Raw genomic sequence first — 144,179 nt, forward strand, 5'->3', positions numbered from 1 at the left:
GCTCTCCACTGTCCAAATTTGCACTAAAAAATATATAAAACACGATAATCTCTCCCTAGTGTGTGTGTTTAACATTATCACAAACTTCTTAATACAGCAGCAAACTTACCACATTTCAATTTTCTACAATGACATCCTTCTAATTGGTTAGCAAACGTTACAAATTAAGTTTAATTTTTTTATCGAAAAACTTCAGAGTTTGTTCATTCAAAGTAAAACATGTATTCATTGTTCAATTTCCTCTCCTACCGGGGAGGCCGCGAGGTGCCTTGTCCTCATCTAAGATCTTTCCATATATCATATTCCCTCTATTTGGAAAATCCAGTTGATAGCTTATCAGGGAGTATCTGAGAGACTATAGGTGGTTTCAAACCGCCTCGATCACAAGAATCCCCGTTAAATTACGAGAACTTTTTTAGGCTGAAAAATACCCATTAATTATTCCTGCATTCACACCGCCCTGAAACATACCCTTCGGGATAAGTTCCTGAAGTTACGAGCATGCGCAGTATGGTCTGATAAGCAGCAAGGCGCGAAATTCAAAATCACTAGCCCAGCAGCAACCCATGCACGGCGCCGCACCCAACGACACGCTGGGCTAAAAGTTCCCGTAATTTGCTTTCAGACCGCCAAAATACCCACGACCTTGGAAAAATCCCCGCGAAAGTTCTCGTAATTTCGCCAAGTACCTACTATTTATCGGGTATTTTCTTTCGGGGATATTACGCGTAGTTTGCTTTCAGACCGCCAAAATACCTGGTATTTTCTGATCGGGGTAAATTTCCCGATCAGAGAATACCTGGAACTGGCGAACTTCGAGGCGGTCTGAAACCACCTTATGTCAGCAGGGTTCACCAAAGGGGATAATTTTCTTCCTCTGCATTGTTTGCTTTCTTCATGTTCCAGTCTTAAAAATGCCACGTTCCGATGACTCAAATCTACATGTTTGATGAATGCAATTGAAAAGCTCACCGATATTAATGTGTTATAAAAACAGTCACATTACACTCTCATTTATTCATGATTCATGGACATTTATCAACAACATGATATTTAAAATACATTAACTTTTCACTCTTTGGCTTTGTGTAAATGTTACTTGTATTTCTAATAAAGGTGGAAGTACTCCCTGATGTCATATTTTTCTACCAAAAATAATAAGATTTAACTATTGTTGGGTAAAAAAATCCCTCCAAAATTCATGAGATGTTCATATTTAAATGTTTAATTTGATATATCACTTGCAAAAAGCTTTCTCTGCATGAGCCTTTATCCAAATTCTATATTTTTTTTCATTTTTTATTGTTTTTATCATTTTATATTTTTTTATATTTTCCATAATTCTAGATTTCATGTACTAATAGTGGTAAAATAAATTTTAAAACAATATCTTATAAAACGGCAATTAATTCGTGGAAAAATCGGTTACAACTGACATGATAAAGTAACAACTGGCACACTATTTCCATATAGAATATGGATAAAGCATGGAAAGCTACCTGAAGCTGTGGTAATGGTGAATCCCATATCAGAGTCTTAAAGTACTTCTTGAAGGGCTGCAGTCAGCTGTATGTTGGTTCTGAGATGTCTTGTTCTCACTGCACTAATACAGTTGCTCTGTAGATCCCGTGCCTTTAACATGTTTAACACAACGAAAGAAAACAAGGCCAATTAGTTAACACATTTTCAGAGTTAAAGTTTATTAAAAAAAAACACTACTTAAGAAAAAAACTTAACAAAAAAACAATTAAAACTATAATTTTTTTTCTTAAAAAATATGTCTTTTCATTTTTCTTTATAATATTGAATGATTTTGTGTAGAAAGTTGGCGAACCTCATGTAATGTAGCTCGACCAGATTGTAGAAAAAATAAGAAATACCCCCCACACCCGCCCCCAAAATACATTGTTATTTTTGAATTGTGACAATCTGTTTTCTAGTTATAATTTCGATATCATTTGCACAGCTTTGGTGAAGCTCATACCAAATAGACCCCACCCCCTCCGAAAAAAAAATATTTGAAATCAGAAGTCCGACAAATAAGAATTTGTTAGAAGAGGGGATTTGAAAAATGTCCATAATTAACCGATTTAAAAGGGTACTCCGAGCTGAAAATAATTTCATCAAATGTAAGCAAATGCTGCAAATTTCATCAAAATCTGATAACAACTAGATCTAAAAGGGTTTTTCATGCATTATAAAAACAGTTATATGCACGTCTTAATAAATATTCGTTAGATGAGCTGATGATGACACCCCACTTTAACTTTTCTTATAACAAAACATGAAATCATACTTATTTTATTTGGTCATACGTGTGTGAATGATATGTCACCTTTTTGCATGAATTAATATCTAGTCTTGGAGGGGGGGGGGGGGATAGAACAAACATAATTTCATGTAACAAGGTGAGACATCTTTGCATCAGTTTGTCAAGTAAATTCATAAAAACATGCATAGAACTGTTTCACCGAAATCCATATCTTTAAATTATCATAGCTCTCTTACTCCTTGTCCAATTTAGATTTTTTTTTTAAATACATTTTTTACAAACTTGTTGCATGTGATAGATTTAACTTAAATGGTTACAAGTATGTAACGAAGGCCTATCTAAGTACGTGCAGATCTAGATCTAGTTGATAGCCTAGGCATACATAAGTTAGATCTTAAAAAGGCCGTCAAAGTCCCGGACAAATACCGCGAATCGCTGCAGCAGTCGCATGTAATTTGACGTTTAAAGTCGTTCCTAAAAAAGCTCTCTCTCGATCGATCCACATAAACACGCAACACAAAATTCACATTCACGTGTTTAGTTGCCATGTTCCTCGCATCGCAATTATCAATGAATTTAACAAAACAACTCAATCTGCAACATAATTTAACTTACCTTCATGGATTTCAGCCAAGGGAATTAAATTCAATCAACATGTATCCGAACCCGCCACCAAATATATCGAGCCGATATCCACAGTTCTGAAAAATAAAAATGCGCCTGACATTTTTTTTTTCCCCGCGGGTTGTTTGTTTTGTTTTTCCTCGCGACGCGCGCCAGACAAAAGTTTGATGACACGCGTATTTAAATGACGTCCTAGCGCATTTATTGTCTCTCACCAATAGTCTGGTTTTTGCGCGACGCCACACATTTTTAAATAACTATCATCTTAATAGTAGGGGCGCTGCTGGGTTATTGATTTTGAATTGTGCGTTCCTTCTGCTACATTATTCCTATACAATGCATGCTCGTAGCTTTGAGAACTTACACATACCCCAAAAATATCTGGTTTGGGTGGGTGTGAATGAATGCGAGAAATAATTATGAGGAGTTTTGAGCACTGAACAAGTTCTCCTATATTCACGGATATTCTAGTCATCGAGTTGGTATGAATATACCGAGAGTACGACTATAGAAAAATTGGTTGAAATATAAAGCAAGAGATGTATTGATTATTATTCCCCATAGCACCTTGCTAAAAGGGAGATGTTCAATTTTTCTGTTTGATCTAAGACAAGGAATGCATTCAGTCAGGCCTTGGGCTTTATGCTCTGGTTTGCAATGATTTTGCCCAAAATGCTTTGGTTTTTTTTTTTTCAAAAGCCCTGAGGCATGATGGGATATTCTGTGAGTGAAAGATAATTGCTGTTTGAAGTAAAAACAAAAAATATAGGTTTCGAAGAAATTGGAGCAAAAAATGGAGGAAAAGTGACTGGCTGCTCCATGATCTCTTTGAATGAGATCCTAAGAAAACGCGGCATATGAGGTGTCGAAGCAGTGTCGCCTCCATCAGATTGTTTTTCTTGTACACTACTGGTCGAGTTCCTTGCTATTTGATGAATGCTGATTCTAATCAATTCCATGTTTGCATTTGAGCAACATACTGTGTGCATTATGATCACATGAATACTGGCAAACTCCATGTGCATGTCAATAAAAACCTCCCACAACAGTGCTCAATAAGATGTTTGACTAAGATTTTTTCAAGATCAAGACGTCTTTATGTACATTTAAGAATAACAATGACAGCTACATGGTATTATATTTTACCTCTGCTGTATAGCTGAGCTTCTAGAAATAGATGCTACCAAGTACTCTATTTCGTCACTTTGGTCAAGTGCAGCACAATATGAAGAAATTTCTTGCTGAATGAAATAAATGTCTAAAGTAGGTAGGATTCAAAGGTTTCAAACCTTGCGACCCTCTGATGGAAAGGTGAGACTCTAAACCACAACACTTTTACCCCTCTTCGTACTTACAGAAAAGTGTGCATGAAGACATACACCACTATGTTGTAAACCAAAACAGTTGTTAGAATAATTAGTCAATTCCTCACATTGACAGTATCTGTCAAAAATAGTTTCAGAACTGTGAAAAGAAAGCAAAATTGCACCATGATTGTCAGGCGATCTGTGATGGAGAAGTGAGAACTATGTAAAATGTGCACTGGGTTTAATGCTAATTACAATTTAGTAGAATTCAATTCCACACCTGGGGCCTGTTGCATAAAACTTTTTACCTGAGAAACCTCTGGTAAAAACTGAAAACTAAGGTTAGTCTGATTTCTGCCATTGACTTTAACACGGCAAAAACTCCGGTAAAAACAACCTGAGTTTTCTCAGGTAAAAAGTTTTATGCAACGGGGCCCCTGATTGCCCTAAAATATAACATTCCACTCCAGGGGCAATTTACTCTAAATTACATTCTCATGTGCTTTCCTAAACTATATGTTAAAGGTTTGATTTTGCATCATTCAAAATCTGTGTATGGTGTGTTGTATCGTATTACAATTTAAAGGGAAATAAAATGTCATGTTGGATGTTAATATTCCAAAGAATGGAGCAAACTGTCAATTGCACATGAAATTTAATCGTTCAATTTATGTAAAGGTTAACGTTTACCATGGTTTTCTAAATGATGTATTTTTTTTTTACACAAAGTAGATCATTGATATGCCACTTTTTTAAAATTGCAAAATGATGAGCATTTTCTTTGATTTATAAAGAAAAACTTTAGTTTATATCATCATACATGTATTCCGCCAGTAGGCTTATTAGAGTAATAGAAATTGATTAAACAACCCACACATATCAATTATACTGATTTTTTAGACAAAAGTCTGTAAATTTTTATTTTCAAGTCTGAATAACAATAAAGAAAGAGAGTGTATTCAATTTGGATGAAGAAGCAGCACCCTGCATTGGATAAACACTTACAAAATTATGATGTAGAATATAATGAGATAAAAATTGATTTGACCCCTGGCTTATTCCCATGTTGTTGATACCATCGGGAAATTACGAATGAAATCAATGATAGCAGAACTTAATTGGCAACAACTGTCTCATTTTCTTGTTGGCTAGTTTCAGGAGATGTTGGCTTTTCTTACACAGTGGTGCTGTATCTCTACAGAGTAGGACTGGAGAAGGCTTGTAGCTAGGTAGTTTAAAGCTGATAACTTGATAATGCAGTCATGGCGGAGAAGAGGAAGGAACTTCTTGTGGCCAGTGGAAGATAATTTCCGGTTGACTACAATAATGATTTCACTCCTGAAGCTGTCAGGTACATGTCCAAAAAAAGGGTTGCCCACGGATGATAACGTGAAGTCCGTCCGCCTTTCTGTCTTCAGAAACGGATGCATCGATCTTTACCAGAAAACCTCTCTCTTACGCTATAAGTAGAGCAGAAAGTACATGCAACCGTGATGATAAAGTAGAGATATAGTGGTGGGCTGTAGATGGACTGTTCAGGCGTGATGTCTCTCTTTAGACTCATATTTTATACTTGCCTGTGGTTTTGACTGGAGTAGGATTTTACTTGAGAGTACAGTGAGTTAGAGGATCTAGTGGATAGAAAATAAAACAATATTTAGATTCTTTCAAAGGACATGATTACATTGGCACAAGAAACACAACACATAAGTATTGTGCAAGTAGGACAAACTCCTGTTTACCTACAATGTAAGAGTTATGACAAAGTGCGATAATTACATGTTTTATGCCTCGTGTCCTACGAACTTGTCCATTTGTCTTTCTGTACCACTGATAACCTGCTTTGAAATCTTTTTAAAGAGGTTACAAATCTTTGACTTATATTTAAAAGTCTTGCCTCAATTTTAAACCAAAAAAAAGCAGAGAAAGTTTACATATCAAATTCGTATCAATTCTGGGATTTGAGCTTGCATAATAAACATTTGGATTATTCCATTGCGCAAATGACGAGTTGATCGAACGTTGCAAATTACTCTAATAGCTGTACAATCTGCATTTATAAATATTCCTGATATGTAGTCTGACAGAATAACTTTGGTAGGGAAAAATATTTAGCATCCTGTTCCCGGCCGTTAAGTCCAAAGTGCTGATGAATTGACCAATTGTGTGATGTGTTATATGTCGCATGCAACTGAAATTTAAATGCCACTCTGAGTCACACTTTGTGACTTTGTGAAATCCCCCCCACCTTGTATGCATTACTGTAAATGTCATTTTGTTTTTCTGGTTCGGTTGATGGATTATTGTATCAATTTTTACTTCTTAAGGCATCGCTCATGGTCCTTCAATACAGTATAGTGTGTAGTCTGTAGAATCGGTTGGGCGAAAAGCCCATTTAATCTCTAAGGTTCCTTCCCTGGATGTGAACAGTTGTATTAGTTTGAAAATTTATGATACCGGTATCTTAAAGCAGATAAGAACCAATAGCACCACCTCGAGTCCTCAACTACTCATACCTGGCCAGTTTCCTGACCCATAATGCTAGTGTAGTCTAGTAATATAGACCCACTTGAATGATAACATACTCACTAACTACTCTATACATTTATACCACAATAATTATGTTACCAAGTAGCAAAACATTTACCATTTCTCTCAAACCATTTTAGTTTCTCTATTCAAATACAATTATAGGTCAATTTATTCTCTGTAGTATTAGTAGATATCTGAAAACTTATATATTAAGACTATGTAGTTATAACACACGGTCAATGAGAGACCACACACAGTTCACTCCCCCTCTAAAGAATCAATAATTTTGTTTTGTATACATACTTCTTGTAAAGTTCTATGAACATGTAAACCGAAATTTAGTTGTTGGTACAGTAAAATTGATGTGGCCATTTTATAACCATGTAGTAATCAGCTATACACCTTACACCTGACTTTAGGCATAACAAATGAATGTTGGGACAGGTGCATACGAATACTATTTCAAGAGTATAGATTGAGAAACCAATTTAAAAAAAAATAACTTGAATTATACTACAGGTTTAAAACATTCCTGATTATGATTCGCACGATATATACAGATGTAAATATCAAAGCTGTATTCACAGCTTTGAGATAAATTACAAATTTGGAAGTTTAAATAGTAATTAATGAATTACACAATAGTAACAATGTTTATTTTTTATACAATGCTGTGAACTATATGAACTTCACAGTACATGTAGTTGTTCAATAATTTAAGCTAGTGTTTGAAAAAAAACCCACATTATTAATTCAGTGAACATTAAAATAAAAAATCAAACGCATGTTTTAAGTTGTCAAATATGTACTGTAAAGTTCACATAGTAAATAAAAAAGATTATATACAGCGTTCTTTATAATGAGATATTTGTCAAATCTATTCTTTAGAGTGAAAATACATGTATAGCTATATGTTCATATCTTCATTAGATGAGTGCACTAATGAGAGTGTTTACAGAATACTCCCACTTTCTCTTTTCATCCCATTGCCATTGAAAAGATATGTAACCTCGTAGTCACTTTGCAAAATTTGTTATCCTTTTAATACAACAGTCCTTCCCTAAGCATTATTTTATCTATATACAGTAGATGTACTCGTACATTCTAGATTCCATGGCCTGTTTGCTGAAGTCCATTTAAACTAAAGTATGGGAAGCCGATAATGTCAAAATTCATTAAAATTATATTTTTATGTTTACTGTGCTCTTTTTTTCATCCCATAATGAAAAAAACACTTATTAGTTATCATTCCTAGACTCTTATGGATGATCTGAATGAGCTGATAAATCTAACATTGTACTGTTACACATTTGTGTCACAATTGGCTATCCATAGTTAACTGCAACTTTAGACCAGAGTGTGAATTTAACCTGAGTCCATACTATTAATTTCATGGATTTTAAATGAGTCCATAATGACTGTGAATATAGTGCCTAATTGAACACTATGATTTATCTTTTAATCTTCTTGCTTTGAATTTAAATAATCTTTAAGGTTTAGATACAAATCCAGATTATGACTTGTCACTATCCACAGCTGATCTGGATTTAATTTAAACCCCTGTAATTTAGGCAATGGCATTTGTTCAACGATACAGATTATGAGCTTTTAAATTTGGATACTCCAATTCATGATACAATATTGTGCATAATCAGTCTTGTTGCAATATCAACCCTTTCCTCCGTGAATAACATGTTAATCTAAAAGAAACAAAATTGTATGAGATGGTAAGTTAATAGATTCCATTGCCATACATGTATATGCATCATTAATTGCAATAGAATAAGCCATGAATAGAGAAGTATGCTATTGATTTCATAGATGATTGGCGATGTGATCTGTTTAAGGCTTAAGGGGAGTAACTCAATATAATTCTGCTACTTACTAATGTTCTTTTGACTTCCAACTTGTATATATAATACTCCCCCCCCCCTTTCGCCACCATGCACTACTAGAAAAGATAATTGTGTACATGATACGTACATTTCATACAAAATGCAATAAAGATGAAATCAATTAAATCTTTGTGGTCTAGTGGTTTTGACTCTTGTCTCTCAAATAGAGGGATGTGGGTTTGAATCCCAGCCAGTTTTCTTTCATTGTTTCAGCAAGAAATTTATCCACACAGTGCTGCACCCAACCCAGGTGGGATGAATGGGTACCCAGAAAGATTAATTTCTTGATGCACTGAGCACGGTTTTGAAAGTGCAGGGCGAGCTGAAAGTTGTGGTGGGGGGGGTGACTGTTTAAAAAATTACAAGCAGATGGCCATTTGTACATTTCTGTACATGTTTATTGAAAAGAAAAAAAAAAGATGGAGGGGGGGGGGGAACTGAAGCCTCCTCAGTTCTGTGACTCCTGGTAATAGTTGCACTTTGTATCCCCTGACAGAAAGCACTATATGATTCAAGCCATTGTTATCATTATTATATTTTCTTGCATCTTTATTCGTTCATGTCTTTATGTTCTTTTCTCTTCCTTCTCCTAGATTCCTGTCAGGTCAACCAGGGAACCTTCAGATCCAACCCTACCTCGTTTCTCAGGTCGATTTCGATTCCTGCTACACCATGAACGGCAGGGCGGTGATTGAACATCCTACCAATCAGGCGTTCCTCGTACCAGATACCATCCTCAAACCAGGCTCCAATTTCTTCATCGGTAAGACACTGAGTAGAAGAAGAAATTTCCCCTCAGGGCGGTTATTCACCCATTTGTTCTCCTTTATCGTCTCTTGTCTGTCCTGAAATGAAGATGATTTGTTCTTTCCGTTGCTCATCTCGATCATCGTGCACCACCAATTTGTTCTCCGGAACATAAGGGGTTGCTAAAATACCTAGAAGATGTTCACACTTTGCATGTAAAAACATCTTTGGACATTCTTTATTTTGAAACATTCTTTGGCTATTGTTGTGTGTGTGTGTGTTTGAGTTTTAACAGACGTGTAACAATCAGATAAGATTATTTACCTGTGGGACCAACATTTAACGTAACCATCCGAGAGACTTGACCAGGGCTCGAACCTCCACATCAATTTGTAACTTCTCAAATGTAGCTTGGATTACAGTTGTACGCCATAATGCCCGGTTAAAAAGTTAAAAAAAATGCACATGTATTTTACTTGGATATTAAAGCTAAAGTAATGGATTTGCAGCAGACAATATTTCATGAGAAAGTCTTTTAAAATCAAGGTTAATCATATTATCTGGGATCTAGATCCAATACATTAAGATAAACCTAACTTTGTGAAATCTAAGCTGAAAAATGATCACACTGAAGATTGCCAACACAGATACGCACATGTGGGGCAGTGCATTTTATTCTTTGGGAAAAGACTCAACACCTGACTGGAATATCATGCTTATATCACTCATTTTTTAGCCATTACGCATCTTCTACCCGAATGGTTTTGCGCATCTTTCTTCTTTTATACATTTTTACACTTAGGTTGTCATCTTAGTGAATGCTCTTAGAACTCATTTTGAGTTTCTTCCCACTGCTTGCATTTATCTTTAAGACATGTTTGAGATGTCCACACACCTATGAAATATTCTATGGCTGTAAAATATTAATTTGATAAGTGGTGGCTAATGCGTTTTGGATGTGGTCACACACCCTGTAGAAGACCTCCTCTCCGTGAAATGTTCCTTTAAATCTTGATTGAATAACTGGTTGCTGAAACATGTTTGAGGTTTCCACATTGCACATTGAAATTGATTTGTCTGTATTCATATAGCAAGGCTTTAAATACTCAATGCGTAATCCATTGGGAGTCAGCTCTTAGATCGAGGTTTTCATTCAATTCAAAATCTGTCGAGAGTTGTTAGGTATCAAGAGTGTTATTTAAAACATATTTAATGGCATTTTGTCTCTGGAGAATTGATTACCCTTTCTTATGCATCCATATTATCTTTTCCTTTTGAGCATAGTTCATAAACAGCTGGTGTTGATAGAGATGTGGGGGAAATTTGTTTTTGTCAAAACATATATGGTTATAATAGCGATAAAGAATATTAAATGGCTTAATTTTTTTTTGCTTCTTAAGATATAATTGATTTTTGAGAAGAATATGTAGGAGAAAAACATTGTGAAATTCAGTGTAGGATTAAATTCCAGCTGTAGGGATCTAACATAAATGTGGCTTGCCACCAAAATCTGAAGTGAGTAATTGTCGGCCGTGGCTATATAAAGCATTGAAATAGAAAATACGACTACATTTCTCCTTGAATATGTTATCAAGGAGTCACTGACCACATATCGTTCTAGTCATTGACCACATATCTTTATAGTCATTGACCACATATCTAGTCGTCTTGCCCTCCTTTGAAATCATTGAGTCCCCTTCAATGATGGATGTATAACATACTTCACCGTACTTCGGCACCAAGTCAAGTTGCAGACCGCCGATCGTATTTCACCTCAAAGAAGAGGGGGGGTTGGCGCGGAGGTTTTATTTTGTATTTGGCAGGGCGCAGAACATTTCTTCTTTATTGCTACAGACACAATGACGGGATTTCAGGATTTCTTGGGTTACAGTCGAAGGGGGCCTGGGATTGCAGAGTGGGACTTTATGATCCATGACATGTGGTTTCTCTGCCGAGTTAATACCGATTCATTTCAAATTATCAAAGGGCCGACTTGAAGATTGCACACATCCAGTCTGATTTATTCAGATGGTGGGACACTTGTCTGATCTACATTGTATTCTTATTCCAGCTAGTTTTTTTTTGCTTGATCTTTGATCTATGCTCATCAGAGATAACGCATTTTGAAAACAAAAGTTAAAAGCACTATAATCTAGAAAAAAATAAATATAATTTCTCAAAATAATGACTCGCTCTCAAGTATACTAACTCTGTAAAAAATAAGTTGAGGAAATATTAAGATTTTTGTCTAAGATTGATTTTGTTATTTAATCTGTAAAAAAATAAGTCAAGGAAATATTAAGATTTTTTTTAAAGATTACTTTCGTTATTTGTCTAAAAATTACCAACAGGGCACTAGTATTGTCTGATCTGATGACAAAATCTCAGACGGCTCCTTTCCTCTGACGTAAAATCATGAACCATGATGATTAGATATTTTTTTGACAACTCTTCAATAGTAAATACTTTAATAGAACTTAATATTTCATTTTACTTTTTAATAAAATTTAAGTTGGAATGATAAAAGGGATATTTTTTATTGTACAAGATGTGCTAAGAACTGGTTTATGGTAACCAATTACTCACATTGCTGGAATAATCATAAATCTTTTCTCCATTTTACAAGATTGCATCGTAAATTTTGATGTGACATTTCAACAATCAAGTCCCACACCCGCTCCCTCATATTTTTGAATTCGCAAGTTTTTTAATCAGCGCAGCCAACTTCATCTTGGGCTGTAAAACGCAGGCTGCAAAGTTATAAATCAGGCCCCTGTTCCATAAAACTTGTTTTTAATGACAAGACATAAAGCTATGGTTCTAAGCTACTGAATTCCTGCAATTTGATTGGTCAAGATTATTTTGTTGTAGCATTTGTCATTTGGTAACAAGTTTCATGTAAGCAGACCAATGAGCGGTGCTTGAAAGTAGTCATCACCTCATTTTTAGGCATGTTTTATGATCACTCATTAAAGCAATGCTGTGTACCCGTTTCGTATTTTCCGATGAGTTTTTCATTTTAGGATTCTGATGGCTTGTTTTAGTATCCATTGCAAGTTCATCACCAGTTGGGCAATGTTTATACTTCGCTCTTATAAAAAACACCTCTTATTATATGCACTGACAAAGTACTATATAGTGGTGATTTTATATAAAACTACATGTATATTTATATTCTGGTGATCTAAAAATATCATTTCTGTGCTATCTAGATTTGAAACAATTAATTTTCTTTTTCATTTTCTGCTTTAAACAAAAATGTGTTATACCTCTTCAGGGATTGTGCCAAGTGGCATGAACTGTCATTTTTTTCTAAGCTGAGGTTCTTTTGTGCCTCTCCGTTGCATTTTCTGATATCTCATTAAAATCCTGTTTCTATGTACATGTACAAGTAAAGCCGTCTGTTGTTTAACTTTTTATCCCAAATTGAACTCACTTTCAGTCATTGGGTAATTGGGTAATGTTTTGATCAACTCCTTTCATCCCAAATTCTGATTTATATCCCAAGGACATTGTATCTTAGATATTAAGTTTGACATTTAAGTGTAATCAAACCAAATCTTCCCTTGAAAAGCTGGATTATAATACACCATTTCAGTTGATAAATTATAATATCATAATGATCAATCCAACGAAGCTCAATCTTTTGCTGATGAAGAGAAAGCATTCTTACTTGCAATTGCTTAAATCCTCATCTACCCAAAGGGGCATTTTTAATTGCATTCCTGTAGGCTATAGTTTGTTTTTCTTGAAGAACATGTATCAAGTAGCTGTCATGAAGTTTGGAAAATATATAGTTTACAGGATGACATGAATATTTTATTAATGAATTGTGTAAGATTCGAGTAGGATTACCCAGAATTTGAGACGAGGGAAGAAAAAGAATGACAAGATTTGTCATCATAAAATTCAGCTGTTTTTTTCTTCTCATTTTGTAAATTTGTGTAAACAAGTTTCTTTTAATCAAGATTGACATATAGATGTATATCCATAAATTTAATTATGCTGGCTATTTCCATATATTTATCTTCATATACTCGTCTTTTGTTTGTGATGGATTGATTCCTATGAAATTGATCAAAGACAAGCATTTGATCTGGAGATCGAGACGGAGTGATATTTGAGGCTAGACGTAGAAACAAATTGAAGACGCTCCAAACTATATATTAGTTGAAAGAGTGAGGTTCAACGTGCTTCCATTCGTCTTGCCGCTCCTGCTGACTTGGATGGATATCAGTCACCTCCCCCAATAAAATATTTATGCGACATGTGATAGGGAAAGGAGATAGAAACAGACTTGGATTCTTCTTAATTAGGATCTTTTCAATGTTGAGTCATTGCTTGTAGAATCTGCAGGCTTCTTTGTACAACGACGACAACAACAACAAGGCACCAAGATGTTTCCTCTTACATTACAGAAGAACAGATCCAAGGACAGGATTTGAGCAGATTTATTACCACTTAGGAAAATTCTGGGTCGGAATAACTGAATACAAATGAATGCTTGGGTTTTGATTCGAGATGGGTTTAAACAGAAGATGCTAAAATCCGCACAAGAGCTCATTGTGGTTTCTTTTTGGGATCTTATAAAGATAAACCACACTTAAAGTAAAAATAATTTGAGCATCAAAATGTAATGAAATGATGAAACTGAAGAGAGAGAAAGGTGAAGGGATATAAGTGAAAAATAGTTCAAAGAGAAAAAGAGAGAAGAGAAAGAGAGAGAGAGATAGAGGGGGGAGGAAAGGGAGGGGAGAGAGTTGAATTGAATCAGATATTGAGTTTAGGAAATGCTCTGTGAAAGCCAATAATTAGAACAGAGTAATTGATTTTGAAGAGAAATCATTTCAGCATCATGCAGAAATCGAAATAAGTAATTACTGTTTTGCGTTTTAGGACAGATAATGAGAAATGTAATATATATCTTGTTCTAGTAAACAATTTTTCGAAAGATAGGATTAAGGAATTCAAAAGAAACTCTGTATTTACTGCTACCTCACTTAAAGCACATAATGTAATGCAGACGTATGATGCTTTTTCCTGTGTATTTGTAAGTACATTACAGGATTAGAAATAATTTAGTGATGATGATTAGCATCATTTGTCTAGCTCCATTTATCTTAAAAAAAAACATTCAGAGGTGCTGGTTCCCATAATATTGTCACTCACTATTCACAAAGTTGCTGGAAAAGAAATGTCTTCAGTTCAGATTTGAAGGTCTCAAGGTTGTTACAATAACAAAGTTGGATTGGTAGAGAATTCCATATATGTGGGGCACCTGACAAAAGAGATGATGATGATGATTGTACAAATGTTGGCCATGATGAATGTGGATGATAAATTTCTAGCATTCTTAACTATAGGTCATGGACCTAACTCTGATGAATATAAATTGGGGAGACTTCATCGGTATAGTGAGTGATTGTATTACTGACAGCCTTGTATACTTAGAGCGCATCATATGCGTCAGAAAATAATTTCATACGCCCAAAACTTTGCAACATCCTTCCAAATGGTACTTAAATAGAAAGATGATGAAAAATAGTCAAAAACACATTTTCAAAGTCTTTTTATTCTCAAAATGATGAAATATGGTCAAAATATTTTATCAGCGATTATGTTTTGTCTCAACTTTTCCCATAGAAAACACAAATTCGGTATAAATACGATACCTTTTTCAAGTGACCAAAATATTTCACACGTGAAGAGGGGTCCGACTGGACGCTGATATCGTTAGAAAAAGATGATTATGGCAAAATTTGTACATATTTATATTTTGTAAGTATTTGTGTATTTATGGTGAAAGTTTAATTTATTTTATGAGAATATTGTTAGTTTGATGTTCGATATGATTGAATTCATGAAAAGTGTTCTGTATAAATATGATCCACTACAATATCTATCATACTATTCACCCCTCCTTCATACTACTGTATATTATGCTGGCCTATTTAACCCAGGGCTAAGATAACTTATTGATCCAGTAATCAAGGGACTATATATTCAATCCTCTTATCCATTTCAATCTGCTATCACTAATTGAGTTTAACTCTGGATGTATGGACTTCCATTGTCGATCAATAAAACTCAAGGGGAAATATGGAATGAAGAATCTGTCACCAGCTGACTTGATTAGGATGTATTGAAAGTGGTTTTTCTGCGTTAAATGAGTAATTTTCAATAAATCTTGTGTTGAAATATCACAGGTAAGGAAAATATTTATGAATAATAAATGTATATTAATAATATACAAATATAAAAGAAAACAACAAAATTGTTCTTTTGAATAATCATAGGATTAATTTGATAATGGGAGAAATGGTTGTGATTTTAGATTACATATTCTATGGATAATCCACTTTTGTTATTAAAAAACTGACTTGCAAATAAATGGAGATTTAATAGATCACCCTTTGTTTTATGATTGCCTTTTGAAGAAGAAACACCATTTTCATTCTTTGTACCAACTTCTTAAAAGTATCGGATATTCATGGTCAAGCACGCTCGATCCATTTCACCGAATATTCCATATTTCAACTTTGGATCAAATATCGCCGCTGGGATCGACATGGGACCACTTCTCCTGCACTCCGATCCCACGCTGCAATTGCCACAGATGAGAGCGAAATCAGAGAGTGGTGGGTCAATATGTAAACACTAAAGCTAGGGGTTACATATAGACGAAAGACGGGTAGAGTCAATATTTCGATAGCACGCGCGTGTTTACCTCTGTTCCGCATGTCCAATAATAAATGGTCTATGTTAATTTGAGGACATGTTTCCGCGCTGGATTTGATGGTGCTAACTTGGGTTGGCCGATGGGGATGCAGCTGTACTTGTCGTGATCATTGAGGGATCATCTGAGAGTGTTTCCTTTGGTCATCGTTGTTTATATAAAGGAACAGATTCCCTTTCTGGTATTCTGAAAAGGATATCCATAGCTTGTGTACATCCTAAAAGAAATAAACCATAGATTGTGCATCTTCTTACATTGCTCCAAGCACAGACTGCCCTAGACTCTGGTTTGATATATCAAATTTCATTATTGATTTAAAATAGATGGAAGCATCTTATAATTAGATTTCTTTCCCATCCCCTGGAAAATATCTTTGCAAAGTGGCTTCAAAGTGGTTTGCACTTGGCAAAAACAAATGAAACTTATGAATATAGCAGTTCTGTTTTGTGTGATTTGTCTGATTATTTATAAATGTTTTTATTGTTTGTGTGATTTGTCTGAATATTTATAAATATGTTCTGCCATGTGAATTGCAGAAAAATGGGGATTTTAGGTTGAGAGTTCTTTCATATCTAACCCTGATAACAAGTGAAACTCGATCTGTCCAGACCCAAGAAGATCTTAGGGGTGTTGTGAGAATTTGAAATTAGCTGGAAAACTCGCAGCTCATAGATCACTTTTTAACTATAGCAAATCGATTCATACTTCATGATGCTAGGAACAGTTTCAGCAATCAACTCAACATTTGCCATTAATTTGCTAGAATTCCTATTTATTTGAAGACTTATTGATTGCAAGTTTTTTTGCAATGTTCTCCAAGGCAGTCAGATTGAGAACCTACAGCATTGTAGAAAATACATAAGGACGATTTTTCCATCATGACCGCCCAAATCAACCCTTAAACTTTCCAAATTGAATGCTTGGGGCAATAATCTTTTCTAACGTCGCTCCAAACCAAAAATTTCAAGAAACTTTTAATTAGGAAATCCATTTTCTACATTCAGCAGGATAATGACTGATGCTTTAAAGCTTAATATCCTACTGCACAAAAAGTAGCACTTTAAGTGAAGAAATAGCCTGAAACTTCAACAATCACCCCATTTTAGAAAAATAGCACATGTTTTCCCAGCCCCGGTTTCCAATCATTATTGGTTGGAGGGTTATTTCATATCTTATACTGATAGTGAATAAATAATATATTGTCACTGTTTTCACAAAGTGTTCAATCGATGGAAAAAAAAATCAATTTTGTTCATATTTGAACTAAGCTGTTCAACGTTTATACTATATCTCATAAAATATGGATTTCTAATGTTATCACTCAATCTAATGAAAAAATAATGACCTGATCTGTCTGGAGCCAAAATGGACATAACTCCCTTGATCAAATCTAGTTTAACTTAAACCATGGTCTCTATCTGTGGTTACACTTTGGATAGTGGAATGTGTCACAAATCTTCAGTAGGACAGTGATAATAACAAGTGCTTTCTTTACCATTGAAGCATAAAAAAATGAATGTGGTGAACATTTGAAATATCCAGTGTAAGCAAAGTTTATAATGTTTTGCTTACAGTATATAGTTTCAACACTGACATTGTTTTTCTTTAAATCAGAGTTCAGAATATGGGTCTGTGAGAAATGGTCAGCCCCTAATGAATAATTTTCACATTTCCTATTTAATAATAATCCGCTTTTTATATAGCGCTTAATACATCGGAACGACGTGTCTAAGCGCTTTACAGATATATTATTACCCCGGTCATCGGATTCAATCAGTCATTCCCACACACAATGTGTGCACATCCTCCACTCCCTGGGGAGTATTCCAGTCAGTCGCCTGTGAGGCGCACACAGTACTGGACAAGCTACAATGACTTTCACATCCTACCGGGTACCCATTTAGCACCTGGGTCGAGAGTGGCAAAGTGTGGATTAACGCCTTGCCAAAGGACGCCAGACCGCGGTGGGATTCGAACACACGACCCTCTGTTTACAAGGCGAGAGTCAGAACCACTTTACCACGGCTCCTCCACTTAAGATGGTTAAAAAAAATGTTTGTTTATTAGATTTAATCTATGAAGCAAAAAAACTTTCACCAATGTTGACCTTTATGTTTTGTATCTAGCAGTTATTTTTAATGGCTATTGATTATCTCTTAAAGGAAGAAGAATGTGGTTTGCTGGAGGTAGCGAGCTATGCCTGGAAACCTGATAGTTTGTGTATCTTCCATTTATTGACTTTGCTCTATCTTTAGAGCGAAACATTAAATCAAGCATGGTTTCGGTGCATGGAGATGTATTGATTTGTTTGCGTGGATGTACAGAAGCGCAAAAGGGCACGGGGATCCGGGCATTGTAATTGAAAATTAGCGTCCTACCGGTCCCCAGGACGGGGCTCTTGAGTTTAACCTCGGCTTGTCCAGGGGAGTATTGACCATTATTGACCATCAGCGTGACCATCGGTCAGTGGACAGGTCAATTGGAGTAAGATTAGTATTGATTGCCTTGTAATTCCATTCAGGATGCAATTTATTTGATAGGTCTAAGATATTGTTCCACTCTCATTTAATTTCCTGTAGCTTCATGTCATGAATAAAAAAGAACTTAAGCAGGATATCATTAGACAGAAAAACATGATCGCAGAATCAAAGTATGAATAACTCAATGGCCCGTATTCTGATAGCAGGTTTAACTTAAACTCAGGTTTAAAGTTGTGGTTTAAGTATGGATAGCCATTTGTTACATAAATCACTAACAGTAGAGATATCATATTTCAGCTCACTTGGCTTTCAAATCATTCATGATTGTCTTGGAAGTATAAATACATGATTGTCTTCACCATCGATGAATCAGGAAAGAGCACAGTAAACACAAGAAACATATAAATCAATAAAAAATTTGATACTTTTGGCTTCCCATACTTAAACTACAACTTTAAACCTCAGTTTAAGTTAAACCTGCTATCAGAATACGGGCCAATAAGTTTATCTTTCCCAAGGTAAAAAAATCAATTAACATTGATCATAGGAGAGATGGATTCCAAGCTCTTATAATGAAAAGAAAATCATAAATGAAATACTAAATTCAATATTCATTCAATTTCAATTAAAATTATATATGGCATACAGTTGCATCAAAGCCTGAGTAAAATTAAGCAATTTACACTGTAAAATATCAGATTATAATTGTTATAATACAAAAAAGTACAAGTTGCAAGATAAAAAAGAACTGCAGTGTGTTGGTTTGGGGCAGTCATAAAAATCCACTTTTGGCTGTCAAGATATTCAATATTTCATGAGTATACTGAATATTATTCAATTTTGTAAACTGAAAGAACCCAAAAGAAATTTGACTGTCAGAAAATGATGTAATTATGAAGGTGTGCTTCAACATTATATTCAACCTTTTTGAAAAATTGATACCACAGTTTATCTTCAAGGAATGAAAAAAAAAACCTATTTACTTCCTTGCCGAAGAAATCCTTTATTTTTCATGTGGATCCTTGAGCCTCTTTATTTGTTCATGACATATTGCTCCACCCAATCCTGAAAATAGTTTGCAGTGGAGGAATTATCCATTAGATACATTAAGAGCTATATCAAGGAGAAAATGTATTTCTATTTGCATTAATCAGGGAAATGATACAGGCTTCTACGTCAGCTCATGATGTCAGTTGTTGCAATACCATTACCTCTCTTGATTACGATTAGTGTTTGTCTCTTAAATTTGCAGATTCAATTTCCTCTCTTGATCTCATGATTAAGTGTATTTTGGTGATTGTATAAATTTCAGGGTATGAATGACAGAATAAAATAATTCTAAATTCAGACTAATAAAAACTGACAATACCGCCGATGCTCGGTGACAAGTAATTGATAAGACCATTAGTGAATATCACATGTAGCAACACATAATTATCCAAATAGCAATCTGAAGTCCACTTTTTGTTTGATATTTTAATGATAATAATAATAGCTGGATTTATATGGCTGTTTTGTCAGAGGATACAAATCGCAATGATTATTAACCTGGTTGAAGCTTGAGCTACCATTTTTTCAGCAGCACTCAGTGCATTCAAGCAATTAATCCTACCGGGTATCCGTTCACCTTCCCTGGGTTGAGTGCAGCACAATGTGGGTAAATTTCTTGCTGATGGAACAAGCATTGCCTTTCTCTGTATAAATTTGGTAACAAAGTATTCTGACATGGAAGAGGCAAGTGGAGGACGAGTGCAGGAGGGTTGTGTGGAGGTTGGAGGATACCCTGTATTAGGCAAAGTGGAGGAGGGGGGTAAGGGCGATTGCTGCCAGTGTGAGCTGAATCCAGTCACCCCCGTTCACGCGGACAAACTGGATTTAAACCTTTGGATTGATGATGAGGATTTGCATGAAATAGCAGTGGCATCACTTTCTATTTTTGTAACAAAGAAACTGTTTTCTGTGTTTTAAAGCCTCTAACCAGTGGCAAAGTATCAAAGAGCAATCCAAGATGAAACAAAAGAGGAATGATACTTTCATAAGCTTATATATTGTTCAGAAATATGACTGCTGCTTCGTAATAACATTCACACAGATGTGGGAAGTTAATGAGGGGATGGGACAGGACTTGAAATATTCGCTTCAATCGCCAGCCTTCTGTATTTTTGACCCAGGTAAATCCCCCTCAGAGCACGATCGTGCTAAGTGACTTAATGGTGGATTCGCCGGGGACTTGAAAGCTGATGGGGTTCCCTCACAGGCTTGTACAGCATGAGAGAGTCTGCTCCGCCTCAAGCCATGATCCTCCTGAAATTCCATCCCATTCAAGGCTTCATCTTAATTGTTAATGTCGATGATCGCAGAATAATTGGTTTGAGAGTAGGCCTGGTCTCGTGTTAGTGACACGCGGCGTTTGGATAGAGAAAAAAAAATGTGAGGATTACGGGCGTGATGGGATATGCAGAGTGTTGTTATTGTTTAGTTATCATTCTAAACTGTTATACTAATAATATTGTAGGAGGCCTTATATGGATTAGAGTCTGGAGATAGGCTGACTAATTAGAAATAGCAACCAATCTATGTACAGAAAAGCAAAAGGAAAAAAAAAACCTCACTATCCACAGCTGGGCCATGTTACCACAATTAATGGAAAGTTTTATTTTGATTCCCTTTCACAAATTCTTCACATATGTATTGGTTTGGAGGGTTAAATAAATTGAAAAAAAAAATAATGCAAAGAGTACCTCATCTTTCTAAATCGGTTACTTTTTTTGAGTGGAGGTTAAACTAGTACATATTACAATACCATTTATTCAAAGAACTTTTCTTAATCATAGGTGTTCCAAAAGCAAACTTTATCAAAGAAGATGTATAGACCAAGTTCTAAAAGAAAGAAAATATATTGTAAATCCATCATGGAATTTGAAATTGTGAACAGAAATTTCTTGAAGATAGAATTAACAACAACAATTAATTTATCTTCATCTGGTTCATTTCCCATCATGAAATTCTGCTCATCATGAAAACATGGAAGCACACCTTCCCTTGATAACGAGATGGGGCAAAATCATCTGCCCCATTTGTTATTCTTCCCTCCCTCACCCATCATCATTCTATACTAGGGTTTGTTATCTTAATCAGCACAAGACAGGTCCCAGGTTGCTAGGACTAACACCCTCGGTTTAGAGGGCTGCGTAATCCAGCGTAGCGTAAAAGCATCCTTTGCACTTTGTAAAGCTCTCCTATGTTCCATCGTTGTTATGCACCAATACTTTTCAGTGGTTGAAATGTACATGTATGTGTAACTACCAACTGTTCTTTACATTTCATTTAGACAAACAAGATGGATGCAGACAGTGTGAGAACAAAGGGGAGAGGGTTCAAGAGACTAATAGACATATTTATACTACATTTATATGTTTATATAAATTTTATAAGCAGCATAAACTGGAGTGTTGAATGGTGTAGTTAGAGGACTACACCTGTCAGTCATTTTACTCTGGTGTTAGGTCAGCACCAGTGGATGTTGTAATGACACCTCTGGTTGTTAATTTTACACAGTTTGGTGTTATGTTCAATCTCTATGGTGTAACTTTAACACCTTAGTGTCTGTGTTCCTCTTGGGACACCATCTGGTGTCAGTTTTAACACTCCAGTTTTTACATAGTGTATGCATTATACCCCATACTGGCATTTTATCAATACATGTATGTGCATCTACAAGTAATGTGTAAAAGTGTATGGTGCAAACATGTATTCTCTATGAGCAATGTCAAATTTTGCTGCGCTACAAACAATGACAAAGTTCATTTTTCTGTCTTCAAGATTTTTTACCCTTCCTAGACTTTCCAGAAAAGTAAAAAAATCAGATATTTACAGGCCCATTTTGTCCTTTATTCATCAAGATCTACAATGCTTAAGTTTCTATTTGTAGTACTTGATATAACAAACCCGCATACTTTATCAAGATTACATAAAATGCTGAAATTAGACAAAAAATCTCCCTTTCCCACTCAAACTTGTCAAATTAAAGGAAAGCACCCATGATTCATTCCTGGAATTAGGAATAATTTGACACCTTCGTATTCCTCCCATGGTAATGAGCAACACATCAAGAGTTGTTAAGACTTAATCTTGTGGATACAATTAAAGGATATGTCCATGTGATCGCTTGTGATCCACAGGATCACTGATGATTTCCCGTTTTATCCAGTTTATCTTGTCCAGGTAGGTGTGAAATGAAACACGTAATGATGCAGCATCCATTTTTAACAACCAGATTTTTGCGAGATATACTATTTTTAGAGAGGAGGAGGAATAGGGAATCTGAATTTTCTATTCTACAGTGAAAAACAGACAACTTAATCATTTTGGTGGAGGGTTATGTGTTTGTGTTTTAAATTTTGAAATAAACAGTGTCCTTAAGATTGTTGATCATATTGTGTATAGTGTACTTTGTTTTGTTACCATTTTTATTTGGTAGTTATTATTCTAAATTAATGCTGAATTCTTTTTAATATTTGAATGGCAATTGCTAAATAAAATTAGATAGATACAGATAAAAACTCTTTCATAGATTATAACGAATGTCCTCCACAGAACATACATTTCTATCATATGAGAGGGGCAGAGATGCACTGATTCTCTCTGGAATTATGCCCATGATTTTAATCCCTGTGAAAAATTCTGTGTCTTTGTAATGATTAATGGATGATGCGGGGTCATGGATCAACTCCTGTGTGTCCAAGTGGTCATCAGTCGGCCAATGTATCGATTCCCACTGGCTCCTAGACCTACATTATGAAAAGGGTCAAAGATGGGGAAGGGGTCGCGAAAAGTCTGAGGTATCATTCTTATCAATGAATCAGAAATGGGAAAGGCTTGTATTGCTCCGAGCACTTTGAGCATGCAGTTATGTGGCAGGGGTGGGGAGAAAGGTTATTTGAGAGTATGGATGGCCAATCGATAAGTTATTCTTGAGGGGTGGTAAGCGGGGCGAGGAAATGTGTGCATCTTGCACGTTCCGTCGTTATTGTGTGATGCAAGCTCATGTAGCCAAACACCAAAGGGGAAATCTCCTGGGATTAATGGGACTTGGTTATCAGCATTTCTTTTCTTTATCCCGGTTCCTATAACTGCGGTGAAGATGGTCTTAGCCATACCTGCTAAATTCAACTAACCTCGTTGAGGACTCTTGAATTATGCAAACCCTCTATAGATTTTTCATGAAGGGATACTGTGTCTTGGCACCCTATACAATTATTATTTGATCTTAATTTCCCAGGAGGGTTCATGGAGGTCTTTAGGAGCTGAATATTGTTTCGATATTTTTCAACTTCCTCAGATCTTCTCACAGTATCATCGGAAAGTCTTTACCCTTTGAAATTGAAGAGCATCTGTTGTGAGATATTTTGACTTTGTTCTTTACTATGAAAGACAAACACAATCGCGGTTTTGATAACAGATACAGGATAGGACACTGGCATAGTGAGGCAAACAAAATTTAGGATGCCTAACATGGCATGAGCGAGCAATCTTTTTAAAAAGTCGCAAGTGACCCCAAATCATGGCCTGTTTAAAATGAAAATGTAATTTTATGGTCAATATATTTTGACATAATACTACACAGATGATGTTGTATTTCATCAGTTTCTTTTTGTCCTTTTTATCTTTATTTTCTCGGTTGTGGAACTATCTTTTTTTTTCTTGGGGGGGGGTGGAGCTGACAAGCCCCCTCCATCTGTAGATCAGTGGGATAGTACCCTGTTTAATTATCATTTACATATCTTTGATTTGTTTTTCAGTAGCAGTTAGCTTCCTATTATACTTGTAGGTTTGAAACATAACAGATTTTTCCTTTCTGAGGAAAAACACCCATCTCCTCTCGCCTCCTTCCTCCCCCAGCTTTTGTCTGTTTCTCGTTCATCCCGTTTATTGGCTGCCAGTGATGTAGATAGTATGTGTACTGATGGGCAATTCAGTCATCAGCCCACGAGGGATTCACAGGAGAGCAAAAACACTTCATGAAGCGAAGATCGTAGATCGAGGAGGAGAAGAAAAAAAACAGATCCAAAGCCAATACGTCTTCTTCTTCATTATCCCCCAGAGAATGTTTGTTCTTGCGCAAAATGCAACAAGTAAGGTATCATCAAACACGTCACCTCCGGCAATGTCTCCTTCTATTCCCTGTCCATCTGCCACTTCTTCTCTTATGGTTGTTTTGTCGTTCTCTTCTTGCCTTTCATTTGTAAGTATCGGAGGCACCGTAGAATCCTGTACAGGTATGGTTACTGTGATGTGATAATGGAGAAGGGAGTCTGGGACCCAATGCTTCACAATCAAATGTGTGAGTCTCCGTCACTGCTGTTGCTGTGAAATGGCACCTCAAAGATTATAGCAAACCTTGAAATATGAGTTTCATTTGAAAGACATACAATTCTCAGCAAATATCTATATTCCTAATAAGAATTAAAGTTATAATTATGATTCAGGGTATTATTGTATGATCCTATTATATTTTTGAGCAGTTTTTATAACAGTCATTGAGTTTTGAAAATAATGTACATGTCTTTATGAAATATTTGTGAGAACCCAATGTACTTAATATTTATTTTCCCACTAGATTATGATTTTAAGCTGTCTGTAATTGCTTTCTCTACACTGTAAAAAAAAACTGATTTTACAGAAAAAAGAAGATTTTGCAGAAAGCAATAACAGAATCATTCTGTAAATTCATAAAACAGGAATTTTCTGCAATTTAACAGAACAGGTCTGTTTAAAAAGGGAAAAAGGGTGTTTTATTTAAGGAAATTAGTAAGATTCCATACACCAAATGCCAATTTCCTGTAAGATTACGCAATCTGGTAAGATTACAGGTGTTCTCGAGACTCTGCTGCAGGAACTTCTTTTATTTTAAGGATAAATTTTCCAACAGTGTAGCCCACTCTTTATTCCTAAAAACTATCACATGTAGGATAGTATGTCATATGTAGTTGAAGTTTGATTTAGTTAACCCCACACAGTGGCAGCTGGCGGGAAGGGGGGGGGGGCTTGGAATGTGCCACGAGTGTCACGTTCAGGGGGTGCAACTAATTCTTGAAAGGTTAATCTCAGAGGAATTTCATAAAGAGCTTTTTCTATGATTTTCACTAATTAATTTGTTCTCAGCCAATCAGATGCAAAGATTCTTTGTAGCTTATAACATTTGTCAGTGAAAAATGCTGACTATCTTCTTCGTGAAACTCTTCCTTGATGAACTACCAAAGACACCACCAAGGGCAAAAGTTAAAGGAGATGCAATTTTATCACTTCACCTGGGGTCAAATTTTATTAGAAAAATAAAATTCCTTGGAGATCAAATTAGATCGTGACTTTGACTAAGATAGTTCTTAAATTTTTTTTGCGTCTAATTACCGTTCCCCTAAACCATGCAATCACTTGGACACACCGAATACCTGGTTGTTACCACAGGGCAACTCTAGTGATACAATGGTACAGACTCTGATCAGAAAAATATAAATTACAGGAACAACCGTGAGTCAAATTATTCCACTCTACTTCCTCACACCCAGTTATCAAATCAGTCTTTTTTTTTAAAAAAACATGTAAAAGGGGAACAGATTCACCGGCTTTCTGAAGGAGCGCAATGAATATCTTATGCCTCAAAGACCCTGACTGTACCTTGAAAATGAAATCCTGTATCCCGACATCCTCCGAGTCAGTGTAGAATTCTAATGAATACTTTCTGTGACGGGGAAACGTAAGACAAGTCTTTCGAATCAAGAAACGGTGTGTAAGGGAATCCTAATGAATTATTTTGAGAGGACGAACTAAAGAGGGAGTCAGTCAAGTGTTATTGTTGACCGAGATCCCATGTTTGCATGATTAGTCCCAGGATTTAAAGGAGAATGAAACCATTGAAACCAGCTGAATCCATATCAAAGAGAAAAATCAAAGAAACATATTGTTGAAAGTTTGAGGAAGATTGAATGAATAATAAGAAAGTTATGAGCATTTGAATGTCGAGATCACTAATGCCATGTAGATCCTCCAATTGGCAATGCAACCAAGATCTGTGATGTCACACACGTACAACTCCCTCATTACTCTAGTACTTATTTCACTTATATTCTCACTTTTATAGAGTCTATCACAAGGTGAGGTGTTCTCTTTATGAGAGGATAAGTACAGAGGTTTCACAACATTATATCATTGATGAATCGTTTGTCATATGATTAGAATGAGCAAAAAGAGATGTTTTGGGGTATATTTTCAGTGTCCAAAAGGGGAGAGTTGTTCATCTGTAACATCATAGATCTTGGTCGCATTGCCAATGGGAGGATCTCCATAGCATTAGTGATCTCGACATTCAAATGCTCATATCTCTTCTATTGCTATCCTATTTTACTCAAACTTTTGTTGATCTTATTCTTTGATTTTTCTGCTTTCACAAAAGCTAACTTGCTCCAAGAGTTTCATTCTCCTTTAAGTTGTCCTGTGCACAACTTGAATGCAAATTCACATCTATGGCAATTCATGTTTCATACAAAGGTCTTGCTTAGTATTCCAAATTATAGATGGACTGAATTGTTAAATTTGTGAATGTAGTGGAATTCAATATTGTTTAGTTGATTGGAAGATTAAGTTTTAAAAAAATATATATTTTCATGAAGCTTTGTAACACATGTGTGTAATATAATAATTTAAAAGGAAAGAGATAGAGAGAAAAGGATAGAGAGCAGGGATGAGCAAATATATTGAATTTCTATAGGAGTGCAATTTAGAAGGGGAATAAGGAGGAAAGGAAGGGATTTAAAAGAAAGGATAAGAGGGAATAATAATAATAATAATAATTAACATCATTTATATAGCGCTTATCACAAAGAATGTCTCTAAGCGCTAAAGGAAAATACATAGGAAGACAAGAAATTTCAGCTAAAATCAAATTATACATGTTAACAGTTGAAAAGAGAGATAAGAGATGCCTCACTTATCTTCTTTCTCTAAACTATCAATGGACAAATCGTTGATGTTCAACCAAATCATCGTATCTCTCAATTTTGGTTAAAAAAAAAAATTGTCTTTTATAATTTTGCAGATTATGACGGTACAAGTCCTATACTATACATACTTAAAATTTCTAGACAGCAATTTTATTTTAGTTTTTGAGATATGTTGGGATTTTCACATCGATGCCATACGATTTTTTTTATAAATGCGCAAATCCTGTTGGAAACGTGTACTATAGCAAACCGTCATATGTGCACTGCATTGACTTTGCATGTGAAAAAGCGATACAACGTTTTGCTTGATTGTGCGCATTGAATCACGGTCAGGGTTGTTGTGTCCCCTCTGGCAGTTTTGTATAGGGAAAATGTAAACCACACAAACCGAAAATACAAGCATATAGCTCTTTTTGCGATATTTTGTCTGATTCTTGGTTTTGTGTAAAAATAAGGATACCATTGTCAAGCAACCATCTTGGTCTTTCCAACCATATATTTTTCCAATAACGAAAATGTTGTAAGTCTTGGAACTGAGGTGGCGACCCTAGGAGAATTAAACATTACTATACATAATATTATCGTCATTTATCAATAAACATGTATGCTGTTCTGTTTTCATCTTAAGAATGGAGGTTGGCTTGAACAATTAAAAAATAATTAAACTTCATTTTTATTTTTTGCTAGGTCAAGTTATGGAGACTTGTGAAATATTTATTTTTACCAAGGACATTTGAAAAGATGATATGCTAGGAGATTTGCAATTATTACTTCCCTTAAAAAAAAACTATATTGAAGCTATTGTACTATTTGCTACAAGATGTGACTTATTTGAAATTTAGTTGTATCCTAAAAGCACAGTGCATCTTCATTAAGGGATTGAAAAGAACAGTCAAGGCCATACTGCATTCATTCATTCATAAATACCATATATGTTGTGATGAGATCTTAATATCACAAAGGAAAAGTACATTTTAATCATGTGCATAGAATTGTATAGAAGCAATGCCAAATCCTTATCATGCCAAATCTATGAAAAGTACATTTACCTAATGTGTTTTACCACTGTTTTGACCACTGCGCAATGCGGAATTCATTTCTACCTCTCCAATCATTGTGATCATTTTTAGATTCACTGGAGAGCAGTGACATTTTCAAGATATTGATTCAATCCTTGGGAGTGGTAAGAAGCAATATTTGGAAGACATTATGAACAATAGAGGAGATAGCAGCTTATCCTGGGGGACTTTGTTATAGGAATCCATTTACTAGATTAATGAGCCGCTTAAGATCAGAGGGGAGTCAACCAATTAATTTCTCAAATGCTGACATTTGGTTGCCTCATTGTCATCAAGTGGGAAAATCTATATGAGTAATCAGTTTCAATATCAGCAGAAAAAGAGTATATATTGAAACACACTTTGATTACACAAATAAATTATAGATATGAAGTACAATAATATCTATATATCATATTACATTTTCTTTGTACAGAGCAACAATAAAAATTATACATAAAAAGAATGAGGAAGAATGAAGTGTAAATAAATCTGAGATAGTGTGTAAATAGTTTTTTAATCAGTCATAAAATCTCTGTCCTGAAATCACTATTCACGCTCAATAAAAATGGAAATATAGCTGCCACAACACTGAATCTCTTTTGATTTCATACTTAGTTGGGATTTGGACACAATATATCTTGGACACTTGATGAGCTAGTCATTTCAATGAAGGAGAGAGAGAAAAAAGAAGATTTTGCTTATGAATTTGAAACGCAAGGCCTTGCCACCCTGCGATGATGATACCCATTTTGAATTGCTGAGAGAGAAAGATTCTTTCCAGGAAGCATGAATGCCTGAAGATATTGTCTTCACCGTTTTCAATATCTTGACTAGTGTGTCAGAGGAATCATGGAATTCATGCTTTACCGTGGTAACGGGAGCTTACTAGCATTTCATCCATTACCTTCAGGAAACATACTCGAAATGTGATGGGGAGGAAATCAGAGGAAATCATGCCTACACATTGTAGAAATTCATTATATTCAACAAGAATAAAGCATTGTAAGTGATTAAAGATTTTTGTTTTTGGAAAAATTAGAAAATTTACTTCTTATATCAGAGGCCAGTTTCATGAAGACTTGCAACTATTGTAATTTTGCCTTTATGGTAAGTACCTTGGAAACTTTGATTTTGATTGGCTGCTGACTCCTGTTACCATGGTATTTATAATAGTGGCAAAGTTACCATAATCAAAATCCTTTATGAAAGGGGTCCCTGCTTTAAAAGCTAAGAGTATTGAGAAATTGGTCTCATCAACAGACATACTCTGCATGTTATTTTGTTTTCATCTCGAAAAAAAGTCTTTGAAAAATCTTTGACATTTAGAGTGTAGGATCAACATTACAAAATAATACAGTAATCTTTTTTTATCCAATGAATTTGGTCACTTGGGTTGTAATCCGTATACTGTATGCGCCCTCCCTTCCCCCCTCTCCATGCATGAACATGGCGTATTATGTTCTGGATAATCGCATTAGAGCAGATGATATTACTCTTGATCGAAAGTCAGGTCAAGAGCTAGAATGTTGTGTTCAGAATTGTGAGTACTTGAGAGAGTTGGCCTGAAGTACAGAATGCCATGTTTTTCCAGATCAGTTTAAAAAAAAATAGGCCAATGCATGCATAAGCATGTGATTGTACTACAAACTTTAAGCTCCTGTTTTTGTAATTTTTTTTTTGTCAGAATGGGAATGGAGATACTGGTACCCACAGTGATTCCTGTTCAAGAGTATGATTTAATTGGAACTCAGAGATGCAAATCTTCTACCCCTTCCCCCCAAAAAAGTATTCTTAGAAGGAATAAATTATTGTTTTTTTAAAGAGAGATTAAAAAAAATATTTCATCATCATTATCCCAGCCCTGTAGCTGTTGCATGACTCGTAAAAAAAGACAGAGTATGGGCTAGAGTTATCTATGCATCAGGGGCCCGTTTTAAAAAGAGTTGCGATTGATCTGATCAATCGCAACTATGGACGGCCAGCAACATCAACATCTATTATGCATATTTGTTCAAAATATTTTCTAACTATGATTTATATTCATGCATTCATTGTTTTCTTGAAAATTCACTGTGCTTCTCTTTGTTTAACAAGGACATTGTGCAAATTTCCTGTAGAAAAAATTATGACACTGATGGATTTCCATAGAGTTACGATTGATATGAAGATAAAAAATGGAGAACCAGACTTATTCATAGCCAACAGAAAATAAGAAAAGAAAAAAAAGTGCCCCCAAAAAGAACAGCTTATTTCTTGCAAAAAAGGGTAATAGCTTTTTAAGAAATGGTTGGGTACATATCAAGTATGGACAAATAAGTAAGCGCAGATATATTTGTTGTTTTCATATGCAAAAGGCCAAATCAATTTGGGAAAACTGATTAAGAGCATATTGCTTTTCTTATTGGTTGAGTGAAATGAATAGATTAGGGATTTTGTGTATTAAATCAGGGGTGTGACTATTTACCTTCTTCTTGTATATATGATATTACAAACTAGCTGTGACATATTGAAAGATATTGCGACTCTAACATAGATTATGTTTTCTTAGTTAGCATTTATCTTTTTTCTCTCTGTTAGAAAATATTATAAGGAAGCAAATTAAAATTTGAAAAAATTCCCAATCACGAAATAAATAAGTTTTGATCTATTTGGAACGATGTCAAGTAATTTCTAGATATCTTTCTACTTGAAATGATATCTGCAACTTAGTATCTGATAAGATTTATAGGAAATCATAGCAGGTGAAAACCAACTTTAGAGGCATCATTTAGCAATTTCAAATGATAGAAATGAACAGCAACTTTTCATAAACAAAATGTGTATTCACTGTAATAAAGAGTAGAATTGAACTCTACATGATTTTTATGTGCTCTCTTGTAGAAGAATTGGTATTATGAAAAGGTGTTGGAGCGTATAATGTGGATTTCTCTTTCATGGTATTGTGCAAGCCAAGTCGAAGGGAATAATTCTCAATTGAGAGGAAATCCTTAGAGTACTTCGGGATAGGAGTAGGGAGGATGCCAGAATTTGTTTCACCAATTTATTCAATGTGATGGCACTGTAGCGTAAAGAAGTAGGGACTGTACTTTATATCAGTTTTTAAAGCTTTTGAATGTAATAATGCCATCAAAGCTTAATATATCAATTAATCAGATTAATGTGTTCTTATGTTCATCTTGATAGGTTTACAAGTGAACTATTATTAGATTATCTTGCAAGAAAAGATGCTCAAGAAAGTTAGTGGCAGTTAAATCTTTATTTGTAATAATTATGCGATAATTCATTGGCGATGCACTTTCAACACTTTGAAAGTCTGGCTTGAATTGATATAGAGATAAAGAAGGAAGGAAATGATTGGCAGAAAAAAGTTGTATATGTGATAAATTCTAAAGAGACCAGCAAATTGAAAAAAAAAACAATTTAAGGACGTTCCACAGTTATGTTTGTGCGCATTATGATCTGCGCATAGTTTACACTCCGCGCACTGACGTCACAATGGATGAACAGGTGATTAATTAGCTGCGGGTATGAGCTGATTTTTCTCATCTTCTGCACTTTAACTGCAGATCCGATGCGTTATTTTATGAAGCTAACAAATGGAATTGTTCCATGGACCATTCAAAAAAAATTCTCTACAATTTCAAAATACTTTACTCTGCAGTGCTGCCAAGAATCACAAATATTACCCCAAGTTTGAATAAATGGTAGAGTGGTTTTGACTTTTTCTTCACATAGATACAAAGCATTCGGCGCATTTTCGGTGTTTTAAAAGGCACATTTGCTCTAATAAAATTGCTAATAATTAAAAAACAAGCACATGAACCCCTATTTTTTAATGTTTGTACCTCTTAGATATACCTTCCTCTACAACTCTGCAAATTTTGGTGAAAATGACATGGATTTTGAATAAAGTGCAGCATTTATTGTACTTTTGTAGTTTGTTACTGAAATTTCACATTTCTTAGTTTGGGATTTTTTTTATCTTTTACACCATTTTTAAGAATTGACAGTGCTGTTAAACTTAAAATTGCAAACAAATAGCACTATAAATATATTCTCCATTCTAACGATATAATTATTATTACAATTCTCTTGCGAAATTTGATTACTTTTTCACGTATTTTGACTGAGTAATAGAGATTTAAACTCATTGTAGTAATCTTGGGCGGTCTAAAAATGCCAAATTCTTTTGAATACGCAATTCTTAAGAACATCAATTTGGGTGAACTTTGAAGCTCTGTAGCAAAAAATCAAGCACATGGACCTATGTTAATTTTTGCATATTTTGAATATTAAGGTTCTAAAGTATCTATGTGCAAAGTTTGGTGAAAATGACATGGATTTCACTTTAACTGTGGAACGTCCTTAAATCTTTGATTATAAATGAGCATTTATACTAAAGAAATGTAAACTGTCGAGAGCGGGAAAGAGATAATATAAACTTCAACTGGAAGGGTTGTTTATAATTTTTATGTGCATTTCATGTTGTACAGGAATTATAGGAAAAAATAAACTTTTTGCTGCATTTTGGATTGTTTTGTTTGTACATCTAGCTACATAATACAATTATCATAAATGTCTGTGAAAATTTAATTTTGTTCAACTGGACTGGGATTTTAAATCAATTGTGTGAACATTATTTTTTTTTAGTATGATCCATGTGGTATTAAGAGGACAAAATTTAGCTAATATTAATATTCTCCATGATATTACATCGAAGACCAAAACAGTGGAATGACAGACAGATAATATTGACATTCCTGCAGTATTGAAGATGTTCTGTTTGTTTCTGTCTGAAAAAGTTTGCCTTGTATTTTTTTAATTAGCCGATTTCCGATAAATCACTTGAAGAATTTTTTTTTCTCTGGAGGAAGAAGTCTGTTTGATATTTTGCAAAGGTGAAGGGCATGAAGTGGAGACAGAGAGGAGTCAAAATTCAATTATAACGCCAGCAGAAAGAAAATAATATACAGTACACTGCAGGAAATCAAGAAGAAATGAATTTACGATGTATAATTCCTCGAGGAATTTTAGTTAATAGACACATCCATTTTTTTTCTTTTGCTTTGGAAGAAATTTAACTGGGATTCATAAGATGATGGAATGAAGCAAGAAGAAGCTGTTACACCTTCAGGTCTATGGACTGTATGCTAGAATATTTAATGTAAAGATTAATTGTATAATTGACTTAGTATTCATACCGCACGACAAAAGTAATATAACAATTCATTGATATGTGTATTCTGTAGGCACCATAGGCTTATTATGGGAATCACAGGATTGTTGAAGTTAAAGGGTTAATGTAGTGTGGCTGTAGAGATGACTTTGTGACGTAAATGACTTTTTCTGAAATGTTTGAAAGTATGCAAGAATATTTCTATGGCATTAACACTCCTCCCTTAAAAGGTTCTTTAAGACTCACCAACACTTAAATATTGCAAAAACTCCCAAGTCTGTGGAAAAGTCCCTTTAAATTTCTTGTATTTTTAAAGAGAACCTTCTGACTCGTGGGTATTTCTTCAGAATATTAATATTACAGTAATAATAAGTAAATTGCTTTCACACCAACAAAGTACCTGGTATTTTCTAATCTGGGTAGAATTTTTTGTATGGGTAAATTTCAGCTACTTTCTGTGATCAGTTGGGTATAAATGCATCATGTGACTTTTATACCACATGACCATTGAGTCACCCTGGGTATACTCCTCTTTTCCCATTTTTATCACCGTTCATTTTCCAGATCAATCACCTCTATCACTTACCCCGATCACCTACCCAAACCTCATTACCCTACCCCCTTGTCAAATATATTATTTATCAGGGAGAGATACGTTATATGCCTCGCTTGTTACTTGCCATTTCAAATTACTTTTTCCCTATGTCTCGTCGTTTGTCTGTCTTTTTGTTACTACACACAATTCCTTTTTCTGCCTCTGCATCTCATCCACATGGCCATGTATTGATGCCCCTTCAGTTCTTACTCATTACACCAAATGTCTTATTTTCAGGTAGATAAGTAGATTAACTTCTTACACTACTAACATATGTAATACCATCCTGCTACCATAATAACACACAACAGTGTAACATCTGACACTACTACTATCATCACATCAAATAACCCTTGCATCACTACCACACCACACTCTCGCTACCATTACTGCCTCTTGCACTCCCCTCATGCACCCCTATTCATCTCCCTGAATCTTTCCCATTACCCCTCCCATCCACCTTAAACCAACTATCCTCCCTCTCCACCCAATGTACCTCCCATCATCAGTATCATTAACACTACCATGCTTTAGTCAAACACTGCTGCCTCCTGCTACCTGTTGTGCCCCTCTTCACCTTACCAACTATTTCACATTTCCCATCCATCTTCCTCACACCAATTACCCTCCCTGTTGACCTGATGTATCTACCATCATCAATAAACACTGATGCACTATAAGTTACCCCCTCACTACCACCACTGCCTATTTCACCCCACCCCCTCACCTCCCTTGTACCCCTCATTGCCTTCCTGAATCTTTTCCATTACCCTAGTTAACCATCTATCTGATGTACCTTTCATCATCAATAACATTGACACTGGCACACTACAATTACCCCCTCACTACCTCCACTGCCTCTCCTACCACCTCTTTTACCTACTTCACCATCCTGAATCTCTCCAATTACCCCTCCCAAACATCTTCCTGACACCAATTACCATCCCTCTTCACCCCTTGAACCTCCCATCATCACCAACATTATCACCACCATACTATGTTACCCCCTCACTTTCACCACTGCCTCTTGGCACCCCTTGTTGTACCCACTCCACCATCGTGAATCTCTCCGATTACCCCTCCCAACCATCTCCTCTCACACCGATTATCTTCCCTGTCCACCCATTGTACCTTCCATTATCAACAGCATTAACATCAATGCAGAAATCAATCTAATTAGTTGGCAATCATCTATTAAACAGTGTTATTTGCTCTAAAAGAGGCAATGGTAAATGCATATTTGTATTCTGCTGGCACATCTGTGCATGAGATTGGCAAACACGTACGGCAAATAGCAGTTGATAGGTCTTTCGACCTCCCCGTCATCCGCTAATGTTGGTTATGCCAACAGGAACACCCAGGGGAAATAATTCAACAGCTTCTTTCAGCAGAAAAGAAGGCTTGGCATGGAAATTTTGACGGTTCCCAAAGCAGTTTAAAATACCATAAGTGTGGAATAGTATTAAACACCGAATTTAAAAACAAAGAAAGTTCTTGCCTTGCTTTGCCATACTTTTTTTCATCTGATATTTAGCTCCAAGTGCATTTATCAATAATTCAATTTAAATGTGTTATGATATTTTTATCAGAGGCACACATGAAAATTTGTGCAGTTTACAACATTGTTGGGCTTGGGGTACTATCTGAAACTATATCTATATCTTTCTCCCTTATTACTTTGTCATTCTGATATTTTTTCCCTCTCATCCTTTTGCTTGTCATTCTCATTTATTTTCCCCTTCGTCTGTCCTTTCTCTTCCCATTCTAGCTAGGTCTGTGTGACATGATGTCAAACACAAATTAACGATCTTCGAGGCATGATGAAACAGATGTTCCATTACACGGATTTTACAGCGACTTATTTACTAAGATAAAAGCTTTTAGCACACTTAATTATCAACAATGTGAACTTTTGTCAGATCAAGACTTGTGATCAGCAATTACTATGAAAACGAGATAAATGAACTCTCAAATCTTTCTGTTACTTGAACGTAGCTGCCTAATTGGGTAATAATCATTGAGAAGCTATTGTAAGTAAAAAGGGGGCAATTTATGCTGACATTTAAAAAGCAATTACAAGAAGTTTGAAGATCAATCTATCTTTCACTGGTAACCGATGAATCAACTTGTGTATTTGATCTTATTTCCACTCAACTTCTAAAGCAGTGCAAGAGTGTGATTGTTTGAAGATATGTCTATATACTGGCAAACTCTCTGCTTCATTTGAATAGGGTCTGTTGAAACAACAAGTTATTCTCGCATTTTGAATATTTGTGAAGACAATGTTCTCAAGACAAGTTCTGTTTGACGTCATATATGCTTTTCACACTACAGGATTTTTCCTTAAACCTGGGAAGTAGGTGGGCCTAAGGGGGTGGCCTTAGCCCCACCAATTTCCCGGGGTTAAGCTTAGCACACTTCAGTTTCACACTACGTTTTACCAAAGTGGACTAGCACGGTAAATAGTATGGTATGGCCCTGCTAAAAAGCAGGGTTAGCCAGCTAATTGCGGTGCTAAGAACTGCAGTGTGAAACCAAACCAGGCTAAGGAAAAGTGGGGCTAAGCATTAGCCAATCAAATAAGTTGAAATTGCACGTTGATAACCCCCTGTGTGGCAAAATCATCAATATTCATGCGCTGTGCGATAGTCCAGGGTTAAGGCATTAACCCCGGCTAAGCAAATAGTATGGGGTTAAGAAAGATAGTGTGAAACCCCAAAAAAGATAGTATGGGGTTAAGGAAATGCAGTGTGAAAAGCATAATAGAGTGCCAAAGAGAAAGCCGTACAGAGGCCCTATGGAGATCCTATCACCTGATTGTAGGATGTCCATAAAATTTACCATGCCCTTGTGCTGATGGTCTGATGAGCTTATGATGTGTCTAAGGGCTGCAATCTTACCATTTCGAAAAAAAATTGTATAACTCTGCACTAAAGAAATTTTTTAGACCCTAGTATCGTCACGAATCTGTACTTTACCATACGGTCCTCTCGCATCACCCTAAGGAGATTATACAATGAGCAAGATACAATCACCCAACGCTGATTGATAGACCAGCAATCAAATGCAATTTAAAAAAAATCAAACGAAAGTTACGAAACTTGATTTTCAAGTAAGGAAACCCTCGTATGAGGGACTTGTGCTTGATTTCTTGAGCTGTGTTTAAGTGCAACTCTATCTACAAAGGCCCACAGATGTAAATGGGGCAGTAGACATATTAAAACACCTGGACAACTGAGTACATAGATAGTGTTATAGAATTCTGGAAACTCAGGGAAGCAGACGAGGTGACTTAGATAAACATGGACAAAGATGTAGAGTAATATGAAGGAGAGAAATAACATGTTTAAATAGGACTATGTAATTCCAATGGCTCTGTAGTGGAACCATCAGGCAACTTGTGGGGGGGGGTTGACTCGATAGGACAGATTTGTTACATCTTGAAGCGACCTGAATACAGGTTGTCAGGAATGAAAAATGGAGCAGTGTCCCTTGAATAAGTTGGTTAGTGGTTGACCTTTAGTTAGTCCTAAAAAGCATGCAGACAGCTTAAATGATGCAGCCAGGCCCAGTGTTATGAAAGTTAATAGTCCCACGTATAAACAATGCTGAAGTAGTTTACTGCCAGCCCTAATGGTGCTTCACATGCAGGGCAGATTGGGAGAGCAATGTTTGCGAGCGTGCTCGGAATAGAATATTGTTAACCTGAAACAAATATGAAAGTACCCATAAACATCCTGATTAAAGGAGAAATGCTAGGTGACATACATGATAAGCATGGCATAGCGGCACTTACCTGGGTGATACATCACCTTGTCAAGTCTGTGGCATTTCTTGTTATGTTCTTGGTCATTTTATCATTGTTTTTCCTCTCTTGAAATTGCAATTTCATCCTTTGATATTCACCCCTTACCTTTTAAATGTAATGAGTGATTTTTTTTTCTAAATAAAGAAGAATATACTACATGATTTTGTGACTCCATGGGAGCTTCGCCCATTTTTTTATGTTCAGAGTTACCAGTTTTGAGAAGAATCACCTACCTTGTCAGAAAAGTGTTAGTCATGAACAACTTGACTTGAGTGTTTCCCCTTTTGGAAAATGCCCTTTTATTGCATCAAAGAAGCAAAACTTTCTTTTAGTTCATCCTTATCAACTTGATACATGGGTGGACTGTCCTTTTTAAAAGGTGATGTGGAGAAGCTGGGAGAAGATGTCTAGTTGAGAGAAGAAAAAAAACCTTTGTGTGACAGTCCTAACCCATTGTGATGTGAGGGCATCGTCAAAAGTATCACGGCCCATTTAGGCTGGATCACCAACGGGATCACCAGTCCATTTCTTAAATTGTACCAGACTTAGTGTAACCCATTACAGACTTATTGTAATGGTCATTTCTAGAATGAAAAGTAAAGCCAGCTGTTATTCTGTTGTCATTCTAAAAGTTAGTTTTGTGTCAGTGTTTTGCTACTTGTTTGTCCTTCTTTTTTTTGTTCTCTTTCTGTTTTCTCATTTATTTTACATGTATGTTGTCTCTCCCTCCCTCTCTTTCTCTCATTCTTCTCACCTTATTAAAAAAAAAAATTTATGTGTTATATAAGGGGGTATTGGGTGGGGTGTCGGGTTGCACCTTATTTAAAAAGAGTTTTTAATTGCGGATATATTTCAGGAACATTTTACATTCAATGCTATTCTATTTAACTTGCTTCTTCTCATAGAAACATGAAAAGAATAATTATTAACTTGTATTTCTAACTTTGCAAGTATTGTATGTGTCCTTCATTGTGCATGTTAAGGCAAGGTTAAATGTAAAATACATCAACACCATTACACCTTGACCAATGAAAATTGAGTTGGAGATAATCATGTATCCAAAAATATCCAATCTTGTCTCATTTTTCTCTTTCTCCATGCAGCTCATGATACCGGCAACCCATTATACCAATGCCAGTATGGTCTGCGAGTGAATATCACTGTCAAACAGAGGGATTGTCATTATCCTGTCTCTCCGGAAGGAATGGAATGTTTAGATCATGGATTCTGCTCCACAAATATCGCTAATGTGAGTAGATAAATTTTTACACTATTTATATTTTGTGTATTTAGATCCTGTAAGCAATTGTTATAATTTTTCTTTCAATTTTATGAATGCTCCACAGCAAAAACACTACAGAAAACTTCCATCAGTTGGGGATGATTAAGTAAATTTTAAGCTTCAACCAACCTATAATTTATTTGGGGCAATCTTTCGTCCACTCCTGTGGACTTTCTCAAGCCAATTGATCAGTTACAAAGTTTGCTGCCTTTGGTGGTCTGTATCTCCATATTTCTTGATCACTAGACCGAAGAAAGGAGACAAGATAGGAGCAAAAACACTGTTTAAATTTGTTTATACAATGATGCTTACCATATGAACCTTACAGTAGTTTAAATGGTTTAAGCAAGTATTTACAATCTTAAACACATTTAATATTTTATTTTTGAGATATAATTCTCAATGAATTATGCAAGGTTGTTTATATTGTTTAACAACTACTTTAAGGTTCATGTAGTAAACAACATTGTATAAAATTTTAAACAGCATTTTTTTTTTACTGTGTTGTTAGATTAATTTGGTCAAGAATTTCAAAAGAGTTGTTCCATTGCAAGAATTGTGAATGCAAGTATTGTTTGAACATTCTTTACAGATCATTTACATTTACATTTGTATGTATAATATTTTCATGTCTAAAATGAAATATTGAAATAAACTTGTAAATGGTTTCTTAGATTAAAAGAAAATGCTGCACAGTCACCTTTCCATTTGCTAGATTACAAAGTGTGCAAAACAATGTTGTGTTAAAATGAAAAAATGATGGATTATAATCTGATACAAAATAAAACATAGAAAAGTAGGAATACTAATCAATTTATAAGGTTGATGTCCTTATTCACGAATGAAAAATGCATGTATGAGCTCTCTCAAATGTCATTTACTTTCATTCAGCTTGGAAGGTACAAGGAAGTCTTTTTTTCATGAACTTAACCAGACATCCCAGGGTGTCTGTAAGACAACCTATCTGTATTTGACTGATCAGGGTGTGCAACCAAGTGAAAGTAAATGAATAAGTAAAAAGGAAAGATGTGAATTTTTTATAATAACTTCACATCTACTGTAGATTCTCACATAGGTGAGAGTCAGAAGGAAATACATTCGTGTATGGAGTAACGTCCTTCTAGCTTTAAAGTATATTGACAAAGTGCTTCATAATGCCCAAATCAAATTTCCCTCTACTCTTCAATAACTAATATTGTGTCTCTATTTTCCATTCGGTGTTTATTAAAGTGGATATAGTGGATTATGAATCATAGGCCCACTCATTAATGGTTACATTAAAAGGGCTATGGATAAAAAAATGATTGTTTTCAAATCAATATTCCATAGTCCTTGTTGGTTATCCGACTAATGTGAAACTGCCCCCATTATGCAATCCCAGTTCCAAGATCCTCTAACATCTTGAATGGAGATCATCACCATCATATTTTAAGGATGGACATCTTTAAATAATTCATTCTTAGATACATGCTCATGCATTTTTTTCACTGGAAACAAACTACACAGACTTATGTTTATGCTCATGCAAAGCAGGTACCTTTTCCCTCAAAACCATGTTAGTCTCTATACAAATAAAATTATAGGTTAATCCATTCTCTGAAGTATAGATTGGCTGATCTCAAAAGGGTATAGTTTAAGACTAATTATAAATTTATGAAACACAGTTCATTTATTTATTTATGATTTTTTCGGCACTTCAAACATATTTAAGATTACAAAGCAATATCAAACATTACATAAAACGACATAAAAATTATACAGGTATGTGCAATATTTGATAGCACTTTGCCCAGTGCATCAGTTGGTGGCCAGGGAAGAGGAGAGCAAACTTAATCACTGTGACCGGATGGTCCCTCCGCCCAACCAACCAATGCACTGGGAATACTGGTAAAATATGGCATGAAGAAAAATACAATGACGATTGTGTGAATTATGATACATAATAAAGGCAAAAAATAAACGCCATTATAACAAAGAAAAAAGATATATTCAAGATAGAAAATCATAAATTAGAAATATAATGTTAATGAGAGACCTAACATAGTGTTTGCTCTCACTTTAATATAAGAGATACAATTAGATCTTATGGGGGATCCTGCCCCCCTCCCCTGCAACTCTCAAACCATGTATGTGTATGGCAGCATGTGCACTGCCACTATACATACATCGAAGAGTAAAAGAGATGTCTTGCCTGATAGATGTAGATCTATATTGGTCCATTTATTGAAATGGGTTTTACTAGTATTTCACTCTGATGATTAGATTGACCTGTGGATGGGTATTCCCCAAATGGAATCTATAGAGATCTATGATCATCATCATAACCTCCCTCTCGGCCCCCTTTCTAAGTACTGTCACCTGAATTTTAGCAAATGGACCGTTATATTTAGAAAGATCAATCAGTGCAATACTTGACTGGAATTAAATTTGATACTGAAGTAAGAAAAAAATGAGCATTTCACTTTTACAGTATTGCTCGGATAAGATGCAAGGTTGATTCAGGGATTTTGATATTCACTTCATGAATCTAGCAATGAAATTTAGCCAAATATTTTGGTAATCGCATTTGCTTTGTATACACAATCATCCTGAGCTTTGCAGAATTATACAGTAGCACTTTTGGTGCAACGTGCTAGTGGCGAGTAAGTTGGCAACAAAAATGTGATGTCACAATGCTCCCCAATAAGTGTTTTGCTTACTAGTAAAAGGCTAAGTATTGAACTGAATACATAATTTGTAAGCTCAGTAAAGTGCATGTGCTTGGTAAATGGTTTTCTTACACCCAAGCCTTGAGTAAATCTGGTCTGGAAGTCAAACTTAAATTGGAGTAAAACAGAGATAATAAATTGCAACTCTTTAAAATAATTAAGGGAAGGCGGGGTAAGTTGAGCCATTTTTTTGCTTTTTTCATGTTAAAACTTATGTATATGATTCAAAATCTTGTAGAAATAAGTACCTTGCCTTCAAATTTAATTCTTGGGAAACATTTTTACCTATAACATTCTACTTCCACACTGAAAGTCACTGTCACCTTTGAAAAAAAAGGTGTCAAATGGCTCAACTTGCCCCACCCATGGGGTAAGTTAAGCCACAAAAACTATGTCAAAATCTATTTCACACCCTTTTTTACTTTTTTTGACTGAAATGTGTATTTTTCCCTCTGAATTTGTTTGTTTTGTTTCAACATTGATAAGAATGTGGAGGGGTTAGGGGTTATATGGCACCACCATAATATCGGACCTCATTCATTATTGGCCTAGGGGTGGTGGCTCGACTTACCCCTATGCTCAACTTACCCCCACCTTCCCCTACATGTAATACCATTGTCAATTCTCATGGAGGTTTGAAAATTGAATAATTCTTGTTCTATTTTGTTTATAGAAGCTTGACATAAATTGTCCACTTTTATACAAATTTTTATTTTTCTGCTTTACAATTTTGAATGCTGATCACTCATTTAACTGCATATCCAGAGGGATACATTTAATGTCAAAAGTTTGTAAAGTAATTTTGCCGCTATTGCGTTCTATATTTGGAGCAGGACTGACATTATCAAATTAAAATCTTGATTTCCTTCTATCTCACAGCCACTTCAAATGGTACTATCCTTTGTAATAATTCTTGAAGTGAGGAAGTTTGGTTGTGTAGCTTACATCCTTTATGAATATTCCTGTCTCTTATTGTCCATCATCCATGTCCAGACAGAGACATTGAGAGTTATTTGAATTTTAAGCAGCATTGTCAGCTGTGTATAATAAGAAACACGATGACGAGCAACCGAGACCATTCGCAGTGTAGCTCACTCAATATAGAACTTTATGTAATGGTGACATTGATATCCTAATCAAATGATTGGCTGAAATGTATCACATGACTAGTCAATTACTTTTAAATCTGTGAACATGAAAATGTGCTAATGATTTCTATTAATGACTAGTTAGTCCTATTGACTGGTGATAGGTTTGATATGAGGATGGATTATCATATAACAAGGATCCACATCAATATTTTTTACAGTTGAGGCCAAAAGTTTACATACACCCATGGAATTCAGTGAAATTTGTTTGCTTGGCAAACATCGTAAAATTTACTGTATCTTCAGAAATATAAATACTACCATGGCGAATTTGATATGAAATGAAAGAGCGTATTAAGCTGATTGAGATGCCATTGGGATTAAAGTATATTTCAGGTGGAATTTTCTTTGAAAAAAGAGTAATATTCATGCCAAATGTATTCTATTGTTTGTTTTTATATTTTTAAAATCTTTTCATAGAAATAAATGAATGTCAAATCTATGATTTATATTACATTTTCTATCATGATATGTCACCACTGAACAAAAAAGTGTAATCTGAAATGTTTGTGTTGAGAAGTAACCAGCACAACTGTTTTAGGCAAGTTTTTATTTATTATTTGTCTAAAATATGAAGATTTTTGGGGAAAATGACACCTTAATATTTTCCAGCTCCTGATGACAAAGCAATGTGATGACGGGGGATGATATACTCATTTGTTTGATAAAAAAAATTCATGATAGCACAAATATTTCATAAGGTACAGTAAATTTTATTATGTTTGGCAAGTGTCAACTTTTCTTTGAATTTCTTGGGTGTATGTAAACTTCTGGCCTCGACTATATGCTATTTTACTGATTATCCAAATATTAATGAACATTCTTTATAGCAGCACAATTTTCTTTGGGTTCATAGGGGAAAAATTGTCCACTTCATTGTGAATTATTGTAAGAGCTCTGAAATAGAGAATGCTTTTACGGTTTACTATAGATGTTATGCGAATCTGTATAAAAAAGCCAACACATGAGCGATTTTTACAAAAATCGCTGCATCTAAAATGATCATAATTTTAAATTGTATTTTGCTTGATTAAACCATGGTTTGTGCAGCTGTGGATATCCAACCAAACAACATGAACAAGAAATCTGATATATGTTATCCCATCGGGGGAGAGAATTGAACAAGGATACTACTCAAGATATATGCTTAGCTCCTAAGGGAAGGTCAATGACCATCAATAGTTCTCTTCTCACTCTTTACCTCTATCTCCCTCTTATTTTCTATCACTCTGTATCTTTTTCTCTTTCCATCTCTTTCCCCCTTTCCTTACTCTTTTTCTCCCCTGTCTTTGTCTCTCCCCCTCTTCCCTTTCTTTCCCCCTCTGTCTTTCTCTTAATCTTATTTTGTCTCTCTTTCCCCCTTACTCCCTCTTATTCTCTGTCCCTCTTTGTCTCCCCCCTCTTTCTTGCTTTTTCCATCTTTGTCCCTCTTAATTATTTTTTCCTCTCTCCCTCTCTCTCTCCCCCACTCTACCTTTCATCTTCTCCCTTTCTCACCCTGATATGGCTGATATAGTTGCAGATTTACATTCTTTTTTCATTCATTTATTGCTAGATATCATCTACTCATTTATATTCCACCTAAGAATTATGTATTTCACTCAAAGAAACCACAAGGGCTTTTGAATGTATTATTGCTCTCAATAATGTAGGAGAATGATAGTTGAATGTGCTAGATAAGTGTGCTCTGAATATTAAAAAGTCAAAGATAAGGTTGATGTAATCTTTAGAACTCTATTGATTGCTATTGACATCTATGGTAGATGTGAACTAATTCCCTGGGGCCTGTACATTATAGTCAATCATAGAAAAAGATTCTATAATGATTGCTAAGCTTTGTTTTACTGGCAGCAGATAAGATAGAATGCAGGAAGTTTTTAAATTAAAAGAAACATCACCAATTACATGATATACATCAGCATTCATACAAGCTTTGGAAAAACTATTGGATTTGCCCTTGACAAATTATTGGATCTGAATTTGCCTTGAAGAGTCCTTGAGATGTACTTCATTTTCAAGTGAAGTGCTTGAATTGCAAAGCAAGTGCTTGAAATCTATTTTTAAAGTATATTGATGAAATACCATTATTGGCAATAGCCCAGCAATTAAATGGCTGAAAAAAAAAAGGGAAAAAAAATTCAAAAGTATCAGAATTTCAAACTCTCAAGCTTGTATGAACTGTGTCAATTACATGTGAATTAAAGTCTATGATTATTTTTCTGTGACTGTATTCATCAAAGATTGACTATACTGGGAAACTGGGAAACATTTAGTGTTCATACCAAAAGAGAGATAAATCCCTTTTATCATCAAGAGAAATTTTGATTAAATGAGGAAAGTGGAGATAAGATTTAAGAAGAATCAAAATGCAACCAGATAGTGTTATCAGTTACCTGAAACATGAACCAACAAACATCGCAATACCATTTAGGGAACATTTTTGATAACACAGTAGGATTTAAATGAGAGAGAGAGAGAGGGGGGAATGAGTAAGAGAGAGGCACAAACACATAAACAGAGATAGACTTACACCCCGTCTTAGCAGACACTTTTCTGACTGCCCTACCTTGATAAAAGCAGGGCGAAAAATTCCCCTTTCCTATTAAGACGCTGTCACTGGGAGAAAATCAGGACTCTGTCGGGAAGGATTTTTCAGACTTTCGGCCTGTTCCAACAAGGGTGGAAGCGGGGTAGAAAAACACCTCCACCTCGCTAATACCCGGGTGCACCTTCTGTTAAGACGCGATCGGGGTGCAGTCCATCTGAAAAGCTTGATATTGCGCAATGACTTGTGCAAAGCGCGTGCCTTATAAGTGCATGGTCAAAAAGAGAGATCGGGTTGTTTACAAATATGTTGCCGTTTTGTTAGTATAACCATTTTTATGTACATTGTTGTTAACCATCAATTTTCATTTTCAAAACAATCAAATTTTATATTTCTATTTCGAGTATATTTTACTTGTTGTACACCCCCCTAAAAAAAGTTGTAGGCTAGCCTATATAATACCCCATTGATCAAGCTTGTTGCATGCTACAGGTTTTACCAAAAGCTCAAGACTCATCTTGGCTGAACTAAAGGTAGCTAATTTTCATACCATTGCATTGGCATTTTTTCTTAAATCCACGATATTCGTCGGTAATTAAACTTTGTATGTAACCTTTCCGGGTAGGATTTCAGCAAGTGTCGTCTGTTAAGACGGCGCACGGAGGATACCATCCGTGGTTTTATCGCCTCGTTGAGGAATTCTACCCCGCTTTTTCTACCTGCCCTCTGCTCAGGCACTGTCTATTAAAACAGGGCTTCAGTCAAGACAGACAGATAGAAGGGATAGGGGGGATAGGGGGAAGGGGGGAATGGGGATGCAGTGGTTAAGGGGGTAAGTGTGAAAAAAGGGGGCGATCAACTTCTAGTCATTCAATTTGCAGGATTGAAACCTGAGGGGTCATTTCACAAAACTTTGACAGACTGATAGGGCATTGTTAAAGAAAAAAAAAAGGTCCCAAGTAGATTGCATGTTGTGATAACAAGGAGAAACATTTCATTGAAAGCATATCACCACCAGGCATTGGCGAGAATGCTGTCAAAATGTTGGCGTTCAATGATGGGGCTTATGATGTCTCTGGTGTATGCTCTCCTGCCAGAGGCCTTCCCGGTGGTTAATGGAATTAAATATTGCATGGACGTGGGCCGACACTTATGGGATGGACTTTTTCTGACGTTCAACACAGCTGTGCGGTCACAGTTTCCCCCCACTCTCGTATTCTCATCCATCAACCTACTTAGATTTGATTTCAATTATTATTGTTAATTTTGCATGTGTGTGATTAGATGGTGTATAGTGCTCTAAAAATAAACAAACATTGTGAAAAAGAATGCTTTATTTTTTGTTTGTTTATGGAGTTACAAGTATTTAATCTGAGCATTCTGTATTTATTCTAACTCATGTGTAAAATTAAACATTAATCCAGACCAAAAATAACGATGATGATGACGATGTAATGGTGATGGTAATTTACAGTTATTAAATAGCACAATTAATATAATGTAATTCTGTCTTTGTGCTCTTCAGAGCATAAAGAAAAGAAAAAGACATGTAGCTGAATTCAGTTTGTTGAATTTAGGTACATTTTGGATCATTAAGTTTTAAGAAGTGTTTTAAATATTGCCTCATTGTTGCATTTTGTGACCTGTTTTTTCTGTGGGGATGCTATTTGGTCTAGTACAAAGTTTTCAATGTATTATCTATGCTCCTTATAATTATCTATAAGATCAAAATGAATGGCGTGCTCATCATAACTAGAGTGGAAACTCAACTTAATATCATATCAGACAATTGGTAGTGGCTGGAGCGTAGTATTGCTAAATCCTTTTCATTTTGATAACCGTGCCAATGGCTGTCACAGAAAAATAACATTGCATTATCAAATCCACGATCCAATTGGACCGAGGGATTTAGGTCAAAGTTATGCTTGCAACGCTGTGCAGGTGTAACACCGAGGAAAAGAGAAATCTAATCAGAGGCCAGCTTAAGGTTTCTGCCCTCGGCTCCTTGGCGTTTAATAGGCCGACATATTACATCATACATTTCTTCCATCACCTTGTAGTAGTCTACAAGCACAGACTCAAATTTGACACTTTAAAATATCACTGTGTCTAGGATGGAGACTAGAGTTCAAAGCCCTATTTGTGTTTTAAGGTCAGAGCAGCCACAGAACGTGAGCGAGTCTAGTCTCATACTTCAGGCTCTGCAGTGTGCATTATGTGCGCTATGATAAAACAAAAGGTCTGTGCCTGCAGACTAGCCCTAGCCTTGGTGTATGTTCGCAGGAAGTGTTGGAGCCGTGAAGGTACATGTAACACCCTATATGGTATGATTCTACAGAGAGAGACCCTCGGAATGTAAGGTTGAGGCGAAGCACTTGACATGTGATCAGTTACATGTAGAATATTTATATGGGAGAGCAGAGATCCGTCATGTTTGTCTCTTATTTTCATTTGCACAAACCACCATAGTACTCAATTCAACCAAATAAATTATGGTTTGACTCATTGTGAGATCAAAGATGTTGGTCAAAGAGTCCAAAAATATATTGATTTTTTCCCCTAATTCTACCAGTTTATGTAACGAGGAAAGATTTGTGTGCTGTTTCCGGGAATTTTTCTTTCCTTTTCCATCCATAATTATAGTTTTAATATCTATGTTTTGTTGTGCTTGCTTGCCAGGAGAAAGAAGTACCCAAGTTGCTGTGCAGAAGACATTGAGTGATTGGAAAAGCCCCTTCGAGTATCACATTTCTGAATCATAAAATCCCACAGCAGGGTTTGCCAATTTAGAACCATCTTCCTGAGCTTCTTTTAATAGTTTCCATGGTTCTACATCTACCTCTGATAGAAGTTTGATTGCCAATATCCATGTTTGTATGAAAAAATAACAGATGACCACGGAAACAAGATGTTCAAATGAAATTCAAAGCACGAGAATTTCCCACTGCAAGCCTCACTCTAAATCACATACACGTGACAAACTACTTTTAGCTTGCTCAAATTTGTTTTCTGGAAAATAGTGATGACAAAGCCCCCAAGCTCTCTGCCAGAAATGGAAGTAGTAATAAGAACCCAATTTGTTATTTTGTCTCAAGATTTAACGTAGGTTTGTTGGGACTAGCTACCTGAGCGGAAAAGGCTATTTTTGCATCAGCTGGCCAGAGCATAGCAATATATTAATCCTGGCAGATTCTGGTTGGTCACTGAGTTATATTGATGTGGATGGGAGATGAGGTTGTAAGAATCCATGGATGATTCAGCCAGCTCTTCATTTCCATGATACAAGGAATCCATTTTAGTAAGAGCAGCCAAGAGAAAGGTTTAGTCATAGATGAAACAGTCATGTTGTTTGAATTCGACTGCTGTTGGAAACTGGTAATTTCTCTTGCAAAGTTGTGATATAAATGAAGATTTTATCATGTTTTTTTTACAATATTGGTTTATTATTATTTCTCTCCTTCATTGCCCACCAGTGTGTTGGCTCAGCGGTAGAGCATCCGTCTCACAATCGGGAGGTCGGGGTTCGAACCCCGGCCACGTCAGACCAAAAGACGTTAAGATGGGAGTTGCTGCTACCCTGTTTGGCGTTCAACGATTAAAGGGATAGAGCCTCGTTGATCTAGCGCTGCAAAGTGGCTGCTGGGACCATGATCAATTGGGCAAACCTAATTTTTGGAGTATTTCATTTCATGTCTATTTCGAACAATAAAATATGGATTTTTATTTGGTAACTAATGAATAATTTTATTTTTAGGCTTAATACAGAGACATCGATTCGCAAAAGCTAGTTACCCTATTCTGAAGTCCAGCTTAACTTAGACCATAGTCTAACTTGGAGCTGAAATTATTGGAAGCTGAAAAATGTCTAAACTAGTAAACTTTGTTAAGATTGTATGTTTCTAACATTTTCTATGTTGTTTTCTCATGCTTCGGTGATGAAGGAAACTATTTAAGATATTAATTCAAAACAGTTATGAATGATACGAGTGTCCAAAAGACTGATGAGGCTTTAAACGGGGAAAGGGAGAAAGGGGGGGGGGGAGGAGGCATTGTTACAAATTTGTGTAACATCTGGCTCTCCTTAGTTAAACTGCATCTTAGTCCAGAGTTTAAGTTATACTTAAGTTCATAATACGGGCCTTTGAGAAAACAACATGGTTTCTTATTCATCTTTATGGCCTGTATTCTTAAGTCAGGTATAGTCTAACTCTGTACTAAAATTATGGGAAGCCAAAAAGTGTCAAAATTTTAATTAAGTTATATGTTTCTTATGTTTACTGTGCTCTTTCTTGATTCATCGATGGTGAAGACAATCATCTATTTATACTTCCTAGACAATTGTGAATGATTTGAGAGCCAAATGAGCAGAAATATGATATCTCTACTGTTAGTGATTTATGTAGCAATTGGCTATCCATATTTAAACCACAACTTTAAACCCGAGTTTAAGTTAAACCCGACTTCAGAATAAGGGCCTTAGTGTCTGGTTGTTTCATTCTGTCTCACTGCTCCAATTAATATCTTTCACCCCCACATTCTCTTCCATTTCCCCCTATATCAATGAATAATTTGCTGTCTGTTGCATCTTTGTCCTTGCATTTGACATGTAATCAATCATTCAATTGCTCTGAATATATTTTCAGTATTAATTAAATCTTATGTCCTCCCTATCTACATGATGGAATCTCACAATTCAATTCATCGTGTGGGAGTCAACATGAATGTTAATATTTTATTCATGTTTAATGCAACTAAAGTGCTAATAGCTACAGCAGACAACTGCAAAAAGTAATTTTAGAACAAAGGATATCCATGTGTTATGTTGGCATTTTCTGTTATGTTGGCATTTGTGCCTGTTTACATTGACAGGTTTTGAAGAGACTTGTAAAGCATTTGCCTTGTGATATTGATGAACCAAATATGTTAATTAGTTCTAAAAGACCCCTTTCCTCTTTCCCCTTTCTTCCCATCCACTTCCCCTCCTCCTCATTCCACCTCTCTCCCCCTGTGATTGAGTGGTTTCATCTTCACATTATTTTAATCTCTGTAGATCAACCCCATTACATTGATAGCTTGTATCACAATATCCCAATCATTTTCTTCCTATTGTTATCCATGTCTTCAACCCTTACCCCATCCATCAGATGACACAACATTTGCTATGGTCTTTATATCTCAGAGAGCATGGGGTTAGAGTTAGGATTGTAAAAGAGTTGTTATTTTTTTGTTCAGACTAATGTAAAAATAATGTTTAGGGTTTATTTAGTTTTGGAGGTTAGATTTTATGTTTGGCTTAATGTGCATATTTTCCATTGGAGCAATTGTCGCTGGAGCAATTGCCATGAAACCTTGTTTCTTCTCCGCCTTCTCAATCCACCACTCTCTTCCAATCATAACATCTCCCCCTCCCTATCATCGTGTCAGTGAGTGGATTCATATTCACAATTAATCTCTTTCCACTCCCCTATAGATCAACCTGATTATGCTTACCCCCTCCCACTTCACCCCTCTCTTCCATTCCTGATCCTCTTTCTTCCCCTCCCCCTCTCTCTTATCTTCCCTCTCTCTCTTCAATCAATGAGTAGATTCCTGTTCACATCCAATCTCTAGATCAACCCAATTGTTCCCACCTCTCCAATTTCACCCCCCCCCCCTCTTCCACCCCTACCCCCTTCCATTATGTGATGCCATCGTGCATGTCTCACATGTCTTCTCTATGTTCTCTCCTTCTCCCTCCAGAGCAACTACACCTGTAGCTGTTGCCATGGCTACACAGGTGCTTACTGCGAGGAACTGGATGGATGTGCCAGCCACGAGTGCGTCGGGGAGGCGCAGTGCGTCGATGTTCGACAAGGTTTCGGGGGACACGACTACGAATGCCAGTGCCCTGAGGGGCGGAGTGGTGTGCGTTGTGAGGTTGAAGTGAACGAATGCCAGAGCAATCCCTGTGAGAATGGCGTATGTGTGGACAGACCCGGTACATTCCAGTGCTATTGCGTTCCAGGTATGTGTTACTTGAATACATTTATATATGCAAGCACCCACTAAAAATGCATACTTTCTCACAAATTTGGTCAAAATGTTACCATTATTTTTATTTTGTTATTATTATTATTATTGTTAATATTACTATTATTATTGTTATTATTTATTATTATTATTGTTGTTATTATTATTATTATTATTATTATAATTATTATTATTATTTTAAATTATTGTTATTATTGGTATCACTAATGGGGTGAGTGCATGTACTACTACAATTAGTTTGATATAAGTAATTATTTCATTTCATTTCGTTTATTTCCATTTTCAACAATTACAGTTTGTTTTGTACATTTTGACATATAAATAACAAAACATATTTCAAGTGTCCCTGTACAAAAATTATATTTAAGATTATTACATATCAGGTTGGAAATGGAGGAGGCTGCTAAAAAGCGGAGATTGTAGAGTGCAGCCTCCTAATAAATATTCTTGTAGTTGCATAGCATATAAAAATCAAAATAACAACTTGAGTATGAACCAGTTAAATTAAAAGGAAATAGGGGAAATTAAAATAGAAAAGGAAATAAGAAAAGAGATATTCTCCAGAAAATTTAATTGTTAGCTCTTTAAAAATTTCAAATAAGAGACAGCAAAGTTTTCTGTTAAGTATGTTTTAAAAAGTTTAGTAGAGGAAAGTTAAGTCACTCATACAACTTTCAAGCTATGGTGGTACATTTTATGACAATATTTTGCCATTCCATTGCATCGTGACGATGAATTATAACAAGATTGGTATTATGACCTCTGCCATATTTCCAGACTCCTAGCTGATTTGTCCCTTTGCTGCTCTAAATAGATTAGTCTATGCACAGTTCATATGTTAAAGATACACCCAAGGAATATATTGTTAATAAGAGTGTGATCTTGTAACAATTGCACAATTTCAAATTCTACATTAGTCTGCGGTAAAACTTGTTTTCAAGCCTGGATCTTGACCTGAGCCCCATGACATAAAATTTTAGCAAATGATTACAAGGCTGATTCCTACAATTGATCGCATTGGCTATTTTATATGATCAGTCAAAAATATGTTCCTGAGATCAATAACTAAGCTTCACTAAGCTGGTGTTAACCGGCTGTAATTAAAATCATAATTATGCATTTGACAAAGTTGAACATGATTTTGGAAGAGCCAATGTCAGATGACCATCTCGACAGATTGTTATCCCAATGATAAACTTTACATTGTTGTCCTCTTAATGTTATTTCTCTGTACTTTTCAACACACTGCAGTGCATGTTTGAATGGACTTACAGGCTAGAGTATAGAATTTGAATTTTAGAAAATGGAAAACTTAAGGACTTTAATATACAGTGTCAAGGAAAATGATGGATGCTTAATTCTGAACTTTGAAGGTATATAACCAAGGAGCCTCCCAGCAACAATCTTTTGCTTGAATGCTACTATTAGATTTGTAAATTCCACACAAGTAACTCAAGCAGAAAGCCTCTTCTCTTTCCCCCGATGGTTGGTTATTACCGTCTCGACAATATTTTGTTTTTCTTTGCTTCCTAAATTAGATGAGAGTTGTCCCCAAGAAAGGTCAAGTGAATGAAAGAGATTCAGTTCCATTTTCATTTGAAGTCATCCTCGTCTTCAAAGGTTGTTTCTTGTCCACCAATTATCTCACACAAAGCAAAAAAAAATACAGTATGTCTGAAATTTGATTAGAAATATTTGACTTGACTTCTTACATTGCTAGTTTTGAGATGTTTGATAGATTGATTCTGATTTTAACTTGATTGATGACAGCAGCTTCTGACATTTTCATCAGTTATCATATTTCTGATAAAATAAATGTTTCTCCATAAGCGTTTGGGATAAAAGTCCATATCATCTTTTGAAAATCTTTTAGTATCCAACTACAGGTTGTTTGCTTAATGTTTGTCACTTTAAGTATTCAGAACTTTCATAATGTATTACTTTTCTCCAGATTTTCTTGATTCACATTTCCTTAATGACATATTTTCATTGTGCTTTGTTCACTTTTCACTCTTGCTTTTGGATAATATCCAGTAGATTTGAATTACAATGTAGTGATAATGTGGGTAAAAGATATGGCATCACCTTTGTTGCGGTTGTGTTTAAATTTTGTAGACTTTTAAGACTGCAAAAACAATTAAAAAGTGTATTTGATCTTTAAATCTTTTTTTTTTATTTGTGTATCAATAGTTTATCAAAAAACAGATCAAACCATGGTTTTTACAAATAACCCAACAGTGAAAAGGAACAAAGTTACAATTAGAACATTTTAAAAAGATTAACTTTATTGGAATTTAAAAGGAAATCCAATCTTGATATTGGTAGTATTATAAAGTGCACAGGTAATTACTTTGTCTTTGAGTAGTCCCAGAATTTATAAGATATGATCCTATTACTGCATGTTATCCCTGTAAAATGCCTCCTGGTCAGTCCATAAAGATGGGTGAGAGTAATGGCCATAAGAGGATAATACTCATTTTTAATGGCACTTGTCAAGAAGCCTCAAACATGATAAGTTAAGTGTAATCCAATTAGTGTGTGAGCATCATCCATTGAAGTCACCCAATTACTTTCAAATGATAGAACAAAATTGATGTATCATTGCCTTGCTGACAGAAGAGCGGTAGGTTTCTCAGTATTTTCAAATTTCAGTTCTTGGTGGCTTGCACAAGGGTGTTGACTCAAGTGCACGCTCCGTGAAATGTAGTGTGTGCAATAGGTAAAACGCCCTTCTGCTAGACCATCGGTAATGGGAATCGACATAAGCGTAAATCCTAACGCCCTTCTGCAAGCCAAGTTATCATCAACATATGGTACTTCACTGTCAGAAAATTTTTAACCAATCTATATGTTGGTTCAAATATGAACCTACCAACTATTGTTTAAAACAAAACTGCATGCAAAATGAATTGGAATATATTAACCAGAAAGTTGCTAGGTTCATATTTTAACCAATTTACCAACTTTGGGGTTGGTTAAAACAATTCTTAGGGTGTGAAATCTGTCATAGTTGGGACTTGTATCCTTGCGGTACTCATACACCTTTTGCTACATGCTGATAGAGTTCTTGAAAGGTTGTTTGCTGGAGCCACAATTATGTGCTCAAGGCGAAACCCCAGGGACCAACATGGTGTTTTGGAAATCGGTCATGTTACGGAGGCCATGATACCCATTTCACAAGCACCCTTTTATATTCTACTACATCTTCTCACAATGACAAAGTCAAATTGGATGCTAGATTTCAAGGATTTGATAGCTGTTCGAGCAAAAAAAAGTGAGAAAGCTAGCTTCTGCTTGAGAAGCACTAGTTTGCGATCCAATTTCACATTTTCTTTAAAACCCCATATCTGATACAGATGAATTCAGAGAGAATCAAATTTGATTTGCTCACTGTTTGGGGGGAATTAAATTAAATTGTGTGACCTGCAAAGTTCGAACTTGAGTAATTAAGTTAAAGCTAGAGAAACTACCCAACAGTTTTTAGACAGAAAGTTCAAAGGTTTAGCAAAGGAAGATTTTTTCCTAAATTATTTTATCAGTAATCACTAAAATCCATCATACAGTCATGATTCTCCCCCTATTGAAACAATAGGCATGATATATCCATTTTTATTTTGAGCTTGGTAAGACTGAGAAACAACTTAAGAGAGTGGCTTTTGGCATTGAAAAGGAGAATTCTATTATTTTCTATAGAAGATACAGAAAAATATATCTATAGTGAAATCCCTTGTTATTTCATGAAACTCCCTTGTCCTGTTTCACACACTATTTCTATAGCAAGTTTACTATCAGCCAATCAGGTTGAAGGATTTCAGGAGATTTTAACTTTATTTCAAATTTGTTGTAATAAATTTAATGAAACCGGTCCCAGATGGTATACAATGTTTGTTTATGTGAGGGCACTGTTTTGACAGAGGGGTAGGGAGAAACCATCTCGAACTTCATGGACGCTACCTCAATGCCAAAGCGGCCATTGATACAGGACGGGAAAAGTGCATTCATGCATCTTCTGCAAACTTATAATCTTGCCTCTTGGTCAATTTTTTTTTTCAAGATGCACGAGATATAGCCCATTTCAGAATTGATCACGACCAAAATGAGAACATTCAATCTGAGGGATGAAGGCAAGACGATTTGCCTTGCCCAATCAGAAAAACAATGCACTGCCATATTTTCATGAATTCAAAGTGGATGTATTTTGGGGGAATTGTGAAAAACAAGTCACAAGTTTGTTGTTGTAATGGAAATAAATTCAGGAGCTTGAATAGATTTCAAGGATGTACAGGAAGAGTGCAGTTTGGAAACTCTGCAATTGAATCATTTGTTTTTGAACATTTTCTTTTCTTCTGCTTTTGACTTACAATCCTCAGCTAGCAAGGATAAAAGTATCAAATTATTTTCTCTCACTTTCTTCGTGATGGATTTTGAGGGGCCAGAAGAAACTATATGCATTGTATCATGTATCCCTTTGGGACACGGAAAGAGGACAAAACATTACACAAAATGATATTTTCTTTCAATCGATATCATCACATTCTCTGTAATGTTACCTTGATGAGTTTCTTGGAAGGGATGGTAATGCCTAGATACTCTAAAATCTCATACTTCTCTGATATCTATATTGCATCTATCTAACGCAAGGTACGGCTTACGAACTTCAACCCTTGCACCTCCTCCAATCCAGACAAAACCCGCAAAAAACGTGATATCAGGAGATTTTTTTTGACAATAACATTTTGAGAGACCACGTAAGAGCTTGTTTTCAAGTGGATGTTCTGCTGCTATTCGTTGCTAATACCCTGCCAGATTTGATTTCTTTTTTCATTAGTGAGAAGAGGGATAGGGTGTTGCGTGCTTAGAAGGAGTCGTGCGCGAAATTGACTAGGACATAAGATTCAGGTAGCCAACCACATTTATTGTAGATTTCAGAATGTGTAATGTTTTTAAATTTCAGCGCACTTGGGGTAAGGATCAAATATCAAACAGGATATGCAAAAGGGGGCTGGGGGCACTTAGGGTGGGAGTCATAATGATAAAAGTACCGGTAGTAGGAATTAATATCAAAACTTGTTGATCATAAAACCGATACTATTATTTTATTCAGCAAAACACATACATTATGGATTGCATACTTTTTTCTATAAGACATCATAGAAGGAAGTATTAATTCTAAATGCTTGGAAAGTTATATGGATCCTATATGTTTGATGAGTATTTCCATTGCCTTGTGTAAATTCTATATGTGAAGTTTAAGCATTTGAGTCTTTGAATTTCATGTGAGACAATTTCACTCTATTGCTCTCCTGAAAATTTAGGAAAATTATACCTAAAATCTATCAATAGCTCTTAAGGAGTATGAAAAGTATTTTTTTTTCATTTATGTTAGGCAAACTAAGTGAGATTTTCTGATCAGCCATTGCAAATTTGCAAGGTGGGGCACATACATATGTAAGTCATGCCAACTCCTGTCTAGAAATATGAAAATGACATACAGAGGCCTCCCTATATATTACCCTGAATCTTCTCACATTCAATTTTAGGCAAATAGCATGGCTATTGCAATAATGTTCGGTGATATGTAGTTTATTGATAATGTTGTGACAGCCTGAGCATGTGATAAATATAGTTCAAGATCAACATTCAATATACACATCTCACATTCCTCTCTCACTTTTGCTTGTGCACTGTCTCTTTCTTTCTCGCAATTTCTCTTTTACGGATATGATGTGATTTCAAGTGTGAAGAAGCAAGACAAATGTGTACCAAGTTGCAATAATCACAGTTTTATAACATTTAAAAAAAAATCTACATCTTAATTTAATTTATTTTCATAATGCATATTTTATGCAATAAATTAGTAGGCAACTGAGAACCATATTTTTTTTCTTAAATATTTTCATTGTTTAGATGTACTTTATTACATTTCTTTCCGATTTTAACTAATTTTCAACTCATAGAGGGTAAAGTTATAAAGGAGATTAGTTAGATTATATACATATATAATGATAAGTACTTTAGATTGCTTTCAGTTAAAGATCTTTGAAAATCCTGAAAAATAGAACATTTGATTTAGATTGTCATTTTACATAAAATCGTGAATATTTTACTCAGATAGACTAACACTGAAGTTATGTAGTTGCTTTTAGGCATAATGTATCAGCTGAGAGCAATGCTTTATTTTTGGTAGGAGAATGATAGAGGTAATATAGGTAAAATGACACCATTAGAAAGAGTCCTAATAGTGGACTTGTTAAGAGGTTGAACGCTGCATTTTTGAGTACAAATGTCCCACTTGGCACAAATGTTCCTTGAGTCAAAAGAAAAAGATTCATCCAAAGAGACACGCTGTATCTATGCAAATAAGCAAGTAATTTGCATAAATTTGCATATTATGTCGATATAGTAAAAACAAGTATTTCAGAATATATATTTAACCAGAACTGCCCTAAAATTGGAAATAAAGACTCAGGGTAAGAAAGGGAAGAAAATTGTCATAAAATAATTGGGATATCCTTGTTTATTATTACCTAATTTACATAAATTATGCAAATTATAATTTAAAACAGAGTATTTTTTCATGAATCCTGAACTGCTTTTAAAAAACAGCAACTAATACACAATGTCAACATTCTACATGAAATAGAATATATTAGCGAAAACATCGATATGCTCCATGACAGTATTAGTGTCTTAATTTGCTTAGAAAGAGGGCAAATATGTCAAAATGTATGACGTGATATTGCGCTAAAACGAGACCAAAACAACCTCTATGTCACAGTCACACTCACGAATCGGACAATAAAGCGATCAATGGTATGTCATTCGAGATAACACAATCTCAACACAATAGCTTCCATCGGCTTCTCGTATCGCTTTTGTTGGTGTGTCTGCCACACCGTAATCTATGATACATACGGACAAAATGCATTTCAGTATCGGTAAAACACTATTAATTTTGTTTTATTTGTTTCTAATTTGTTTCTCTTGGAAAATTTACAGGAGACATTGCTTTGCAGGTTACTGCTTTAATGAAACTCTGGCACATGAATCATGACGAATGTATCCTACCTCAATCCATATTTTAACTTTATTAAAATATATATCTTTTTGGAGACCCCGAGGTGGCAAAACTGCATCCCCCTGCATTCCCGCCACTTTACAAAACCAGTTTGACTTGTATAATCGACTTGGAAAAGACAGATGTATGAGACATCAGTCAACATGTTTCCTGAAGAAAGTTTTTTTTGTTTATTTAAGCCTACGCCCACGGGAGCCCTCCGAATTTACCCCATCCCTTCTCCGTATTTCGACTTTAAATAAAAAAAATATCGTGTTTTAAAACCATCGGCAAGGCAAATTGCGTTTTTTGGTATAATAAAGCAACTTTTATATCTATATTTTTATATTTACATTCATCATTATTGATATTATTATAATTATTATTAACATTATTATTATTATTATTATTACTGTTATTATTATTATTATTATCTTTATTATTGTTCTGCCATTTGTAATAGTGCTCTAGCACAGTAAAGGCTATAACCCAACAGGAGCATGCCTAGGATACCCTCTCCCTTTTTGGTTTTATGTATTCAAAAATAGTTTATTGTCTTTAGAACTCTTAAAAAATTACTTTTGTTTGTATTGATATCTTGGAATAGATTGAGGGGAAAATACTCTACAACTGACATGTAGAGGAGCTGTGGTACATTGAAGAACAGCCACACAGCCCTTTATTGATTCCACTCTATGTTAAATTTAAATATTTTTAGAGCCCAATCGGAAAAGATGCATTTCTACTACACAAAGTAAAGCCTCTTTGCATTCTCCTCTTGAAAAAAAAAAAACATAGAAGGCATTGTTTTATATCTCATAAAATAAGTTCGTGTACGTGACGGCGGCCTGTCGAAGTGGCCCAACCGTTTATTTTGTTTCGACAATAATGTATTTAGAATATCGTCTAAATGAAACCCTCATCTGGAAAAGGGCACTTATTAAAGGCAGCATCTACATTATATAGAGGAGGCCCTGGCAAAGGGAAGAGGGGGCTGAAGCTTGTTAAATTTTTTCGGACCAAAATTTTACATTGTAACTTTTTTGCTTTTCAAATTTGCATCAAGAAATTTAACAAGCAAATAAACAAAATGGATTGCACTACAAAATGAAGGGTTTTTTTGGTAACGTTTCTTTTTTTCGTTTTGTCACATCTGCCGGAATTCCAGGGGGTGCTGTCTATGGAGAATAACACACGCAGCACAGCCCCCCCCCCCTTTTCAGAAAAATCTTGCGGGTGCTTCAGCCCCCGCTTCCAAGTACCAGGGCCTCCTCTGTATAATGTAGATGCTGCCTTTAATAAGTGCCCTTTTCCAGATGAGGGCTTCATTAAGACGATATTCTAAATATATATTGTCAAAACAAAATAAAGGGTTGGGCAACTTCGACAGGCCACCGTCATGTACACGAACTTATTTTATGCGATATAAAACAATGCCTTCTATGTTTTTTTTTTCAAGAGGAGAAAGTAAAGAGGCTTTACTGTGTGTAGTAGAAATGTATCTTTCTTCCGAATGGACTCTAAAAATATTTAAATTTAACATAGAGTGGAATCAATAAAGGGGTATTTTAGAGCTTACGTGTGGCTTTTCTTCAATGTACCACAGCTCTTCTACATGTCAATTGTAGAGTATTTTCACCTCAATCTATTCCAAGATATGAGTTCTAAAGACAATAAACTATTTTTGAATACATAAAACCAAAAGGGGAAAGGGTATCCTAGGCATGCTCCTGTTGGGTTATAGCCTTTACTGTGCTAGAGCATTATTACAAACTGCAAAACAACAACAATAATAATAATAATAACAATAATAATAATAATAATAATAATATTAATGATAATAATAATATTAATATAGATAAATATGAAATATAGATATAAAAGTTGCTTTATAATACCAAAAACGCAATTTGCCTTGCCGGTGGCTTTAAAACACGATATTTTTTTTTATTTAGTGTCGAAATACAGAGAGGGGATGGGGTAAATTCGGAGGGCTCCCATGGACGTAGGCTTAAATAAAAAAAAACAAAAAACTATCTTCTGGAAACATGTTAACTGATGTCTCATACATCTGTCTTTTCCAAGTCGATAATACAAGTCAAACTGGTTTTGTAAAGTAGCGGGAATGCCGCGGGGAATGCAGTTTTGCCACTTCGGGGTCTCCAAAAGATATATATTTTAACAAAGTTAAAATATGGATTGAGGTGGGGTACATTCGTCATGATTCATGTGCCAGAGCTTCATTAAAGCAGTAACCTGCAAAGCAATGTCTCCTGTAAATTTTCCAAGAGAAACAAATTAGAAACAAATAAAACAAAATTAATAGTGTTTTACCGATACCGAAATGCATTTTGCCCGTATATACCATAGATTACGGTGTGGCAGACACACCAACAAAAGCGATACGAGAAGCCGATGGAAGCTATTGTGTTGAGATTGTGTTATCTCGAATGACATACCATTGATCGCTTTATTGTCCGATTCGTGAGTGTGACTGTGACATAGAGGTTGTTTTGGTCTCGTTTTAGCGCAATATCACGTCATACATTTTGACACATTTGCCCTCTTTCTAAGCAAATTAAGACACTAATACTGTCATGAAGCATATCGATGTTTTCGCTAATATATTCTCTTTCATGTAGAATGTTGACATTGTGTATTAATTGCTGTTATTTATAAAACAGTTCAGGATTCATGAAAAAATACTTTGTTTTAAATGATAATTGGCATAATTTATGTAAATTAGGTAATAATAAACAAGGATATCCCAATTATTTTATGACAATTTTCTTCCCTTTCTTACCCTGAGTCTTTATTTCCAATTTTAGGGCAGTTCTGGTCAAAAATATATTCTGAAATACTTGTTTTACTATATCGACATAATATGCAAATTTATGCAAATTACTTGCTTATTTGCATAGATACAGCGTGTCTCTTTGGATGAATCCTTTTCTTTTGACTCAAGGAACATTTGTGCCAAGTGGGACATTTGTACTAAAAAATGCAGCGTTCACCCCTTTTTTTGCAGTTAACAAGTCTACTATAAGTCTGCACTAGCTCATTACATTTAAAATGAGGTACAGCTATCAAGGATTGTTCTGCAAAGCTAAAGCAAGTAATTTCCTGTTCTACAAGAAAGCTAGGGTACTGTTTGAACTCGGGTGAAAGTCATTCTCATGTTCATTCACCCTGTAGCCCCATACATTGTAATCCATGCTGTAGTGTCATTCTCATTAGGTTTTTCACATGACCAGAATGGGCCGTGTGTGTGAAGAACGATCCGGGGTTCAATAACATAGCAGGGCATCTGCAGCGTTTGTTTTGATTAGGAAATGTGGCCCATTACACTCTCACTATTGCTGCGAGCGATTAATTTTCCCTTTGACGGCTTTTCAACCGTCATCCCCCCTCCAATGGACGTCCATGTGGTGTTTATGGATCTGGGGATTACTTTCTGATTAGGGCTTCAGCTCTTGTAGAAAATCTTCTTCATGATGATGGACATATTAACGTGTCATACGAAACCCTGGATACATTGGTGCGATGCGTTCTGTTGCTGTGCTTTGTTTCGATGATGCGGGGATGATTAGCAAAACTGGAGCAGGATATTCCATGTCCCAGATATTGGGAATAGATTCAATTGCATGTTTCCGATGTCTGGACGCTTAATTTGCATTCAAAAGCCACCATGCTCAAGTCCGTCCTGTTTATCAAGAGCATACAGCCTTGGAAATGATAATTGATATGTTGTTCGAAGCAATGATTTAGAGCAAAGTACAAAGTGGTCACATACAGACAGGATAGGAGGATTTTCTTTAATATCAATCCAAAAGTTTATTTTAGGACACCATGAATATCACAGAGAGGTGGGGGGGGGGGAGATTGAGTGAGAGAAATTGCAAGAAGGTGAGCAACATGGAATGTAAAAATTCATCTATTTGTATAGAGAGGGAGAGATAGAGAGAGAGGGGGGTCCAATATAAATCAGTTTCATAGATATTGATAAAATCCGTAACAAGTTTAATGAAAATAATGTGTCAATGTCAATGAGAATCATAAGAATAATTTTGTGAGAGAGTGTGATTAATACTGAATTTATTCTCCTTTATATATTTTTCTCCCAAGTGTTAATTTTCCCACATTACTCCATCTATCTAATAGAACAAATTAATGGTGAGAATTATAGCTGCAAATTGTGTGCGTTGTCAATTCTTTAATATAAAGTCAGTACTTGTGATTATCAATTAAAAGATGCAAAATTTTATTCATTTTTATAATCATATTGTGTCTGTGTCAAGAGAATATAAATAATTTGGTGAGAAATATTGATTAGATCATTTTTTTTATTATCCTTCTCCTTTAACTGTCACCCCCTATCGCACATTATTCCTCATATCAGTAAGAAGAAAAAAAAGCAATAATATTTGTAGTTGCAAATTATTTTCTTTGTAGATGATTGTGTATTTTATCTTTTTAAAGTCAATTTTCTTAATACATGTAGTTAGGACTGATTTAAGGTAATAGACAATTAGCCTTTCTAGGAACCAGAATATTAGTTTGTGGGCAGTTCAGTTGTGATTCTTTCTTGTTGATGAAATTGAACTTATTGATTTGTGTATTCTCTTTATGCTGCTAAAATATATCATATTTCAGAACCTTTTGAACATCTCTTTAATGATAATTTGAATAATACTTAATTTCTTCCGTTTCCCTTTCATTTCAGGCTACACAGGAGTCACATGCAATATCCAGTATAATGAATGTGTATCCAGCCCCTGTCTTCATGGAGGGTTCTGTGTGGATGAACTCAATGATTATCGGTGCGACTGTGGCCCCGGTTACATGGGTGAACACTGCGAAACCAAAGTGGACCTTTGTGAATCAAGCCCGTGTCATAATTCAACAGTGTGCGTGGACGAGGGAAACACATATTCATGCGTCTGTGGACATGGATTTACAGGTAAGATCGAGGGAGAGATAAAATGGAACAGCTTGTCAGTAGTAATTACTGACAAACTTGCTCTCAGCCAATCAGATGCAAGGATTTCAGTAGCTTATAACAAGTGTTGGTGGATGGTAGGGGGAAACCCCGGTGTAGTGGTCCACCTGCATTCCCCAACCAGTTATCGGGAGGAGAGACCTGCGGGTCACAGTTCTGTGTGCGCGCCCTTGTAGGCGACCCAGATTGGCTGGCTCCTCCAATGCGCCTTTGAATGTCTTTGACAGATATATGGCGCTATACAAATGCTGCGCATCATCATCATCATATCACTGACAAGATGCTTCTTGAAAAGCTCCCTAGCAAGCATAAGAAGGAACCCTTCTCAAGAATTAGAGTAATTACATTAGCATACATCTTACAGGCAGTTATTCCAAAGTACAGTTAGAACATTACATCTCCCCTCTTAAACTGATGTTGCGAGTTTATCTAATTGCTGAAAAATAGCCAAGAGGCTGTCTCAAAATGAGATGGATATGTCTAAAGTCATGCCTAAAGGACCTATGTTCAACTGGAATTTATCTCATAACCTTTTTGATGACTACTCAGTACAAAAAGTCCCCTAAAGCATGACATGATCATTATGGAAATGCATTAAAGCCTGTCTAAGGCTTCTATAGGTATAGGGGTCAGTAATGTGAATTATATTTCAGTATCATTTAACGTACAACATTTCAGTGGACATAGAATGATTCTTCCAACCATTAGAATTCAAAAGTGACATTGTCTCATATCTAGGTCCCTCTCTATGCAATGTTTTTTTTTAAGGGCTCTCTTTCATTTATCTTTAGAAATTAGTGACTGGAGATCAGAAAGCTACATTCAATGATTATACCCTGAAATTTTCAGTCCTTTGTTTGAATTAGAATAATTTGATATAAAAAAGAAACAGACACAGGGATCTTTCATTTTCATGAAATTTTATCATTTAAAATAAGTTTTCATATAAAATTTATCCTGAAAAACACATTTTTATTTCATTTTCTCCACACGATAAATCTTTTATGGCAAACATGTATTTGAATAGTGATGGACACATCTTGGGTATTTACCAAAGCAAAACACAGGCTTTAAATATTGTCTGTAAAAGTGCTGTGTTTAACTATTTGTGAAACAGTCAGTGGATTTTGTCCTACCCATCTGTTGATCAAAGAAAAACTCTTCTGTATTTTTGTCGGAAATCTTCAGGTAGCCAGCATTTTTGTTTACCCCACTCCCAACTAATTTCCTTTGTTCTTCTGTACATGCCCTAGGCGCTCAGTGCGAAATCAACATCAACGAATGCGAATCGATGCCTTGCCTAAATGGCGGGAGCTGCAGGGATGACGTTAATTCCTACAGATGTCTGTGTACAGGTGGTTTTGAAGGCGCCCACTGTCAAAGTAAGTCATCGGCTTGTCCTCTTAGCAAATAATATCTCGGGGTGTGGTTAAAATCAATGTTTGTTGGCCTTCTACATAATTATATATCCCCGTAAATATCGATATGATTGCATCTGTCGTTTGGATGTCCAAATGGAGCAGTTGTCGATCAGTGCCCTGTAGCACAATAGTGACTGATTGCAAGGTTGTTTTTGGTGATTGATTCATTTATCATCATGTGCAATCAACAATAGAAATCAATTGTGCAATTGATTGCAAAGTTTTGTGTAACAGGGCCCAAATCTCTTGATTCCCATCCAGATTTAGGGGTATTAGAACAATTACTAGGGTGTATTAGGAATGATGATGCTCTGATTCTTGTTTGTTAGTATCAAGGTCACATAGGTCATACGTCAAAATATTGTTCTCATAGAAGCTAAAAATCAGTTTCTAGTGTGAACTTTACACTTGGCTCATGTAGGTTTGTGGAAGCAAATCTGGGGCCCGTAACACAAAGATTAGCGATCAATCGTACACTTGATTTTTACGATTGATTGTACATTGTAGTCTATGCAATCAATCGTAGAAAAATGTTCTACGATCATTGCTAAGCTTTGTGTTATGGGCCTATGATTAGATTTGGGGGCATGAGGTCAAAGGTCAAAACAGCCCTTGAAGTAAGCTGTTGGGAGGGCAAGGCAATGTCTGTTTAACCTCTATCATTAAAGGTCAAGTCCACCCCAGGAAAATGCTAACTTGAATAAATAGAGAAAAATCAAACTAGCTTAGTGCTGAAAATTTCATCAAAATCGGATGTAAAATAAGAAAGTTATGACATTTTAAAGTTTCGCTTATTTTTAAAAAAACAGTAATTTGCACAACTAGGTGAGTCAGACGATGATGTCCATCAGTCACTATTTCTTTTGTTTTTTATTGTTTGAATTATACAATATTTCATTTTTTATAGATTTGACATTAAGGACCAACTTGACTGAACCATATGGTATTAAACAATGCTAATTCCACATGTTCAGGGAGGAATTAACTCTTACCCGTTCAGCGTGTCCAAAATCGTTCATATATGAACGATCCAAATGTAACACGAAACTAAATCTTGAGTTGAATAGCCATGTATTATCGTAAATAGCCGAATGACATATCATTCTCTTCGGCTATTTCCAAGCTTTCGGATGGTACACCATATATGGAAATAGCCGGAATACTTCGGAAACGATCGGCAAATACCTCAACCCCGAACCCCTCCAAAAGGTCATTCTCGGCAAGCGGTAGTAAATTCACACACTACGCGCCTGTATGTGCGACGACTGTACGGGTTTCGGTGAGACATAAGCATCATCTATCGGAAAAATTTATGCTCAAATCATCAAATATGGCCATGAAACTGGGATTATTGTCAAGTAATGACACCAATTTACCATCGGATGACATCGACTATGGAAATAATGCCCCAGATTTGTCAAATTCAAGCGAAGATTTGAGTGATTGTTTCACTAGCAGTAGTGACGATGATGATAACTCTTCAGTAAGTTCAGCTTCACGTGACGGGACAGACGTGTTGTCTTCAAAACGGCCTAAAATCACGTAAGTAAATCGTTATATTTTATTGAAAAAAGCTATACAAATTATTCGAAATGTATTTTAAATCTTAGATTTATGATCTTTTGGCAATATTCCTGGCCAAATTGTAGAAAATGGTTGTTTTTGTTTGTTTACATTCGAATGTGTCAACCCGGAAGTGGGGCTTTTGCATCAGCCAACAGCTGTTTTTGTGTACGATCGATCGGAATATTCAGTACGTCTAGAATGATCTGAAACCCGTTTTTTCTTTATTTTGGAACTTATTTCGAGGTCATAAGTGACATGATTCCGCTAAGTAAACATTTATTTTCATATTAGACCCACTATTCCAGATTTTTTTTAAATGTCTGACAGCAAATTATGTCATTTCTTCACTGTGTTCATGATGCATAGATCAGATTGCTGTATCACAGTAAATGCCATATCACGGTCCCATATGTAGTATATTGTGTAAGTTATGGTCAGAGTAACCACGGCGCTAAAGCAGTATCGTATTTTGAATTTCACCAAACGAAATTCCACCCAAATTACAGAAATTCCTGAATTTCTCATTCCCAATCACTTTCATAAATTGAACTTAACTCGGACATTGGGAAGAATCAAATCTGAGGTTGTTTCAGACATGTCAGAGTCTCAGACTACGGTACCGTAGTTGTTGCTCTTCATTCTTGGCCATCCGCACAAAATGTATTGGCCATCAATTTTACAGGAATATGATAAGGCATCGTGTCTTTCAAATAACGGCTTGCTTAACTAATCCTTACATTGACTTCTTTGCTTTCCATATTTAAATGCCAATGTAGGCCTACCTCAGCATATTCCCATGAAATAGCTGATTACAGTTTCATTTTGCGCAGACAGCGGCCGTAAGCCACGCCGGCCGAAAGTGAGGAGAAGTGACAAATAATGTTCAACACATGCCGATGTCCGATTTGATTTCAATTTACTTGAGTGATTGGAAATGAGATCATGGAAATACTGAGTTGTTTACTTTTTAAAACTTTATCAACCTTATTTTCTTTTTAATTCATTATCAGAATCAACATTGGGGACAAAAGCTACGATGAGACGGATCATGCAGGACCATCAAAAAAGGAGGTTCGGTTTTTCCTACCCCATCGTCAAGCAGGCGTACAAATTTCTTCAATTCGCACCCGAAAATCAGCATCACAGTTCACCAAGGCAGTTGACTTCTTCAAGTTGTTTTTTACTCTCTCAATAATTGAAGAAATCTGCTATTTCACAAATGCCTATGCTCTCATCAATGCAAGAAAAGATCACGGGCAAAGTTATCTAAATAGTGATGGATCTTTCACGTATGTTACACCGGATGAATTGTATTCTTTCATTGGTCTTCTGATATATATGGGCTTTGTCCAGCTGCCGAATATAGATCGTTACTGGTCAACCAAAACGTTCTATCATGGGATATGGGCGCGTTCCTTTATGACTAAGAATCGATACAAAGCTATCAATAGCTTTCTTCATGTGGTTGATCCCACGGATGAAGAGGAAGGTGATCCCTTGGCAAAAGTTCGCTTTCTTATTGACCACATTAACAACATGTGTCAGGAGTTGTATCAACCGTTTCAAAACATCTCAATTGATGAACGAATGGTCCGTTCAAAGGGACGTTTTAAGTTCAGGATGTATATCCGCGATAAACCAACAAAGTTTGGATTTAAATTATGGGTCCTCGCGGATTCGGCAAATGGTTATACATGCAAATTTGAGGTCTACACGGGTCGCAAAGCTGAAGGGGTGCAACATGGTCTGGCATATGATGTCGTCATTCGTTTATGTGAGAAGCTTATCAATCAGGGGTACCATCTGTACTGTGACAATTTTTACACTACATCAAGACTTTTCAGAGATTTGAAAGCTAGTGGTATATTAGCATGTGGCACGGCCCTCGCCAACAGGAAAGACTTTCCATCGCATTTCAAGAAAACATTTAAATCATGGGCAAAAAAATCAAAGAAGGGACAAATGCGATGGGACAGGGATGGACCTGTTTTGACTATGCAATGGAAAGACAATAAAACGGTGACCTTAATGTCTACAATTCACCAAGCTGATGCAGCCAGTCATACTCTCCGGAGGGTAAAAGTGAATGGTAAATTTTCACGCCATATTGTACGCCAACCTAATGCTTTCCAAGACTATAATCGTTTCATGAATGGCGTTGATCGCTCGGACCAGTTAATTGGTAAATATGATACTTTGAGAAAAACAATAAAATGGTGGAAAACCTTGTTTTACCATATGGTGGACATAGCAGTTGTGAATTCATATATCCTATTCAAACTATTTCAACAGCAGTACCCAAATAATGTTGAATTACAACGTGGATCCACCTATCTGCAGCTTGAATTTAGGGAAGAGCTTGCTTGTCAGTTAGGAGACATTACTGATGAAACAGAAGTCCCTTTGTTCTCACAAACCAAACATGATAAACAGGACAAGGATGATGCTGAGCCTAAGCATATGCCAGATTGGACAATGACGCGAAGAAACTGTCAGGTGTGCTTTCGGAAACTAAAGGTTGAGGTGAAATCAAGTGTAAAATGTGAAACTTGTGCTGTATTTCTCTGTTTCAATGCCAAAAGAAACTGCTTCAGAGAGTGGCATAAATCCCAGGCTCAGCATCATGAAGTTTGAGTTTTGTTACATGTATGTTTGCATTATTTATGGTATCAAACTGAGTTATATTTCATTCCAGATTGAGGAGGTTAAAAAACCTCTCGATATAAAACATTGGTTGTCAAGTTCTTTTCAGTATGTGAATGAATGGATTTTAGAATTCTTCGTGTGAATTGGTACAACTCACATTATACATCATCAATGATTGTAAATGTATTGGGATTTCTGGTTAATGTGACATTACTAATTTAATTTATTCTCAAGAAATGTTACAGATATAATGACACAATATTGTACTGTAATTCAGGAATGATAGTAAAAGTTTATTACATAATGCAAACTAATGTTTGAGGAGGTTAAAAAGCCTCTCAATTTAAATTTTAAAACATTGGTAGTCAAGTTCTGTTCAGTATATGAATGAATTAGAATTCTTCGTGTGAATTGGTACAACTCACATTATACATCATCAATGATTGTAAATGTATTGGGATTTCTGGTTAATGTGACATTACTAATTTAATTTATTCTCAAGAATTGTTACAGATATAATGACACAATATTGTACTGTAATTCAGGAATGATAGTAAAAGTTTATTACATAATGCAAACTAATGTTTGAGGAGGTTAAAAAGCCTCTCAATTTGAATTTTAAATCATTGGTAGTCAAGTTCTGTTCAGTATGTGAATGACTTAAAATTCTTCGTGTGAATTGGTACAACTCACATTATACATCATCAATGATTGTAAATGTATTGGGATTTCTGGTTAATTTATTCTGAAGAATTGTTACAGAAATAATGACACAAAATGGTACTGTAATTCAGGAATGATAGTAAAAGTTTATTACATAAAGCAAACTAATGTTTGTACAAATACGCATTCTGTAATGGTAAATTGTCATTCATTTTAATACGATATATGAACAAATATCAGGAAAATGTGATATTAATACACTGATTTGTACACTTTACAATGTGGCTTACAGAATTTATATTTCAAACATGCTGAAATGTATATTTTAAGACAAATATAGAATTATTACAGTAAGATGAAAACAAAAACTGCACAAATTTGGATTATACTGTGCACGAGTGTATACAGGACATACGTTTGTGCACATGGAGACGGCTTATGAATATTCATATACATGTACAATTGTACATTATGTATCGTAATTTGCATAAATTTGCATATACATGCAAATATTTGTCATCAAAATAAACTCCTCATCTTGCAGATTTAACTTAAAAGAATAATTATTTTATTCCTAAGAGTTCAGACTTAATTGTACTGTTATAACTGACAGGCCTTATTTCCGTCATTGGTTACAACACAGTTTATGACAATTTTTACCCAAAAAGGTGAAATATTAAATTCACAAAAAATACAACTTTTAGTCAAAAGTATGACATAATTATGACATGCATGTATTGCTGAAGAGTTGCTCTAAAATCTTGTAATGCTTGTGTGAAGAATTTCTAATAATAAAATGCAAATAGTTGTCAACAAAAGTGGAAAATCTGAAAATTTCTATATATTTTGTGTATTATAATTAGCTCATTAATATTCATAACTTAATTTGCATACGTAATTATGCAAAAATATTCATATTTTTAAATTCTACACATTCTAAGCTTTCATATGGCATATAGGTTTACATACTCTCCTCCATAAATTTTGCACCCTATACCCACTTAAACAGGAGTAAGACAATTACATATGCAAATTAGCAATATACCCCTGAACAGTTAAGAGTTAATTGTTGTTTCACTTGACAATGAGGAGAAAATTAGAATATTTCATATTTCATATAATAAAACACAAAAGAAATAGTGAGTGGATGACGTCATAGTCTCCTCATTTGCATACCAGCTAGGATGTGCATATAACTGTTTTGTGAAATTAAGCGAAACTTTAAAATGTCATAACTTTCTTATTTTACATCCGATTTTGATGAAATTTTCAGTGTTATGCTTGTTGGATTTTTCTCTTTTTATTCAAATCAACTTTTTGTTGAGGTGGACTTGTCCTTTAAAAGGCAATTTCTTTTGAGGAAAATTAGGTAGTTGAGATGCGCACCGAGGTGATCACCTTCAACGCCTTGGGATAACACAAGGTCTGGGTCAGAGGTCACATTTGATATTACACATAAAAATAAAAATACATGATTTGATAAGTCCAATTCAAATTTGGCTCATGTATGCATCAGTGACAGTGATCTGATTTGAATTTGGGTTCACAAGGTCAAAGTTCCTACAGGTCATTGCTCGTTTCCAGTGAATCACTTGGAATTAATCTTGGTTCATAAATGCATAGGGTAAGATCTGATTAGATTATGAAAGTTTTTGAAAATTTAGAAGTTTGAATTCAAAACTTCAATTCTGGCAATAAGGGAGACATACATTTAGTTTGAGTGCAGTTGATAATTCATGTAGAATCACTTTTTTCTGATGATAAAACCTTTTATGCCATTTTCAACTCTTCTGTTTGGGATTTACCAGTAGTTCCCTATATTCTGTGAATCCTGTCATATATACAGCGCGTCCCAAAAAAAATGTCCCTCTGACATACGGCTGAATTAATTCCAAAATATAGTATCATATTCAATTAAATGAACAGAACTAGAAAGCTCATTTCATAACCTAACTTCTATAAAAATTTAATCGGTCTCGCTTCAGCGGTTTTGAATACACATTCTGTTATGTAACAGTGGTAAATTTCAGCCCATTCCAAGTTTGCAGCAATGCAGTATTTATGCACTGCCTCTAGCATGTTAACCCCCATTTAACATCCAGGATCTGAGCAGGGACAATTCCCTGATCTGACCAGGCTGATCAAATCACAAACATGAGCATGTTCAGAAGGGAATGAAATAACCATCATGAAGATTTCTTTATGATTGATATGGGGAATAGATGTATCAACCTGAAAAAAAGTGGATGAGTACAATGAGCTAAACAATGATAGACAAATCACAAGTGTAACTTTACAAATTCGAACATTAACAGTGGAAATTGACTTTTTTAATCAAATAGGTAAATTAACTTGACCTCAGTAACTTAATAACAAATTATTAATGCAACAAGAATGCAGTACATGTAGTTGAAATGAGTGATACATTGAACAAGGCCTGAAACAGGCATGACCTATTGTCTCCACCAGTGTTGCATTTAACATTATCAAACTTGCAATGGACTGTCCAGCATTGGTGTAACATTTCTTGACCTACTAAACATGCTCAAGGTTGCGATTTGATGAGCTAGGTTTGATCATGGGTTCATGGGGACTTCCCTGGTCAGATTAGGGAATTCCCTTGTCAGATTTTTGGAGGATCAAAGGGAGTTGATATGCTAGACAGTGCAGAACATACAGCATTGCTGCATGCAAACTTGGAATGGGCTGAAAAGCACGACTGTTACATAGTAGATTGTATATTCAAAACCGCTGAAGCGAAACCAATGAAATTTTTACAGAAGTTAGAATATGAAATGAACTTTCTAGTTCTGCACATTTAATTCAGAATAATACATAATTTTAGAATTAATTCAGCCGTTTGTCAGAGGGACATTTTTTTTGGGACGCGCTGTATATATTTATTCATGACATTCTTGATTGCTGTACATATATCAAGATGGATAAATTTGATGTATTCAAACTTGAGTCTGAGTACAGTCTGTTGTAAGTCGATAAATTTTCAATTTAAGATGGATAATCTGCTAGATATGAATGTACTTCATTATTTTCTCGACCTTTTCTGCACCCAACTAATTCAGACTGTAATTGATGAGCTGTGATAAAATCTAAAATAATGTTGGTGATTTGCTGAAGTGGTTAGAAAAATGAGAAATGCTAAAAAATTAATTGACAAGATTATAAAAATGGTCTGATATTTGCAGTTTAGAAATTGAGAGCAATGTATGATTAGTATGTGACATTCCATTTTTTGAGTTAGCTTTTGAGAAAATGGCACCAAGACTTTGGAACAGCCTTCCCCACGATATCGGGGGCCAACTATAAAAATCAAACTTAATTTTCAACCAATCCAACAGCATGTATCTGGAACTTACGCTTGATATTTTGACTTGAGTTACTCTTTCGGCAATGTACCCCTGATCACTAACAGACTTTGGCAGATTCAAATCTGTGTTAAAAACCTACCTTTTGTAAGAAACACTTGTCTCATTTTTCAGTTGAAACATCAGATTTCCACACACATATACCATATAAAGGTAACACTCTGCCTAAGTCACCCTTCCATATGTTGCATAATCACCCAAGACCAAGCAATTTTAAGACCAGATTATTCAAAACATGTGTTATATATACCTATTCAAATTTGAATTTCTCCTGAATCAAACAGATTTCTGTGATCCAAAAAGATTTGACTTAGGCAGTTTCATACTTGTATATGGTGTTATGTATGTCTAAGAATTAAGTATAAATATTATTAATTAGTACATTGAATATTTCCAACAATTTCATGAACAGACATTATCCTACATTATGTTTTTATTCACAGATCTTTACAATATAATGTTAACTCTCTTGTAATTTTTATTTCACAGTTCCGGAGTCATTTATTGAGCACGATGCACCACATCACTCCAATAACGGTCCTCAACAGCACAATTATTACATTGTAATTGGTGTTTTAGCGGGTGCGCTCTCAGTTGCCATGAGTATAATTGCCATCTGTGTGTGCTGGTTACAAAAGGGTACGAATCCGAGGAAAATTCAGCCAATAGCAGGAGGTGATGATGACAGGTAAGAACAAGACTTTGAAAAAAAACTTTACAGTTTGTGCATAATTGTTAATTATGCAAACAAGACTAGACATAGTTCTGAGTGCATGTAACAATAATCTTATCATTAGACCTCACTCAGTAACAGGCCTTACATATACATTTGTGCCAAAGTAGTAGACAAATCCTTGTATACAGTGTTCAAGATACGCAACTTTTAAGAAAAGTGAAGTTGGTTTTCAAATTTTCTTTGACAATTCGGATTTCAGACATTGTATTTATTATTACTAGTTTATATTCCTTTTGATTCAATGTCATAGAATTCTTTAGGAAAAGAGGATCGAAAGTTCATGTCATATCTTTATTTGTTTTGCATTATATTTGTCATCAGAGTTGAGTTAGATCATATGTCTGATGAATGCATCTGAACAGATGATTAAGGTAGTGGTTCTTAAGTGAAGAAGAAAAAAAACAATGTTTGTGTTTTTTATTATTCAAACAAATGCTGTGTTGCCACAATATCCCCAATAAAAATACTTCTATCTCTTCAGCGAAAGTCAGTGTTTACTTCTTCAGTAAAATTTGAATGTTTAATAGTATAGCATGGAGGAATGAATGTTAAGTAAGTTTTCATCACCTAGGCAATTTCATGAAGAATGTTTGTGTAACTCTCAAATATTGGGGATCTCCCTAAAATCACATGTCTCTGTTTTTAGTTAATATAAAAGGTTTCAATGCTCTCAAATTATCAGGGTTTAAGCTGCTTAGTTTGTGAACTAAAGTAAGTATTGAGAAAGGGTGGTTGGACGTCCAAAAAGTTGATTATCCAATAACATTGCCTACCTTTAACTTTATCATTTAAAGTTGCTATCTATGTTAAAAAACTCTCTGCAGTAAACCCTTTCAGCTTAATCATGAACAATTTAATTTTCATCTAATTTTTGTCTTTCTATCTTTACCCTCACAGATTTTTCTACAACATCAGCAGTGTAACCAAACCTCGTCCATCGGTTCAAGCTATCTACGAACTAACGTCCCTAAACTATAACGCCCAGGTCGACGAGCCTCTCATTTCGCTCAAACCCAAGTCGATATAACGCATCCTCATACACTTCCTCAGCTGAATGTATCATAGTGTAGATAATCATTTATTGTGTGCTTGCCAATGTAACCATGTCTGTGGGTGGGTGATTATCACATTTTTATACCATTTCGACGTTGGAATATGTTGGTTTTATTTAGTTTTGATGTGCTTTTCAGGGAGGTGGTTTTAAGCAGTTTGGAAGTTATGCTTGACTGTACACACAACGGGTGGGTGTTTTCATAAAGCTGTTCTTATAGTTGCAAATGATTTTATGCATCACTGGAGCATGTTCTTTGGTGCTAAATCTGTTACATAGGGATATATCAATTAATTATAATGTACTGATTTGTATAGCACAGAAAGTATGTGCATATATCCTACTGCGCTGTAACTAAGAGCTTATGAAATGCTTGAAAACATATTTAGAAAACGGGGGGGGGGGGGGGGGGGGGATGTATGCGAATTAATTGAAATGATAGGTTTTAAATCTAAGTTTGAACGTTTCTACTGAGGCAGAGGATCTAATTACATACGGCAAACCATTCCATAACTTTGGGGCTGCACAGGCGATCTCCCAAAGTTATCTTTGTATTATAAGTGGGGATGTGAAGGAGCAAATTATTTTGCACAAGAAAAGGCAACCAGTCGTGCGTAAAGTCATTTGTAAGTTATGAACAGCTATGTGAACGGTCTACCCAGTGACCCTTTCACATGTTAAATCAGGGGGTGTTTCACAAAGAGTTAAGTGCGACTTAGAGTCATGCTCAAATGCCAATGTGAACATGTTATTTAGCATGTAATCTAATTAATGGATATGTGGTAGTGCGCGTCCTGTGCGTTTGATCTGACCAAGACGGTGATGCATTATTTACTGCACGCACCTGAAATATAAGTGTGACTTTAATTCACACTTAAATCTTTGTGAAACACCCCCCAGATTATCATTGATTTGTATTCCCACATACTAAATTCTTGTCTTCAACAATCAATTTAATACTTTTTAAAATTGAATTGAATAGTAGAAAGTTAAAACAGGGAAGAACGGTATACCTTACTTAGCGCAAATGAAAGGGTCACAAGTCGTCTGTAAAGTTGTGCATAACTTGTGAACAACTTCATGAAATGGCCCCCTGATCAATTTGATGTAGTTTGTATGTTCGGAAAGGATACATTTCTTTCTTTATAATATTTGGGTTTTTATAGCTATAGGGGAACTCATCCATGTGAGAAACCCCCCCCCCCCCCCTTCCAAACATGAAATGGGGGGGGGGTGAATCTACTCATATGGCTGACTACAAGAATCTTCATATTTGTATTTCAAGAAGTAGGTTTGTGTAATTACAATTTAATGTTTGTCCCATTTAATTTGATATTGCTTATGAAATAGCCACACTCTCTATACCAAACAATTCCTTTAATCAAAACATTCCCTAAAATACAAGAATATCCATTAATACACGTACCAACCTTTTAGCATTCCATTACAAATATTCCATTGGTGCTTGTGTAAATTGTGTACTCTATCATGTTTCTTTAAGTTTGTTGATTGATTAATGGAAATGTGTAGAAATAATTTGAAATTGTTAGAAGCTAAATTATTTGTAAGGATTGCTATTGTATAAAGGGAAGTTTATGGGACCAATGCTATAGCTGTTGCTATATTCCTTTCTTATTTATGAATTTTTTACAAGAGGAGACTAGGTAAGGCTTTCATTCTGTTGAGTATTTTGGTTCATAAATATTAGGAAGCTAAAACAACCCTCAGATATTGATGTTGAATTTTATTTAATAATTTCTTCAAAAATCCTGCCTAATCTTTGATGACATTTCAAGAAATTAGGTAAAATAAGGGCAATGAATTTAAACTTGTATAATTTGAATCAACAGTTTTCAATTTTATTTTTCCCCAAAAAAAATTAAACTATAGGTTAAATGAATTCACATAGGGAAAACACAGAAAAGAATTAATGTGATTGCATTCAATAGGCATATATTTGCGTTTAACTTTTTATCGTGTAGGTATACTTTAATCATCATGCAAAAATTGACCAATTGCTACCCCCAAAAAAAAATTAGTGGTGATATAAGAATGAGACCCTTATGTACCGTCCATAGTCTCTAACTGTTTATAGGTATATAGGATTTGCATATACTTGGTCTACTAGCAGATGGTTGAAATATGAAATGTCTAAAAGCCACCACACATTTTACAACTGTTCCACGATCCGATTTTTTAACAAATTACATTCAGCTCATTTTTTGAAAATGTGAACGAAAAGTATGTTTTTATTTGAGGTTCAAATTAACTGTAAGAATACTAATATAACAATTTTGGAAGATTGCACAGCTATATTTTGGAGTGACGTCCAAATTAATTTCAAATTGTAGCCAATCTTACGATTGATATGTCATTATGACTGTATATTAAATTTGCTTTATTTATAATAAGGATGATAGCATAGTTACAGATTTGAACATGGCTATTTGTACGATGATTTTGAATATAACACAGTAAGATATTCTATGTCTCAATAATAACATCAAATTCTACTAGGTTTTATTTCAAAATCAGGTTGCAGATCAATTGTAAGGTGTTCGGTGGCTTAAACACCGTCATGGCTTAACCTATTTGGTCTAATATCAATTATCAATGAAGTTCCATTGCCACTTTGTCTAATACTCACTTGAGCTAACTTTCAATTAGTCTATTGCGTATGTGGTCTAATTTCTACTCTGTCTACTTTATCGCATTGTAGAAAATGAAAGTTTGTTCCTAAGCAGTTTTTGTAGTCATAAGGTGGTGCTGCACCAACCCGAGCTTGCTCAATCTCGAGATTTTAGCCTGATCGGCCCTTCTTCGCGATTAATCTCGAGATTCAAGACACCCCGTCTCAACCATAGCAAGAGGAGCGATTCGTGTTCGAGCGAGGCATCAATGCATTATGGTGTGACGCCGTGAATAAATAATCCCAAGTGCATTTACATCTGCGAATTAGCGGGATAATTCGTAAAATAGCGCGCTATTTTTCAAATAATCCCAAGTTGACATAGGATTGCAATCTCGAGATTAATCCAGCGAACTAGCGCGATATTTGCGTCTCCATTACAGATAATCTCGAGATTGTTCAGATCGGGATAATTTGCCGGATCAGAAATAGCGCGCTAATTTGAAAATTCGGGCTGGTGCAGACGGCCCTATATAGACTTAGTCGTGTAACTGAAGACCAATTAAATATTAGATGAAATGGTGTAGACTAATTGGAAATAAGACAATAAGGTAATGGCTAAGTTGCAATTAGACCAAATGGCACGTAGATATGCACTGGTTGTAGACAAGTTAAATTAGACCATGTGGGTAAAGTCAAGACCAAGTGGCAATGTACCACATAGAGACTATATGGTAGGAATATTTCTATTAGTGTAAGCAGGTATTTGGTAGGTGTTTCATTGAGCTGTTATTAAAGGTCAAGTTCACCCCAGGAAAATGCTGACTTGAATGAATAGAGAAAAATCAAAATAGCATAGTGCTGCAAATGTCATCGAATTCGGATGTAAAATTAGAAAGTTATGACATTTTAAAGTTTCGCTTATTTTTAAAAAAACAGTGATATGCATAACTAGGTGAGTCAGTCGATGATGTCCGGCACTCACTATTTCTTCTGTTTTTATTGTTTGAATTATACACTTGACTGAACCACATAGTATTAAACAATGCTAATTCATGTTCAGGGTGGAATTAATTGTTCTATCACTTGACAATGAAGAGAAAATTAGAATATTTCATATTTTTCATATGATAAAATACAAAAGAAATAGTGAGTGGTTGACGTCATAGTCTCCTCATTTGCATACCAGCCAGGATGTGCATATAACTGTTTTGTGAAATTGATCGAAAGTTTAAAATGTCATAACTTTCTTATTTTACACCCGATTTTGATGAAATTTTCAGTGTTATGCTTGTTTGATTTTTCTCTTTTTATTCAAATCAACTTTTTGTTTGGGTGGACTTGTCCTTTAAAGTTACGGATGGCCTTACACAAGTCTTGAGCTTGTTCTGAGGTTCTAAGTCAGTTACAAGGATTGCATATAGCACAGAAAAAGACATCAGCCATGCGTTAAGTAATTTATTGCCTATGAACAGTTTTGTGAAACACCCATCTAGTTGCTTGACTTTATGGTGAAGCAATAGAGAGCCCTTCAGTTGCCATCCAGCTTTGGATCAAAACTAAGTTTCATCAAACTTCTTATCATGAGCCAATCATGAGGTGCCATTTCAGTAGGTTATAAAAGTATCATGTTACTTGCCATTAATACACTAAGGATGGAAGATGATAATTTTGTTTTGATTTTTCAGAAAATGTCCAAATTTTTTATTATTTTCTTTGTATGACATGAATTATAAGGTTTTACCATTGCCCAATTTTAGGGCAAATCCCTTATTCTTTTCATGAAATATGGTTATCTGAAATATGATAGTTTTATCGTGCATTATGAAGGCTTTGAAAACTAGTAAATATACATGAATATGATCTTTACTTAGATCAACAACATTATTATTCTTGTTACTTAATTATCTTTATACAAGATGAGCCATTTGGTAGTAGGATTCTAATTGGTCAGATGTGCTGTCACTGAGCAATTCATATGATGATGATGGCATATGTCATATTGTCATGATGTTGGATAAAACAACAATATCTGCATGCTTGCTTGCGTTTGTAATACCAGGGAGGTGTTTCACAAAGATCGAAGTATGACTTAAATTCGCACTCAAAATTCAGGTGCATGAGGTATATATATGCATCACCGCATTGGTAAGATCATGCACTATCCATTAATCATATTACGATTTGAATATCATGTGCACGTTGGCATGTAAGTATATGACTCTAAGTCACAGTTAACTCTTTGTAAAATATCCACAGAACCTAAGGTGCACATGAATTAAGTTACATACTCACGTACTCCATAATGTGCTACCTGCTCTGCTTACAATTTTTTTTTTACTGCCAATGCGACCTAACATTGACTGCGCTTTATAAACACTGAATGGGCTTTTACACTTTGATTGATGTTCTAAACTTAATGATATGTTGAACTCCTGCAAATGTATGATATAATACACATTGTATGCTTATCACATCATGGGCATTCACAGACCCAGAATTTCTCTTGTGAATCATGTATCACCTTTGTCTATGACCTCTATGGCATATGATCCCCTTTCAGAATTCAAAATCCATGAATATCCATATTGTAGTATATTCTACTACAGAACATGCATGAAGTTTATGATATTGCTCAATACTGATGAAATTATGTGTGTTATAGGGGTTAGATAACATTTATTTTATTATCTGATCATTATTTGGGTCTCATTATTTTCTCTTGTTTAATGGAGGTATGTTCCAAAGTTGCAAATATTTTGTTAAGATATCATGACATGATATGTGTGCTTGTTATTATTCAATGTTCATTTTTATGTATTCCATTGTGAGGCAACATTGCTACTGAATATTTTCATTCCTTTATTTGTAGTCTCCATGTAGTTGTATAAATGTGTTTATAGAAGCTTGTACAGTTTTTAAAAAAGAAAACAAAACATTTCAGGACTTGTATATAATATATTATGAATGTTTGAATAATGAGGTATATAATAGAGATCTAATAATGTGATTTATTATGAATAATTGTCATTGTATTTTTTCTTGGTGCATTCATTGGCAGTACCACAGTGTTTTTAAACAATAAGTTGTATAGTTTTACCTGGGGGTTATTAAATGATGATAATATTTTTTAAAACCCTTTTGTTACTCAAGGCCATGGATACAACTCAATTTGCTGTTGATCCAAAAATGAATGCAATTTGATCTTTAGTATGATGTTACTGAGTTGTGGCTTTTAATCTATGAGGGTTGGTCTAGTGATTGGTCCGAGGCACTTGAGCAACTGTACATGTTAGTTGAGTGCAACTTCAGAATGAAAATCAAATTTGGCTGTGCAAAGAATTACTATGTAGTTGGAACACTTGTAGATGATATCACATTTGGAGTATGTCAAAGTCTCAAAAATATTTTTTTAAACACAATGTGCAAAGACTTGAATTGTTATAAGGTACAGTATAAAAGATAACAACAATAATCATTATTTCTTGTATAACACTGACTACTTTAATATGTCTCAAATACTGCAAATACTCAGCATTAATGCAGGATCACTATCCTGACTTTAAAAGCTAAGTAGCATTTTCATAGACAAGGTAATTCAGAAAAATAATTAGAGACAATTATAACAAATTTAGAAAATTGATAACAGGGACCCATTTCATAGAGTTGCTATCATAGCTCTCAATATTCTTCTTGAATTGTAGACTGATAATTGTTTTGATTGATTTTTTTTCAAAATTAATTCATTAATTCAATTGCTTATTAATTTAATTGATCGTTATTGCTATTATTATTTTTGGAGGGGTGATGATTGTTACAACCTTAATGCTTTTTAATAATCATATTTAAAAATATAATTTCATTACTGAAATATTGATTATAAATATATTATATTGAAGTATTGCGATTGAGAGTAGAGTGAGAGAGTAAAAGCATAATTTGTATCAATTAAAGTCATCATGTGTGTGTTATCCAATGAATATATCAGGTTATGTGAGAAATAGAATTCAATTTATTATGTTTCATAATGATACATAATAATATGTTGTGTTATGTGATTGATCAAGTTTCTTGTCTTTCAGGTATGTTGTACCGAAGGACACCAACACTTAATTTGTAATGATGAATGGTTGGGTTTTTTTTCTTTTCAAGAAGAATGTATGTGCCACTAAGTTTTATCATTATCTCAGTTTACTGTTTTTATTTTGTAATCAATATACAGACAAGTGTATTACTATAATTTGTAGTTCATCGGTTACTTTTTACATTGAATTATGGAATTAGGTGTTGAGTTGGCAAACCTGGTCCCCGTTGCATAGAAATTACTATTATGGTAACTTTGCCAGCCAATGGTAACTACCATGTTGACGATGATCAACAGCCAATCAGAATAAAGGATTCTATTGAACCTCCCATTGGATGGCAAAGTTACCATAATGGTAACTTTTATGCAATGGGCCCCAGTATGGAAGAAATGAAATATTCTATGGTGCTCAGTTCTTCTGATTATTTTCAAGCTAAAAATATCTTTGTATAAATGGCACACATCATAATCGGGATGTTGGTTCTCTTAAAAGTTATGTCGAGTACTACGTATGTTTTTGTTCCATTTTTTTATGAATGGTATTGTATCTATGATTCTATTACGCATAGTCTGTACAAAGATGTAAAGCTCATTGAAGTGAGAATAAAACATTGTAGTGGTTTTTTGCTATACATGTTAGCTGTCTTGTGTCTTCTTTGTTGCATTATACGAACAATTTCAGGTTGATATGATATCATAATCCTACATGAGTTGCAGTATACTGGTATAATTCCTGGGGTTTTTTTTCAATGAAACAAAGATGAGATTTGTTTGATAAAAACATTTCAGCTTTAATCCTTATGTTTTAAATTAATTGATTTTTTTTTCAAGTAAGTTTACTGCAACGCATGTGGGATTATGATGTCATGCCCTGTCTTACAAAGAGTTACAATTGATCCAATCAGTTGTAAATCTATGGAAATCCAACAATGGACCTACTCCATTTTATTATGTAGGGTACATTGGTTAATCTGCAATACTAGTGTTACACAATGGGTCTATTCCATTTTATCATGTAGGGTATACTGGTTAATGTGCAATATTACACTATGGGCCTATTCCATTTTATCATGTAGGGTATACTGGTTAATGTGCAATATTACACTATGGGCCTATTCCATTTTATCATGTAGGGTATACTGGTTAATGTGCAATATTACACTATGGGCCTATTCCATTTTTAAGTAGGGTTCACTTCTTAATTTTCAATATTACACAATGGGTCTATTCCATTTTATCATGTAGGGTATACTGGTTAATGTGCAATATTACACTATGGGCCTATTCCATTTTTAAGTAGGGTACACTTCTTAATTTTCAATATTACACAATGGGCCTATTCCATTTTATCATGTAGGGTATACTGGTTATTGTGCAACATTGCACAATGGGCCTATTCCATTTTATCATGAGGGTACTTTGGTTATTGTGCAATATTGCACAATGGGCCTACTCCATTTTATCATGTAGGGTACATTGGTTGTTGCGCAACACTCCATTTCCTTCAAGTAGGGTATTGCAGAGTATTGCGCAATATTGCGCAACACTCCATTTCCTTCAAGTAGGGTATTGCAAAGTATTGCGCAATATTGCGCAACACTCCATTTCCTTCAAGTATTGTATTGCAAAGTATTGCGCAATATTGTGCAACACTCCATTTCCTTCATTTAGGGTACATTTGTTATTGCGCAATATTGCGCAACACTCCATTTCCTTCAAGTAGGGTATTGCAAAGTATTGCGCAATATTGCGCAACACTCCATTTCCTTCATTTAGGGTACATTGGTTATTGCGCAATATTGCGCAACACTCCATTTCCTTCAAGTAGGGTATTGCAAAGTATTGCGCAATATTGCGCAACACTCCATTTCCTTCAAGTAGGGTATTGCAGAGTATTGCGCAATATTGCGCAACACTCCATTTCCTTCATTTAGGGTACATTGGTTATTGCGCAATATTGCGCAACACTCCATTTCCTTCAAGTAGGGTATTGCAAAGTATTGCGCAATATTGCGCAACACTCCATTTCCTTCAAGTAGGGTACATTTGTTATTGCGCAATATTGCGCAACACTCCATTTCCTTCAAGTAGGGTATTGCAAAGTATTGCGCAATATTGCGCAACACTCCATTTCCTTCAAGTAGGGTATTGCAGAGTATTGCGCAATATTGCGCAACACTCCATTTCCTTCAAGTAGGGTATTGCAAAGTATTGCGCAATATTGCGCAACACTCCATTTCCTTCAAGTAGGGTATTGCAGAGTATTGCGCAATATTGCGCAACACTCCATTTCCTTCATTTAGGGTACATTGGTTATTGCGCAACACTCCATTTCCTTCAAGTAGGGTATTGCAAAATATTGCGCAATATTGCGCAACACTCCATTTCCTTCAAGTAGGGTATTGCGCAACACTCCATTTCCTTCAAGTAGGGTATTGCAAAGTATTGCGCAATATTGCGCAACACTCCATTTCCTTCAAGTAGGGTATTGCAGAGTATTGCGCAATATTGCGCAACACTCCATTTCCTTCAAGTAGGGTATTGCGCAATATTGCGCAACACTCCATTTCCTTCAAGTAGGGTATTGCAAAGTATTGCGCAATATTGCGCAACACTCCATTTCCTTCAAGTAGGGTATTGCAAAGTATTGCGCAATATTGCGCAACACTCCATTTCCTTCAAGTAGGGTATTGCAAAGTATTGCGCAATATTGCGCAACACTCCATTTCCTTCATTTAGGGTACATTGGTTATTGCGCAATATTGCGCAACACTCCATTTCCTTCATGTTGGGTACATTGGTTATTGCGCAATATTGCGCAACACTCCATTTCATTCAAGTAGGGTAATGCAGAGTATTGCGCAATATTGCGCAACACTCCATTATTTCACAATGGGTCTACTCCATTTTATCATATAGGGTACATTGGCTATTGTGCAATATTACACAATGGGCCTATTCCATTTTATAATGTAGGTTAGATTGGTTAATGTGTAATATTGCACAATGGGCCTATTCCATTTTATCATGTAGGTTACATTGGTTAATGTGTAATATTGCACAATGGGCCTACTCCATTTTATCATGTAGGGTACATTGGTTAATGTGTAATATTGCACAATGGGCCTACTCCATTTTATCATGTAGGGTACATTGGTTATTTTGCAATATTGCATAATGGGTCTCCCCCATTTTATCATGTAGGGTACATTAGTTTATTATTGTCTCCTCCATTTTCATTCTGTAGGATACATTGGTTGACAAATAATGTATATTGGTTATTGAGCAATATTATGCACAATATAAGAAAGAGTGAGCCCCAATACAACTGCATCAAGAAAAACATAAAATTTGAAAAATTAATTAAATTAACCAAATGGTAATCCATAAAATTAGAGAAGATGAAAAACCCAATTAAAATGGAACAACCCAATTCATACAGATAACCAATTAGTAAGCACTAAGATGAAGGTAGGTAAATGACCTGGATGATTACATAATAAAAAATGCTGAACAAAAGACTGAAGATGAATGAATGAGCACATCTGAATAGGAGAGGGAAGTAGATGACTAGAGAAGTAGGACAATGACTTGATGTGATGAATAAGAACATTCCAAACTGAAGTAAAAAGAATACCCATGTGAACTGAATAAAAGTTAAACAAAGGAAAACCCAAAATACAAATAACCCCTATACAAAGCTAAAGTGCTCTTTGTTAGGCATACTTAAAGCCCCCAGTGAGAATTTACTATAAAAACAGCACCAAAAACATTCAACTTCAAACCCCCTGTAACTTACGGCTGCCATAACTTGGGGGGGGGGTCCAAAGAAGTACAAAAGCACTATTTGTGGATTATACAATGAGCCAGGTGTGTTGATATGTCAGATAATTTTTTTTCTTTTCAGACGTACTTGAAGCCTGTCAGAAATTTCCACAAGAAACAGCACCCAATCTAAACCAATCAACTTCACAGCCCAACAACTTTACAGCTGACCTAACAGAGGGGCTTTCATTGAAAAACAAAGTTTTTTTTAATGAATTATGTGTTGCTATTTAAGTGCATGAATTATTTCTTGTTAGACATACTTGAAGCCCTTAATTACATATTACTATAATACACAAAATGACGAGGTTTGACGCAAGTTTGACAGAGCACAAAGTCCTTTATTGAATACTTGTGTGCATTGATATACTCACGTACGAGCAATATACAAAAAGAAACTCACATTCATTGATCATCCAAACTACAAATACATGTATCATCATCATCAGGTTTACATCACCTTAACATTTGCACATTTTAATACAGCTTGCTTATATTCACCTTATATTCAATAAACAAAGAAGTCATATAGTAGACACAGGAAAACTTTCATACTACAAATTCCCCAATGAGATCCTCACCCATCCTCAAAACCAAGGTTCTTTGTTTTGCTCTCTGTAATTTGCCAATCGCTTGAAAAATAAACAGTGAGAGTCAAATTGCATGCATTTTAGCCTACCTCTGCCTCGATTTCAAACAAGGTAGACTTGCGATGTAAGAAATAATCCTTTTGAATTCAAGAGAGACAATCTTAGTTATGTTATAAATGCAAAATAGCATGCACATAGAAAGTTCACGAAATATCAAAAGAGTGTTAGACTTTTCAAAACTCTACATAAATTACATATCAAATAAGAGCATCAACGCAAGGAGCAATATGCACCTTGTTAAGGGTTCGCAGATAAATTGGTGAAACTAGCAATCGACCATATACCATCATCATAGACTAATAATATATAACTTTCATGATAATAAATAATTTTTTTTAATGAATAAGGGCACTTGATTCGCTTGCAAGGGATATTTTTTTGACCGGCCAACTAATCAATGACTGAACTTATTCTAGAGATCTTGTATGAGACTAATATCTACTCCACACTTCTAAGATTCTGGGATACTCGTAAGTACAATGTTCATCACATAGAGTGAGTTAAGATCAATGGAGATATTGATTGCAAGTTTATGTTTCCCTCTCCTTTGCATGCAGGAAAACAAAAGTGAAGGGGAGATATTGTATTTCAGCGAGTTGAAAGAAAACAGAAAATTCAAAGACGGTTTTAGAAACAAATCCAGGAGTGAAATCATATATGTTGTTCTGTAAAGACCATAGAAATGATCTATTATCTATCATATATCTTCTGATGTCCACAGTTGCTAGAATGAATCCTTGCTTAAATACAGCAATCAACAGATGGGATGTGATTAAAGAAGAAGAAAGTAATTATAATACCGATCTGGCTTGCACAGAGACAAAGTAGTATAAAAAATTGATGATTGAGACAAATTTTCATCGTGATGAAACTTACATACTACTGACCAATGTTTGAATCAAGATGTAATTGACAATATCACATAAGAAATGGCATATAAACAACCTTCTTCAATTATGAAAACAACCTTTCATAAAAGAAAATTGTCATAATTCCAAAGACAACTTCTTTTCTTCAAACATGTGAGCAGTCCCATACAAAGAAAATAAATAATGGCCCCCCCAAAAAAATGGTCCCAAACAAAATAGAAAAATAATGGCAAAAAAATAGTTGATTTTTTTTTTAAATATCTATCAATGTAAGAGAGACAGGAAATAATTATTGAATTATAACAGCTCAAAAGCTTTACAGAATTCACATGTCCAAAATGTATGAAAACAAAATAATTTCACATTGAAAAGATTGTGTTAAATAGGGTGCACTTTCCGACATTTTTGTGTTGGGCATGATGAACAAATTTCAGACAATAAAGCCATTAGCACAGGAAACACTGAGGCTGATACGATGTCAATTGCACATCGATATTCCTTGATTTCTTATTAGTAAGCAATAAGTGTATCAAAGCACAGATATGGCCAAAGCTTTTACTTCAATTGAGTACCATAGGATAATTAATTCTGAGAGTTAACAAGAATACATTATTAACAAGGTTAACAAAATCATTCAATGCACAAATTTTAAAGATGATTGATCTGTGAGAAACAAAATAAAATAAAATAGTCATAATGATGACATTTCCAGTGCAAAAGAAAAATATTATTCTGAATGATTCTCAATTCAATTTGGTGCAATTATTCTATCTTAGAATGATTTTTCAAATCAAGAATATTATACTACATGTATTTCTACAGTGCATGGAAGTCAAATATTGACTCTCTTTGGTAATTGACTGTGATACAAGCAAGCAAGCACACAATGCAATTCCTAATTTAAATACAGTGATGCAGATAAGTCAAGCTGTTTGCATTTCATATACGGACAGGAAGAATAGGTGACATAGTTTGTCTCTTAAACTCTTCAGATTTGGACCTGATCTAGAGTGATGAGGTAAACTCAATGGCACCAAGTACAAAATAGAACATCTTTGTGCAACCACTCAAAAAATAGAGCTTGTTATATATGTGTCATTGAAATGATGTGCTAACATGTATACAATTGTACACAAGTGAAGTGATTTGAATTCCAATACTTCTCCTCCACCTCAAATTCATATTTTGTGGAAAAAACAATAAAACATACTTTTTTAAATTTCAAGGTTGTATTGGAGGAGAGACAAAGAGCAAGATTAAAATGACATATATATTTTAAGTCATTCACATACCAACTGTAGAATACGTCTGATAGTTGCCTCCACTGGACAAAACCAACTGATCATCATTAACTCTCGCAATTTTTAACTCGCGTAAAAACATCACTGGGAATAGACGGAAACCCCACTGCCACATCATCAAGCAATCTGAACCTGTGATATTTCTCCAATATTTTCTTAGTCACAAGTTTTCTTGGGAGTTTCAATGTTTCAGCAAGTACAACTTTACTGTTGGAACATCCTTTCCAAAGGAATTTCCCAAAAATGCACATAATTTGCCCCCAAAAAAAGAAAAAAATATATTGAAAAATCACTATCCATTATCACACAACAGATAACAAGAACATAGGAAGTTAATAATGAGATGGCTGAAGTTTCTGACTTTCTTTCCTCAAATAGATAAAAATATGCAAAACCTGAATCAATAATTCTAAAATCTTGAGAAGCAGGGCTTTAATTCAGTTCTTGGCATTTCATAATCAGTCTCAGAGTCTAGCTACCCTTCCAAAAATCTTCAGGGGTTACTTTAAATCAATCATCAATATATATATAGACAGAGAGAGCCTAGAGCATCACTCCAATGGAATATATAAATTAAGCCTAGGTCAAATCACAATCTTGATAATAATATTTCTAGAGTCTTTGAGATGTAGAGTTAAGCTGAGGTTAATTGAGGTGGAACCCTTTCTCCTTGGTAGCGCTCAGCAGCCTCTCCCGGATGATCTCCTCATTGGAGTACTCGGGTAGCTTGAGATAATGGACGCAGGTGTTGACCGATGGGTAGGTGTGGTCGTTGGCGTCCACCTTGCGGACGATGGTCAGACGGGGGTGAAGGTTAGCCAGACCACCGGGGGGTAGGGAGGAGCAGCCGGTAGTGAACTGGAGGAAGGATTTGCGTTCATCGCCATTCATTGCACACAGGACGTTGACAAAGCGCTGGAAGCCAGGACTGTTCACAGAGGAAATCAAAGAGGAATGTGTATAAGAAACCAATAATAATATTTAGTACTTTCTCAAGATTTCCATGGTAAAAAAAAGCATGTATAGGTTTCATGGTACACCATGTATTATTTTGTAGGCATGTGTTGGTCCTTAAAAGGACCACCCAAACTCAATGTTTTTGACAAGTGTCTTTTTGCCATCTTTTGATTTTACATGTGAGGTAAATCAGGCCATCCTTGCTCACAGGAATCAATTGGATATTAAACTTTGGATCGATGATAATGATAGAGCTTATCTGAGGAAACAATGGTCAACTACAAAAAGTAAATTCAACCAGAGGAATTTTTCAACTGTCCATGCTTTTCAACAGCACATAGCCTTAAAAAAAAGAAGAACTTAGTCATCTTCATGGTTGCAGATGGGTTGGTTGGTTCTTTGGTGTTGGAGTTAAGTTGGCGCTCTTCAATCTGGTAGATTATCTGCGCCATATGGTTGGTTGCAGATGGGTAAATTCTTTTCATAATTTCATAACAAATACTATTTTTCTTTAACAGTTAGCAGCTCTGTAGATGGGGGGGGGGGGGGGGGGGCTGACGACAGTAGTTGGACCTACCTTTCTCTGGTATAGCCTAATTTAGGTTCAGTATAGTTGAGGATATCTTCCCTAGTCCATGCTGGTGCTTGGTCTCCGCACAGAATAGTCTGGAACTCAGCTGGACTAAAACTATGAAGCTTCTCCATAGGGAAAACTTGATTGAAGCCATCTACAACAATAACAAAGAAGGTATACAGTTAGATTCAATGAAAATAGCAACATATGTTAAATGCTCATATCCATTCAAGAGAATGAGTAATGCCCCTAACAATTAAAACATAAGAAAATAACAGCTAAAATATCAAGAGTCGTGACTTTCATGAATTGAATAATTATCATTACAACAGATATATGGTAAGTTTATACAAAGTTTATCTTCAAGGGCAAAATTTCATTTAAGATTTTCCCAAAGCACACAAATTATATGTCAAATCGTGTATTTAAATTATATGAAAACATATGTATGATAAATGTTAATTCACAAGAAACTTATTTTTTATTTTATGACTATGCACATAATACCTTTTTTCAGTAAAATATCATGCTTCCTATTGTATCATGACATTAATACTAAGAATATATCCAAAATACCTACTTAATCCAAATGCTACACGATAGAACATAACAATTGTCTTGACAATCAAATCCTCAAAGAAGCACGGATTAGTCCTTTAGTTTTCCCTCTACCTTCAATCTATTTTTCCTTATTCTTCAAGATCAACCAATAAAACCGAATAAAGACTGGTGACCTAACCCACCTCTGAAGGCTTCCATCTGTCTCCTGATACCAGTGTGAAGACAGAAATCAGTTACCAGCTCGATATACTCCTCAGCATTGTCAAGGGTCACACACTCCTCATCACCATCAGGTTTGAGATTGAAGCTATGGTAACCATACACCTTGGAGGATGGGTTGAACTGGAATGTCAATCTGAAATCAACATGAAAATAAATTCATTACTCAACTGTCAAAATGAATGTAGATCAAATATACACCCTTTAGATTTCTAATACAAGCATGGAATAGAATGCAAGACATGGATTTGCAGAACTCAGATAATTATGAAAATAATATAATTACACTATTATATGTGAAACCTTTTTTTCATGGAAATGAATCTAAATTTGATTCAGATTAGATTTGTACACTTTAAAACTATATTATCGAGTATGCACTCTAGGTTTGAATCTCAACTTTAAAAAAAAATTATTTTAACTTTAAAGAAATTCTAAATATATTTCAGTGTTTTGCTTTTAATATTTACTTGCTTCACCTTTCAGCATTTTTGTCGCAGATTGAGCAAATGGACATGTGAATTACCTATACTACACTTGAATTACCTATGGACATCCTGATACTCTAATTTATGCAGGAATATGTAACCATTTCTTTTAAATGGATAATTGACTTCTCAATGGACATCCACCTACCCTAGATCCTCAAGCCTGACTGGTATTCCAGGTGAGGTCTCCAGACACAGGTTCTGAATCTCATTGTTCCTATCCTCCTCCGTCTTGCTACCATCCAGCTGAATCTGTCTCTTCCGATCCACCATCTCTTGAAGATGCTGCAAGAACTTTGCCCGATGGGGGTCAATCAGCTCAAAGTCCGACCATGTCAGGACACCGGCAAACCAAGCCGGAGTACAAGGTTTGGGCGGATCGGCTGCTAGGATCAACTCCTTGGACTCGTTGCCGCTGTCGATGGCGAGATCGGAGATAAGCTCGCTCATGCTCTCCAGCGAGGCTTCCGTCTGCTGCATCTCTGCGAAGAAGACCTCTGAGTCCCGAGGCGAGGTGTAGGATTCTTGCGTCGAGGTGTAGTAGAGGTGGGAGCTGCCAGTCTCGCCCATGCACATTAACTTGAGGAAGGGTCTGGAGAGAGGGATGTCGACCATGCGATTGTCCTGGAGGCACTTGGCCAGGAAGATGCCTAAGAAGTTATAGAGGAGCTCTATGCGAGAGATCTCCTCGCTGTCTTGGACGATGGGAGCAGGAAAGAGACCAGATGCTCTCTGAATGTAGTAACCGCGAGGCTTCTCACCCTCACCAATATCAACCTGCAAATTACATTTTAAAAAAAAATCAGCGATTGGATAGCTTAACATTATGTTTGGGCTTTGTTTTTATATCAAATTAAACAAATAAGAATACAATGAAACTTATACAGATATATTTGCAAACTACAATCTGCTGAGTCTGAAGAAATAGTTTTTCACTTTTTTTAGGACAATATGACTTACAGGACTTTCAGGATTTTAACAAATACATAAAATATCCTAGAGAATTGGGGTACTTTAAACATCTTGGCATTAAGCAAAGTTGTGACTTACAATGGGTAGTAGATTGACCTACCAAGGTAAACTTTACTTTTCACTTTGGACATATCAGCATGATACCAGATGTTTATTTGGGTTTTACAATCATGAGACCTATTAATAGTTTAGGACTAAGGACTGTTGAGAACATGAGTGAAATGAAGATCCTGAGTTCAGTAAAATTTGTCCTGTCTAAATTTTCATTACATTAGTCCCACAGGCTCACATGACAGACAAATTATAAAGAGAATAAATCTTTTGAAAATTCTGTTTGATTACGTTTTCCCCATGATACCCAAAGTTACCAACCTCTCTTGACATGTCGTCTGCTATTTCATCATCGGTCAGCCACATTCCTAGACTCTTACGCTGGAGCTCAGCTGCTATCAGAGCATAGAACTCTAGAGTAGGACCAAGACCTGTTCCTTCTTCACCAAGGAATTCAACCTGATGGAACAGAGGAAGAATAACAACAGGATTAGATTTCATCTTTCATTATGACAGAGGAATAGTGATGCAAACAGATGTTAACATATCAAAAAAGATAGAAAACATATCATGCAAGTCATACCTTTTCAGAGGGGTTATTTTTTCTGACGATGTGTAAATCATCATAATTCCTTATGTAGATTTTCATAATAATATTATCCTTTTTTTCCTGTAATACAAATGTTTTGATGGGGAATCCACTTTAAAGGAAACTAAACTTGAGGTCTTTATACACAGAATGTCATTCCTTACTGGTGGTCATGAAAACATGTTAAACAGCAAAACATTTTGTTCGCATGTTCTTCATGTAATTTATCAATGGAACCCCAACATTCACACAAACACTGTAAGAAAGTTGAACAATCTGCAAAATAATTGTATTTAAGATATTTGTGCATCACAAGAGTTTCAGAGAAAAAAATTTCCCTGAATATGGACTCTTCAATATTCGCATCCTTTACAGAATGTGTCTGTCTCCTGTGAAAACCGCACTTATCATTATCAAAAGAAGACTTTCTCACCTCTAGAATGGATTTCCTTGAACAATGGAGTCTCATCACATTGATGGCCCATTCCAATAACTGCTCTCCTCTTGGTACCTTGACCCTTTCGTGTTTCAGACGTCCAACCTGGAACTCGTGGTGGTCATCTCGTCTGGTGCTAGGTGTTCGCACACGTTCGGTGTTTGCCTCTCGTTTGCCCTGAAGCCAGGCTATGGCTCTGAAATGAAAGAGGATTTTTATTGTGGTAGGTTAAACTCAGATTTTTGAGGAGAAACAATAGAGTACAGTAAATGTTGTCACAATTATTTTTTTATTTTTTTAATGTTTTTTGCATTTCACTGTACTTCACAGCTTGGCATTGTGGTGTGTGCCTGTAATCAAAGCTACATTGGGAAGTTACAAATTGATACAGTGGTCTGAGGTTTGAGACCTGGTCACGTCTTTCTGATAGTGACATTATAAATATTGTACCCCCGTGTATAAAAAGTAATATCTGATTGATACACATCAGTAAAAACTCAATCACACACACATATGTAATACCATACATTGTGGAGCATGAAGAAAAATATTCACAACCCACTTTTTCGGAATCCAAGACATGATGGACCAAGATGTGGCTGTACTTAACCCAATAGAAATCAGTGCACATTGACCTGGTTCCTAACAGTCATAACCAAGGCTAATTTACCCCGATTTCAGAGGACTCTATCAGGTATTCATTTGGGCATATTTTGGACCAGTGCCATGAACCAATCCATGTCAAATTGGTGTGTGAAGGTTTTTCATCATGTTTTTAAAAAATAATTGTGTCGCACTTTGGCAATCTGTTGGCAGGACAAGAATAAGTTGTACATTTTGTAAATGCCTGTTGAAAATTGACTGGGAAGATTCTCTCCAGGTACATATTCTAAAAAAAACCCAGCTTGGCATGATTTACCTAACACAAAATCTCCACTGGCTTATATTCTACCATCATAGAAATTTTTAAAAGATTATCTGTTACACCTCCAAAATAATGTTTGATATTTCCCTCATTTTTAACAGTACAGTCAGAACTCCTCACATTAATGTAATTTCAGGAAAAACATTGATAATACCCATGGTCACATGATATTTTTGGACATATATAATATATTCAGCGTGAGTATACATTTTCCTGGAGAATATGAAAATTAAAACCAAAATGCATTTTTGCAATGACAAAAAAACAAACTATATTAAAAAATACACATAATAAAACAATGTTTTCCTTTATAAAGAAGGCGATCATACCCAAAATTAATGGATTTACCCTCCAAAAAAACTCTACCAACAACAACATACAGCCTTGCTGCAGAAAAAAAAAACCTTTAAATTGCAGTAAAGAAGACTACATAACATATTTTCAGAGAATAAATAATAAAAGACTGGATGACTATTCTAACCTTGATACACCAAATGCAGTACATGTGAAGTAGAGTTGCCTTGTCTCAAACGGGAAGAGCATTGGACATCTATTTGTCAGTCTCTCGCACCACTTAGGAAGAGATAAACTGGCAAGAACAAGTGGGTCCTAAAACAAGCAAAATAAGATAGACAATTCAAGCTCAAAATTCAAATTCACTTTACTCACGTCCATTACAAAGGAGAAGAATGCATACAATGCATATAAATAAACATAAAACGTTACAATCATTACATGGTAAATTAAGGACCTGATAGGAATTTGTTCCTTGAAACGCAGCACGCGTAACAGCTGCTCTGCTAAAGCCAGGGTAATTATGCTGCATTGCTCTAAAGCACTTTGAGACTTGTGATAAAGGAAGTGTTAGGCGCTACATGTATATTAGCAAGAATAATTATCATTATTATTATTATTAAAAAATAATAATGATAAAAAGAAAGAATAGAAAACTTCATTGAATGCAAGAGATCAACAAAGACCGAAGACCTGTCAAGACTGATCCACCTAAAATCATACCATTAATAAAAAAAAGAGTTATCCAACAGACCTAGTTTTTCTAAAGTTAACAAAAAAATAGTGACCAAAATTTATGTTTTGGTGGCTGGATTTAACTCACATTAGCAGCTATTGCCCTTATTCTCTTTGTCCACTTTGCCTTTGTGTAACCTTCATTAACTCATGCTATATAAGTTATATACTATAACCCCCCCCCCTCATTGTGTCTCATCTCTGGCAACAGATACATTATATATACCATATACTTACATGAAAATAATAAATTATGTCTGAAGGCTAATTGCATATAACATGCATATTAAATCATTTTGAGGTGCAGTTATAACAAATAATTTCCAAAGATGCGTTTTGCAATAAGAAGAATTTACCTGTACTTGCTGAGCTAGCTTGTTGGTGATCTTTTTACTGTAAAAGTCTTCAGGTGGCACGTTGAAGCGATGACCATCAGGATCTGAAGGTTATCAGAAAAGGATTTCAACAAGAATTATACTCATTCATAAAAACATAGTACAAAGAAACATTTTCCCCAAAAAAGCAGAGTAATTTAATTCATATAACATTTAAATTAACAGGATGGACATTATGGGTTGAACTATAAAGGTGTAACTACTTCAGAAGTAGACAAAGGAGGAGAAGGAAAAAAAGGAGAAGGGGAAGGAGGAGAAAGAGAAACAGAATGAGAAGGAAAAGGACAAGGATAATTTTAACGCTAAATGATGTCTGGAAAGTTTTATATCAACAATGATCTTGGCCCGCGAACAATCGATAAAAGAGCATCCTCATAGCAAATTTCAAACAGTATTGCTCTGTATGCTTTCTGTGTACACTCACCGGAAGCGCCTACATCCGTAGCTATGGCATAGAGGATCCTGAGAAGCTGTAAGACATCATCTACGCTGCAAGCACCGGTCTCCTTGCTACCTACACTCAGGCTACCACCATCACTCTCGCTAAGGACGTGCCCCGAGTCCTGGCTTAGTCGCTGATGGCTGGATGGTCTGGCTAAACCAAGCTGGATGAATTCCTGTACATAAGGCAAGTAGACATAATTTGAAATGGTATGTATAAGCAAATAAAATAGATGAAATGCTTAAAATCAGAGTTAGTTGCTTGAAATAACCTGTGGAAAGAATCACACATCTTCCTTCTTGATTTCGGGAGGAACTGGGTGCAAAGCCAGAGTGATGTCACAGGAGGTAGGCAATTTCAAATAGTTATTATGAAATATCGAAGTGTCTGACTTCAGGCCCTTAAGGACATTCCCAGTTAAATCAGTTAGTCAGCTGATACCTATAGCTGATTAATCACCTGTTCATCCATTGTGACGTCAATGCGCATAGCGTTAAATATTCACAGATCATGATGCGCACAAATATAACTGTGGAACGTTCTTAAGGTGAAGATAACATCACAGGCAAATAGAAAGCTTTGCTTTTTTATGAGTCCCTCATTTTCATTTTAAAATGTAAATTGTATCTGTCATAAGTTTAATTACAGGTAACGACACTTTATTTATATACTGAACATTTACTACGATATTATCTGTAATCAAAATATTTTTCATGACATCTATTCTGTTTTGTATATTTACACATATGTATAAATGTACTTTGTGTAACGGACCCCAGTTTATCATGATAATAGAGTATCTACGAACCCTGTAAGCTGCTATAAGTCTAGAAGAGTTCCTGGTCCTACGTATATTCGTAGCATTACTAGTCAGCTTCCATCTCCTCAGGAATTGAGCATCTGCTTTCTCTTGTAGATACATGATAAGTTCTGTCTTAGGAAGCCTCTCAGTGCCTAGGTGTCTCTGTACAAAGCCTACGGTCCATGGACCCTGGTAGATGACAATGACATTCAAAGGTTACATAGGGTAAGATCAAAGGGGCGTTTCATGAAAGATGTCAGAACTGACTGAGATCTGACTAGACTATCTTAGACAGGCTGATACTGTGGGTAATTTTTAGGGTCTCTTGATGACATATCTCTTTCATTCTTTCTTTTCTTTAATAGCACATTTTTGTAATTTCTGTATGTGATATCACCCTATAATTTTGTTTGACCTTTTCTGTTTTAAGCACAAAAGTACTCAAATTCATTTCTTTTGTGATATGCCCTTTTAAAAAATTGTTGATTATTGAGTTGTCAGCTCTAACAATTTCAGTGAATTCCTTAGTTTTGATGACTGGGGAAAACTGGGGCAAACATATAATAATAACTTCATCTTATAAAGCCCTTTACAATGTAGAAAATTTAAAATATACAACCAAAAGTGAATCATTAAGACATGTTATAATATCAAATGCACAATTTCTACAACAAGCTAACTATCAACCAATGTAACTTAATGATTTCAGTAGCTTTAAACTGTTATTGCAAACTATTTATTGTAACAAGTTTTATAAAATGGGCCCCTGGTCTCTGACTGCTATTATGTCAGAGAATGGCAAATTATCAGCGCTGACAAGCTTCATAAAATTGTGCCCTGAACAGAAGGCACCTTAACAAAATCTGAAAATTAGTTTGTGTCTTTCAGTAGAAATCCCAAACTAATCCTCCCATTTCTCGTACATTCTCTGTCCAAACTATCTTTTGGCCCGTACCCTTGAAATAAAACATGAAAAGGCCTTGAGAAGAGACGTCGTTAAGGACGAAAATCAGTCAAAAGCTGGAAGGCTGGTACCTCTGTTTTAAATGATTTTATAAAACATTTTTATTTATTATTTCTTATTTTACCTACCTCTGTGTTTTCTATACTTGAGGTGCTTTCATCTTGTGGTCTTGATTCTCTATATACAACACTGTTGGGAAAATCAAAGAGATGAGGGAAACTTCAACACATTGGTACAGCTTCCTAACATATCTTATATTAGATATGAAGTTCTCCTTCAATGTTTCAGTCATATCAATTTGGACAACATGGAAATTTTAACCTATTGATTTAAACTCATTCTAGTATATTGCTGTAGGGCCTGATCCACAAGCACAAGTTGATTTTTATGAGGCCCGGACTTACAGTTTTGTACATCTTTGCAGTTGTAAATTATTTTGATTATGATTTTTAATGTTTCTGAATGAATTGAACTATCAATAATATGATTGGACAATTTTTTCATAAACTCAGATCATGTGTTGGAATTATGAAAGGCAATCTACATTGTGCTTCCAACACCAACACAAAAACAAAACTTGAAATTACTCATTGTGTTTGAAATAAACAATTACTGGTTGTTTCCTGCCTAAAAGGGAATGAGTCTTACGTGTAGGTTGGTTCCCATATCCTGCGTAACCTATCATGTTTGGTACCAGTGGGTGTCTGCTGATACAGCATCTGAACATATCTAAAGATGGTGGATCGTAGATCTTCGCAGAATACTTCAGTCTCCTGGACCTGAAAAGACAACAAGTCAACACTTTATTAAGTAATAACAACACTTTGCTTTTATAGAGCACTTAATACATTGGAAAAGGCTCTTAGTGCTTTACAGAATTCGAGTTGTCGTATCTTGCCTTGCCAGCACACAATGTATGCACGTTCTCCACTTTCTTCACTCCCTCTAACAAGAGTTTCTAAACTCAATTCACATCATACCAGGTACCCTTGATCACCTGGGTGGAGAGTGGCATAACCCTTTGCCTGACACTGCATCAATTGATGGAAGTCTTAATAGGAATAGATCTTACCCCTTGTAGTCCAGGACCTCTTAGGAAGAGTGCTAGTCTGGGTGTTGGAGTATTATCAGTCTCGTCTCTAAATGATGTGTCAGGTGTACCTACACAACAAACAAAAATAATAAGTAAAACATTTATGATGATCCAGAAAACCCTCTGATGATCAAATTATGTTGAGGGTGTACCTAAATAACAAACAGATCTTTTACATAGCATTATGTAGACTAGGTCAAACTATGATGTAAGTGCATCTAAACAATCAACTATCAAACATAAGAGAGGATACACAGCATCTATTTGAAACTTTTATGAATCAAATAACGATTAAGTGTACCTTAATAGAATCCCAAAGACAGCCTTTAAGATGGCAAGAACATACTTGTGTCAAATTTTGGTGGTCCTTTTCAGGGCCAGACACATGCCCACAAAACAATTTACAGTGAAGACTCTATACTGATGTACCTAAATAACAATAAATTATCAAACATTTGAGACGATATAATGCATCTTGTAGACTCTAATGAATCAAACTTAAAGTCAATAACAAACAATCAAGGAGTTCACGCAGGAGTTGGGGGAGGTTGGGGAGGAAGACCTGCAGGTTTGGTAATTATGTTCATCTTTTCTACAAAGGCTGCCTCTCGACTCTCATCCAGGTGTTATTTTGTTATTCATGTAATGCAGATGGGTGTAACTGAAGTTGTTCTCATTGATTCAATGGGGACCTCCTTGTCCTCGATAATCAGGAAGACTTCAAAAGCTACTGAATCCAGCAAGCTGATTGGCCAGGAAACAATTACAATTGATTTCCAGTCTTTGTGACTGATCACAAGTTTTATCAACGTGGCTCTTGAAGCTTACCTGGTGGGGGTATCTCAAGGTCTGTCGTCTGTTGGACGTTGGTCCTGCCTGGTCTGGGATCAAAGGCAGGTACCAAGGCAGAGAACTGTCTCTTTAATACATGTTCATCGTCCCAAGTCTTGCGTCTAACACCTCGACTGTCATAGTCTTCTTCCTCCTGTATGGTTGAGGTATAAATACAATATCAATCTTACATAATGATCTCAAAATTATAATGCCTTCCACTGTGTTGAGTAACATTGACATGATTGATGTTGCAATCATCATAGTCCTTTGCTGAGGATCTACATTAAGAACAAATTGGCTGCATACACACAATGGGATTATAACATTACGGCCCGATAAATTCAAGAAAGGAAAATTGGAAAATCCTGCTCAGTAATCTATTTTCAAATAGTCCTACTTGATTGATAATATCACATGAACTTTAAAGAAATTTCAAAGTCTCTGACTGGTAGCATTGGTTGAGCTCAAGTGGGCCAGACAGTTCGACTAAGCCATACATCTACTCAACACTTGCCATTGATAGTTCACATCACGTCTTTGTGTCAATCATGTTGATGTGGATAACATGAAAATAATAAACATTCATGAAATATGGAACAACACTATACAAAAGCTCTTACCGTGCCATCGTCGTAGTCCTCTCCATCGCTATCATCCTCGTTCTCATCGTCGAGATCCTCAGGCTCCGGGAACTCCTCATCTTCCAGCTCTGCCATGAGAGAGCTGGTAGGACAAGGCTCTAAGAACTCATTATCGCTCTCGCTAGAGGTTGAGGTCAGGGAGGTCGCGAGGGCAGAGCTTAGGGTACTGGTGAGGACAGTGCTGGCTGATGTAGGCATAGAGGTCGTGGTAGCACCGGGCAAGTTAGGAGCACTCTGGGCACTGCTCAGGTAGTTGTCTAGAAAGGGAAAAATGTAGTCTACATAAGAAAGATTTGATGCATTTATTACACAAAAATAAAACAATTTATTGTGTATTGATGTATTCACAACATTTAGATTGTGAAATATAAACACCAAATGAATGATATCATTATGATCATCATTATGATCATCATTACTATCATCATCATCATTACAATCATCATCATCATCATCATCATCATCATCATCATCAACATCATCACCATCATCATCATCACCATCATCATCATCAGCAGCAGCAGCAGCAGCAGAATCATCATAATCATCTTCATCATCATCACCTACTAGTCATCATTATCATTACCATTCTATTCTAAGAGTTGGTTTGCTTCAGCCCAGGTGAGGTAACTGGCAAGAGTTCATTCCTTGAAATGCAAAGCACATAATAACTGCTCTGCTTTAGCGAGGGGCACGTACTCTGAACTCTGGTTTAATTCAATCTCTGGTCTAATGTTGTAGTCAACTATGGATAGCCAACAGTGACACTAATCCAGGGTTCCCAACTTTTCAAGAAAACAAAATTACCTGATTTTTCCTTGATGAAGATGAAAAATTCCCTGATAATTATTTAAGCCCATTCCCAGTTTCGCATGTTTTCTAAGTTGTTGCAGTGAATTACATGTATTTTCAGTAGAAAAACAATAATGTAAAACTAATTATTACCACCATAACCAGTCATTCAATGGACTCAATCAATGGATGTTGTTTTATATGCAACAAAATATAACAGAGTCTGACTGACTACCATGCTTTCGACTTTTAGGCTGATCAAAATTCCCTAATTTTTCACTAATTTGAGGCATTTTCCCCTGATTTGAGGATTTTTTAATCAAATTCCCTGATTTTTTTCTCTGACTGAAAAAGAGTAAAAAAAAAAAAGTATAATTTTCCCCGATTTCCCTGATTGGCTGGGTACCCTGTAATTTCTTACAGTACAGGTTCAATTCATCAATATAATTGGTGCCCAATTCGTGTATAACTGCCTGGGAATGATAACTGAAATAGAAATATTTTTCATCAAAATCAAAACAAGAGGAAAGAATAAAGCAAGAAAGAAAGTCATACAATGGAAACACAATTTTGATATCTTTGGCTTCCCATAATTTTAGCAGAGTTAGATCATGGTCTATAGTTAAACTGGATTTTGAAATACAGGCCATGGTAAATATGTTATAACAGTTATAACTTACTACTTGGCAGGCCAGACGAGGAGTACGGGAACCTCACAAAGCTGGACGTGAAGGTATTGGTCCGATTGGAGAGGGTGCTGTTCCCGCTGCCGACGCTACCTCTGCTCTGTCTCATCAGAGATGGGAAGGTATCGGCTAGGCTGGAGACCACGTCCTGGTTACTGCTTAGGTTGGGTACGCTGACACTCATACTGCTAGTGGTAGGGGGCAGCACGGAAGTAGAACCAGTACCTAATTGAGAATGAGGGAGGGGACATGGTGTGTTATTATATAAAGCAGGGTGGGAAATGACGTTTATCTATAAGAGGCTATTTTTTGTTCCTATGATTTCTTTTCCAATATTACGGCGGTATCGTCTCCCATGTTTTGGGAGAAGCAAATAATTAGGAATAGTTTGCAATGTATCTATTATTTTTTTAAAGTTGTATATATATTCAATCATGTGCAGATGAGTAATTTTAAGAAATTAGCAATAATTTAAACAAATATGATAATGAAGTTTACTGAGCAGTAACAAATACATGAAAATTAATTTGGAGACCGAAATCTCTGTCCTATAGACATATCAAACATTGCATGATTGTAATTTTTTTCGCTGATGTGGTTTACAGTACAACATGTGGAGAGTTATAGAAACAGTGGAAAGAGGAAGAAAAGGAATTGGATAGGCGAGAAAGTGGAGATTTGAGAGTAGAGTATTCTTTTCTTGAAAGTAGTCCTGAAAAAGACTGTAAACCAGAAGAGATTGATGAGTTGAAGAAACAGCTTGTGTAGTAGGATGGATGAGGAGTTGCTGGCTTGAGTCGGCGATTAGAGATGAGTAGAAGCAGCAGAGAGACTCAACGTTTCGGGCAGGTTGACTGTCCGTCTTTTCTTCCTCTTTCCACTGTTTCTATAACACTCCACATGGTGTACCGTAAACCACATCAGCGATTGTACATGCCACCATGCAAACCTTCAAACAACATCTGTAATTTATTTCTTCTAAATGTAAGTTTATAAATTTGTGTTGAATTTTTACATACTCTTTTCAAATTATTTGGGGTTTTGTTACTGATAATTCATTGAGTAAATATAAGTACATTATAAATATCCCCTGATAGGGAAATTTATATCATAAACATGAAATCAAAAGTACAAGTCAGTGATATATTTTTTCTTCACGGAAGTATTAACATGTTACCTGTAGTGGGAGGGAGCTCAATAGCCTCGGAGAGAGCCTTCTCGGAGTCCGTCGCCAGCCTCTTACTCCTTCCTCCACTCAACACAGCACTGACGGCGCCGTCGACCACCGCTTCTGTCTCCGCCAGGACCGCCTCTAGGCCGGACCGCATCAACTGATTCTCCATGACAACAGCTGCTGATGCCAAACTGGGAGCTGTGAGATCGGAGGTGGAGGCGTGATCTTTATCTGCGTGATCGGCAAGCAGGACAGATGGACGGACAGACAAGCAGACAGACAGACGGACAGACACCATAGAGAGAGAGAGAGAGAGGAACAGGGAGAGTGCAAGAGAGGGAGACAGTGGAACACGTACGTAACAAAATGCAAACAGATCATTGTGCACAAAGACAGGCAAACAAAAATAAAAGAAATCAAATCAAATAGAATAGAATACGAATAGAAAAGACAGAGTAGCCCATTCAAGTACTAGCTTCTCTTATAAAATAAAGTGCACTATTACAATATTCACTTTTACAATTTGTTCAGATGTTAAAAATAATCTCCAAAATGCTCTAGAGTATATCACAAATTGCATTATGCAGATGTATTTTTCTATATTGTTGACATAAGAAAAAGAAGCTATTTGCTTGAAAAGACCTTGTTAAAAAGATTATAGATGCTATTACTTTTAACAGATTAACGAAAGATACACTATAGACGGAAGACAAAGCCAATTTATTTTATAGAAATCTTTCTTTAAAAATATGTTAACCCTTGTCTCATTTGAACATAAGAAAATTAATCAAGAAATTCATAAAGATATAAAGAATGTCAAGCACTGCAAAATAGAAGGAAAGCATTCTAAAATCAAAGTTATCCAAGTCACAGCAATACATATAAAATACAAAACTATCACATAACAATCTGCCACATATCTAAAACAATTTTAAGGACAAAAAATCCTACCATCAAAATTTACAAAGGCACAAGTTCAAGAAGCTTTAGATTACATGCTATACAATTGATCACAAGAATAATGAAAAATAAATATAGAACTGAGTACACAAAGTAGGGGGCTTAGGAACAGATAAACATTGAATTCTATTTCACATACAATTTAAGTCATTACGAAAGTCATACACAGAAATGTAAACATAGATACAAAAATAGTTTACATTCAATAATAAATATATATACTTCGATCCATTTAAAGTTTGAACACCCAGAGAGAGTAGTTTCTCATAAGGCAACCACATAATTAATGTACTGCCAAACAAAGTTCATGGATAACCATTCAAATTCTATCCTGATAAAACTAGCTTTTTTTTTTAATTAGAAATATATCAATCTGAGTATCACGATGTACAAAACTTTAATGAATTGCTTATAAGTATAAAGCATTTTTGCATGGACTTGGTCAATCTTTTATTAGGTATAATCCAGCTCTGCTAATCTGCCCCTTTGAAATTAATTAGAGCCTACCTGTTTAAAGTATAAAGGAAATGATGGGATTTTTTTACGGGGGCAGGGGGGGGGGTAACACTTTATTACTTTCTCATGGGAAGCATTCTCGATTGAATTCTTTAACAACTGTCGTAATGCATTCATGAAAAATAAGAATGACCTACCTTTGCAAGCTGAGCCAGCATCGGGTCCCTCTCCAGCGCTGAGACTCGGTGTGGAGTTGCTCTTGTTACGACCCAGAATGGGTCCCGTGGCTCCTGGGGTGGATCCAGGCATGGAGCTGGTGACGGAGGGGCTCCTGGTGCCTGGGATAGTGACCGTTTTCATACGGGGGAGGGGTGGGGGCTCCCTGGAGGGCAGGGGCTCGTTCTGGGCTGCTGCTTTCAACACAGCAGCTACCAATGCTATTCAAATCAAAGCACATTATGACATATTAGTTCATCAACGTAAATAGTGATTTATAAGAGGGAAAATTACAGGGGATAGTAATAATAATGATAATTATCTGGTTATTTACAAGTTGCTAAGACATAATTTGTACGCATCTAAGTGCTTACAGATTTATGATTACCATGGACAGAGGATTCAATCGGTCATTCCAGCACGAAACAATGCACTTCCTCCACACCTTGGGGAAGTATTACAGCCAGTCGCTATTGATAACAATGCATCCCAATTATTCATCTGAAAATCATTCAACATAAATGTTTCCACAACAGAATTTTGGTATCAATCAAGAGATGAGACATGAGAAATACAAACTGGGCTCCGTAACACAAAGATTAGCGATCAATCGCTAAATGAAATGACCAATCAATATCAATGTTACATGTGCATTTAGTTTAAACTACTGACCAGGAACCAATCAGTGCGATTCTTTCATACTTGCAATTCATCGCAAACCTTGTGTTGCAGAGTCCTGATTGGACATTCCTGATATTGAATGATACAAGTTAACTTCACTCTCCAAGCTGTACTATGACTCCGAACACCTTTACCATTAGTTGTTTATTCAAATGCATCCTGGGCAGGCTATATTTGTATTTATGCATTCACTTTTTTAACTGTCAATAAAATGATGAATTACTACTATTTCAACAAGCTACACCAAATAAACTCATAACAAATTTCGAACCATATCAAAAGTACTCACATTCTCTCTCGCTCGAAGCAAGACCCTCGGCTTGGTGAGCTCCTTCAAACTCTCTCCATCTCCAATCAGTACTGCGCCCTCGCTGGCTAACCATCTGACGAAGTACCTGAGAGCGGACCAGCTTACGCTGCTTCCTCATACTTGATTCTGGGTCCTTCACCACCTTGGCAGGGGCAACACCTGGGTGGGAGCAGCAAAATCAAATCAAGGGCAAATGCATTTCATAATATATTGGCCACATTTAGTTTTTACCTAAAAGAACCATTTTGAATTGGATGGAATTGAACTGTGGTTTTAATGTTGTGGAGGTCTTATAGATTAGCTGATTTCACATTTCTTTACACACTTTGTATTTCATATTGAAAAGGTATAGGTGTAGATGCTACCTTACAAGGAAATATGATTGTCGGTGATTTTGTGAATTGCATATCAATGTTTCAAAGTGAACCAAATCTGATTTCATATAATAATTGTAATAATAATACAATAAAAAAGTCACTTTCATATACAGCATAATATAAATTTTGAATGATACATATAACAAACAGCAAGGTCATATATGACACAAAAAGTTTGTGACCATGCAACAAAGAGGATGTCAGATTTTTTTTTTAATTACGAAATTTTACCCATTTTTGGTAAGCTTTCACACCATCTACAAAAAGGTCTGATGAAGCTAGCAGCCTTGCAAACGAGAGCTTACCAAAAACAATAAAATGTCATGATTGTGAAATTGAAATGTTTTACAATGTACATCATCACACCAATCAGATGAATCATTTAAAGGGATGGTCCAGGCTGGAGATATTTATATCTCAATAAATATAGTAAAATTCAGAGTAAAATGCTGAAAATTTGATCAAAATAGGATAACAAATAATAAAGCTATTGAATTAGCTATTGAATTTTAAAGATTTACATTATTCCGGTGAAACAGTTCTAGGCATATCTTCATGAATATTCATTAGGTGGGCTGATGTCATATCCCCACTTGTTCTTTTGTATTTTATTACATGAAATTAGGTTTATCCAAAATTTTTCTACCAAGAACTAAAACCATTTGATTGACAAATGATTAAAGTGTATTGTTATTTATTGCCACAACTTATTTCATCATAATGGAGACACATCACTTACACATGTATGAAAAAATGAATCAATTATGACTTCATTTAATAACATAAGAACAAGGAAAGTGGGGATATGACATCATCAGCCCACCTAATGAATATTCATGAAGATGTGCATATAACTGTTTTCACAAAATATTATTGATAAACTTTAAAATTCAATACCATTGTTATTTGTTGTCTGATTTTGATGAAATTTTCAGCATTTTGCTCAGTGAATTTTACTCTATTTATTTAGATATAAATATTTTCAGCCCGGACCATCCCTTTAAATGACCAAAGGTGAATGGCTGATGGTATACATCACACCAATCAGATAAATTTTTTCAGTGAACAAGGAGAATGACTGATTAACTTACTCAAATTCTCTTCCACAACCCCGGTAATAGTGCCATAGAGTTCAAATCCAGAGAGCGATAGATAGTGGGTCTGACCACTAGCATTCTTGCCCATCTGTTGAAGACGGATGTAACGCCAGCCTTTCTTCTCAGTTGCTAGGGGTTCCAGGGGCCAAGTGGCAGTAGACCTGACAAGATAATAAAAGGGAATGATGTAAAAAAATATATTGTAAAGTCAATGAAAGCATATAGTGCTTCATACAAAATTAGTACAGGCAAATGAAAGAGCTGAAGGCAACAGTAAGAATTATTTGCAAAAGGGACCTTTGGAACAGTTCAAACACCAGAGTCAAAGCCGAGGGAATGTTGCCTGTTTGAAAGGTAACAAGTATAGGTAATTATACTGCTACCCAAAATGATGTGTATTATTTGTTGTATAAGATAGTGATGCAAATCTTTGTTAGTTGATACACCATCCTGATCTAATAATCTTAACCAGTCATTATACGTTGCTGATGATCGCGCATCACCGGTCATGTGTCAATTTATGCAGTAGGAAAAATAAATGCCTTTTCACATCAACATGCATTTCATGATGATTATTATTATTATCATAATCATTATCATTATTATATTATCAATATCATTATCACCACCATCATCATCATCTTCCTCATCATCATCCTCATTACCATCGTCATCATCATCATAATGACCATCATTATCTTTATTATTATTGTTATTATGATGAGGATGATGATGATTATTATCATTATCATCATTATCATTATTATCATAATTATTACTATAATTATAATCATATGTATTCCTTACCCTGGTTCATTGAGAGAGCAGTCATCAGTATGGGTGAGTAGGGTCGTCCAAGTGATGCCATCCTTTGACATCTGATACTGCCAGTTCCTCAGGGCGGATCGGCCATAGCCCCTGGCATGACGCAGGGTATAGGCAGATGGTATCACCCACAATCCAAGGTCTATAGAGTACCAAGCTCGCCTGGATAAAAAAATCAATAAAACAACATGTTAAGCATGCAGAGTTCAATGAGAAATGTAAAATAATAAGAGAAGTATGGGAAAAAAGAAAAAGCTACAGGGAGCTTGAAAGAGGTTATCCCAGTACATCGTACAGTGCATTGAGACTTATTTGTTATGTGTGATGTGCTACACAAAAACTGACCATTATTATCATTATTATTATTATCGTAATGATGATTGCAGAATTCTTTTATATAAAAAAGCATACAAAAAAGCACAAATAAAAAAGTGAATTGATTAGGGACCTACTTTCAAACAGAAAAAGAAGAGATGAATGTTGTATTGCAAGAAACTTATGTTCAATTGCAAATTAAGCACAAGTCCCAAATCAAGTGTAATGGGGCGTGGCGAGAAAGTCAAGTTGCAAACTTGCAATTTAACACGAATCAACTACAAAATTAGCATTTACTCAAAAATAAGCTTTAAAAAAGGGGGATTAAATGAGCAATTAAAACAATATTGATTCACTTAAATATCTGGAAATACATATGTGAAATTCATGTAACTACTGACTTTGCAAGTTACACAACTCAAGATTCAAATTGGATGTTCAAGATAATTCACTTCAAATAATATACAGTATGTTTTAAAGCACCATCAAAATCAATATAATTCAGTTGATTTTGGTATTACATGCATTTCCATGTAAACATGTATCTGACAAAGTAATAATGAACTAAGAATTAAACATTTTCAATCATATAATCCCTTGCTTACTTGTCATCATTGGTATGACAGTTGAGAGCTGATGAATCACGGCTTAGGATGTCTTCTATGCGGCCGTAGGGAAGAGATCGTCCATCGGAGCTACTGACCACTATCAGACCATACTGACCAGGGTTGACCCATTCATAGGCGGTTCTGCGTTGATACAAATAAACATGGGTATTTAGCATTTTTATTTGCTTTTCATTTATTTCATGTTAGAAATTACAAGAGATTACATGAAATACAATTTTTTCATTAGGTTTTGTTTTTGTCTGAAAACATAAATTATGAATGCTTTATTTCAAGCCATGTTTTATTTTAATGAATTAATTACATATGTTGTTCAAGGGTCTCTGTACTTATATTTATTATGTTTACCCTTTTGTTCCTACTACATGTATGTATTTTAATCTGCAAAAGTAATACTCTTCTTCTTGTTAATGAGAATATCATTCTACATGGTGAAAAATAAAACAACCAACAGCAAACATTAAGAGAATACAACTCTTGCACACATCTTTATCATGCAAAAAAGAAAACTAAAGACACGATTGATGGCATAGCAGACTTCTTATCTTCCAACACACAGGTAGATTGAATGTTCAAATTTTTGCCTGAATGCATATATACATGTACTCACTTTGCATTAGTTCCCACCCAGTAGATGATTCCATTGTCATCAAAATCATGAGTGTGTCTGAACGTGATAGACTGTGCTTCCTTCAGACGATGTACAAACGTGAAGCTCGATCGCTCGTAGTCGTACCACTGCTTGGCGACCTACATGAAATAAGGTATATCATCAATTACTGCCAAATTCAAAGACATAATCCAATATTAAAAAATTCTGGTATTTGATTTTGTTTTAAACAACAATGATACGAAATCTTCCCTAAAATTTATTTTAGGGCAATGCCATTAAATAATATATTTTTTAATACATCTTTCCTTCATGAACTGCTCAAGTCTTGATAAATGAAGAGCATTAAAACCTTTCATATAAACTAGAAAACAAAGATAAAATATTTCCAGGAAGATACCATGGATGAAGTCTCATGAACATACATTACGGAATTTCCAAACTTCTTGTATTTGATTCTGCTTGAAATGACATCGACACTTCATATCTCATTTTTGTTTTATTGCATATGGTTCACCATGAAACCACTGCATAATATAACATAATTTCCACACTTCCACTTTGCCAACAAATCAAAGAGATGGCCTTGTTTAGTTTTGTTATAAGCTGTTTAGATTATATTAAGAAAAAGGTTATTTCCTATCCTGCTTTGCTTATTCTTATGTGAATACACTAGTCCCACTCTTACCATTTTGAGTAAGTATCTCTCAAGACTGGCCACAGTAGTAAGAGGTTCCATCTTCAACGTTCTCCCAGTTCTATCAATGAGGGCAGTCTCTCCGGTAGCTCTTTCCAATCTGAACCTCAGCCTACGTGTAAGAACCTGAATCGCGAAAAAAATCATTTTAATGATTTAACATGAAATCTTTAAATAGGTACATGATTATGAACACTCATATGCAGGGAAACTTGAGCCGATTGTATAAAAAGAAATGCAAAATAACATCTATAACAATATTTTGAAATAGCTAAGTTACAAAACATGTTAATAATAACAATAGATTTGACAACTTGAAACAGACAGTATCTAACAGAATGGAACACAAACCCTTCCAAAAAAGAAGGCAGACTGAGTTAAACAAATGATACCGACTCTCACGTCTTGTAATATTAAGACCACCTGAGAGATTCAATTTGTTTGAAACACATTTTTTTTGCATTACCCTGTAAAATGAATACTGCATACAAAGAAACTAGATGTTTATTTTCCTTCATGATAATTAATTTCTACTTGAAGAGGTATTAATTGTTTTCTTCTTCAAGAAATTTACACACATTGTGCTGCACTTAACCCAGGTGAGGTGAATGGCTACCTGGTAAGATTAAACCTTGAGTGTACTAAGCACTGGACAATGCCATAATAGTGCACCTCGGAATAGATTATATCTAAATAGATGGCACTATATAAATGCCTATTATCATAATCCTAATTAATTATAATATGCTCACCTGAAGACCATAGCTAGAACCAGCAGAGTCATAGATAAACAGAGGAAGCCTCTCAATTGATTCAAGAACGGCTACCAGCTTGCGTACCAGCATCACAGAAGGAGACACACCACTGTAACAATTAAAAACAATTCATGAGACAGAAATAAATATCAAGGTCTTTTTCGTAAGGTATAAAAAAAGTAATTTTGTTTATTTTGGAAACTTTCAAAGCATTCATGAATACATATTAAAGGGTATGAGTTCCTAGCATAACGTCATCTTCTCATTTCAAACTAATAAGATGTAGAATGTACCTAACATTCTATTGCTGGGAAGTATTTAAGAAAAAAAAAATCTTTCAAAAAATAAAAAATAAAATGCCTAACTTGATTTTCTTATATCAAAGAAATCTGAATGGGGATCTGTTGCAGTTTTCAATGTGATTTCATGACTGCTATGCATATCGGCAGGTGTAATTATTCTATCACTCCTATTAATATCAATTGAGAGTGCCGGGGCAAGATTCTGGAGACCTTTTATCTCTCTTTTTACCATTTTCTATTTCATTCTTTTCCCCCTATTTTTTGTTTTTTACTGGTTTATGCTCAAGTTGTCATTTTGTGTGTTTTTTGTTTCGTTTTGGTTTATACTATTTACAAGCATATTTTTATTAGGAGGCTGCACCCTACAAGCTCCGCTTTTTAGCAGCCTCCTCCGTTTCCAACCTAATATGATAATCGTAACTATAATTTTGTACGTTAAAAATGCTATATTTCATTGCTTATATGTACTGTATTATAATGATTATTGTACGAAGAAAAATGTAATAATTGAAAATGGAATTAAATGATATTATTTGGGTACTTACCCATCTTCATCATTGGTATCCCTGAAAGCTGATTTGAACAGTGCAACCCTCTCCTTGATATATCGGTCATGAAGAGCTACATGATCATAGCCCTAAAAAAAAAAAATCAGGTAAAATTTATCAATTTATATGACTTCATGCACTTAAAAAAGTAAGGGGGCATTCCTAAAAAACTTATGTTCTTGATTCATGTTCACTTGCAACTAGACTTTCTTACAACACCCCATAACGCTCGATTATAAAAGTTACACTTGCTTTGCAATCATCGGAACCATGTGAAGTGAAAATGAAAGATATCATTGGCATGGTAAAAGGTAGAGATTTTTTTGAACTGACTGCTAAGAAAGCATGAACGCTTGTAAGCAAGCAACAAGAGGACCGATGGCTTAAGATCCTCTCTCAGGGACCTGGTAATGAGGATTTAAATGCCTTACCAAAGGGCACTAGCGCACCAATTTGGAATTGAACCCGGGTCACCGGAATACGAAACCCATGCACTACTGAGCTGTGGCGCCCCCTGTATCATACTGAATAGTTTGAATTATCACTTGAATTAAATTCAAACGAACTGAACTGATATGTTTACTTCATATAAAAAAAAGAGTGAAAACAAAAACTAAAAGCTTACATCACTAAGGCAGTAGAGCAGGGCCTGCACGAGACCGCTGCTGTGTAACTCATATGCTGAGATGTTGTTCTCCTCTCGAAGAAGGCAGGTCAAACTCTCGAGGGCGGCCTTCATCTCTTCCATCCAGCCCTGTTCTTCATCAATCCCCTGTGGAGCAAAGAAAATACGGCATAATGAAAACGTGTATTGCAAATTGTGAATTAAGATTGCAATCAATAATGGTGTCTATTATGAATTCTTAATCTTGAGAGCAATTACAGCAGTTTATTGATGACTTTGGGTAGCCAAACATTTTCTTCTTTTCATAAATGTTCCTATTTTGAATTCTTAAAATATAAAGGGTAAGGGTTGTGATATGAGGGGACAGTTTTAATTTTTTGGTGCATAATTTTGATAACAGAGCTTATAGTTAGTGTGCAGATTTAAGGTTAAATTTAATTTGGGCTTAAAAAATATGTAGATTTTCAATGTGGCAAGTTTCGTTGGAGCAAATGTCACTAATTTGCTGAAGAAATTGTGAGAATCATAAATGGTGACAAATTGGTAAATATTCGCCCAAAGGGGGAAGTTAGAATCCATGCCATCCCGCACGTGCCAAATTCTGAACAGAAAAATGAAATCTTGAGTATAAATAAAGTTACGTAAACTGAGGAATACAACTCTCTTCCATAGTGCTAGACATGTTCTGTTCTACCTGTTTTGTACTCGTTCTGCGGCTTTATATGTTTTTGTCTCTTCTCAAAAGGGGAGCAAACAAGACCAATACTGTGAATGGTCTTTCATTGACTGTCTGAATAGCTAGCTGCACTTGAAATGTACCTTTTCAGTTAATTTATTTATAATATAGTGTACAAATTAGACAATGGTTTTATTTTTATAGTCAAATTACAACATTTGAAAGAGAAAAAGTGCTTTTTTTGCGACCTGGTAACATTATTGCTGCAGTATGGATGTATTGATTAGTGTTGCCAATCAAGTGGGCCTATATTTAAAGACTACACCAGTGCAGAATGTTACATTATGGTTAAGGAACCTGAATAGATATAAGTGGTTGAGGACTTCAGGTGCTGGTTCTATTTGCTTTCAAGACAAAGACACCTTCATATACCCGTGTCCAGAGGACATATACTCATGACAATGAATGAAGAGATTATAATCACGCTTAACAACTTCCTGTACAGTTCAAAGGTGTGATCAGTTTTGATCTCCCTATTTACATTGTCATACAATGATAGCTTCTTACCAGGAAGTGACAATCCTTTGTCCTTCGGGATATTTTGAAATCATGTTAAAAAGAAGAAGGCCTGCATGTAACTTCCCAGATAAGGAGTTAATGCAGCATCCTACCAGAATAAGGGGGGGTGGGGCACTTAATAAAATGCTTACTTATTGAGTTTCACTGACAAATAATAGTTATAAGCTACTGGAATCCTTGCATCTGATTGGCAGAGAATAAATCAGTCGGTGAAAATCACTGACGGTTTGCTTCATGTAACACTCCAATAACCACCATCTACCAGCATATCAATACAAAAAGCTCTTTGTTCCCTTTGTCTCTTAGGTAAGGTACATGCACCGCAACAGTGTTTTATCTCAGGTAGATTACCCACCCCACACAAAGACTGAACATCCTGGTGTCCGTATCTTGTTTTTCCACCAATTTTAAAGGGTTCTGGAATGGCACAACACCTACCTTTTTTATTCACAACTAGTCCTCCATTTATGACTATCTTGCAAATGAACTCAATGACTCAACTCAAGAAAAATGAAATATTCAACGAGGGGCTAATTTACTAGTTTATTCCAAATTACATCTAATATTGATCCTTATATCACTTTTTGTAAACTCTTTAAATGAATATTTAGAATTTTTCCAGTCCATTATTATACTGTTATCTATTCCAATTTTTGTTTTTTAATTTCTAATGTAATTTGTTCAATTTGTTTATTTACCATTTTATTATTATTAGTAGTAGTAGTATCATTATTCTTTCATTGAATCATCCATCCGACCATTCATTCATTCATTTATTGCTATTTTTTACATATTAAGTTATTCATCATGACGGTTTTATCTTTTTGGTGGTGGTGGTTGTGAAGGGGGTGCAGCAATTCACCCTCTGCCTCATTTTTTTCTTCAATGTCTCACCTTGATGGGGTCATTGTAGAGGTCACATCCAGCCTCTAGCTGCTGGACGATAGAGTTGAGTTTGGCTACTACATCCCGAGGATGGGACTCTGCAACCTTGAAGTAACCTTCATACAGCTCACGGGCAAGTGCCTTAACCTGAGCCGAAACAAGACGCAACAAATATAATCACATCAAAACAGATTTCTTTCATTTTATAAGATCATATTTTCAATGGAATTGAGGGCCAAAGAAGGTGCGTTTGTGTTGCGACCCCCATCAGAAACTCATCCTGTGAATCCCTCTACCACATTACACACCTTGTACTTCTACTTTTGTAATGACACAAAAGAAGATTTGCAATGGAATATATCCCTGTCGTAAAAATATATAAAGCAATTACCAATATCAATTTGTTTATTACATACTTGATTGTATTAGATTTATACCCTCATGTATTTGATTATATCATGTCAAAATTAAAGATTAAAGAATTTACCATTGTCTCAATATATACACCAGGAAACAAAATATTGAAATATCTTTTATGACTCTGTAAACCTCTAAAGAATATGCATGGATGCCCATAATAAAAGAAATTACCAGCAGAACAAAATTAAATCAATGTCAAAATAACAAGATTTTATTTTGAATCATGAAAACTGTCTTTTTAAAAAGTATTGAAAGACAAAAATATGGAAGTTTCTACATAACAAGGAAATTTATAGGAAAGTAGCTATCCATTCCTATAGACTTCCACAAGCAAAGTGATTTTGTAAAGTGTACATGGTAGCATTTTCTGGAGAATATCACATTTATCAAAAACTCAGTTTTGAACTAAACCTACCTTTTGTTGGACTTGTTCCAGTTTTGATCTGAATCTCCTTCCTCTCTTACCGGTCCAACCGGTAGAAAACTCTGGACCAAGCGAGGTCTCAGCGATGAAAGAATGCTTGGTCCCACGATTGGACTCGAAGATGAATCCAGCTAGGTCCTCCCTCAAGACTGTTGCCTGTTGCTGTAAAAATCAACATAATAATGTTGAAGGAAAATGAGGATGGCAAAATACAGTGATATACTCTTACCATCTAGATAGAAATTTTCAATCATTCTAAAATGACTGGACTCTACTTTTTCATTTCAAATTGATTATCACTTCTTTCGATTTGGAAGATAATGTGCAAGTGTTTCTTTGGAAAGTGACAAAAATATGAAAAAGCAATAAAAGAGTTCACATATTAAGGACACTCTCCAATAATTGCATCAAAAATTATTTTAGACCACATATTGTATGTCAGCTTGTGGAAGAGATTGGAAACTTGTAACACCTTACAAATAATTAGGGTAGGTTTCGACAATTAAAAGAAAAAATATTAGTGTATTACAGAATACTAAAGTGTGTAACTTCATCAATATTCTTTGTGTGCATTTCAGCATTTTAATGATGACATGAAAGAAGAGCATGATGAAAAACCACCACACACCATATTTGACATAAACTGGTTCATGGTGGTGAAAAGGTATCACCAAATGAAAACTTAATAGGTCCCCCTTATATTTGTAAAATTGCTTTGGTCATAACTGTTTGGAATCAGGCCAATTCTCACTGATTCCAATGGGGCTAATGAGGTATTCATATGGCCACATCTTACCACCCCCCCCCCCCCACATAACTAGGCTTTATGGCATGCATCTGTAATCCAAGTTATGTAGGGAAATTACAAATTAATGCAGAGGTTCAGGATTCAAGGAGCCCTGGTCGAGTATTTCGGATGGTGACATTAAAGGTCAGTTCCAGACGTAAATAATCGTATCTGATTGATATACCTCTAAAACATCTCAATTACACCACCCAGACCGATGTTTTTATCATGCTCTGCAAGATACGGTAAAAAATAACTGCAGAACTACATGAGGGATGATCTATTCTTTTCATGAACTTACCTGTTGCCCATCTGAGTTATGGATGACCAGTTCACCTTCCTTCTTGCATTGCAAAGTCCAGTTACCGACGACGAGCTTGGTAGGACCGGGTGTGGAGAGGATAGGTTGGGTCTGGATAGCTGGCATCACTTGACTCCGGGCACGCTGTAACTTCTCAAGGAACTCACTGCGGCTCTCTGAGTGAAGAAATAGGAAAAGATGATGATGTCAGGTGCCACATGACAGATAGACTACTGCCTATAGGCATTGCACTGCTTCTATGCAATTTTCAAACAAGTTCATCATCATTTAAAGAATCATTTGGGCATTGTGTCATACTTTTGGTAGCACCTCACCTCAGCTATTAGGTATTGCATTACCTGTAAAAAGCAATTTTCACCTCCCCACCCCCCCAAAAAAGATCCATCCATCATTTAAAAATCCTTTAACAGCCACACCACACTGTTAATACTGATTTTCAAAGCATCTTACCTATACAATTATCACCTAAAAAATGCATCCATCATCCTTTGATAATTGTATCTCACCTGAGCTATCAGATCCTCCCTCAGGACTACCGCTGGAGTACATGGTTGCCAATTTTCCATCAAGGATAAACCTGAACCAGCCGTTACTGCCGTTGGAGAGTTCCAGGGCGGCAGCGTCGCTCCAGATATAGAGACAGTCCCGCCCCCTGGCAAGGCACCAGTCTTTCCAGCTGTAAGGTCGACCTGACACAACCTCCTTAGAATCATCCATCCTCTGTTGCTGGGGTTGCTGCTGTGGTGACTGCTGCTGGTGTTGTTGCTGTTGTTGTTGCTGCTGCATATGTTGATGGTGTTGCTGTTGCTGTAGTTGGTGGTGGTGATCATCAGGGATCTCCTGAAAATACATCAACATCATCCAATTTTTGTCAAAGGTATTCATAAGGTTCACAAGAACATGACTGTACTGTCTACAAGATTAATGTAGAAGCAAATTATCTTGGTCCTCAAGACTTGAGCTGACCTTGGCTGATTGATATGCTAAATAAATATAATCAAATTTAATTCAAAGTCTTTTAAAGGAGAAACAAAAATTAAAACCTTTCCATTTTAATCATAAATTTTATCTTAATAGTCCTTTCTTTATAAATTGTTAAGTGCATATTACAAATCATAGAGAAATAAGTAAAACACATTAGACCAAAGTTTACATGATGACAAACATATACAATTTAGAAAAAAAGTAGACTTGTTGCAGAGGAGACGAGTCCAACGTAAGAAGCCTTCATTATTAATATCAAATCAATTGTATTAACATTATCAAAGTTTCTATTTATCACTTCAGTTCAACTAGATTGTAAAAAGTTATAATCACAATTAACTCACCCTTTTGACTTGGGCAGTGGCTCCTTCTTCTTCCCTCTCATCATCGATGGGTCCAACGAGGGACGACACCTTGCTGAATACACCTAGTCTGGCAAAGTGGTCCAAGAACAGGTCCTGGCCCTTGTACATTAGATCTTGAATGATTTGAAGGGCTGTCAGGTGACCCTCATCATCATCCTGTCAAGCGGAAAGACAAATATGAAATGTTCATGCAATGTGCTTTATATATATATTCAACTTTCATTTACTATTTTAGAAAATTCATCTTTGATTTCTATATCCTCATTACATTCATTAAAACCTATTTCTAAGCACAAGTAGGTGGTGGGTGAATAAAATAGATCAATGTTAAATATAAAGTCAAAGGGCATGATATTGGTATGAGGTATCAGGTACCAAGGTTGAAGATGATATATATCGTTATCTTTTTGAACATCACTCTATTCCTCGCCTTCAGCTCTTCTTTCTTTTTCTCTATTATCCCCACCTCCTAGTTGAACTCCACTATTACAACCTCATCAAAATCATCATTATCATCATCATCATCGCCTTCTGCATCAATCATCAGCAGCAGCATCATCATTAGCAGCATTATCATCGACAGCAACATCATCATCATCAGTATCACCATCATCATCAATCACCAATTACCATCACCATCATCATCACCATAATCATCACCATCATTACCATCATCATCATCATCATCCTTATCATCACCATCATCATCATCCTTATCATCATCATTATCATCATCATCACATCATCATCATCATCACTACCACCTCCACCACCACCAGTTTGTACTACGCTGACAATGTTTACCTCATGATCTAAGACGGCTGCCAATACTTCAACCAAGATCGGCGTGAATCCTAATAGGTCTCCTGAGCAGATCTCACATAAAAGCCTGGACGGTGCATAGTGGATCATCTTACGTATAAGAGCTAAGGTGGCTTTCCTGTTAAGGAATAACAAAGACAATTTATTAGCTCAGATAATGTAGGAGGAAATTCCTTAAATGCTCATGCGCCCGATCAGTGTAGCCATGCTTAATCCGGGGTAATAATATGCAGTTCTTAGAAAAATTGCATGAAACGCTATAGAAGTGTTGCATATTGTTATTATCATTAATGTGTTCATATACAATAATTAAAAAATCCATGAAGGGGCAGAGTGAATTCATTGAATCATGATACATTCCTTCAACTATCACTGACTTTCAATTTCCCATTGTAACAAGTTTAAAAAGCCTATATCAAAATACACCATGCGCATTCCAATTTTGTGCAAACCTCCAAATCAAAAAAGTTTTCTTCTTGATTATGGAATCAACATGCCAAAAGGTCCCAAAGTTCATTATTTTTAGGGCAAGGCCACTTTTCCGAAGGGCACATTTTTATATTACAGCTTAAGTTATAAAGGAAAAATAGGGAAAAGGTAAAATAAATCTTTAAGGCCAATGAAAGGGGCATCAAAGCCATAACCTTCAATGTGCTTTTAAAAAAATCAAATGGTTTATTATGACCATTCAAAGTATCAAAAGCAAAACACAAAAACATGTATGGTTATCAAAGACTGAAAAATTAGATATCATGCTTTTGTTACTTTTTAAGAGGAGACAGTCCTTCCTTAACAGGATCAAATTATGTCAATCAATTAAAAAAAGTCAAAATAAACAACTCAGAATTGCAGTAAACAGGCTTGGAATGGGAGTTACAAATGACAAATTCAAACAATATAACTCTATTATTTATATGCAGTTTGATTCACTTAATTTATGGTTGATACTTGGTATTGTTCTGCTCTACTAGTTTCTGTCATAAGACTGTCAATGAAATGTAACTTAAGTATTGTTAACAGGTCACATCTCATCAAACACGACATAAAAGGAAAACATACTGTTGAAGTAATCTAAATCTAACTTCAGTTCCTAAGTTACTCCCATGTTAATCATCTGTGTCCCTGTTTGTTGTGTTTTACTATAAATGTCAATCATACAAGCATTAGGGTTGTGAATAGGATACGGACACAATGGATGGCCTTGTTTATAATGTCACACCTATGATCATGTGCCAACAATTACTTCCTGCTCTCTCTAGCTCTCTCCCTCTCTTACTCTGTCTGTCTCTTCCTCTCTTTCTCTATCTCACTGTGTCTGTCTCTTTATTTCCATCTTTTCCTCGTTCTCTCTAATATTCCCTCTCCCCTTCCCAATCTGTGTGTACATGTCTGTCTGTCTGGGTGTGTGTGTGTGTCTTTCTTTCTTCCTCTTTCTCTAACACTCTCTTAGACACATACTCCCTCTTAACCTCCCTCTCTGTCTGTCTGTCTGTCTGTCTCTCTCTCTCTCTCTCTCTCTCTTTGTCCCTCTGTCTTTCTTTGTCTCTGTATCTTCATCTTCCTCTCTATATTAACTCTCTTTCACACACATATTCTCTACCCATCTCCCTCTATTTTTCTCTGTCTGTCTCTCACTCGCGCCCTCTCAATGGTCTGTTTTGGGGATCGAGCCTTTTCCGTTTTCGCTCCAATCCAGTGGAATAAATTACCATCTTACATCCATAATGCCAACTCCCTTGATCAATTTAAGACCTTGCTAAAGACCCACCTTTTTAATGTATAGGTATCAGTTGTGGGTTGGTCTATATTGAGGTGCACATCTTAGTTGCATTTGTTTGTTTAAAATTTTGCTTTGAATATATCAAGGTTTTTTTTTTTTTTTTTTTTTTTTTTTCCCGGTAATTTAGTTGATAGGCAGAAAACTGAGCGCTTAGAAACACCTGTATTAAGCGCCCTACAAATGTTATAATTATTATTATTATTATTTTGATAGGAAACACGTGCGTGTGTTCAGTGACTGTGCATCCTCTGTCTGTGATCACTATCAAGGCCCCGTCTAACAAAGAGTTACGATTGATCTGATCCATCGTAACTTTATGGAATCCAACAATGTCATGATTTTTTCTTCAGGAGATTTGTTTGATGTCCTTTGAAAACAAAATCAAGCATACTGAATTGTCAAGAAAACAGATAATGTATGAGTATACATCATTTCCAGTAATAATTTTGAACAAACATGTATTTTAGATGTTGACATTGCTGGCCTTCCATAGTTGCGATAGATCAGATCATTTGTAAGACGGGCCCCTGATTAACTTGAAAGCTTGCAAATTATTACAGACATACTGCATGAAGCAGCTAAAACCAGTCACGTTGACGTAATGAAGATATATTTGTCTACCTGTTATCCTCTAGAACAGGTGAGGTTTTGTTTTAGAGGTAAGCAGGTCTTGTATATCATGGGAACACAATAAGGATCAAAACTGAATATAACATTGACAAAAATACTTGAATTTCAAAACAAGGACTGCGAAACATCCATTGCAATTCTACATGAAATTTAATTATATACAATTTCAAAATTGCATTACATTATTGCTTTTCCATTAATACTCAATATTTATACCTTAACATCAATTTCTAGAAGCTAGAATAAAAAGAGCGGAAGTTCAGGAGACAGGAACCATGCATATTACACACTAAAAGAAAGATTTAAATTAAAAAAATATTGAACTTGGGGGCAATCTCAAAGAGAGAAAGAAAGAGTGTGAGAGATTGAAATTGAAAAAAAAATGTACAGAATTAGACGGAAAAAAAGACCCAGTAGAGTATGCAAATAATGCATAAAACTGGAATTAATAGGAAAAAAAGAAGAGTAGAAATTGGAGAAGGAGAAATAAAAGGAGACGAAGAAAGACAGATAATGAGAATAGACAGAGGAGATTTGAGTATGAGCACTAACCTGACTGAAGGCATCATGGTGTTGTTGTAGACTTGAGCAAAGATAGGCAGCATTTTCCTGAGGTATACAGGGGCCATCTCAGGGTCTCCCTTGGGCTCCCGGTCTCCATCCTCTGGTTTGATCTCCTCCGGGCTGGTGATGGTAGACTCTGTGGCTGATGATACCGGAACCATCCATTCACCTTAGGGTAGGATATAGGACAGGACATAGAAATGAGGGCATGGGACTGTAATTATTAAATTACTTCACCAGAACACCAAGACAGAACATGGGAATGACTGGATAGCACTGTGGAATGATTTTCCTGAGGTTTACAAGGGCCATCTTGTGGTTTTCTTAGGTTCCCTATCTCAATCTTCTTGCCTCATGCTGTGGATAATGAAACTGGCACCATCCACTAACTTTCAAGTACAGAATAGGATATATATAGGTGTAAATGCACAGGACTGTAAAAATAATTGCATCATCTTTTGATCAAGGGAGCATTTCATGAAACAATAAGTGATTTCAAAGAAAATTGTTAAAAGCTACTGAAATCCTTGCATCTGATTGGCTCACAGCAAAGAAGTCAGTGAAATCACTGACAAGATGCTTCATGAAACACTCCCCTGATTATTCCAATCAATTTTCTTTGACTGACGTGAAACATTTCAATAAATAACTTCCCTACAAAAAAACAGGAAAACCTGATTTTTTTTCATCATCAAACATCACCACCCCAACTTATACCTTAAAAACTAAAGTAACCCATTTCTTTACGGCATTTTACCTGGAGATTGAAGAATTTGCATGACCTCACGATGACCTTCATCGTTTCTTTCCCTGGCCTTGTCCAAAGGGGTTTTGCCATCTTCATCCCTTAGATCAGGATTAGCACCATGACGAAGCAGGGTCTTATATTCAAAGAAGGAAAATGATAAATAGAAGAAAATGGTTTCTTTTTCTGGTCTCGACAAGACATGAGATGACTCAGTAAAAGTTTAGATTTGGATATACAGTGTAGCAAACAGCTTAAAATGAAAATATACTGACAACTGATGATGCTGGCAATGAAGTGGAAAGTGCAAGAAATTTGACAACAGACTTTATTCAAACACTAATAAAGTAATTAAATTACTGTCAGTGTTATCTGTGATGACTGATACATTCATGACAAAATGCATAATATAAAACAATTTTTAATATGAACGGAAACATCGCAAGAGGGGAGGGTGTCTCATCCATAATCCATAGTAGAACACTATAAACTGTGAACAAATTGTAGGAGGGGTGGTGGAATCTCATTAATAGACAAGTATTTTTTTATATGAATCAAACATAGGGAGTGTATAATGGACAAAGAGTAATATTATCATTACCCTAACAGAGGGGGGAGGGGTGGCTGATTCATAAAATTGTTTATTTTGAACATGAAGTTCAGGAAGGGGTAAGCACATGTTGCAGAAGTCTGTCTGATTCACTGAAGAATAACATTAACCTCACATAGGGAGCTGAAAGGTGTGTGTGGGGGGGGGGGGAGGGGTAATGATCGAGTTCATACAAGAGTCCAAGCCAAGGAAACTATTAATCTTACATCAAGGATGGGGTGTGATTTGATTTCTAGAAGAGTATCATAAACAATACATAGGGGTATGTACTGATTCATTAAAGGAGGGTGGGGCAAGGGGAGGGGCCAAGGGGGACAATGACCCAATAATTCATTGAAGAGTTCAGGGTCCTGTTGCATAGAAGTAACCATTATGGTAACTTTTGCCATCCAATGGTAACTACCATGGTAACAATGCTCAATAGCCAATCAAAACAAAGGATTCCATGAAATATATAATTGGAAGCCACATTTACTATAACAGTAACTTCTATGCAATGGGGCCCATAACTACACATGAAGGGAAACATGGCTTGATCAGGGTTCCCACAAAAGTTTGAAAACAGAATTCCATGACTTTTCCATGACTAAATTACTGCTTTCCATGACTTCCCGTGACGTACCGAGAGTTATATAATTTGGGATGTCAAAAAAAAATGGGAAAAGTGGAAATCATGAACACCAATTATAATAGCAGAGTATGATCACAGAGTATAAGAGTTGCAAGACACAACAAACTAGAAAGCTGCCATAGCCAAGAGGTAAATGCAATTCCCTGACTTTTCCCTGACTTTCCATGACCACAAATTTTTCCAGGATTTTCCGGGACTGTGGGAACCCTGTTGATGCATAGAAGGGTACAATTAATCCCACATGAAGGGTGGGGTGTGGTATAGTACTATGATCATGAACCACACATGGGGTATGTTCTGATTCATATAATAACACATGAGTGAAGCTAATCACATATCCTGTTGCTCGTTCCCAAATCAAATCTAATGTGAATAACTGATGACAATGAGCAAGTATGAATAACATGGAAGTCTAAACACAAAAAGTGCAGCAAATAATGTCAAATGCTATCTCTATCAAACTAAATTAGCATCAACATGGGGCCTTTAGTGGTGCAATAAAATCATATAATTTGGTCTGCATAAATATCAAGAGGGTATTAAATAAAGTGCCAAAATTGGAGGAATTAACCATATATAGGCTCATACATGTACATAAAATTTGTGTGGAATATAATATAGTTATTGCAGGTATGAAATAAGTACAAAAAAACCTAACAAATATTGAAAAGGCATGAAGAAAAGCTGAGATGACAAAGTAGGAGTAGCCCAGAAACTGGAGAAGGGGGGGGGGGAGAGGGACTGAAATGAATGTGAATTCACATACCTTGGCTACTTGAGGTCTACCAAAGCATGCAGCATAGTGTAGAGAAGACGACCTTTGACCTCTGTTAACATCAGCTCCTCTCTCACAAAGAAACTCGACCTGAAAAAAGATTACCAATGAAAATCAATCAAGTTGTGTATAAAAATGGGTCAAGATTAGTTAAGGGTATGACATCCTAGCGCAAGAAGTGATCTTGAAATGAGAGTTGATTCAAATATTCATTTAAGTTTCAGTGCATATCGTTTCAGACATGTCTTAGTATTTACTATGCATTTGGTCTCATATCAAAGAAGATATTTCACTCCTACTATTAGTGTCAAATTTCACATTTTCAATGATTGTGACATTTATCTCTGCATACAGGTTTCCTGTTTGCTGGGATGCACTGTATATAACATACATGTACACATTTCCTTGAAACTTGATTAGACCCATAGCGTACACTTACCACGGGTAATTTTCATCAACATCACTATTATAATAGTAATTGTCATTGTTAAAACTTATAAATGTTGTGGAATGTGCATAAGTATATTCATGAACACAGTTTTACCTCCACAGCCACCTTAACCAAACACTTCATATATAGCTTTCATTTTCCAATCATAACATAACCATATACCTGCCAACCATGAGAACCAAAAAAGAGGAACAAGTTACTAAGAAATTAAAAAAAATAGGAACAGTCTTATATTTCCTTTTAAATACTACAGAAATTTGTTTGCAGAACAGGAACACACTGGTTAAAATGGAAATATTCTTTTCACCAAAAATAGAAATATTCCTGTTTAATATAAATACTTGGCAGGTATGCACGAATATCAGCTGACTATGATGACTACATGTATATCAATTCAACTTACCATTTCCTGTGTTCCAAAGGCTGAAGCCCAATTAAGCAATGTTTGACCAACATCATCCATATAGTTAACTTCAACTGAATTGGCAAAAAAAAAGAGTATAAACAATACAAAATGATAAATATTTGTGTGGTTTTTTTTTCTTGGTGTTATCATGTGACAATATACAAAGGATGTTGATAACACTTTGTTGAAAAAAATCTAAATCTAAAATATGAACCTTACTAACCTTCAAAAGAAAAAAAAATGACACTCCTTTAAAAACATATGAAAGAACGAGCAGAAAAAAACAACAAATAAATTATATAAGATAAAGATAAATCAGTAAATAAATAGAACAATAAATATATCAACAAAATCTATTGTGACAAATGAAATTAAACAAACTTACAATTACATGAAAAACTCATCAGAAAAAGAACAAGTAAATAAATGAATATAATCAATAATAAAAACCATTACTAAATGCTTAGATATAAACAAAATTACAGAATATAATCATTTTTTCATAAGAAATATATTTCTTTCAAGTTAACAAATAATGTTTTTCCAATAGCCCTTACATTGGATTTTTTTTTATTGTACACCTAATTTGTTTCAATAATATTGTTCGAATGTAATTCCTTGAAATGCTAAAATGCTTAAATCTGAAAAACCTTTATAGCGGGATAAACGATCCCAAGCAACTCATACCTCCGGTATCAATCGCATCGATGAGTGCATCGGTATCCTTACTACGAATACAATCAATGAGATGACGATGGGTCCGTTCTCCGGCGCTGTCAAGGCGACGTAGACCGGTAGTGCTGCTACGAAGCCTAGGGGCGATGCTGGACTTGGGGAGTGCCTTACGACCCTCAAAGAGAAGCACCAGGAGAAGGTCAACCAGACGCATGGTGTCCAGGACACATCTGTAGGATGAGAAGATGATGGTAGGTGAGATGGGAAATTCATGTGGTACAGGTACATGTAGGTGTTTCATAAAGCAAGGCTCCACGCTAAGTTTTTTTTTGGTGGCCAAATCGGTCCACCAAAATCATCAAATTCATTTTTTCAGTGGCCCGCAAAGCAAATTTGGTGGCCCTAAAACAATAGAAAACCTTACGATTTATCAAAACTTTGGCAGCCTGACCGGGTCACCAAGTGTAGGCTTTTACATAATTTTGGTGGCCCGACTCTCAATTTAGGTTGCCTCGGGCCACTGCTAATGTCGAGCCCTGCATAAAGCCATTAAAGTTAAGAGCAACTTTCCAAAAACTGGTGATCCTTTCTTAAGAGCTTTATCAACATCTATGCAAATCTGGTGCACATAATTACTACAAGAAAGGATCATCAGTCTTCCGTAAAGTCACTATTAACATACGAGCAGCGATACGAAATATCCACTGGTTCTTACAGCAAACCTTATGCAATTGTGCGTTTCATAATACATGCGCCACCAATGTTCATACCACGAGAGACATGTGGGTGGACAACTTTTCCCTATTAAATAAGATTTACAAGATAGAATGAGCCACAAGTGAGATTTGACAAATTTCAGAAATATTGAACTAAATGAGCAATCACGAGGAGAGGGAAGAATAAGTATTAATCAGTAGAATTCTATGAGAGCCAAGGACAACCATTGTCGACCAATCCCTCAGGATTGATATGAATGAGTAACGTTACAATAAGGGCGCAACTTGTATGCATCTATTATGAAACACACAGATAGCAGTCAACATCTCAGCGAACTTGTGCAAACATGTATTAACACTGTCAGAGAAAACTCAGCAGGGGAATACCAAAGGGGCATTTCTTGGAAGTTGTCAGCTCTGACGATTTCAGTGGAATCCTTGGTTCTGATTGGTTGAGAAGCATGGAATGGGGCACTGGTTTGCAAAGAGAATGTATAGTAGTCTCAAAATCAAACTTTTTCAAAATCTATCTAATGAAATGTAGCCCATAATTATTTGAGAAAATCATATTATTTTTATGGGCCTTTCGTTTAATTTACAAACCGTACTTGAAGGGCAATGGATAGAGTGCTTTGGCAGAATACACAGATAGCAAATGCTGCCTTCAATGGTCAGTACCTTATCTACGCTAGAGTACAAAAGCTACAAAACAAGTAAACATTTACTTTTCTTCATACATGTTTACAAAAAAAATATTATAATAATGTTCCATACCTTTCATCGCCCATGAGTGCCTTTTCTATTGAAGCTGGAAGGTCTGATCGTAATAAATCCTAAAAGATGAAAATAATGAGAAATAATAATTAGTCAAACAAATTTCATTCTTTTGAAACTCATTGCTTCATCATAATGAATATATCAGGCATTACTCAAGTATTGGGTCAAAGTATCATGAACTTTCAAATGGTAACATAAGAAAATCCCTCACAAGGGAAGTGATCTGAAAGATTTCAAAAACTTTGGGAAGATGCTGTGCTCATGCATTCCCAAAATTGTAGAATAACCTTCTAAAGACATCAACAGCTGTATGTGTATCAAAGCCTTTTTATATTGATACTTCTAAATTCTTCATGTGCCTTGAGCACCCGCCAGAGTGAATTTGCCCCTTTTTAAGTCATCATCATCACCATCATCATCATCATCATCATCATCATCATCATCATCACCATCATCATCATCATCATCACTATTATCATCATCATCATCATCATCATCATCATCAACACTATTATCATCATCACATAATCATCATCATCGCTATTATCATTATGAAAATTCTTTTTTTGAACTGAAGCATGCATCTGGCTGTATTGCCTCACGGTAATTTTGAAAAGAAATATCTGAAAATCCTTACCACAATTTTTGCTCAACACTGCACATCATTTACAAATCTGTGTATCAAATTTGAAAATCTATTTTTAGTAAATTCAGAAGTTAGAGTACCCGGTAGCCGATATTTACATGAGTAACACTAGGTGAGCCTCGGCATAGAGTTGATAGTAGACTGATGACTGTGGAGATGTTCGGATTGCTCTTGGAGTCTGGTGTCGCCCCTGCTGCTGCCCTCGGGGTGGTGGATTGGGTGGCGGTGGTGCTGAAGGAGGCCGGCTGACCACAGTTGGCCAGACGTTCCAGAAGCTCATTGGTCAGTCCATGCCGGGCAAGAGGGGCCGGGTCTACCCCACGCCTTGTGAAGCGGTCAGCGAGGGATGCAAAGCAGCGCAAGGCTCCATCAGCAACCTGAAATGATGATAAATATAATAATTGGATTAATGTAGCGCTTTTTCCAGAGGATACAAAGAGTGACAGGGGTGTGTTTTGAGATGATTTTGAAGGTGGTCATTATTTTCATATAAAGTTAATAAATTACAATAATTGAATAACAAAGGGGACAGAGGATTCATTCATCCATTGTTTTCTGTAATGTATATGTTAAGTATTAGATGTTGAAAAAGTATGTAATTAATACCAATACATATCAAGAGAGTAACTGATGTTCAGCAAAGGACATTTCACAGTGCAAATCTGTGTGATTGATAAAACATGGCTCTTTTGAAAAGATCATATTCATTTGATTTTAAATTTGTTACAGTGAAGCAATTATTTTGCACATGTATGAAAGACCATACTTGACAGGTAATGATCTATTTTATGAAGATCTTTTTTATGAAATAGAAAAATATATGTAGCTGAATGAGAGTCGAGCACTTCACCTGAAAGCCATGTCAATCCTCTCATGACTGTGAAGCCATCCAATGAAACTGAAATTGTATAATTTTCGGCTTGAAGGATTATCCTTCTTTATTCTGTGAAACCTTGCAATTAATATAATCAGTTTGTTGTTTTTCTTCACTGTGTGGGCATTTTAAATCTCTGACATGCAACTCCGAATCATATTAAGACTCAATATTCCAGTAAAGAAATTCAATGCTACATGCTCTTCTGTTTGATTCTATAACTTTTTTTTTAATTCTTTTTTCCCCTTTATTTTTTATTTTTAAACTTCATGAAGGGTTTCTTCCTGCTTTTCTTATTTTTCTTCAGTGACGTATGAAGATGAAAGGTTTCATGACAAATTGTAGAATATGTACACCAAACGACATGATGGGTCATTTGCTGTGCACATAGCCTCTGTCTTTGACAGACCTAAAACAACAACTTTGATTTTCAAAAATTACTTTGGATGAAAATTATTAAATTAGTATCATCAATCATTACAATTTGTATCTGAACATGACTGCAGAGTCAACTCTCTTTAAAATAAAAAAAATTTTGTAAAAAAAAATTCGTAAAAAAAATTATATTTATTCATCTGCAATTCTGTTATTGATTGGGGGGGGGGGGAGACGACCAAAAAATGACAATTTTTTTTATAAATTTGATTAATAGGGTACACTGTAATATTTTATGTGGCCTACATGTAGATCCTTTCCCATTCCCCATCTTTCTTTTTCTTTTATTTCCTTTTTTGCACTACTATAAAAATCATAGGGGGTAGCATCCTATCCTCCAAGCCCCAATTCCTCTGTGGCCACCCCTGTTTTCAAGAACAACCATGTTGTGAGTCAGACATGGTAATTTTTATGTAATTTGTGTACATGTACATGTACATGTAATCTATAGAGGTAAGTGTAGATAAGAAAAACTTTTGCATTTTCTTTTTATAATTACTGCTGGCAATCACACATTGAAATTGGCAACTTTTCGCTCAAATCTTGCTTTTATTCATTTTGGCTAGTGTTCCATCTATATTTATTTTTTTCTCCAAAATATGAAGTGAATGGAAAAATTAAATGCTATTGCCAATTTGAGGAGCAAAAGAACATTTAATAATCATGACTTGATGAAAACTGTGTAGCTCTATAGGTAGTACCATAGTATTAAAAGTTCAGTCCAATTATAAGATTTAAGTTCAGTTTCCATGAATTACAGCAACTCACCTTCATGAGAAGCGAGTTGATGTGTATTCATGTACACGGGCAAATCTCTTTAAGTCTGCAAATCCTCCGTGGGGGTCATAAGGACTTTGCATTAATCAGGCTCTGTACAGAGCTCTATAAAGTATTATGTTTTGCACTGTGTGGCAAGCCGCAATGTAATCCAAAACAAATTTACAACTGTATATTATGTATGCAGTAATAAATAGCTCTCAAAATTTTTAGAATTCATAATAGGAAATACTTGGGATTACATTGAATTAAAAATTAGCCATTACTTTGTGCAAAGGTTTATTTTCTCAGTGTTTAAAAGTGGTAGTGAAAAAGCATGGAACAGGGTAGAGAACTTGTAAATGTAAATAACAAATTGCCAATCCAGTACATGATACGTGTATCACACGACAAGACTCAACTACCATAAAACTGATGAAAAGCGAAAGATGAAAGAGAAAACATATATATAAAGACAGCTACAGCCGTTTCAATTCGTTCATACTTAATTATTCAGTTGTGATGTTTATGACAAGTGAGGTAAATACAGTGTAAAAGTAATATGACAACATATCGTTATTCATTAAAAAAGGGGGAATACAAGCATTTGAACACTAAGGGAAATGGGAGAGCAAGAGCAAAATTAATACATGTAGCTTGTTATACAGTGCAAGAATGCACAGATCGGTAGATCTGAGGCAAAAGAATGCAAAATTATCTGGCAACGTGTATACCCACAGAAAATTATCAATTATCTTTATTGCAAAATTCAATTTGCTTGAAACTTGGCTGCCAAAAGAAAATTAAGAACTATGGCATCTATGCAATATTTTCAGGCAGCAAAAACACTGAATCGCATCCGGAAAAGGAAAGGAAAAAACAATGCCATCAGAAAAGAATTTTGGCAGGAAAATGGCATTAAAAGTTTCACAGATTTCAAAGTTCTTAAGGATTGTTCTGACATGCTGCAACAATGCTCAGGAACATTATTGTGTTCCAAGTTAATGGGATATGAAGTGTCAAAAAATATGTTGCAGAGGCTAGCGACTTTCAATTTTAACATCGCAAAGAAACAACAAAACTGTGGATAAAATCTATTTCTTCAAAAAAGTGAGGACAAATGAAAACAAAATTAGTGCTAAATGATAGGTCAAGAGTTGTGCGTTCAAGCTAATAACATCATGTGATATGATGATGTAATAATAAAAAATTTCAACATCAAATACCTTTAAAGGACAAGTCCACCCAAACAAAAAGTTGATTTAAATAAAAAGAGAAAAATCCAACAAGCATAACTCTAAAAATTTCATCAAAATCGGATGTACAATTAGAAAGTTATGACATTTTAAAGCTTCCCTTAATTTCACAAAACAGTTATATGCACATCCTGGTCGGTATGCAAATGAGGAGACTGATGACGTCATCCACTCACTATTTCTTTTGTATTTTATTATATGAAATATGAAATATTCTAATTTTCCCCTCATTTTCAAGTGAAACAGCGATTATTCCTCCCTGAACATGTAGAATTGGCATTGTTTAATACTATATGATTTAGTCAACTTGGTCCTTATTGTCAAATCTGTAAAAAATGAAATATTATATAATTCAAACAATAAAAAACAAAAGAAATAGTGAGTGATGGACATCATCGACTGACTGACTTGCATGACACTGAATTGTGCATATCACTGTTTTGTGAAAAATAACAAAACTTTAAAATGCCATAACCTTCTTATTTTACTTCCGATTTTGATGAAATTTTCAGCATTTTGCTAGTTTGATTTTTCTCTATTTATTCAAATCAACATTTTTTAGGGGTGGACTTGACCTTTAATACTGAAATCATTATGATGTCATGGGTTTGTACGCACAATATATGACCACTTTTTGAGACTTGAAGCATGCAATTCATATGTATCAGCATACATGTAAATGGTGTACTTTTTCTGACTACGTATGAACATGAAAACAAATGTTGATGAGGCTTTGAGCATACCTGAACAAAACATTATTCCACAGCTTGTTAAAATCTAGATTTTGTGAAAGCATGGTGAATGTATAGGTGACAAATACTCCTCTTTGTTTTATTTTATTTTTTTTACAGAATGCATTAATCTTGAACTATCAGTTGGATTTCAAGTACATTCCTTATGAAATAACTATTAACAAGAATGGAATTTAATAGTGTACATTGGAATTTCACAATGAAATAAAAAAGAATGTAGATTTCAAATAAGAAACTTACATGCGGATCCTCATGTTTGAGCAGAGTGGAGAGGGACTCCACACACGTCTCCAAGGAGCCGTCCGATGGCTCCATCTTGCCACAGAGCCTGGAGACCACTGCCATGGCCGAGTGGAGGGTATCCTTGTGGATCATGGAGCCGTTGTCTCGGATGAAAGATAAGACGCAATGGAGACCACCAGCCTCAAACACGGCTCCTGACTCCCTTGTGCACATCAGTTCAAGGACCTAGGTGACATATTAAAAATTATGAAAAACATATTGATATGAACTTTGATTTTTTAGGTTAAATTCAAGACTGGATTAATGGATATTGTAGTCCAGATTGGGCCTTGGTGTTTGGAAGTTCTCTTTCCCAAAGCTAACATAGAGGGCACATGACTCCCACTCTCTAATCAGCGCCAATCCACTCATCTTCCCTTATATCAAAAGTTGATTTTCCAAAATATACATGTACATTAAAACATTTTTTTTAATGCATAAATAATCAACTGGAAGTTCATTATGTTCATTTGAAGAAAAAAATCAAAATAAGATAAATGCAAATGTCATAATACATTATTTTCTTATTTCTATTTCATTTTAATAATTAAACCTTATTTCATATTCTAGACATTATAAAAAAAAAAACATTCAACCACATATAAAGCAATACCCATTGGTAAATACATGTAACATACAGTATCAAAGAATGTTTACCATATGTTGACACAACATTTCTTATTCCATATTTCATGATATTGGACTAAAACATATTTCTATTTACGGAAAGATAAGGGGATTTGTGTAAATTATAGATTTCAAAGCTCTCTGCCAAGGTGCCCCTCCTTCATAATGCCTCTGGCAATCAAGATTAATTTTCCATCATGAAAGTCCCCCATGACTTTATAACACGATGGCATGTTTGGCACAAAGAAATGGTTTATATTCACTTGGTCTACAAGAACTTGGTCTACTACATGTACTCAGTTCAGTTTAATACCAAATAGGCTAAACCCTTTGGTCTACTACCAATTTGGTCCAATTGCTGTTTGGTCTACTGCACTTGGTCTAATGTCTACTTAGTTCAATCTTACAGAAGATTAATGCCCAGTTGGTCTAATGTCCACTATTCATTTATAGTTTTTACTTTGTTAAAAAAAAATGAAAATTTGATTCAGAAAGAGTTTATCTGTTCATATTGTATTAGACCAATACGAAATGAGTAATGTATATTAAACTGGACATTAGAAGAAATGTTAAATGGGCTTTGAAGTGGTAATTAATCAAATGGTAAGTAAACTAATAAGTTGTAGACGAACTACATGTAGGAGTAGACACCATGTGGGATTAGACCAAATGGAAAGTAGACAAAACAGGTGTAGACCAATTGGCAATTTACCAAGAATTTAGTATAAAAGAAACCATTACTCAAGGTACATGCACGTTTACCTTAATGCATTGTTCAGCTAAATCCTTGCTGGTTCGACAAGACAGCTCGACAACAACCAGACGATTGCAAAGGGCCTTAACAGCGCCATCTACAGCCACGATCCTACGAGTGCACTCCGCTGAGACATCCAGGTAGTAGGTGATGGCTCGGGCAGTGACTTCCAGTACGTTGTCCGGAGCATGCTCGTCAAGAAATATACGGCACAGTGCGGGGAGAAAGGTTCTAGGTGGACAGCTGAATAAAAAGAAGAAAATAAAACATATATTTTACACATGACATTACAGGAATATTGTTACTTGTTCATATTGTTCGCACGCTATAACAGAAACACCTACAATGTAGCTGTATCAAGTGCCCTTTTGTATCATCATCATCATTTTTTTCAATGTCCTACCTGTATAACTGCAATTTTGAAGGTAGTTTTGATAGATGAATTTTCACTCTTTTTACAGTGTATCAAATGCTTATGAAAATGTGACAAATGAGTAGAATATTATGACTATAGGCCTTTATAAAATATTGTTTTTACCATGCTTGGAATATGTAGCACGCATACATTATATACATGTGCATGCAAACATTTGCAATGCCCATATAAAAACATTTTAATATAATTTACATCACGGTTTTACTCATCCAGGAACATGCAGCTTTTTATTACCATCTGTATCATATAGAATGAGCAAACACACACAAATAGATAAATACAGTCAGTGATGTGTAAATATGAGTACTGAAAGAAAACTACACTGTATATGACTCAACCCACACATCTTTTACCCAAACAATAATGAAATATGTCCATCTCTATACACAGCTTACTACATGTACATGTATAATGTACCTACTGTTCCTCTGATTGTTATAAAAGTTTGTTAGAGTGCATGTTCATGTACTCAGTAGATGATGTTGGTAATGTTCATGCCATGTATAAAGTTAGGCTTTACTGTACAACATATTGTAAGTAAAGAACCAGAGGATTATTGTTAAATTTTTTTTTGGTGAATAAAAACAGGAGTTTGTACAGTGTAGTTTTCAAAAGGCACTTCACTTATATTTTCTATCCACAATCTTCCAGTAACATAGCAGCCCCCCCCCCCTGCCTTAACATGCAATGTACTGATGTACATATTGAAGACAATATATTGGTGGTATTTAACTAAGTTTAGGGGAAGTTCATCCTGGCGATAAGTTGGTTTTAATATGGATTTTCAAAGTTTTAAATTATGTCCTATGTGAGCAGCTCCCTATACATGTACATTATTCATGCAACAACTTCCATTTAACAGATATGATGAATAATATTATTTTCTTATAGCCAGGGGTATGCCATTACAGGTACAGGTGTACATGTGTCTGATGATAAATCCACTGCATAAATGAAATCAATTATGACTTTTTTGAGAAAATGCAATTTGGTGGAATTTATCCACAGCTATACAGAGCTGCTCGTTTGTGACATCATAATTTCAAATTAAAAAAAATCTTTAGTCTGTTTCAATTTCTTTCACTAATTTTCATCAATCCTTCACCAATATCTTTCTCTAAATTTTTCCAGTTTTATCAGGGTGAAATTACCCTTAAAAATGTTTTGAAAATTCTCTCAACATTATTGTGGTACATGTACATGTATCAACATAAATAGGCCTACATGTACATGTAAATATATGAAAAACAGAACTACATGTAGTCCCATAATAAAACCATAATTCATTATTTTGACTGAGTGTCAATCCAAACCATTGAAAGTTGACAACATACTTGCGCATAAATACATGTGCAAACGTAAAATCAGAAAATTATTTAGGCATCATAATAAATGATTCTCAAAACTGGAATGACCAATGCACGGCTTTACATTATTATATATAAAGATCCAACAAAATAATGGGAATTATTAGAAGGAATGTTGTTAATTGCCCAATATCCATTTCAAAGTCTTTTTTAAACATTCGTTCACATAACTTAGAATCATGTATGGGATCCCCACAGAATAAATACAAAGACATGACTGAACGCATCCAAAAGCATTACGTAAAGATAATGTCCAAAGACTGGACTTCAAGTTATGTGTTATTAAAACAAATTAATATGAACTTATTAAAAAAAGATGTAAATACCATCGGCTTGTTTTTTTTTATTATAAGATTGTACTCAACTTGATTAATGTAGGAGAAGTAAACACTGTAGGTCACAGAGCAAATAGAATAGGAAGAAATTATCACACTTACATAAGATGAATGTTCCATTTGCTAGTACAGATTATTATATTTCTTCTGGTAGTAACATGTAGCAATCAATCACTTGTTGAAATTAGACACTTGAAATATCATTTATATGCAATTTTAGTATTTTTAAGAATTAATTGTTGTCTCCCTACTGTAGTTTTCATTTGGAACTTCAATCTATAATATGATATGCCTTGATATATGTTGCCTATTTGTATTCCTATCTAATGTCATTGATTATGTATTTTGTTTTATATTGTGGGATGCCTACTTGTATGGGTTTTTTCTAAACCTTGTTTGGCAATCTAAGATATGTAAAATTTGTCTGAATGAATTCAAATCAAATCAAGTGCAGCACATGTCTTCAAAATGTTGTTTTCACTCTGCTTTCAAATTCAAGGTCACATATTTCCACCGAAACTGCCTTCAAGTGAGGCAAGAGTGGCAGCTGCAGCAACACCTAATTGCCAATTTACTTCCCTGCGTGCTGATAAAGTGCATATGAAATTTATGGACAATTTTTTCCCCCATGCAGGCGCACCTTCAGCATATTTCCCCCACCAGACACATTTTGTACACAGATGTTCACAACCAATTACGGGATATATTTGTTTACACCGTGGCCAACATTTTCTCACAATTTATTACAATTTATGAAACTTAGATGTTTCTCAACATGAGTTCACAGTACCAGTATAAGTATTTCTTTTTTTTTTTTCATAACTGGAATTAAGAGACAGTGAAAGAATATTGATAGCAAAGGAACAATTTATTCTGCTGGCAATCTTTTGCAATTAAAGTTAAATAATCTCATTTTGATAAGATTATTATTTTCTAAAATCATTATTCATATTTTATATTAATAAGAATGATGAGCAAATTGTCATAATATATGTAAAATGGTATTTATTTAAAAAAAAACTGATAACAATTATATATTGTTCATCAACACCAAAATATATTAAAACTGACAAAGTGACTAACATAAATTTTGTTAAAATTCTTTTACAAATTACATGTATAATCCTTCATTGTACAACGCCTACTTAGCTTGTTGTACGCGAGCAAATGGGAGGCTGAATGTCAAACATTCGTACCGTTGCACAAAAGACGTACCATCCAAAATGTACCGTCCAAAATGTACCGTTGCACGGCTTTAGGAGGTGACGTCACAATACGATTTAATTCATTGCGCTCGGTAAAAATGAACAATACGCGTATAAGCCAGCTGGCTAAATGCGCAAGGCTGCCCACGGTAATGTGCGCTTGTGGAATTTTGCTTTCTGCTTTCGGTATTTTTGCTCCCTTTTCATAGATTACTATAGGGATAAACTCTTTGTTTTTTCATATTTTCGCTAAATTCCGAGGCGTTGTACAACACAAATAGCGAATATCCTTATTCGTGCAATGGTGCGAGATTTCGCATTCGGTGAAAGAAAGAAACGCTCTATTCAACTCGGCTCACGCCTCGTTGAATAGAGCATCTTTCTTTCACCTCATGCGAAATCTCGCACCATCGCACTCATGCCTATTCGCTATTTGTATATTGTTCATCCATGTTTGCTTTTCAAACATTGTTTTTCTCAGCATGAATATTCCCTTGCTATGATACGATAGTCAGAACATTTGGGACACATTGCAATTCAATTAATGATTGAGTCATACAGACATGAATACTTTGTCACAGGAATCCTGATCGCTCCCTGGCAATTATCCAAAACATATCATACAATGATCATCATGATGCGCAGTGTAAAATGTAAATTATGTACATTGTGGTTTGCTTTGTTTGTAAACCTGACTTTGTAAAAATTGAGCTACATACGTGTACAGTGTATTTCCAGCACTGAGAACAAAATGAAAACTCTTTTGACATTTAGAATCAGAATGCCAACTTTGAACGTATACATCTTGAGATGATGTCATGTGCAAAATCATCTTATCCATATTGTACTGAGTTTATATTCTACTTAAAAAGAATCTTAGCGTACACCTGTACTGTACATTGTATAGTATGAAATGGGTGCAAGAAATTGCCTAACCATTGCTTTCACATCATAACATGTCTATTAGGGCAATTTGACGCCTGCCTTCCGTTCTCTTCTCGCGACTCGCTCAATGCCCGCAGCAAGGACATGATGTGAATGTGAATTAAGTCCTTGGATGGCAATGCCGTGTCTATGTTGTTAATATAAATAATTGTGATAAATGATAATGGTACAGATCTTTAGTTTACTCATAATTATTACAAGCATAAAGTGAGACAAACAAATCAATGAAAATCGACAAATGCAAAATGGACATGAAAGTAATATTCTAAAAAATAATATTAATACAGTTCCTTGCGAGATGAAAATACTAGGCAACTGTCTTTTTCTTTCTTATTTATAAAAAAAATGTCAAAATGATTTCACCCTGCGAATAATCTAATGCATCAAATGTTACAGACTGATATCTCTTCATAGTTTTTTTTTCAATGTTTTTCAGTTACTAATAGCCGTATGGGTACTAGTATTCAACCCGGCATAATTCAAAGATTTTGACATATTCCCCAAAATATTTAGAAATAGGGAATTTATCTTAATTTCATACCTTTGTTATTTCCAGGGTAATCTGTTGTCGATATTTTCTTTGTCAATCTGTCGACTGTATGCGCGGAGGATCGAATTATGCGGCGATGGCCTTTTGCACTGAATGGTACTAGTATTCAACCTAGTGAGGATTGATAGCAAATCTCAAAAGGGTTTAGATTGCTAAATTAGATCTAGATCTATGTAAGTCTCTGGCTTTGATTAATTCCCTGTTTGGTCTCATCTCAAATGGTCTAGTCCTTAGTCGGATGGGACAAGGGCAGATTGAGAGACAGGGCCATCTTTCATCGCTAGGTTGAATACTAGTGCCGACGGGTTGAATACTAGTACCAAAATCCGTCGCCGTATAATTCGATCGCCCGCGCACACAGTCAACTGGTTGAAGAAAAAAATAACGGAAAAAGAATAACCAGCATTTGCTCTTGGAAATAAGACGGGTCTGAAATTCAGGTAAATTCTGTATTTCTATATATTTGAGGAAACTCTCCAAACGGGTTGAATACTAGTGCCCTTACGGTACTTCATTAGTTCATTGTATGGCATACATAAGGGAACTTATTTTACAGGGCCTATTTTAGTTTCCTTTTTTCATTTTCAACGATAAATTGGTACATATATGTACAGTATGTTGTTTCTTTTTTTAATTGAAAGGCATTGTAGTGGTATTCTGTAATATCTTTAAAATTAAATGTATTTCATTTGTATATGATTGCATGCATTTTATATAGGGCTACAATATACAGTAATAACCTGTTTTTAATGGGAATATGAAAATAAATCATCAAACAACAACAGGCTACTGGGGAAAATTGTATTCATTTTTTATAATCAATTAGAAATTATATTCAAATAATCAGAATTCATAAGGGGGAACAGCTAGCAAATGACATCACAAAATTAAAACTGGGTTTGTGCGTTTGATGGATTTAAATGTTCATTGTGTTTGTTAGCTAATATATTTTCCTCCTTTTTCTGGGGACCGACATAATTTCAAGGCAAACTTCCTCTTTAAATAAAACCAAGCATCTATTTTCATGAATTATTTGTTTGGAACCCCCCTGGTAGTGTGAGATATTATACCCCTATATGCTTAACCTCTTGTTTTCCTATCCCTGTAGCCACTCTTGAGCATCAAAACACAAACATGAATTGGTATACATATGTTTACAAAACATTTAGAGAAATACAGTGTACATGTACATGTACATACTGTACTGATTGACTTACAAACTCCTTTGTTAAAAACTAGCAGTCACCAGGACTACATGTGATCATACATGTACATGTACATGTACATGCACTTGGATTATTATTTTCATTTTACATGTACCGGTACCTGTGCAGTAGTGCTTAAATACTAGACAAACAAAACCCCAGAAAGCACAACCTCAAGATCATTTTCACAAGTTACGCAAATAGTAGGCTAAAGCCTAATTCACTGGGTTCAAGAGATACATGTAAGAAACTTGGATTAATAAAGATAACAAAAATAAAAAGTTTTACTACATGTACTGTAGCTTGTTTAGATGAAAGCCTATAAAGATGCTACATGTAGACCAAAATTTTATGACTCTATATGAAGTGCAAGCATTTTTTAATTTGGATTGGGTTGTCTCCATTGCATCAATACTACATGTACAGTAGACCGATCATGATCATGACACAAAGCTTTGTCACAATGAGGGGATGATAAATAGCTGATTTTGACAATCTGTCATTCGCAGACATAAAATACTACAAGTATGTACATGCACCCTGACCAGTTCTGTGTCAGTACATGCAGTTATCTCTATCAAATGTACAGTATGATCAATCACTAAACTTTGAGTGACAGTGCCCTGATCCTAATCAATTGCATACTTCTTGTACATGTAACCTGGGCCCGTCTTTAATACAAAGAGATCCAATCATCTCAACTGTATGAAAATCCATCCATACCATAATTTTTACTACATATCACATGGAATATTCAAGAGAACAAAGAATGTAACAGTATCGTATCTAGAAAACGCTTTGAACAAATTTGCATTTTAGATGTTGACGTTGCTGGCCATCCATAGCTGTGGTAGATCGCATCATTCGCAACTCTTTGTAAGACGGGACCCAGGGTATGTTTCACAAAGATTTAAAAGTGTCTAAAATTTGCACTTTAAAATGCATGGGGTATAAAGCGCATCACACCATTGGTAGGATCATGGTCAGGGGACAAAAAACAAAGTAGCATACAATGTACCGGTACTACATGTACATTTATACATGTATGTATTAATCAATGAGATTCCACGTTAATTCCACGTTTGATCAGATAAAGAAAAATCAGACAAACAAAACACGGAAAATTTGATTAAAATCGGACAAGGAATAACAAAGTTATGACATTTTAAAGTTTGCATTATTCCGGTGAAGTATTTCGAGGCTTGTCTTCATGCATAATCAATGAGCAAATTGATGTCATATCCCCACTTGTTCTTTTGTACATTATTATATGAAATTAGGTTTATTCAATTTTTTTCCTTCCAAAACTTAAAACATTAGATTGAAAACCGGCACATAGGTAAGATATTCATCGCTGCAACTTATTTGTAGTTATAAGGGAGACATACATATCATTCACACATGTATGAAATAATGAAACAATTATGATTGCATGTAATAACATAAGAAAAGGGAAGGTGGGGATGCAACATCATCAGCCCACCTACCTGTAATCATGACAATGTGCATACACTGTTTTCACAAAACATTGCTTAACTTTAAAAGTCAATAACTTCGCTGTTTGTTAATGTTATCAGATTTTGAGGAAATTTTCAGCATTTTACTCTGTGAATTTTAATACATATTTCCAGCCCGGAGCATCCCTTTAAATATGGGCGTCTGCAAGTTTATATGTACATGTATGGACCTCTTGAAGAAACACCACCCTTGTTCTCAGTCAGTACTTACAGAACCCTACGTTTGTGTATTTCAGATTCAGAACCCCCTCCAACCCCCCTCCCCCCTTCTCTCGCTTGCCTGTCTCGTCATGAGCACACAGAGCATGTTCTTGTCAACAGGGAGTCCTAACCCAATCACATGACATGCATGCCATGCCCTTATTACTCAGTGGTACCCCTATAAATAGCAGCAAACAACACCATAGGAATGCCTAACCCAACTGGGATACGTTCAGCATTGAGTGCTCTACGAAATGCACCATCAAGCTTCTGTTTACAACCATGATGCGGCCTGGGTGTTTCAAAACATTGGCTCAAGCAAAATTGACTGTTGGTCTGTTAGCCTATTAAAAATGTACATGTAGGCCTATTCATTGAACAGAAACAGAGTGATCTCAAATTGAACAGAAACAGAGTGATCTCAAATTACATTTAAAGGCATTTTTAGAACAGGATCCGATATAAAATATGTACATATACAAGTACACTAAATTTTTAAGTTTAACAAATAATAAATAATGAATAAATTTATATATATACATGTACGAAATACTTAAAATCATTGTTAATTTTATCGTATCATCCTAGAAGCTATTACATGTAGCATGAGATACCCTAACCCAGGGAGCACCGGCCCGCGAGGCAAGTCAGATTTGCACTCAGAAAACTTTTGAACATGCCCAAAGCTTGCACGGAACGATGTGACAGGGCCTTTTCATGTACACTGTAGGCCCTACATGCTTCACGGGCTGGTGCTCCCTGGGTTAGAGATACATGTACCCATATTTCTCAGTAGTACCCCTATAAAGAAGAACAAACAATAACAAAATATAAATGCCTATCCTAACTGGGATACATGTAGGCCTACATGTAGATTCAGCATTGGGTACTCTTCCGTGAAATGTGCCATCAAGCTTAGAACTGTTTACAACCTAGATGTGGCCTGCTGGGGGTGTTTCAAAACATTGGCTCAAGCTTTATACAATGCACAATTTAAAGGGATGGTCCAGGCTGAAAATATTTACATATAAATCTTAATACATAGAGTAGAATTCACTGAGCAAAATGCTGAAAATTTCATCAAAATCGGATAACAAATACCGTAATAAAGTTATTGAACTTTAAAATTTAGCAATATTTTGTGAAAAGAGTCGTCATGAATATTCATTACGTGGGCTGATGATGTCACATCCCCACTTTCCGTTTTCTTATGTTATTACATAAAATCATAATTATTTCATTATTTCATACTTGTGTGAATAATATGTATCCCTTATAATGAAATACATTGTAAGTTGTAGTGCTCCATAAATATCTAATGCACTAAATCAGTTGTCAATCCAATTTTTCTAGTTCTTGGAGGAAAAAAATTGAATAAACCTAATTTCATATAATAAAATACAAAAGAACAAGTGGAGATGTGACATCATCAGCCCACCTAATGAATATTCATGACGACTGTTTTCACAAAATATTGCTCAACTTTAAAATTCAATAACTTTGTTATTTGTTATCCGATTTTGATGAAATTTTCGGCAAATTCTACTTTATTTGTTAAGCTATAAGTAGCACTTTCAGCCCAGACCATCTCTTTAAGCTTGTTAGCCTCCAATGAATTTAAATACAATACGTACATGTACACTGAACAGAAACAGAATGATCTCAATTCTCAAGTTGGCATTTTCAGAACACATACATGTATAGGGAGGGGACTATATTATGTTTGAATGAAGAGAATACTGTACATTTCTGTATGGGCATGCATAAATGTAACAGATATGGTGGGTGTTTCATAAAGATGTTCGTATTAAAGTTAAGAGCGACTTTAAGAATGACTGGTGATCCTTTTTCGAGGTAAATGGTATATACACCAAAACGTTCATTGGCGATATTTTAGCACGTAAGAAAGGATCACCAGTCATTCTCAAAGTCGCTCTTCACTTACAAACAGCTTTATGAAATGGCCCCCTTGTCTGAAAAGGGTGACCAATATTTTGTTTAGGCCTACATGTACATGTACATGTCTACATGTATATTATAGGCCTACATGTACATGTACAGTGTACATGTACATGAAAAGGCCCTGTCACATCGTTCCGTGCAAGCTTTGTGGGCAATCACCCGAAATAAAGTTTTGAGTACGGTATGTTCAAAAGTTTTCTG

The 144,179-nt window shown here is 35.4% G+C and overlaps 2 protein-coding genes and 1 long non-coding RNA gene across 4 annotated transcripts; 1 reads left to right on the forward strand and 2 right to left on the reverse strand.

The window, feature by feature from the left end:
• Window positions 1-835: 835 nt before the first annotated feature.
• Window positions 836-3,126, reverse strand: LOC135154765 (uncharacterized). The gene is made up of 3 exons (XR_010294191.1): window positions 2,888-3,126; window positions 1,500-1,632; window positions 836-938 (listed from the first exon to the last, which is right to left on the reverse strand). It is a non-coding gene; the product is annotated as an uncharacterized LOC135154765 (long non-coding RNA).
• A 1,260-nt stretch (window positions 3,127-4,386) lies between these two features.
• LOC129265240 (fibropellin-1-like) lies at window positions 4,387-76,888 on the forward strand. The gene is made up of 8 exons (XM_064101484.1): window positions 4,387-4,415; window positions 9,224-9,393; window positions 39,336-39,481; window positions 51,655-51,919; window positions 63,720-63,962; window positions 65,255-65,383; window positions 74,170-74,368; window positions 75,314-76,888. The coding sequence occupies exons 1-8, from the start codon at window positions 4,387-4,389 to the stop codon at window positions 75,441-75,443; spliced, it is 1,311 nt and encodes a 436-aa protein (XP_063957554.1). The 3' UTR covers window positions 75,444-76,888.
• Window positions 76,889-86,325: 9,437 nt separating this feature from the next.
• On the reverse strand, window positions 86,326-136,597 carry LOC129265239 (E3 ubiquitin-protein ligase HECTD1-like). 2 transcript variants are annotated; one of them, XM_064102559.1, is made up of 42 exons: window positions 134,264-136,597; window positions 132,833-133,060; window positions 128,618-128,896; window positions 127,871-127,929; window positions 126,393-126,610; window positions 125,703-125,776; window positions 124,840-124,938; window positions 122,845-122,968; window positions 122,076-122,256; window positions 119,096-119,231; window positions 118,271-118,447; window positions 117,449-117,782; window positions 116,922-117,097; window positions 115,825-115,995; window positions 114,999-115,136; window positions 112,850-112,996; window positions 112,222-112,313; window positions 111,372-111,483; window positions 110,611-110,745; window positions 109,923-110,062; window positions 109,292-109,435; window positions 108,354-108,533; window positions 107,541-107,707; window positions 106,052-106,231; window positions 105,063-105,302; window positions 103,453-103,647; window positions 102,270-102,500; window positions 100,777-101,054; window positions 100,151-100,307; window positions 99,302-99,390; window positions 98,878-99,008; window positions 98,358-98,418; window positions 97,272-97,454; window positions 96,446-96,638; window positions 95,983-96,065; window positions 95,079-95,206; window positions 93,670-93,868; window positions 92,969-93,106; window positions 91,773-92,401; window positions 91,100-91,272; window positions 90,360-90,510; window positions 86,326-89,753 (listed from the first exon to the last, which is right to left on the reverse strand). In XM_064102559.1, exons 2-42 carry the CDS (start codon window positions 133,046-133,048, stop codon window positions 89,471-89,473), a joined length of 7,221 nt encoding a protein of 2,406 aa, XP_063958629.1. In that variant the 5' UTR covers window positions 133,049-133,060; window positions 134,264-136,597; the 3' UTR covers window positions 86,326-89,470. The 2 variants fall into 2 exon arrangements, with proteins under 2 accessions (XP_063958629.1, XP_063958628.1); XM_064102558.1 differs by having other exon boundaries at window positions 103,453-103,680.
• Window positions 136,598-144,179: the final 7,582 nt, after the last annotated feature.

This window comes from Lytechinus pictus, chromosome 7 (assembly GCF_037042905.1).
Source record: "Lytechinus pictus isolate F3 Inbred chromosome 7, Lp3.0, whole genome shotgun sequence".
NCBI classification, from domain to species: Eukaryota; Metazoa; Echinodermata; class Echinoidea; order Temnopleuroida; family Toxopneustidae; genus Lytechinus; species Lytechinus pictus.

Excerpts from the sequence above, each read along its gene's own strand:
- LOC129265240 (XM_064101484.1), top strand. The coding sequence starts at position 4,387 with ATGATTGTCAGGCGATCTGTGATGGAGAA. Across the intron at positions 39,482-51,654 it reads GCTCCACAAATATCGCTAAT|AGCAACTACACCTGTAGCTG; the intron begins GTGAGTAGATAA and ends TTCTCCCTCCAG. Across the intron at positions 65,384-74,169 it reads TGAAGGCGCCCACTGTCAAA|TTCCGGAGTCATTTATTGAG; the intron begins GTAAGTCATCGG and ends TTTATTTCACAG.
- LOC129265239 (XM_064102558.1), bottom strand. The coding sequence starts at position 133,048 with ATGTGCACAAGGGAGTCAGGAGCCGTGTTTGAGGCTGGTGGTCTCCAT. Across the intron at positions 117,098-117,448 it reads GGGAGGATCTGATAGCTCAG|AGAGCCGCAGTGAGTTCCTT; the intron begins GTGAGATACAAT and ends TTCTTCACTCAG. Across the intron at positions 109,436-109,922 it reads TGGGTGGGAACTAATGCAAA|AACCGCCTATGAATGGGTCA; the intron begins GTGAGTACATGT and ends GTATCAACGCAG.